This window comes from Tiliqua scincoides, chromosome 9 (assembly GCF_035046505.1).
Source record: "Tiliqua scincoides isolate rTilSci1 chromosome 9, rTilSci1.hap2, whole genome shotgun sequence".
In the NCBI taxonomy this organism is placed as follows: Eukaryota; Metazoa; Chordata; class Lepidosauria; order Squamata; family Scincidae; genus Tiliqua; species Tiliqua scincoides.
Window position 1 is genome coordinate 10,322,857 of NC_089829.1, and position 137,403 is coordinate 10,460,259.

General features: G+C 47.6%; 5 protein-coding genes and 1 pseudogene across 5 annotated transcripts; 2 read left to right on the forward strand and 4 right to left on the reverse strand.

The window, feature by feature from the left end:
* Positions 1-1,874: 1,874 nt before the first annotated feature.
* CAMK2N1 (calcium/calmodulin dependent protein kinase II inhibitor 1) lies at positions 1,875-5,252 on the reverse strand. Its single transcript, XM_066637871.1, has 2 exons — positions 5,084-5,252; positions 1,875-1,945 (listed from the first exon to the last, which is right to left on the reverse strand). The coding sequence occupies exons 1-2, from the start codon at positions 5,250-5,252 to the stop codon at positions 1,875-1,877; spliced, it is 240 nt and encodes a 79-aa protein (XP_066493968.1).
* A 23,917-nt stretch (positions 5,253-29,169) lies between these two features.
* Positions 29,170-37,165, reverse strand: MUL1 (mitochondrial E3 ubiquitin protein ligase 1). Its single transcript, XM_066637310.1, has 5 exons — positions 37,110-37,165; positions 34,101-34,248; positions 33,539-33,626; positions 32,818-32,938; positions 29,170-31,011 (listed from the first exon to the last, which is right to left on the reverse strand). Exons 2-5 carry the CDS (start codon positions 34,218-34,220, stop codon positions 30,318-30,320), a joined length of 1,023 nt encoding a protein of 340 aa, XP_066493407.1. The 5' UTR covers positions 34,221-34,248; positions 37,110-37,165; the 3' UTR covers positions 29,170-30,317.
* A 3,045-nt stretch (positions 37,166-40,210) lies between these two features.
* On the reverse strand, positions 40,211-45,953 carry LOC136660300 (basic phospholipase A2 PLA-B-like). Its single transcript, XM_066637427.1, has 5 exons — positions 45,916-45,953; positions 43,575-43,627; positions 42,439-42,583; positions 41,262-41,368; positions 40,211-40,419 (listed from the first exon to the last, which is right to left on the reverse strand). The coding sequence occupies exons 1-5, from the start codon at positions 45,951-45,953 to the stop codon at positions 40,211-40,213; spliced, it is 552 nt and encodes a 183-aa protein (XP_066493524.1).
* A 2,430-nt stretch (positions 45,954-48,383) lies between these two features.
* Positions 48,384-66,504, forward strand: LOC136660301 (uncharacterized). Its single transcript, XM_066637428.1, has 10 exons — positions 48,384-48,418; positions 49,746-49,802; positions 51,938-52,082; positions 54,517-54,623; positions 58,362-58,489; positions 61,369-61,462; positions 63,324-63,374; positions 63,715-63,859; positions 64,776-64,879; positions 66,302-66,504. Exons 2-10 carry the CDS (start codon positions 49,754-49,756, stop codon positions 66,442-66,444), a joined length of 966 nt encoding a protein of 321 aa, XP_066493525.1. The 5' UTR covers positions 48,384-48,418; positions 49,746-49,753; the 3' UTR covers positions 66,445-66,504.
* Positions 66,505-71,016: 4,512 nt separating this feature from the next.
* On the forward strand, positions 71,017-84,338 carry LOC136660303 (basic phospholipase A2 Sms-N6-like). Its single transcript, XM_066637429.1, is given in 6 exon segments — positions 71,017-71,035; positions 76,516-76,620; positions 76,623-76,659; positions 77,108-77,208; positions 78,409-78,525; positions 84,187-84,338. Coding segments are annotated over 6 exon segments (531 nt in total).
* A 48,860-nt stretch (positions 84,339-133,198) lies between these two features.
* LOC136660871 (5S ribosomal RNA) lies at positions 133,199-133,315 on the reverse strand (annotated as a pseudogene).
* Positions 133,316-137,403: the final 4,088 nt, after the last annotated feature.

The following is a 137,403-nucleotide window of genomic DNA, read 5'->3' on the forward strand; positions in this document are numbered from 1 at the left end:
CCCTTTTGGGACAGGGGGCCATTTAGTTATTTGATTTTTCTCTGTAAACCACTTTGTGAACTTTTAGTTGAAAAGCGGTATATAAATACTGTTAATAATAATAATAATAATAATAATAATAATAATAATAATAATAATAATAATAATAATAGTGCTGGACTCAGAGTGCAGGTTCAACTGCCGCCGTAGCCATAAAGTTCAAGGTGTGATCCAGGAGCCAGTCACCATCTCTCACCCTCAGCTACCCTGCAGGGCTGTTGTGCAGACGGGATAAGGCACCACACAACAGCCATCGACCACACAACACGTACAGCTCTGAGGTGTGGAATAGTAACGTACAAGACCCAAGAAATAAAACAGATGTGAGCTTGCAATATCATTTTTTTGTCTTTCTTTAATTGTACATTGCAGAAATAGCCCTGTGCAGAGGACAGAAGTGCAACAGATACAATATTGATAAGAAAAGACGAAAAGAGAACCCATCGCAAAGTCATTCAAAGTTGCAAACGGAACGGCAAAAAAGAATTATTTTCCTCGCTTCAAGAGGCACAGTTTTCTTCTTTTGCATATCATGCAAAAAAAATTCATTGTCGTCGGAAGATCAAAAGGGAAAAAAATCAGAAGACTCCAAAAATCAGCTATCAATAGATATATGTTTACATACCTATATAAGTCAGCAGAGAGAGAGAGCCTTAGAAAGAACAGAATTCAGGTATAAAATGCAACTTTTACGTGGACTCAAGATCACGAAGTAAGAAATGGAAAATCCACCTGCCTTTTGGCATCTCAAGATATTTGGCACTCCTGTTGTTACAGTTAGATATATATATATATATATATAATATGTATAATTATTTTTTTTTGCCTTTTAAAATTGGTTTAATTACAGTCCCTTAAAGAGAAGAAACCGCCACGATATGTAAAAAAAGAAAGCAGAAGTTGGCCATTTTACAGGCTGCTTAGTAGTGGTTGTTAGAAAAAGCCATTTATGCAGTTTTGTTCCCATTTCACATATAAAATTAAATTTCTCCGCTTGCGCTAACTCAAGAGCGTCTCGCGTGCCACAGCAGAGAAAGATCAGCTTTACAATCTGTTTTTGAAAAGAAAAAATAATAATATATTAAACAAATAAAGAGGCTCCTTTCTCCCGGAATCCCTCCCTTCAAACGGTTTGAATTCCGTACATTCCACTGAGCCTTTAAAATGTAATTAGAATTAAATATATCTATATTTATACTTTATAATTTATAATTATAGGTCATTCTTTGTGTCCCCCCCTCCCCGACATCCAAAGAATATAGACATTTTACAAAATGAAAATGCAGAGTATTTTATATGCAAGTGCATGGTGTTGGTTTTGCAAAATTTAGCAATGTAAACAAGAGCTCGTTTGAAATCATTGTAACCAGCAAGTTTAGCCAGGCTGGTAAAATACTGTGTTTGTGTGTGGATTTTGTTGTTGTTGTCGTTTTTTGCGGCTTCTAGATTGAAGATTGTGCAGTACTGATAGTCCAGAAAAAAGAAGCATCACCCTTAATTTAGATGCCTTGAGGTGTTAAGAGTGCATTTCAATGTACACAGTTTATATGCTGTTGTTACTGGCTTAACTGGTTTGGGGGTCAGTTGGGATTTTTTTGCCCACAAGTAAAACCGCCTTCCCTTCCTCGCCTCATCTCTTCTGCCTTCGTGCCTGTTGCTCAGAAACAATCTGCGGATTCGCAAGGTGGATCACAGGCTCGCAATGAAGAGCTTCCAAGTGCCTATCGGTTTGGGATTAATTTTGGAATAGGGGTCGGTTGATTTGCCCAATAATGTGTTACCAGGTCAATTATTTTCATTCCCCTCTATTTAACTCAGTGTCTCTGCGGGGAGATCTAAACTCCCGGAGGTGGTTTCTCTGAAATGTTTTTGAGGACATCATCAATTCTGTCATCTTCAATGACAACTGCAAGCAGAAAAAAAAAAAGAGTGATTGAGTCACAGAAGGCAGTTTCTGTCTGTCATCCCATTGCTGACATCCAAGGGAGACCCCAGCTGTTTGGGGCAGCAGATATCGGGCAGTGGGGTGCTAAGGGTGGCAGAGGGCCAGATCCGGTTAACAGGACATAGCCTACCACAAAGTTGCCCTGAGCATGGGCAAAAGCATGGCAGTGCTCTAGAGAGACTTGTGCACAACATGCTCCCATGCCCCATAGAGGAAAAGTGCCTTTTTTGTTCTTCTTTACCACTGAGAGCTTGTCAGTTCAGTAAAGGCAAGGAATTGCCTGTGTTCTTGGCTTGTGCGTGCGCACGCATTCAGTGCCATAAGATGCCACATACATAGGCCGTAGCACAAGAAAAAGAAACAAAGACAGAGGAGGAGGTTGGGACAAATTCTTTGATGTTAGTGAAGCTGTATCAATTTAAATCAAGGTATTTTTGTGTGTTTCGAAGGGTGGAGGATAGCTAGAACCCTACACAAACGTGTGTGTGTGTGTGTGTGTGTGTGTGGGACTATTGGACACACACCCTGCACGCATTCATCCAGTTGTCCATGGACATCACACAATTGCCACACATGCACACATGCCTCTGGACCAGCCAAGACCAGGCAGGTTTGGAGATAGGAGAAAATCGGTGACACCACCTTGTCAAGATATCTAAGGAGATGTTCTTGATCTGGGCTCTTCAAGGTCACCGGGGCAGAGAAAACCACAAACAAATCGTCTTGCTGATGAAGGTGATGGGGGCTGAAAGTGCGTATTTCGGTGTCACAATAACAGGCCGGAACCAGTAGCTGGCTGGCTGAGATTTTTCTGTCCTGACATTAACCGCAGGGTTTGCAATACCCTAGAGAACAAAGCGTCTCTCCCTCCACTCCCCGCTTTCGATTGGTTGTCATTAAGCGTTCAGATTACGGGGAGGGGGGGAGAGATTGCTTTCTGTCTCAAGGAAAAATCAAATCAGATTTTCTATGTGCTTCATATGAAGTGGGCAGAACACCGAAGGACCTGATGACCTATATCTCTTCCAGACTCCTCCTCCATACATCTTTGGAATGTCCAAATCCCTTACTTGCCTCAGAATAATTTTACGTCAACAAACTACAGTATGTCTATATGAATGGGGGGGGGGGTTTGAGCAGCTTCTCAATCTTGCATTCCTACCCAGTTCAGCGTTCCCTTCCTGAAGAAGAACTCTGTGCAACTCAGAAGCTCGCTACTCACAGCTGGTCCAATCCACAGGAACCAACTGGGATCTTCCAGATTCTACAGGCGGGCTTTAGGCATGGGAGGATCTCATCCTGGTGTGGGCCTGCTTGTTCCCAAGGCATATAAAAACATGAGAAAATGGATGGCCCAAATCTCATTCCCAACAGGAACCAAACATTAACTGTGACTGCATTTACCAAGAGTCAACCCCACTCTTGTCTCTCCCTCACCTCCTTCTGTTGTTACATACACAAGCGCGCGCGCACCCTATTGCACTTTGCATGCTCACTGGGGCAGGGAACTACCTTGCTTTTGCCTGTGCAACTCTCTGATGCCACATAAGAGGGCACCATTTACAGAAGCTCAGAGCTGGGCAAGCGCATTGCCACCACTGCATCCATGTGTATATCTAGGCATTTTCACGGGTTCAAGGTGTGGCTGAGTGGGAGGGTGGATTCAGGAGGACTTCCACATCCACAGCACACATATAACCACCACAGGAGGAGCCCCTAAGCCCGGAGAAAAGCAGTGCTGCAATAGCGAACATCAAATGTACGTGTGCACACGAGCCTCCTCTCCTTTTGCACGTGCATGCAGGGGACACACACAAACCAAACTCCCCTAGCGATTGTACTGGGTTGTTCTTTAAGATGGCTGGAAGGGCAGAATTGCATACCAGGTTTTGAATTTCTACCCCCCAACCCAACTAGGAGGGGGACTCTCTCTCTCTCTCTCTCTCTCTCTCTCTCTCTCTCTCTCTCTCTCTCTCGCACACACACAAATCCAGCCCAGAGGACCTGCACAGCGCATGACATTCTGCAGTACATTTCAAGCCTCATTTAGAAAGATTTAACAAATGGACCAAGACCCCAGTTATGGCACTGATAGTGGCAAATAGGGGTACTTAAAGAGGGGCAGGTAGGCAGGTGTGCATGTAGATGGAGGGATGGATGATGGAGACAGCTGTACAGGCAAAAGTATCAAGAGAGGGAGGGAGGGGGACAGCGGGGAGGGCTGCATTAAATGGATATAAAGCTGAAGGATTTGTCTGCGCACTGTCTAGAGAAAAAAAAACTGCAGGGATATGACCAGCCTTTTAAAACAGCTGCATTTAAAAGATGAAGACCCACAAGAAGACCCACAAGATGCATCTGATGAAGTAGAATGTTATCCCTCTGAAAAATGAGTGATAAATGAATGACTGTTATCCCTCTGAAAAATGAGTTTTCAAGGTGCCACAAAGCAGAGGGCAGAGTGCATGTGAGTGTGTGTATGTTTGTGTGTTATGGGGTGGGGGAGTTTGCTTCAAGGGTGTTCTTGCTTGGATGGTGGAGCAGAGGCTGTGGCTGGACTCCTGGGGAGCTGAGAGCTGCAATCTTGAATGCCCCTACCAGAGAGGAAGCCTCACTGAACCCAGAGTGGCTTTCACCGGCAGGATTGCACCCCATGCAGGTCAAGGTTTTGCAAGAGTGAAAATGAGATTTTTTTTTTTTAAATAAAGGATGCAGAGCCCCCTCCACTTACCCTTTAGGAAAAGTTTGGTGCAATAGACTTGGAGATACAACATTCAAATACAGAGGGGAATTGGGAGGGGGGTTCTGGCTACAATTCAGTCCTGCCATTCAGATTTGCCCCACAGATGTAGGGTGAGGCTGGAATAATCCCCACTCAGGAGAGAGAATCTCAAAGTGCAAGAGGGCTCGCTTGCCCAGCAGCCCCCCAACCTGCCACCCCAACCCCTTTTCTTCCCTTACCCGGGGTGGAGACCCTGCTCCCCACTTCCCACCCTTGCCCAGCAGCCCTCCAACCCCCAGCTCTGCCACCCCAGCCCCCTTCTCCTCCCTTACCCCGCGTCCTGTCCCGGGGTGGTGGCGACCCCGCTCCCCACTTACCACACTTGCTGCGGCCGATCTGCCCCAGCTTGGGGGGCCGCTTGTTCTGCCCCCCGGCGTAGAAGTTGTTGGTGTCCTGCAGGCGGCAGGTGAAGGAGATCTGCCCCACATCCCCCCCGTCGCCATAGGGCCCGATCTTCTCCTCGCTGTAGGGCAGCACCTCGGACATCTCGCTGGGTCGGTCCGGTCTGGTTGCAAGCCGAGGAGGAGGAGGAGGAAGGCACCAGGGACACAGCAGCAGGGGCAGCCCCGGGGATGGGTGGTGGGAGCAGTGGGGTGGCGGGACGTCCCTCCGCGCGATCTGCCGGCCGGCTGGCTGCTGCGGGGCTGCTGCGGCGGAGCGAGTGGCGCAGCTGCTCCTGGCTGGCAGGACCGCGAGTGCCGCGCGAGGGAGGAGCGCGCAGGGAGGCAGCCGCGCAGAGATCCCCGGCAGGGCGGCGCGTCACGGCCGGCGAGGGAGGGGGGAGCGCAGAGCGCTGCTGGGGCGAGCAGGAGTCCGCGCGCAGCTGCCGTCCAGAGCCCAGCCCGGGGACGGGCGAGCAGGTCTGCGAGAGGCAGGCACCAGCCCGGCCAGGTGGTGCCGGGAAAATCCCCTTCAAACAGCAGGAAAGAGACCTGGAAAACCCCAAAAGCCAAAGGAAAACAGAAGAACAGAGACCTGTGTAGGACTGCCTTTGAACCCACCCTTCCTTCATCAATCAATCAATCAATCAATCAATCAATCAATCAATCAATCAATCAATCAAGATTGATAGATAGATCGATCGATCGATCGATCGATCTGTGTATTAGCTGTGAACTCATCTAGCTACCTCCTTCCTTCCTGCCTTCATCAATCAAGCAAGCAAGCAAGCAAGCAATCAATCAATCAATCAATCAATCAATCAATCAAGATAGATAGATAGATAGATAGATAGATAGATAGATAGATAGATAGATAGATAGATAGATAGATAGATAGATACTGACTGACTGACTGACTGACTGACCCAGTGATATTGTTCCCTGTGACTCTCAGGGTTTTAAGCTAGATCCCACATTGCAGAATACAAGCAGTCTAGCATAGGCATTGATGATGATGATGATTCAGACATCCCAATCCTTGGGAAGGACTTGATGTCAGGATAAAACAAATCAGTTAATAACTGGGCTTACAACAACAACAGCAACAGTAATAAAAGACAGCAAGAAACAGGAAAGTTCCAAACATGAGATTAACTACCTCAAAAGTACACTTAAAAAAAGGAACACCGTTGCCTGTTTGCAGGGCTTTGATTTGGTTTTCCAGTGCTGAGTTTGTTCCAAGCCTGGGTTCAGCCTCACTATGTCCTCAGGAAGGAATAACAAGGTAACCCCTGGGCATGAGCACAGTGCAATTCTCTCTCTTGCAGCTTGGGTTGCCAACTTTGACTGAAGCAATTTGCAGTTAATTTTTCCCCTCTGACATGACACAATATCACAAAAGACAAGAAGGCCCCATTTTGTTCTCCAGGATTTGCTTTCAGGAGTCTCCGGGAGATTGATGCCAATTCCTGGAGACTCCACATCAATTTTGGAGTGTTGGCAGTCCTGCTTGGAGCAGATCTTGGCTGGACTCTTCTTCCATCTCACCCTGTCTCTTGCTTCCATGTTTGTAAAGGTAGGGTGGACAGAAGAGGAGATAAGAGTTGAAACACTGAAGGGCAAATCTGTAGCACCCCCTTATAGCATACCGTAGTTAGTTTATTCACCAACCAAACTGAATGGTTTTCCCCAGATGGGCCAAATGATTTTCATTTCTTGGTGAATCTGGTGAATTTTATTCTGAGCCTGGTTTCAGTCTCATTTCCTCCTCTGAAGGAATTCTAATGAAGAGGACACCTCTAGGCATGTTTAGAGTGCATTTTCTCTTCCCTCCGGTTAACCCTCTTGGACCCCTGGGTTTGGAGGAGCTCTAATCAGAGGTCATTTGAATAGTCTGCAACAACCCACCCACCCACCGCAAAGACATCAACCCCCAACCCTCTAAACAAATCAGTGATACCAAAGAAATAGCTATCCCCATTTTGTAGATGGGGAATGGAGGGTGGGAGAATGTGGCATGTCCCAGCATAAGGGCCTTTTCACATTTTGAATTAGTCTCTCATGTAAATAGTTATGAGAGGGGTAACTAGTGCAAGGAAAGCACCCTACAGGTAGACCACAGCTGCGATACAAGGACATCTGCAAGAGGGATCTGAAGGCCTTAGGAGTGGACCTCAACAGGTGGGAAACCCTAGCCCCTGAGCGGCCCACTTGGAGGCAGGCTGTGCAGCATAGCCTTTCCCGGTTTGAAGAGACACTTGGCCAACAGACTGAGGCAAAGAGGCAAAGAAGGAAGGCCCATAGCCAGGGAGACAGACCAGGGACAGACTGCACTTGCTCCCAGTGTGGAAGGGATTGTCACTCCCGAATTGGCCTTTTCAGCTACACTAGACGCTGTTCCAGAACCACCATTCAGAGCACGATACCAGAGTCTTTTGAGACTGAAGGTTGCCAACACAAAATCCAAATCCAACTCTGGTGTTGGATTTTCATGTGGCTGACCACATAAAAGAGCACGCCCCCAGTTGTCCTCCCAAGCTGAGCTATCAACTGAGGATTCTTTCAGTCCCTCTTCTGCAGCATGAACAGCCGGGGGAGCCTCGGTGGACACTTCCCCTGGGGCCCCTCAGCTGCTCCCTCCGGTGCACAAGTCAAGGCAATGGGCATAAGCAGCCAATGTGTCAGACGAACTGGCTCCGAGAAAGCATCTCTTGGTGTCCACACAAGAGGACAGGGCGAAAGAGATGCTTACCTCTGGCCAGGATGGCGTCTGACATTCTGTTCCATAATTCCTTTTGCAGACTTTTCTTGTGGTCCAAGAGGCAGCTGCTGAGAGCCAGTCTGATCGGAACCGAGTCTGAGTTTGGGTGGAGAGGGCTTTATTCCTTTCCCCCACCAAAGTCCTGATCCAGGTTGCTTTCCCCTGCAGCTATTATTCTGCAGGAGGTCTGGTCTAGAGGGTAGAGCCTCCGTTTGCCTGAAGATAACATCCGCAGGTCGCCAGTTCGAGGCCACCAGCACCGTGCGACCTTGGAGCAGCTGACAAGCTGAGCAGAGCTATTCCTTCTGCTCTGAGCGTGGGAGGATGGAGGCCAGGATGTTGCGACCAGATCAGAAAGAAACATCTGAATGTTGTGGTTTCTTGAAAGATAGAAACCTTCTTTCAAATTGTAAAAATCCCTACGGGGATTTAATTAGCCTGCCTATGTAAACCGCCTTGAATAAAGTCTGAGGAGAAAACTGACGACCAAGAAAGGCGGTATAGAAATACCTGTATTATTATTATTATTATTATTATTATTATTATTATTATTATTATTATTATTATTATTATTATTATTATTCTGCCTAGGAAGGAGCTGTAACTCACCAATGGGGCCTTCCCTCTCTCTTTACAAGGATCAGTCCTTATTTCCTGCTTCCTGGAAATCACTGTCATGGTTTTGCCCTAATTTTGTTGACATTTGCAATGCACATTGTCAGCATTCTCACTTTTCATGGTTCAGCCCTCTCCCCTCTTCCTAGCCAGCATTAAGTATGGACGCATCTCTGGTGCGCATGCATCTACATGTGTACACAGCTTGCCATTTCAACCCGCGCCAAAGCTTCTCAGGGAAACTGAGCAGTTCATAACCTGCTGCAGGTCAATGATGTTTGCCTCGTAGACCTTTCACCCAGAGAACAAGCACACCCTTCAGCTCAGGGGAAGAGAGATGGCAGGCAAATTATCACAGCAGGCAGAGATAGTTCAGTGCATAAGCGAGGTAGAGGGACACATACGTAGATGGGAATGGTCTGCGCCGAGCTGGCCCCAATTTTCTTCCCTGAAATGTTTGAGGATATGCACAAGGAAGGTGAATATTTAGGCTTGTCGCAGCTTCTTACCTCCACATTGCATGGTCTGCCCCCCCCCCCCCCCGGAAGTGAATGGATCCTGAAGGTTACCTGAGGGCTCTGGGGGCTTTCCCAGCTTCCAAGGCTGGCCATTCATCCAAAGCCCTGGTTGACCTGGCCTGGGCAGTGGACGAGATCACTCCCGAGAAACCTCTGCCATGTCACAACTCAGAGCTGCTCCTTGGTTTGCAGAGGAGCTACGAATGATGAAGTGACAAGGGTAGGCATCTCAAAGGATGGTGGCAAAAAACTCATGCTGTGTCTGACTGAACATGGGCTAGAGTTCGCTGTAGAGCCTATTGCGTGGTGGTGATGGCAGTAAAGTAAATTTTCTTTTCTGCCACCATTGCATTCACAGAGAACCATCCAGTGGAATTGTTCTCTGTTGTGTGAAGCCTATTCCATCAGGCCCCTCTGACTGACCAGGAGGAACACATGGTAGCCAGTTGTGACAAGTTTACAAAGGACATTGCGGATAAAATCACTCACATTCATCATAGATGCCACAGTGGCAATATCTGATGGTATCCCCTTGGTGTCTGCTAGTACGGTTTTGTGGGATTCTTTTCAGCTTGTACTGCCTGAGGACAGACTATTTTGGAGCGTGAGGCCATCTGTCTGCATGCTTAACCCTTGCCCAGCATGGCTTATTAGATCTGTCTGAGAGGGGCTGGCTGTGTGGACAGGGAGGATGTTCCTTGTTCCTGGATGGAGGGGGTGCTGCTGCTTGTTTTGAGGTGGGCGGTGGTTTGCACCCTTCTGAAAAAAAAAAAAAGTCCTCCCTGGACTCTACAAGGCTGAAAAATGTGCAGCACAATCCTAGTTTGCACTGGAGCAGGTAGGCATGTGCTGCATCCGGTGCAAGTTTGGGGTCAGAATCAGCACAACCCAAGGCAAGGGGAAGACTCTCCCCTTGCCCTGTGTCAAGCTGCACGGGCCCCAATGGGTCTACTCAGATCTGTGCCACCTCCGGAGGTGGCATAGTTCTGAGTAGACTGGACACACGGCTCAGGAACGGGGGTCAGGTTCTGGCATAACTGCAAGATCCTGGCCCTGCCTTCCACTCCCCAACGCCTGCCCACCCCCAGGAACGTCTGCCTCCCACCCTCCCCCCCCACCCCGAAACACTTCCCCAAGGCCCACGACAGTATGGGGAGGCCAACACAAGTTCCTTGCACTGGCCGAACTGCCTCCAGAGTGGCACAAAAGTGCTTGACGACACTTTTGCGATAGTCCTGGGCTGGCACAAGGGACTTGTGCCAACCCAACTGCATTCTAAGATTGGACCCTTAGTCTCTAACCTCCTGTTTCTAAGCAAGGTTTCTGGTGTCATCTAAACTCCAGAGGGTTTTGGAAGAAGTGGATTATCTCAATCCCTTTCAGTCTGGTTTCAGGTCAGGCTTTGGAACGGAAACAGCTTTCGTTGCCTTGGTAGATGACTGGACAGGGGATTGGACGGGGGGGGGGTGCATCCCTGTTGTCCTGCTAGACCTCTCAGTGGCTTTTCAGACCATTGACCATGGTCTCTTTCTGGGCTGACTGGCCGAGTTGGGTTTTGGCCCTTTTGCAGCTGAAATAGCCCATGGAAGTGAGAGGGGCAGTGGCAAGAAATTGGGTCCTCTCAGTAGTGGCACCAACCTTATGGAATTCCCTCCTCCTCGGTTTATGAACTTCCTCCTCCTTAGAGGCTTTCTAGCAGGGTCTAAAGACATTTCTTTTTAGTTTAGATATCTGAGTCCAGGGGTTTTTATCTGGGTCTTTACCTCCATGCTCATCTTAGTTTTTAAGAGCTTTGCCCTTTCTTAATGCTGCTGAATTTGTGTTTTAATATGACTTTAAGGCTCTTTTAATTGTTTAAGGGTAAGAACATAAGAACAGCCCCACTGGATCAGGCCATAGGCCCATCTAGTCCAGCTTCCTGTATCTCACAGCGGCCCACCAAATGCCCCAGGGAGCACACCAGATAACAAGAGACCTCATCCTGGTGCCCTCCCTTGCATCTGGCCTTCTCACATAGCCCATTTCTAAAATCAGGAGGTTGCACATACACATCATGGCTTGTACCCCGTAATGGATTTTTCCTCCAGAAACTTGTCCAATCCCCTTTTAAAGGTGTCCAGGCCAGATGCCGTCACCACATCCTGTGGCAAGGAGTTCCACAGACCAACCACACGCTGAGTAAAGAAATATTTTCTCTTGTCTGTTCTAACTCTCCCAACACTCAATTTTAGTGGATGTCCCCTGGTATTTTAATGCTTATATATGACTTGGGCTCCAATCCTCTCCAACTTTCCAGTGCCAGTGCAGCCGTGCCAAGGGGCATGTGCTACATCCTGCAGTGGATAGGCACAAGTCACAGAAGCCACTTCAATGTAAGGGAACATTTGTTCCCTTACCTCAGGGCTGCACTGAGGTTACATCAATACTGGAAGGTTGGATAGGATTTTACTCTTATTGTTTTAAATGTGACTTTTATGTTTGTAAGCCGCTTTGGGTACCCCTTGGGGAGAAAAGTAGGATAAAAATATAAGGAATGAATGAATGAATGTGAGCTCCTCCTGGATGCCCATCCACAGGTCTTGATCATTCACTGGATGCCCTTTTTATTCCAAGACACATTTCAAAGGGCTGATTTCAACCTATAGAGCCTAAAACAGCTTCATTCCCACATGCCTCCCAGCTGATCAGTGACAATCTCTGAGATTCACTGAGGATGTCCTCACAGCAGCCACACCTGTGCATGGGGTTCAGTCAGCAAATGTGCAAAGAATACCATTTTTGCTGGCTGTTTTCCAGGGAAAGAACTGCTATGGTCAAAGTCCAAGCAAGAGCTCCATTGGAAAGCCTTTCCTCCTCAGGGTGAAGTCAGGATGGGCGGGGAGACATCAGTGAAACATTCCACAACAATTCAGATGAAAACAGGGACATGCTCACAACAACATCCCAGGGATGCTTGCTAAGACATGCGCCGCCCCGTTTTTGTATGCTTTGTTGGTGGTTTACTGATTAACCTAAAGAACAGACTTTGGCAACAGATTTGCCCTACAAGCAGCGATCAACCCAGAAGCTCCCAAATGTGAAATGGTGCGTCAGTGCTCATGCGTAAGTGCTCAGCTGCATATGCGCTAAAGACAAGATAGGCCCACTCCCCGCACTGAGATTTAATTTCTGGATACTCTGGGTTAGGAGATGAGGTGGGAGATGAACCCTGAGGAATGACAGGCCTGGCCACTCACACTGATAATGGCTGAACAAGAATTAAAGCAAAAATAGGGACAAAATGGAGGAAGAGCCCGCCTTTCCTTCAGGCTAACCAAAGCACTTGCCATGGGCAGAAAATGGTCTAGGGGGTGCCCACTGCCCGCTCCTCATCCTCTTACTCCTTGGATTTGAAAAGGAAGTGTGGAAGAGGAAGTGAGAAGCAGATGAGCGTGGTAAACCAGAGTGTCCCAACCCTCTAGCCTATCCACTCTCCTCTCTTCCACACTTTATCTTCCATTCCATTCCTTTTTGAATCCAGAGAACAGAAGAGCAGTCCATTAACCTTCATTATCAGTGGCAGCAATAATACCCTCTGTGTGATAAAGGGTTGGTGGGGTGCAATGGGAAATTCAATGTGGGGTGTTGCCCCACAACCCTCAGCAAAACCAATCCTGGATTCCCAAATAGGGACACTGATTGTTCAGGGACAGGGACCTGAACATCAGGACTGTCTCTGGGAAAAGATAGCTTGAGCATAAAGTTCCATTTCTCAGACTCACTCTCTCTCTCTCTCTCCTTCCTTCCTTCCTTCCTTGCTTCCTTCCTTCCTTTAATTAATTGAATTCATATTTGAGCTAGTTCACATATTACAGCATACCTTTCTTTGATGCTGACATTCACCATTGCTTCACATTCTCTGATCCAGTGCTGATGCCAGATTGCTAGGGGCCTTGGGTAAACACCGAGTTCCCATGGCATCAGACTGGGTTCCCATGGCACCTTTCACTGGCAGCATTTTGGGTGCTACCACTGCCACCAATGTTGACGGTTCATCCCAGCAGGTGAGTCCTCTAAAGGGGGCAGGTCTTTGACTGGTGCCTGACCTGGCTGTCCTTGATTTGATCCCTGTTGTGGTCTAAGTGCTAGTTTCCTCTTTCAGAGAAACCAGAAGTTGTCCAATGGTTTGCACTTATCCTGTAAACCAGACATGGAAACCAGCTTCAGACCTGTCATTCTGGTTTTACAAACAGACCCAAACCATTGATTTGCAGTGAGGTATGTTAGTCAGCAGATAAAGAGTTCTCCTTATGAAACCTTTATTGGCCAAGGAGTTTGCCAAGCCATGTGGGGACAGAAATTGCTGCTGGCTTGGGAGAGGAAAAGCCATTTAATGCTTCATCAAAACCTCCTCTCCTTGCCAAAAACTGCTCAGCTGGAATCATGATGCAGCCAAAACATCTTTCTCAGGAAATTATTCCGTCCTCCATTTTGATCCTGAAACGCCTACAGATGTGGCTGGTGCTCTATGATTTTCCCCAGTGTAAAGAAGTGTCCTGTGTGACTCAAAAGTTTGCTTTCAGCATTCATTCATCTAAACCAGCATCTTTCAGACTTGACCTTCAGGAAATCTATTCTGTATTTTGTTCTCTACAGAGCTGGTCCAAAACCTCCCAGGACCTGAGGCAGCATGCCAAACGTTACCCCGTTACCTGGAAGCACATCAGGTGCCACCACTGCTCCTTCTCCTTCTGCTCCCTGGATTTGAGGAGAGAGAGGAGAACAGAGCAGATGGGAAAGAGCAGAGGAGAGTGGCGGGCTAGAGTGTCAGAGATGCTCTAGCCCACCTCTCTCCTCTTCTCCACACTATCGGTGCAGTCTAAACCCTCTCCTGCTGGGCTCCACCTCAGCACCTCAGTGCCTCCTCAGTTTTTCCACTCAGTTTTTCAAGGGTTGGCATTCCTTGGCATGACCCAGGTTCAAGCATGGCACATCATTTTCCACTCATGCTGGGCACTAGCCAGAACTCTTGGACCTTGCCCTCAACTCCCTCTGAACTGGATGTGCACACACCCAACCCCTTCTGAGCCACTGCAGGTGAAGATTGGAACCCCTGCTAATTGGTGAACCCCTGCTAATTGGGTAAGAGGCACTTTTTCACGTGGGTGCTCCTTTTTTTAGCAGGGGGAGAGTAACTGGCCCACCTCACCCCAGCAGTGTCTGTTCTAGTGGCTGTCTGCTGGTATTCTTTTGCATCTTTTTAGATTGTGAGCCCTTTTGGGACAGGGAGCCAATTAGTTATTTGATTTTTCTCTGTAAACCGCTTTGTGAACTTTTAGTTGAAAAGCGGTATATAAATACTGTTAATAATAAATAATAAGATCAGTATCTATGGACCAGTCTACCTTTCATGGATTCTTGGCTGTTGTGGCCTTGAGGAATTCCTGGTAAGCCCAGGACCTGAGGATTCCAAGGAACTTTGCTGGAAGACCATAGTTCTAGACTTATGGCTGAGATTCAGAAAGCTATTTTGGGTCGCCCCAGATGCAAACATATGAAAGTGAATGGCAGAGAAAGGCAACTGAATTTTTTTTTATTTTTCACATTTTTATACTACCTTTCCTGCCAGGAGCTCAAGGTGGTGTACATAGTCCTCTCCCTCCTTTAGTCTTCATAACAACCCTGTGAGATAGGTGAGGTTGAGAGATACTGACTGGCCCTGGGTCACCAAGGAAGCTTCGTGGCTGAAGAGGGGATTTGCAATGGTGGACCTGAGGTGGGGCGGTGGGGGGGGGGCAAATGCCCAGGTGCTGTGCTTGCTGCGCACTCGCCTCACCTCTGCCACTGCTGTCTCCACCCGCCGTGCCACCCTGCCTGCCCGTCCAAGCTGTTCTGTGGGCAGGTGAGGCTCCACGCAGTGCTCGGCAGCGGGCAAGAAGCCTTCTGAGGCTTCTTGCGCCGTTTTAAACAATACTTCTGGTTTTGTTGGGAATCCAGAAGTATTGTTTAAAACGGCGCAAGAAGTCTCAGAAGGTTCTTCAACCCCTGGGAACATCATGCAAGGCTCTGTGAACCTCAGTGAGTATCCTGGGGGAGGCATGTTGGAGGGGCAGCGTGGCATGTCGCAGACATGCCCCAGGTCGCAATGAAAACAGGTCCACTACTGGGAATTTGAACCCAGATCTTCCAGATCTCAGTCCAACTCCAGAACCACTAGGATGACATTTTGGCTCTGTATTTTGATGAGTTGCTTCTGAATGGCCATCATGCGCTTTTATGTGTCCTTGCATAGGATATGTATGCATCTGCTGGAAGTTTTTGCCTTTTTCCTCCAGATAGCAGGCCTTCCCCTGGCTCTCCCACCATGCCACACTGCAAACATCTCTTGAACAGTTGTGATGGCGAGCTATGACCGCAGCCCACTCGGACGCATGGAACTAGATGCTTGAGAGTGGCTCGTCTCCTTCGGTGTTCTGAGAGAACTTTGGTGGCATGGCCGTGAAAGAGTTAAATTACAGCCTCTTTTATTATGGGCTGGAGATTCCACCTTTGGACCTGTCATTCTGCTTCCTTGCAGTTTCTAAGCTAGCATGTTCTGCCTCACAGTAAAGAACAAGTTTCATTAACTGCACTCAAAATGCATATAATGTTATTCCTTTTTGAACATGGTCAAAACAGACCGCTCCCCCCACCCCTTGGAAGGGAGCAGCACAAAAGTGAGCTAGCAAACACATCACAGACTATAGGGCTGGCCTCACATCCGAGACCTTCTAGAGCAGTACCCCAAATGCTGCTCCCCTTACCTGGTGGCATGTGCTAATCACTGCTCCTTCTTCTGTGCCCTGGATTCGAAAAGGAAGAAGGGGACTGAGTGGAAGAGGAAGTGCAGAGGAGAAGAGAGTGGTGGGCTAGTCCAAAGTTTTTGGCAGGAGGGCCACATCATCTCCCTGACACCGTGTCGGGGGCCAGGGAAAGAAAGAATTAATTTACATTTAAAATTTGAATAAATTTACATGTTTACATAAATGAATATATTAAAGATGAACTTATATGAATGAATGAAGGTCTTGCAATAGCTCAAGGCCTATAAAAGCCCTTGCACGAAGCAAGGCTGGCCTTTCCTTTGCTGCCACTACTGCATCACAGACATGAAACAGCAAGCAGTGGAGGAAGCCCTCATCCCACAGCTCATGCAAAGAGGTCAAACAGTTGCCTTCACGCTGAGAGCAGTTGTGTCAGACCAGTGCAGGCTGCAACAAATCTCTGGAGGGCCAGAGAGTCATTGGAGACTGGGGGCTCCCTGAGGGCCACATTGAGAGGCCTCAAGGGCCGCATGTGGCCCCAGGGCCAGGGTTTGGCCACCCCTGGGCTAGAACATCAGAGACACTTTAGCTTATCACTCTCCTCTCCTCCACATTTTCTTTTCCCTCTTTCTCTTCAAATCCAGGAAGTATGAAGGATAATGGAGGCAGCCCCCCCCCCCCCCAACCTGCTGCTCAGGGCAACAGCTTCATTCGGCCCCATAGACAGGCTGGTGGCCCTGACCATATAGTTCAGGATTTAAATTTCCACCACCTCCGCAACAGTTACTTTTGCATAAGTAACGTTCAACTTCAGCTTGCAAAGTCTGACACCTTTTGCTGACACGTACGTTCCCAAGCGTCTCTGCGCCTCACACCCAGATTCACAGGATTTCAATGTATGTTAGGCGAGCAACAGCAGAGCAGGTGAGGGATGAGGAGGAAAGCAAATGAGAAGGGAACTGCTCAGCAACTGTTACCCTGCACATGCCCAATCTCATCTGATCTCAGAAGCTAAGCAGGGTCAGGACTGGTTAATACTTGGATGGGAGACCGCCAGGGAATACCAGGTGCTGTAGGCTTATACCATAGTCTTTCGAGACTGAAGGTTGCCAACCATGCTCGTCTCGGAAAGGCTTCGTACAGATCTGTGGCGTGGTCATGTTTGGAGGGCTGTGTGCAGCTTGGGTTGCCACATTTCCAAAAAGAAGGTTGTGGAGCTGGGAAAAGTGCAGAAGAGGGCAACCGAAATGGTCTGGAGGCTACAGCCCCTTTCTGCTTCCTTTCAGTCCGAGATCTGGTAGCTGAGGAGGCATGTCAAATGCCACCCTGTTGACCCAGTGACATACCAGCTGCTGCTACTCCTTCTCCGCCTCTCTGGCACTCTAGCCCAGCGATTCTCAACCACTGTGTCACAGCACATTGGTGCACCACAAATGGTTTGCAAGTGTACCATTTTGCTGGCGCAGAACCAGTGGCGTAGCTAAGAGAGGGCTAGGGGAGACGGGGCCTCAGGTACCACACTTTGAGGGGTGTCAAAAGGCCTCCTTGCCACCACAGCACACCTGCTCCCCCCCCACACACACACACATTGTGGGCACTTGGAACGGTTGCAAGTTGCTCTGAGTGTCTGGCCACTTTTTCACTTTTTTCCCCATGAAAAAGGCAGTTGACTGCTCAGAGAAGCGCACAAGTGCCCACAACCTGGAAGTAATTGATGGTGATGTAATCACATCACTGCAATTACTTCTGGGTCATGTACTCCCTTGGGGGCGGTGCTTGACATCAAGCGTCATGACCCCAGGTGCCAGGGGTCCAGCTATGCTAGTGCACAGAACCAAGAAGAGTGAAGGAATGGGCGAGCAACAGGGATAGAATCCTGGCACACACCCTTGTTGCTGCCGGGATCCACCCACCCCAGTCGCTGTTCCACCTCCCCCCTGCCCCCTACCCAGACCTTTCCCCATTCCTTCACCTCCCCACTTCACTGCCTATGTCCATGCCAGCTTATATCTGCTCCTGCCAACTGCAGCAGTGGGCCACTGTGGGCTACCTCGATTCAGCTATCATACAGACCAGTGAGGATTGGGCCGTAAGTCTGACTGGGAAAACATCCACAAGAATGGAGGAACTGCAGGGGGGAAATACTCCCTCCTCCTGTCCAGCATAAATGCACATAAATGCGCACCCCTCCTCCACAGTGCTACACTTGGAATATACATTTCCCAATGTGATTTCCACTCCAAGGCACTTCAGCAGGGAAGTAGGTCATGCCGGAGGTCCTTTCTGCACGCAACAGTCTTAATAGCTCCCAAAATGGGTGAAGTGTAATTGGAGAAATGTTTGAAGGGATCTTCCCAGAAAAGAATCTCCCCAGTCTGTCATCGTCGTCCCCGCGCCGCTGCTTGAAAGGAACCACTGGGACATCTGACTCAGTTTTTTGGAGTGCTTTGGGCAACAGCTGCTGGCTCCCCTGGGTGTCTCCTGCTGAGGCTTCTGTAATGAAAACATTATTTCTGGCTCCGGTTTCAGGTCTAGCACACACGAAAAGAAATGAGCTGAAAGTTGTCAAGGCTGCCCCAAGACCACCCAGTTTCTGAGGTGGTGCACCTAATGTCCACACACACACACACCCCCACACACCAGGTGCTTTGCCATCTCCTGCTTACCCAGCGGTGCACCAACTGTAACTCCCTGGGGCATTTGGTGGGCCACAGTGTGATACAGGAAGTTGGACTAGATGGGCCTATGGCCTGATCCAGCAGGGCTGTTCTTACGTTCTTACTCCTGTGCTCTCGATTTGAAAAGAGGGGAACTGAGCAGAAGAGAGAAATCCGCTCTCCTCCAGACTTCCTCTTCCTTTTCGAATTCACAGTGGGAGGGGGAGGAGATTGCAACATGATGGAGGCATTTTCTAAACAGGGATCGCTAAAACGTGCACAGTGGTGACGTCTAAGTGTCAAGATTAATTCTGAATTACAGAGGCCCTCATCTCATTTAAAACATGCTTGGGCTGAGTGTGTTGCTAGTCCTCATGAAGAGTGGCTCACTCGTGGCGTTACTTGGAACCGCTTGTTCATTGCAACCCAAAATGTCCTCATCCCAGACAACGCTTCGCAGATGAAAAGGGGAAGGTGGGGGTAACAGCTCATTCTCATGCAGAGAATCTCCACCCAAATCTCCCCTGTTACACACCACTGAAGGCTCTGCTCCATCTGCAGTATGCTTTGACTCTGCCATCGCTTCTCCTCCACCATCCTAAAAGCCCAGATTGTTTCTCTTCATCAAAGATGCAGCAGAAGAGCAGAATCCTCCAACAATCTGTTATTGATTATTTGGAATAAGCCTCATCGGCGCATGGAATGGTAGCTTGCATGCAGCATGGCCCATTAGTGCACATGGATTTGCCTACAGGTGCAAGAAGACAAACTGGGTTCATGCTCCCTCTGGTGTTTGGGAGAGAGATGGGCCTACAGAAAATAGCAAACCCAACAGCAGCTCACCCTCACTGGGTGCGATGCTCAGAGTTCCATGACTGGAATGTCCCACCTTTCTTTCTTTGTCAAAAAGCAGTCATGGGGGGCCTAGCTGAGGCCAGGGAAGTATGGGAGAAGGGGGATTATCTAAGCTTGGCCTACTTACAAAGCCTGGTGAAGAACTATCAGCAGGGCCAGCCCATTCCATGAGGCCAACTGCATCAGTCGCATCAGGGACTGATCTCTGTGTGCCGATCTGCCTCGACTGCTTCTCCTTCTTCCTCACCCTGGATTGGAAATGAAAGCAGAGGGTAGAGAGGAAGAGGAAATGTGGAGGGGAGTGGGAGCTATAGAGGCTGGCACATCATTCTATAAGGGAGATCGCATTTGGCATGCCTCCTTAGATGTCAGGAGGTCTTAGGACAGGCCTGAGTGGCAGATTGGTGGGAGGTAGGAGACTGACAGGCAATGACCCAGGCATACCTTTCACATACCAACTTTAAGGCTCCACCCTGAATCATGGTTGCAACACAGAGAAAAAGATTAAACCTCCTTCCCCCCCATAGCATGGGGCAATCCAGATCAGAAGCTCAGAACTAGAGTGCAGTGCTAGACTTAAAGGGTGGTCCAGGGGTGGCATGGGTGTGTATCTTCCATTAAGGATGGGGCCTGGGGTGAGTCAGGGTGGGCACTGGCTGAAAGCCCACCCCCACCCTAGGATCCACCTAGCCAGGTCAACATCAGAGCCCTCAGCACCAGCAGCAGTGGTACATACCATCTGAGGATGGGTAGGGATTGACATGGAGATTAAATGCAGAGCTTTGCTCCAGCCCACCCACCCCACAGCAACATGGTACTGGCATGGAGGGTGCACAGAAGGGCAAGGCATCTGATCTTAACTACTGTTTTGGGAAGGCTACCAAAATTTGGCAGCATATAGGGAGAGTCAGGGTGGAGCCTGTGGATTTAATCAAGGACCTCCCCAACCTTCCCCTCTCCCCCAACTCAAAAACTCCTCCGTGGCTGATTTTGGAAGAAGGAAAAGATATGTTCCGGGGGCTGCATTGGCTGCCCATTCGTTTCCGGGCCCAATTCAAGGTGCTGGTTTTGACCTTTAAAGCCCTATACTGCTCTGGGCCAGGATATCTTAGAGACCGCCTACTCCCGTACAATCTGGCTCGTCCTCTCAGGTCATCAGAGAAGGCCTTTTTGCAAGTGCCGCCACCCAAGGAGGTCCGGGGGGCGGCTGCAAGAAATAGGGCCTTCTCTGTAGTGGCACCAACATTATGGAACTCCCTTCCCCTTGACTTGAGAATGGCTCCCTCTCTTGAGAGTTTTCGGCGAGGCCTGAAAACACTGTTGTTTAAACAAGCCTTCTGATTTCTGGCCTTCTTAACTTTTTTATACATCTCTTAGTTTTACAGGCTTGATTCCTCGGTGATCTGCTCTTTTACTCTTTTAATCTGACTACTGTTTTTATGGCCTCTGTAGTGTGTTTTTAAATGTTTTTATCTGCTTGTATTAATGTTTTTAAAATCTGTTTTTTAATATGTTGTTAGCTGCCCTGGGTCCCGTTAGGGAGAAGGGCGGGATAAAAATAAAGTTTTATTATTATTATTATTATTATTATTATTATTATTATTATTATTAATATGTTGGAAGCTTGAATCCATTTGGGTAGGATCCAGGACTCTTCAGTTAAGAACTCAAGCAACTTTTATTGAAGGGAAGGGGACACAGTGGCGAGCCAGAGGGGGTGCAAAGCACTAAGTTTTCCAGGGAGCCTCACCGCAGAGTGCAAGCAGCCCCTCTCCTTCAGAGCCATCCATGTTGGAGCAGACATGGGTTTAACCCACTGAAACTGAGGGGAAATTGACAGGACTCAAATGTCCACTTTTGGATCCATTGTGAGGACCAGACCAGCCATGAAACCAATGGAGACAGTGAATGCCTTTGGAAAGGAAGATGAGAGTAGGTTCAAAGAGGAAGTGAGGAGGGGAGTGGAGTGGTGGGCTAGACAGTCAGAGGCTCTGTCCTCCCCATATTTCCTCTTTGATTCAGTTCCCCTCTTTGTGAATTCAGAGAGCAGAGGAGGAGAAGGCTGATGTCCCACTGGGTAAGGTTGAGGGAATTTGGTATGGCATGGTGTTGCTCAACAGGGGTTTAGTAGCATTGTGAGGCCACCATAATACCTTGTGCTGGTTCTGTAGACCGGGCCCAAAAAACCAGTAGATTTGTGCCTTTTAACCATGTGTCGTAACTGTGGCTGGTAACACTTGGAGCTATTTTGAATCCCCTTCAACTCCTCCAGTCGATTCTGAAGTGGTTGGGGTTTTTTTAATAGTTCGCAAATTTATTTAAATGTAATCACTTAACTAATTGGTAAAAAGGCTGATGACTCATCAGTTAAATTCTTTAATTGGAGTTGAAGGCAATGAGTCAGGAAGAGAAAGTTCTCCTCTTACTCAGCACAAGTCCCCAGTCTCTCCTCTACCTCCACAGCCCCTGCTCTCTCTTCCAGGAAGAGGGAAACTAATGGCTTTTGTCTTCTTCAGAAGCCCAGCATCAGGAGGGACACAAACAAGGGTGCTCAATGGCCCAATCAGGCTTCTGCAATTATCTTCTGTCTGAATTTCTTCCTGGATTTCAGAGTTCCAAATCACCTGCTCTTCTTTCCAAAGTGGAATCAACACATTAGTAACACTCCATTGTTTTGTTTTGTTTCCAGATATTGCACAAAGCAGGAGACATGTGCAGTTTGCTGCACTTTTCAGTTCCTCGGGTTAATTTTCCCCCATCCCTCTGCTGTACCCACCAATTGCACCCTGCAAAAACAAACAAAAACCTTGATTCCACCTCTGGTTGCATTAAGATTCTTCTTGTGGGGTGTTTTACTAAGGTGCAGGAGTGCTCGGGTCCATCAATAATACACCACACAAAAGGAATCTTGATGGAGATTCAAACAGTGCCAACTTAAAAATGGACTTCAGGAGGAGCGGGATGCAGGGCAGAGCAAGCCCGTGGACCAGCAGAAGACTGGAAGGGGGCATCCCTCTCATCTTTAATCAGGCTGCAGGCTGGGCACCATTTCAGGGCTGGCCCATCTGTAAGGCCAACTGAGGCAGCAACCTCAGGCTGCAGATTGGTGAGACTTCCCAAGAGCTTCCTCCACCCACCTGCCTCCTTCTCCCAGGATATAAAAAGGAAGAGGGAAACAGAGCAGAAAAGAAAGTGTGGAGGAGAATGTTGGACTAGAAATTCAGGTTTTAACACCTCCCATACTTCATACACCTCCACAACACCTCCCCAAAATTTTAACAGCCCCTATACAACATCTTAGAGGTCTCTGAAAAGTTTACGCTGAAAACTGAAAGTGCTTTTCAGATGCCTCTAAGTCACCCCCTCAAGGTGTGGTACCCAAGGCAATGTACCCTCCTGCCCCCCTTAGCTATGCCACTGGGCTACATGCATTTCCTGTGGGAGCTTCCTTGAAACAAGTAGGAGCTGAACCAAGGAGGGAGGGTACTTCAATGAAACACCTTCTGATGCAGTTCCAGTTCATTTTAAGGGGTTTCTGCAGGACACATTCCCACTCTTTGGAGTCTCATGTTCATGAGTACCTGGGATAGTATGCCTCAGTCTCTGGTCAGTCCTGGGACCCTCTTTTCTTGGTTGCAGCATGGGAGAGTGAGGGGGAGCACAACGGGGGATATAAAACCATGCAATGCTTTTTTTGGCCAGCACGATTTTTCAGGGACAAATATTGAAAGTTATTTGTTGCCGTTGCTCAGTGCAGCCTGGCGTGGGCGTGCAGGAGGTGCGAGGGGTGCTGTTTATTTCTTGGTCTAATTGGCTGTTTTCTCACATCTCCAGGCGCGATGAGTGGTGAGCCCCCATCCCTGAAAGAGCCACACACAGACACATCTAGAGGATGAGGTCTCACCTCAAACCGCCTCTGAAGAAAGGAGACAGATTTCTTTCCATCTCACCTCCCGAGCCAGCAGATGGATCCGCCTGGCTTCAGCTAGCGGTTCAAAGAGTGCAAGATGGGCCTGATTTCAAAGACTCGGCCTTGCAGCCTGAAGAGGCTAGCCCTGTTTGTGGAACAGACGACTGCTGACCCACTGAGCTGGGTGGATCTCACCTTGCAGACCACAGAATGGCCAACAGCTAGCAGGAGAACCAAACCTCAGCCTCCAGCAGTGTCCTCTCAGTTTCATGACATTCTGTCACATCAGGGAAAACCATTCTCCAGGAATAGTCAGCAGCTCTACTGTCTGGGCCAAATGAATGTCTTAAAAATGGCCAGGATAGAGTCCATTCAATCTCTGGCACCTCCAATTAAAAGCAGCAGGCAGGGTTGGCCTATCCATGAGGCCACCTGAGACAGTTGTCTCAGGCAGCAGCTTGGCAGGGGGGCACCCACCTCTATCCACCCAATCACTTCCACTGGCTTTCTCCTCTCCCCACTCCCTGGGGGATGACAGGGAAGAGGAAATGTGGAGGAGAGGAGAGACTCCAATGTTCTAGTCCACCATGTTCCTTCCCTCTTCCCTTCCACGCACACCCTCCCCCCACTCCTTCAATTTCCAATCCAGAAAACTGCCATTTAGTCCGGGCACGTCCATGTGGGAGGAGATGACTGTTAACTGCCATTTGGGGCTAGGAGGAGCAGAACGGCAAGAGAAATATTTTAATACACAATTTAATAATAACTAAATAAGACCAAAAAGTTATGGAAAGCAGCCATTGCTGTGAGCAGAGCCCCCTCCCAGACCTTCTTAAAATGAGAATACTCCAGTCCACCTGCTTCCAAAGCAGAATAATAATTCGTCTGTGGAATTCATTGCCACTTGATGTGGTGATGGCCTCCACTTTAAGAGGAGATTGGAGAAAGCCATGGAACAGGAAGTGTCTATCAATGACCAACAGTCAGTCATCCTGGCTACGCACTACCTCCAGGTTTGGCAGCAGTAGGATTCTGAATCCCATTGAGGAGAACAATGGTGGCAGAGAAGCCTGCTTTGCTCTCCTGCTTGTGGGGTTCCCAGAAGTAGCAAGTGGGCCTCTGAGATGAGGGGCTAGCAATGCCGGCCCATCCCTGCAGCCACCTGATGCGGATTGCATCAGCGGCAGATTGAGCAGGGTGTGAGGGGGAAGCGGATTCGGGGTGCCTTTCACTCTGAGTAGGCTGCCGCTGCCTCTCTCTCTAACTGGCCGTTATTGCAAGCTGAGCTGATCGGCTTCCCACTCGTTCATGTGAGAAGCAGATCACGTCCCTCCTTACTGCACACCTCTCGCGCCCGCCCTGCTGTGAAGCCCACAAGAGTTTGCAAGGGTTTGCACTGGAATGAACCCAGAAGTCCCGCACTTCCAGCTTTGACCAGAATGTGCAAGGAGCATGGGTTTTGGTTGTCTTTGTGTGTGTGGTAGCTCCAAGGCATGAGACCTGAGACAGCATCTGGATCATGCTGCCCCTGGGGGCTTCACTAGATGGACATCTTTGAGCCTGATGTAGCAAATCTTATGTTCTGAGCAACAGCTGCTGTTTGCATGTGACATACTTTTTCCCCATCCCTGATCAATTTCTGCTCCCCTTTGCACTGAAAACAGGTGGCTGCTGGAGGAGGGAGCTCAACCAAAGGCCGCCTTACTTGAAAACATGTTGACAGGTCCAATAGTATCATTGCTGTGGGAGTGAAAAGCGGCAGCATAGAAATAGCTTTGAGTGGCAGCTCTCTCTCTCTGCTAGCTGTCCCTGTTTCCCATCGCACCTCCCCATCTTTTTTTGGTGAAGGAGAACCTGCAAGGGGTGGTGATGGTTGCTCCGCCTGGGAGAGGAACTGATTCCACTAGCCTGGCCTCTTTGGTGTGGCATCAGCAGTGAGGTGGCGCCATCTAGCGTTTTGCACAGCTTCTCAGAAAACATCCCGGCTCCAGAACATGACAGAGGGCACTCCTAGTCATGCTCTTTGTTAGGGCAGTCAGTTGTGGGATTTCCCCCTTGCAGTCACATTTGGAATCTTTGCTTGTGGCACAAAACCAGAACTCTACTGGATGACATCGCACACCTGCAGCCTCTGTGCTATAAACACAGAACTAAAGCCTTCCCATGCTCGTTGCGCACTGTCGTGAACCCTGGAAGTGCAGGATGACCAATTTCATTTACAGCAACAGAGCATTCACTTCATTTGGGTGGGCAGTGCCAGGGTTTGCACATGGGCTGAAGGTCAGATTGTTAAGCATGGATGCAAGGCTGGGCCAAAACCTCCAGGCGCCTGAGGCACACCTGATGCTGCCCTACCTTACCAGGTGGAGTGACAGCTTCTGCTCCTTCCCCTCCCTGGAGTGGAAGACTGGAAGAGGAAGTGTGGAGGAGAAGATAATGGTGGGCTAGAGAGTCAGAATGGAGCGAAAAAGGAAGTGTGAAGGGTAGTGAATTAGTGGTGAATCGTTCTTTTTTCAGTACAGGGAGTGAGACCACTAGTGGAACCAAGTGTACAAATAAAAGTGGTGTTGTCGTCCATCGGTCCCCCCCCCCATCCCAATAAATGTGCTGCCTGAGGGTATCATTTCAGTTGACCCTGCATGGACAGGGAGCAGTTGGGAGCACTGGAGCTTCTTGCAAGCAGGATGCAGCCTCTGGGCTTTATTTTGACCACCTTTGCCTCAATCCCTCCTGTCAAGTGTAGGAGTATGATCAGGGCCAGCCCATCTGTGAGGCCAACTGAAACAGTTGCCTCAGAGAACAGATTGGTGGGGGGCTCCCATCTCTGTCCATCTACTTGCCTGCAGTACTCCTCCTTCTCCTTCCACTCCCTGGGTGGAAAAGAGGGGGACAGAGAGGAAGTGTGGAGGAGAAGGTTGAGCTAGAACACTGGAGAGTGGGAGGAGCACAGGCTGGCACATCTTCAGGTAATGGGGGGCACAGGCATCAGGAGGTCTTGGGCCGGTCCTAATCTGCGGCCACGTAGCAAATGAACTGTTAGATAGACCTAGTATTGGCCCATCCATGAGGCCAATTGAAATGGTTGCCTCCGCTAGATTACTGGGGGGCATCAATCTCTGTCCATCTCCTGGCCTCCACAGCTCCCCTTTCTCCTTTCACTACCTGGATGGAAAAGAAAGGGGGGCAGAGGAAGGGGAAATTTGGGGAGGGGGAGTGCAGAGCTGGAGCACTGGAGAGTGGAAGAGGCAGAGGCTGGCACACCATTAGATAAGGGGGCAGCATTTGGCATGCCACCTCTGGTGTCAAGTCTTAGCAGCCTTCTGTGTGTTCATCTCCAGCTCCAGGGAGTCTCCTTCTAGGGAGGGTTCTCATTAAAGCAGCATCCTGGATCATTAACTGCCTTCAGTGAGATCACAGGCTCAGCCCAGGCACAAGCCTCACTCATGCAGTAAATTCCAATTTCCTAACGGTGCTGTCCACGCTTCAGTACACGCAGCTGTTGCGGAGCCCTTGCAGTGCAGTGTCATGTCCACTCTAGTGGACTGTGCATGGCAGGAATATCCCTGCTCCAGAGCTGAGCTCCTTTTTAACACACCCCTCTGGAAAGGATGAACTGCTTCCAAGAGTTCACACGTGCCATCTTCACACTGCTGTACCACTGCCCTAAAAAAAGTAAATAAGAAGCTCAGTTTTCATCAATGTGCAGGGGGAAGGGGGACAGGTGACAGTGCCCTGTGGCTCTCCCATTAGGAGCGCACAAATACCTACAATCACAACAAGGTGGCTTGCTTGCTGGGCACTGCACATTGATAGCAGCAGTTGCTTCCGAGTTTTTCTCATTAAAGACGTGTTTAGAAAGCCCAGGGAGAGGAAACGAGGAGCAGGAAAGGGGCGAATGGAGGAGAGGGAACAAGGAACACTGCAACACTCTGTGTGAGAATGAAGGAGCATCGTGGAGGTATTTAAGCCGTGCTGGCTGCATCCACCTAAGCAGGATCAAGACACAAAACAACGTTTTACTGATGTGCTCACGGCAAATACAAGGAACCGACTGCTGCGGCACATCAGACGTACTTTGATTTTAGGGTTTTGGAAACTGTATTAGCTACACTGGCACTCAGGAAGAACAGAATGGGGCATGGTACGCACCAGACAATCAAGAAACAGCCTAAGAAAGCAAGAGTCCTCCTGGATCAGGTGACAGGTCCAGCCTTCCTGAGCCCTGCCTCCACAATAACCAGCCACTGCTTAACACCACCATGTCCAAGCATGGAAGATCTGATTGACAGCTTGGGCTCTTGACCATTAACTTCTACCATCTCACAGCAATCAGTGAATTCACAGGCCAATCGTTGCTCTAAGCTGGCGTCTGACGTCCAGCGAAGTCGGTGTCAGGTGAACACCCTCACCAGGGAAGAATATTCCAACACTTGGGGGCCACCACAGAAAAGGCTCTGCTACAATCACCCCTCACCTGTGCGGTGACTAGAAGGGGCCTCTAAAAAAGAATTGTTTTTAAAAGATACAGGCAAGATCATAAGGCAATTGCTGGTCCTGCATGCATCCAAGTGCCAAGCCTGAATTAAAAAGAAAAGGCCGTGGAAGTTAGTGGAGCTGTGTTGGCACTGCTAAGATGGAGGCAGCCCCTGTTAATAATGTAGTAGCAGTATTTGTTACCTGCTGAATGTTCCAAGCATTTCTCCAAATCCCTCCTACATGCAGTGCATTGCAATAATCTAGTCTGGAAGTTACCAGAGCCTGGGGCAGAAAGGCCTGGCTAGCTCTTCGCAGAAGGAGTCACAGCACAAGGCTGTCTTCCAGAAGGCATCTCTTTTCATCCGCCCCCTCTTCAAGTTTGCCTGTTCTCCATCCTGTGGTCCTCGTCCTCCCTCTCGCTTGTAAGAACACCAGAACAACCCTGCTGGATCAGGCCCCAGATCAACCTAGACCAAGATCTAGTTTCCCAGAGTTGCAAAAGGGAAGTCCAAAAGTAGGAGGCGGCCAACACCCTTCTGCCATCATTGCTCCCCTGCAACTGAGATTCTGAGGCAGATTCCTATGAGTGGTAGCTCAGAACCACCATGAGGAACAGCATTGCTTGGCCTCAGCACCTGGTCTTATTGTCTTGTCTTGAGAGGCAGAATGGTGTCATGGTTATGGAGTTGGACTTACACCTGGAAGATCCAGGTTCAAATCCCTGCTCAGTCATGAAGTTCCTGGGCCAATCATTATCTCTCAGCCTAGCCTACCTCACAGGGTTGTTGTGAGGACAAAAGGAGGAGGAACCATGTTTTCTACCCTGAGCTCCTTGGAAGAAGGGTGGCATAAAATGTGAAAAAACAGTTTTTGAGATTTTAAATCCTGCCTTTTGAACTCCCAAGAGGACCCCCACAGCAGCTCACACCAAATACAACACCATCCAATAATAAACTCCTTTTTCCTCTTCCAGTCACTGCAAGTGTGGAGAGATACAGTCTAAGCCAGGGGTGTCAAACTCATTTCATACCAAGGGCCGAACAGCATTGATGGTGCCTGCTGAGGGCCAGACGTGATGTCATTAGGCATAAACTGATGTCATTAAACAGGTCATAACCAAACATAAACACTTTTTCTCACTTAGGAACTCATTAGCTGCAAATGACAGAAGAGAAAATACACCAATCTTGATCATATTTCAAGATATGAGAGAGCCCAATTTTCATGTGGGCTTTTCCTTATAGCAGTAACACCTCAGTACTGCTCAGCAGCTGAGAGCCTGAGAGCCAGATAAAAAGCTTCCAAGGGCTGCATCTGGCCCCCGGGCCTTATGTTTGACACCCCTGGTGTAAGCCTTTTGACTGTATTTCAAACCAATTTAATCTTTTGTACATGTATTGTTTTGCATTGTTTGTAAGTGCTTATGAACATGGAAGCTCTATAAAGATATCATAAGCCACAGATATTTATTAAAAATAAAAAATAAAGACATCTTACTTTTCTGTGCCAACATCAAAGTGGTTACTAGTCCTACCTCCTTCCGTGAATTTAACATTTTTTGACGTATCAATGCTCGTGCATGTGTATTTTTCACCCTGCTTTTCTTTTCTTTTTTTAAAGAAGCAAAACCAGCTAGAGAGGCTGCAGTGCAGATCAGGTTACTCTTTCCCTTCTGGTCATTTCTGCACCAAAAATGGCCACTTTGTGCTCCATAAGGGAAAGGGGGTAAAAAGATCTTCTGTCCCCCGTGGGTGGGTCCTACCCAAGGTACTCCCCTTAAGTCTGCAACCTCTGCTGCTGCTGTTGGTTCAAGAAAATAAAATAAAAATGCAAAAAACAAAAACAAAAAATGGGCTGAGGTAGTGACCAATTGTCACATCATGTGACAAGGAGTTTTGCAAGATGATTGTGTACTGCATGAAGAAAAGCTTCCCTTTGTCTAGTGAAGGCTCAGAAGCACTACAGAAGGGCTTAAAAGCAGGGAGTCCAGTGCAACCAGAGATGGTCCACACAGCTCTCTGCCAATCAAATTGCTGGCCTATCTCTCCCCATCTCAAAACAGTTCCCTTCCCTCCAACCTCCTCTTTGCTTACACTCCGTCACTCCTTGCTAAAGACAGGACAACGTAATTTGAACTCAGGAATACCAAAAGCAAAGGGCACAGAACCTGAAATTTCTCAAGACAGAATTTGGAGTTTTAACTTTGGTGTGCAAAACACACACTGGTAAAAGCAGCTCGAAACCCTGGGATCAGGTCTAGAAACACAATCCCGCTAGTTCTTGCGCAGGAAAAACATGCGGCTCAGGCACACACAGTTGAGGACAAGTGAATTATCCGTCAAGAACCACCTTCATTTTGGCATCATGTTCGCCAAGCCACAGTGAGCTATCCAGGGCAAGACTCAAGAGCAACTGCCCAAGATTTCAAGGTTTTGATGGCAGTTCCAAGCCACGTGGCACAGCTTTGTCTGACAGTGTCTTGTGCAGAAGGGATCAGCCCCTGAACATCAGATGAAGCCCCCACCCCACCCGGCTACTGCAGCAATCATCAAAAGCTCCACGGAGGGGAGAACAGCGTCGAGAGATGGCACCACGATTCAGCTGTTATATAAAGGCACAATTCTGGTGATTTCTTGTCTGCAAATGGGACACTTGGGGGGCCGGGGAAGGGCTTGGTAGCACTTGTCACAGGAGCACAGGTGCCCACACTCCAGGAAGACACAGGAGCGGTGATTGCTTAGGCAGATGACGCAAGCGTTCTGCGGGGCATCCCCACCTGCTGCGCTCATCTCCTGCAACTGTTGCAGGCGCTGCTTTTCCCGGTGACGGCGATACTGCTTGTGCAGGAGGACAAAGAGGACGGCACAGGTGGCAACGCCAAATACGACGGTCAAGATTCTCCAGAGCCGGACGCTGGATTCCTGCTTCCGGAGCAGGGCGTCATAATCCAGGTTGCTTAGGTAGTAGCGCAAGCCCTGCTTGGGGGGCTGCAGCTTGATGGTGGCGTGGTCAAGAACCAGCTCCCCCACCCCGGTCAGCACTGACCCCACCTTCAGCATCTCCTCTGTCTCCTGGATGCCTTTGGGTCGCTCTCCACTGATGTAGTGGCCGATCACATCCGTGAAGGATTGGACCGAGGGGTGGAATTTCTCATACACTGTGTCCAAGCTGAGCTCCGTGGCATCCAAGGGTTTCAGCACCCGGACAGTGACACCGGATTCTTTGTCCTGGGGAGCCAAATCAAACGCTGTCGTGTTGGTTCTCTGGTGGATGACCTTCGCGTAGTCGTTCCTTGAAAATGGGATGTCAGCCAGAAATTAAGATGGGTAGAAACAAGTCATCCCCCCACCCCCGTTTGTGCCCAATAGTGGCTTATATATATTTAGTTGTTTCAGTACATTAGGCAACAACAACAACAAAATAAACTGGAATGGCCCATTCATGAGGACAAGTGAAGCTCTCACTTTGAATGGGCCATCTCCCTTATGAGGAAAGGCTACAGCGTCTAGAAAAAAGGCACCTGAGATTGAAGTGCCATGATTGAGATGTACAAAATTATGCAGGGGATGGATAAACTGGATAGAGGGATGTTCTTTTCCCTCTCACTCAGCACCAGAACCAGGGGACAGTCACTAAAATTGAATGTCGAGGGAGTCAGACAAAAGAGAATATTTATTTACCCAGCATGTAATTGGTCTGTGGAACTCCTTGCCACAGGATGTGGTGATGGTGTCTGGCCTACATGTCTTAAAAAGGGGATTGGACAGATTTCTTGAATAAAAGTCCAGCACAGGTTGAAAGCTGTGATAGGTATGTGCAACCTCCTGATTACAGAAGTAGGCTACCTCAAAATGTCAGGTGAAAAGGAGTAGCAACAGGATGCAGGTCTCTTGTGAGCTTCATGAGGCACCTGGTGAGCTTTAATATTTAATATTAAATTTAATTAATTTAATTTAATATTAATAAATTAATATTTAATATTGTGCGGTACTCAAGACCTGGTTAGCGATGTCAATGTTACTGAGCCGTTGGGGAACAGTGTCAATGTCGCTATGATCCATTTCGACATGCACGTTGGGGGAAGAATACCGGGCAAATCTCTCACAAAAAACCCTTGACTTCCGAGGAGCGAACTTCCCTCAAATGAGGAGGCTGGTTAGAAGGAGGTTGAAAGGGAAGGTAAAAAGAGTCCAATCTCTCCAGAGTGCATGGAGGCTGCTTAAAACAGCAGTAATAGAGGACCAGCAGAGGTGTATACCACAAAGGAAGAAGGGCTCCACTAAGTCCAGGAGGGTGCCCGCATAGCTAACCAGCCAAGTTAGAGAGGCTGTAAAGGGCAAGGAAGCTTCCTTCCGTAAATGGAAGTCTTGCCCTAATGAGGAGAATAAAAAGGAACATAAACTGTGGCAAAAGAAATGTAAGAAGGTGATACAGGAGTCCAAGAGAGACTATGAGGAACACATGGCCAGCAACATTAAGGGGAATAATAAAAGCTTCTTCAAATATGTTAGAGGTGGGAAAGCCGCCAGAGAAACAGTTGGCCCTCTGGATGGTGAGGGAGGGAAAGGAAGATAAAAGGAGAGATGGCAGAGAAATTAAATGAGTTCTTTACATCTGTCTTCACGGCAGAAGACCTTGGGCAAATACCACTGCCTGAATGGCCCCTCCTGACTAAGGAATTAAGTCAGATAGAGGTTAAAAGAGAAGATGTTTCAGACCTCATTGATAAATTAAAGATCAGTAAGTCACCGGGCCCTGATGGCATCCACCCTAGAGTTATTAAGGAATTGAAGAATGAAGTTGCTGATCTCTTGACTAAAATATGCAACTTGTCCTTCAAAACGGCCACAGTGCCAGAGGATTGGAGGATAGCAAATGTCATACCAATCTTTAAAAAGGGAAAGGGGGGGACCCGGGAAACTATAGGCCGGTCAGCCTAACACCTAGGTTTTATGAACGACATCGAAGGTTGGATGAAATAGGACGAAAGAGAAAAGTATGTGGGCAAACTCTGAAGTGTGGTGATAATTGAAAACAGCTGAACAAGCAAAGCGATGGGAGTCACAGGGATGAAAGTCAAGGTGTTGCCAGACCTACCAGAGGTGGGTGGTGCGGTTCCACACCATCTTGTGCTCCTGCAGTGTCAGCCTCTGAATCACTCCCTTGCAGTTGTCCACAAATTGGCTGCTGAGGGTATCTTTAACGGACCGTACAACACCTATGAGATGGAGAGGGGGGGAAAGTAGCCCGAAGAGCTGAAAGCCACACCTAAGAATCCACACCATTTTACAGAATAACAAGACCACAGACGCCCCAGCCCACCTATCTCCTCTCCTCCACATTTTCTGTTCCCCTCTTCCTTTTTTGAATACAAAGAGCAAGAAGATGATGAGTGGTGGAAGGGAACATACAGAGGCAGACATCCTACCATGAAACCACTGCCTGTGGCAATTGTCTCAGCTGACCTCATGGATGGGAAGGCCTGGTTTACAAGCTAGGCACAATTCCCAAGGTTGTCTTTGACCAGGTCTTTGGCAAGCTCTGCTCGCTCAAATAGCTTTGGATTTGGACAGAGAGGTCATCCCAGGGTACAGCTCATAGGGGTGCAGAGGGAAACTGGCCCTGCCCTCTGAGCCAACATTCTGCAACTGGCGGACCTTGGAAGGGCAGGGTTTCTAGTAGAAAACAAGTGTAGATCCTGCACACCTGAAGTCCACGCATCCCTGTTTTATATAATAATCCACTCTGAAAGATGTGGCGCTGTAAGCCAAACAGGTATTGCATACGCAGAGGAAGACACACCCCTTACAGACATCACCTTCTATCACTGCATAAGGGATGCATTTCCCAGGTGCATCCATGAGCATGGTCCTCAGGTCTTGGTCTAGTGTGACCTTCCTGGCTTCCTAAAAAACAAAAGGAACATCTGTCAAGGTGCAACTCTGGAGAAGGAAGAATGAGTGACACAACTGTGATCCAATTCAGGAGTTTATTGGAAGGGATAAGGAAGTGTAGCCACAGACCAAGGACAAGGGTTGCCCTTGTCCAAGAATTTGGCTAAAGATCTCAAGGCAGAGAGATGGAAAGATCCTAGTTATGGCTGCATGTTGCAAACGAAGACTTTTTGTCATGGGGGGGATGACAAAACGTGGCAGGGACAAATTTTCTTCTTATACGTAAAATACCTTGTGAATTTTGTTGTTGTTGAAAAGGGATATATAAATATTTAACTATTAAATTGTTGTCTTCTGATCATCTAAGTGTTTAACAGGTTAAACAGTGTTTAACAGTCTCACCACTCGGAATTTCTTGGTTGCAGAGGAGGAACATTTTAAGGACAAACAAATCAAGGCAGAGCCCAGGTTCAAAGAGCAACCAACCTTCAGGCTGTTCACGACTTTTGACTTTTGCCTGTAAATGGCGTACAGAACAGCCGTGATGGCCGAGCTGGTTGCCAGGAGAAGGACTTGGCCAGTTGAGGGACGCCCTGCTGCATCCATGGTTGCAATCTAGTCCCGATATAAGCGTCTGGAAAGGGAAAAAGAATAGCTTTAGATTCTTAAAATGTTGCCAAGAGGAAGGATTCAGTTGAAGTCTACTAAAAATTTTAAGTGTTAATATACACATACATAAACAGACATGCACACAATACCCAACCTGCCCTCTCTACAACAGCATCCCCAAGGCTGTTCCTGAACCCACATAGTAAATTGAGTTCTGACAACTGTACACAACCTCTTCCAACCATGACCCATAACCTATTTTCCCAACTCATTTTCAGCCTCCTCGCACCAGACCTCAGGATCCCACACATGACTAGAAGAATTTTGATAATTTCCCTTAATGCAGGCAAATCTGCATTATAGTCTGAAAATATTAATACTACTATCAACATCATCATCATCAGTGGTGTCACAGCCCACCAGATGTTTGGACTGGGATTTTTGGGTGCTCACTAGTTCAAACTCTATCCAAGAGTTTAAGAACTGGTGCGATATCGCCGTGTAATGTCCAATGTTCCTAGTAGTGCGACTTGTTGCAATTGTTCAACTGTTGTCTTGTCAATGCCTATATTGGTCAGGTATTCCTTAAGGGCCTTGGAGATCGTGCCTAGTGCGGCAGTGAATGGGGGTGGTTGTTGCTTTCTTTCCCCAAAGGGGCTGTATTCAATTACTATTATTACTAAACAATAGTTATGAACTACTTTTCAGCTAAAAAAGATCTCAGATACTTGTGTTAAAATAAATTTATAAATGGTTCCTGCTCCAGAGGGAGTCACAATCTCAAGTGAGAGAGAGACCTAAAGGAGAACAAAATAACTCTTATTTTTAATGCAGTCTCCAGAAACAGGACTCCCATTCTACCTTAACACTATTTCAGGTGGTGACAAGAGCAACATATCTCCCCCACCCCCTTTATTGTTCAACATCCAACCTGAAGAAATGTCTTGCTCACTTCTTCCAAATTTTCTAGCTGGTCCACAATGGTACTATCCTACTGCAACTTGAGTTCTTCCCAGCAGCCCAATATAAGGGACTTATCATTTTCATCCTTTAAAAAATCCCAAACTTTAGGACTGTACATTACACTTGATACAAAGAAGAAAATAAGATCACATTAGCAACCTCTGCCCTCCCTCTCCCCACCATGGGTTTGCAAACTTGCAAAAGAACCTGTGCATGTTTATGGCACACAAGCATACATATTGATAAATTGTACATACATCACTCCAACCTACTCCCCCCTCCATGCATACAGAATGCACACATATTGTACATGTGTAACTGCAATACACACCATGTGACAGCAAGACTTCTCTGCCAAGTCAAAGCAACACGTTTTAAGTAGTTCTCTCACACCGACCAAAGGGAAAACAACTGACCCCATTTAACCCAGCATAACATCTCTCCCAGTGGCTTCCTTTGTAACTTTTGTTCATAGACTGTGAATCTATCTCAAACACAGAAGAATCTTTTCATTCCTTTCACTATGCAAGCATGTTTCTTGTTCTTGAAAAGTGGCATACAGAACAGTGCATCCCTATGTGTGGCTACTCAGTGCATCCCTATATGTGGCTACTCAGAAGTTAGTCCCAGTGCATTTGGTAGGGCTTGCTCTCAGGAAAGTGTGCTTAGGAATGCAATTCAAATCATCATCACCATACATCCTTTCTCCACGTGTGGCTCTAGGGTTGCAATCCCCAAAAACCATGGAGTAGGAATACAGAGCTTTCCGTCTCCATGGTTTTTTTATACCTAACGTGTAAAGCTGCCTTCCTGTCTTTGGACTGTTTAGCAGCTCAGTGTTCTCCACACTGATTGGCAGGGCTCTCCAGGATGGGGGAGCTATGTGTGGTTATTCAGAAGACAGTCCCAGTGCATTCAATAGCACTTGCTCTCAGGAAAGTGTGTATAGGAATGCAGTTCAAATCATTATCACCATACATCCTTTCTCCATGTGTGGCTACAGGGTTGTAATCCCTGTAAATATAGAGCTTTCCCACTCCACGATTTTTGGGGATTACAACCCTAGAGCCACACATGGAGAAAGGATGTATGGTGATGATGATTGTCCAGTTTCCCCTCTAGCCTTACATGGATGGGTGCACCTCTGGCACTGGAGGAGGGGGTTCACCCCACATTTCCAGTGCAATGTTCTTTCACTTTCAGAAGGCAAGTTGTGTTCACTGGCAACCTTGCCCATGTACACAGTTGGCTTGTGGAACTCTCTGCCACTGCAACCTCCCTTCTCCTGGATTTCTTCTGGATTTTGGAGCTTGGTGGAAGAGCGCCTACTGCTCACGCAGAAGGTTCCAGGTCTGATTCATAACCGCATCCCTAGACAGGGCAGAGAACAATTCCTGCCTGACACCCTGGAGAGACCCTGCCGATCAGTGTGGATGACACTTAGCTGGTAGTCCAAGGACACGAAGGCTGCTTTATATGATGAATAAACTCCCTAGGCTGGGAAAGGAGGTGGGGATTTCTGGAGAAACGTTCTTTCGCTTTCAGAAGACAAGTTCTGTTCACTGGTAACCGGGTTCATGTACACAACTCTCTGCCACTGCAACCTCCCTTGTATCTCTTTCCTCTTCGCCCCCCCCCCCCCAAGACAGCAAGCTCTTTGGGGCAGGGAACCATCTTATTCCTCCAACAGCATAAGCTGGGTCTTGCTGTGGGATCAAGATAAGCAAGCCAGGAGCCCCTCTCCCCCTCCTGCCCCTCAAGGCCCCTGCCCCCTGGCAACCCAAAATGCCCCTCTCTCCCCCAAGACCCCCCTCAAAGGAGCCCCCCCCTCCTGCCCCCAAGGCCCCTGGCAACCCAGGATGCCCCTCTCCCCCCCCCCAAAGACCCCCTTCCAAGGAGCCCCTCCACATTGACCCTTCCTACCCTATCGGGCGGCCCCAAGCCTGCTTTCGGTTCACCATCCTCCACTTCCGGCGACGTCTGATGACCTCAAAGAGAGACCACAAGCCCAGCTACCATAGAGTCCAACACCTGAGAGTGTCGATAGACTTACTAATGGGGTAGACTCACACTCAGTGAGAGCTTCCGGGATGGTGCATCAGAACCTCAGAAGAGCCCTGCTGGATCAGGCCAAAGGGGGGCCCTTCCAGTGCAGCCTCCCGCATTCCACAGAGGCCCCCCTGGTGCCTGACGGAGCACCAAGATCCCTGCGCCCTGGGCTGCTGTGTGCAGCCCTCCTCGCCCAGAAGGCTCACACACCCCCTTCCACCTAGGCAGTGTCCTGGAAGGGTCTCCGGTGGCTCAAGGATGGAGGGCAGGGCTCTGCCCCAAGGAACTTACAGTCTCCAGAGGGACTCATGGAAGATGACAGAGGAAGTGGAGGCGGGAGGATAAAGGGAAGACTGCAGTTACTTCATGCACATACTGAAAGAGCCACCCTAGGCAAGCTGATCGCAGCTCAAGGGGGCAGCTTGATTTCATAAGGAACATAAACATAAGAACATAAGAACAGCCCCACTGGATCAGGCCATAGGCCCATCTAGTCCAGCTTCCTGTATCTCACAGCGGCCCACTAAATGCCCCAGGGAGCACACCAGATAACAAGAGACCTCATCCTGGTGCTCTCCCCTACATCTGGCATTCTGACTTAACCCATTCCTAAAATATGGAGGTTGCGCATACACATCATGGCTTGTACCCCATAATGGATTTTTCCTCCAGAAACTCGTCCAATCCCCTTTTAAAGGCGTCTAGGCTAGACGCCAGCACCACATCCTGTGGCAAGGAGTTCCACAGACCGACCACGCGCTGAGTAAAGAAATATTTTCTTTTGTCTGTCCTAACCGCCCAACACTCAATTTTAGTGGATGTCCCCTGGTTCTGGTATTATGTGAGAGTGTAAAGAGCATCTCCCTATCCACTCTGTCCATCCCCTGCATAATTTTGTATGTCTCAATCATGTCCCCCCTCAAGCGTCTCTTTTCTAGGCTGAAGAGGCCCAAACGCCGTAGCCTTTCCTCATAAGGAAGGTGCCCCAGCCCCGTAATCATCTTAGTCGCTCTCTTTTGCACCTTTTCCATTTCCACTATGTCTTTTTTGAGATGCGGCGACCAGAACTGGACACAATACTCCAGGTGTGGCCTTACCATAGATTTGTACAACGGCATTATAATACTAACCGTTTTGTTCTCAATACCCTTCCTAATGATCCCAAGCATAGAATTGGCCTTCTTCACTGCTGCCGCACATTGGGTCGACACTTTCATCGACCTGTCCACCACCACCCCAAGATCTCTCTCCTGATCTGTCACAGACAGCTCAGAACCCATCAGCCTATATCGAAAGTTTTGATTTTTTGCCCCAATGTGCATGACTTCACACTTACTGACATTGAAGCGCATCTGCCATTTTGCTGCCCATTCTGCCAGTTTGGAGAGATCCTTCTGGAGCTCCTCACAATCACTTCTGGTCTTTACCACTCGGAAAAGTTTGGTGTCGTCTGCAAACTTAGCCACTTCACTGCTCAACCCTGTCTCCAGGTCATTTATGAAGAGGTTGAAAAGCACCGGTCCCAGGACAGATCCTTGGGGCACACCGCTTTTCACCTCTCTCTATTGTGAAAATTGCCCATTGACACCCACTCTCTGCTTCCTGGCCTCCAACCAGTTCTCAATCCATGAGAGGACCTGTCCTCTAATTCCCTGACTGTGGAGTTTTTTCAGTAGCCTTTGGTGAGGGACCGTGTCAAACGCCTTCTGAAAGTCCAGATATATAATGTCCACGGGTTCTCCCGCATCCACATGCCTGTTGACCTTTTCAAAGAATTCTATAAGGTTTGTGAGGCAAGACTTACCCTTACAGAAGCCATGCTGACTCTCCCTCAGCAAGGCCTGTTCGTCTATGTGTTTTGAGGAGAGCCTCAAGGGCTGGATCAGGCCAAGGGCCCATCTAGTCCGGCCTCCTGCATCTCACAGGGGCCCACCAGACACCTCGGGGAGCACACAAGAAGCCATCACCACATTCTGTGGCAAGGAATTCCACAGACTAATGACACATGCATAACAACACCAGACTAAGAGGTAGCACCAGAATGTTTAGTGGCAATACATAAGAAGAGCCCCAAGAGCTAGATCAGGCCAAAGGCCCATCTAGTGCAGCCTCCTGTATCTCACAGTGGTCCACCAGATGCCTTAGGGAGCACACAAGACAACCGGAGACCTGCAACCTGGTGCCTTCATTTGCACTGGCATTCTGAGGTAGCCTACCTCTAAAATCAGGAGTTTGCACATACCCATCATTAGCTGTAACCTGTGATGAACTTTTCCTCCAGAAATCTGTCCAATCCCTTTAAAGGCATCCAGGCCAGGTGTGAATTCACATCATTTTGCATTCATGAGAAGGGCCCTTTGTGTCTACTCTGCATTTGCAAGAACCCTGGGATAAACAAGATCAAGTGATAACCTGTACATGGGAATGGGCACTGCAGAAAAAACATGATATTCTTTTCCAGTATTGTTTTAGTTTTACTAATTTTTATTTAATTTCGGCAAACAGCCTTGGCTGCACTGGGCAGAAAAGGCAGGCTATACATCTGTTTGAAAATAAATCAGAAATAAGTAAATATCAGCTCAGCTCAAAAAGCGATACTTTCTGCTGCTGTTCGTCAAGTCCACTCTCAGTGCATGTGTGCACTGGGCCATTTTTTGTGCCAGCGAGAGCCCCAGAGAGAATCCAGTGTGCAGCCATAAGGACCTTAGTGTGGGAGACTGGGTAGGCCTCTATTGCTCCTCCTCCTCCTCCCAATCTCTAGATTCAAACAGGAAGAGGAAGTGTGGAGGAGGAGAATGGTGGGTGGAATCGAGTGGTGAGCTAGACCACTGCTGATTTGCCCAGCACCAGACCTGCTATGGCCTAGCGCTATCCTCTCTCTCTGCTCTTCATTCTGTTCCTCTTCCGTGAATCTTGGGAACAAGATTTTGAATGCATGTACAAAGTTGGAATGGCGTCCAGCTTCATCGCCTTGTTTAAGGGTGGCGCGGCTCGCTCACTTCCTTTGTAATCTGTCCCTTGGGCCTCTTGTGCTTTGGACAGCGGGGGGTGGCTTCCTTGCACAGGACAGCCGGATAACGTTTGAATTTCTTGGTGTACTTTTTGACTTCATTCCGGAGACAGAGAGACGCTTGCCGGTCACATTCACACGTCCACATGGAACACTGTGACTTTTTCTTGAGCTCTGCAGAAACCAAAGCATGCAAACCAAACTCGGCCCCTGTTGAGGTTCAGATCAGCCCCCTGGGGCGGGTTCTAAATCAGGATACGCTTGTTTGTTGAAGAGGAAGCAAAACAGGTTTTGAGAACTGGAGCATAGACCAAATGGCGCCAGGGAGTTTGGCATTATCTGATCAAATGGCCTTTTTGTTATAGGTTTAGCACTGCTATGTTTTCAGCTGATACTGTATTTCAGGTTAAAAAGATTTCTAACCAAATGCCCCTTTTGAGATCAAGAATGCTGATCATTAATTTTTTTCTCTCTTGAGATTTTATATTCCCAAAGCCATGTATGGTTTCAATGGTTCATGGGTTTCAAGCAGGGCTGGCTCATCATGAGGCTGACTGAGGCAATTGCCTCAGGGGGCACATTGGGAAGGAGTGCTTGTCCCTGCCTGCCCACCTCTGACTCTTTTCTTTCTCTGCTTCTTGAATTGAAAATAAATGAGGGGGGTGAAGAAAAAGATGGTCAAATCCCCATTTAAAGACATCTTGGTCAGGTGCCATCGCAAGATCCTGTGGCAAGGTGTTCCACAGAGCACAGTGGTGACAAGGAGGATTCTTTCTCCACCGCAGTTACCTCTCCTATTTTCATTTTTTGTGCTGCCTTGAATTTAGCAGTGAATCACTGTAGGCAGCTACTGGCTAGTAGGGAGCTACTGGCTAGCACTCATGACATCATTAGTGATTAGCATGACCTCCTCCCTTCCCCACTGTGCCCATTATCCATATTGTTCTGGAAACCTTTGGAAAATGCTCCTAGTGCATCTCTTTAGATTTGGACAATTATTCAGTACTGCTACTTACGGCAGTTAACATCATCGTGAATGATGAGATATTTGTAGTGCTCAAAATAAGGGTGGCACATGCGCCTCTGTAATCTCTCGTAGCAGCAGTCATGGCGATAGCAGCATCTAGAGGAAGACAAAAGCAGCACACAAAAAGAAAAACAGAAGGAAAGCCTGCTGGTTGAAGCCCCCACAGACTGATCGAGTCGGAAGGGTCGTTAGAGGTCATCCAGTTCAGCCCCTGCTCACTGCAAGTGACTGCTACAGCATGGTTCACCTTGGCACATTGCACATCTTCCTTCATTTTTCTCCCAGGCTGAGCTGCTGCCTACAAATAACATAATTTGTGTTTCTGTTTCATCTCCTTCACACAATGTCTCATTTCCAGCACAATCCTATGCAGGCTGAGTGCTGATGCAGAGACAGAGAGAGGACTCAAAGGATAGCATTCCTTCCTTTTGGGTGCATAACGAGTGCAACTGTTCTTTGAAGACATCGTGGGCCACAAGAATGCTCCTTAGATCCCTCCTCCACCACTTGACCAAGGAAGGGGACTGCCGGAAGATTTTACAAAGTTTTCTTTAAAAATTCACTTGGGGGGGGGATCACAGACATAAATCACATCAGGCACATACATTACATCATGATCCTGTTGCTGGATTTTAGGGGCCTGGCACTGCTGGATGATTAATGCAGCCACCAGACATGGGTTGCATCAGTGGCAGATTGTGAGGGGTCTGAGAGGACAATGGTTTCAGGAGGCCTTTCACCCTGAGTCTGCCATCGCCAACACCCTCTAACCTTCAGTCAGCACAAGCCGCCACAATCTGCTGCCTTATTACAAGAAGCGAATCATTTCCCTCTTAACCATACGCCTCCTGCATGGCTGTGAAACCTAGAAGTGCAGGACTTCTGGCTTCATGCACAGTCAATGAAAACCGGAACTTCTGCACTTCTGGGTTTCACAGTAGTGCACAACGAACGTGGTAAGAGTTTGGGAGGCAGCGGACCTGAGGCAGTATCAGGTGGTGTTCCAGGTCACACAGCCCCTGGGGTTTGGGCACAGCCCACCAGGAGTATCTCCTCCTCCCCCCCCCCCATTCATGACCCTGAGCAAGACCCAGCCATGGCTGCAGGATTTGGGCAGGTAAAGCCTGTGGCCGATTTGCAACCCACTGAGACAAACCCAAACTCACTGGTCTATCTTGTCCCTCGGTTTCCCTTTTCCGCCCTTTCCACAGTAGCATCCGTATCCGTTGAAATAGATGAGGGTGTTTCTCCTGCTGATCCTTTGGATCATGTCCTTGAAGTGGAGGAGGCTGCTGCTGATCAGGGAGAACGCTGCAAAGACAGAAAGAAGAAAGAGTGGAGGAGGAGAAGGCAGCACAAATCCAGCCGCTGGGCTCCTAGCGAGAGTTTTTCATCTTCAGCGGTCCAAGTCAGATGATAACAACAACAACAGGTATTTATATACCACCTTTCTTGGTCATTGGATTGCTCCTTTGGCTTTAATCCAAGGCAGTTCACACAGGCAGGCTTTCTTTAAACCCCCAAAGGGTTTTTTACAACAACAAAGAAGATCTAATCTTTCAAGAAGAATATTCCAGATGGATCTTTCACAGTCGTATCAATTCTGGCTGTGGCTGCCTCCCATGGTGACTGACAAACAGTTCCTTCTCTCTCCCATTGAAGGGCGGCAGAGAGAGCTTCTTCTCTCTCACCAAAGAACAGCTGGAATAGCTCAGCTTGTCAATGGCTTCTCGAGATCTCGCTGATCACGGAAGTTTCCAGTGATCTTGAACTGGCAACCTTTGGATGTTATCTTCAGGTTTAATGGCACCTCTACCCTTGAAACCAGATAGAACTTTCTAAAACATCATTTCTTCACACGATGAGAAGAAGCAGGACCTCTTCTAGTGTGCTTCCCTTAATCACATGGGAATACAGTGGGCCCTCTTTAACCACAGGCATGGCATCCACAGATGTGAGCATCTGCGCTGCAGAGAGTCTCAGCTGGCCTTCCAGATGCATCCAGAAGCCGCTTCCTATTTGCGCTGGCAACGTCTGGCTGTGTCTGGGAAGTGTTCTGACTTATAGGGAAAAAGGGACGATGGTTGTGATGATGGGGTGAGCAGGCCATTGGAGAGCAGGCTGGTGGAGGTTGCAGGAAGGCTCGGCTTGCAACACACCCCTGCCCTTCTGCTGCCTCCCTCAGCCCATTTGAAGCAGCCACTGCACCTGGCCTCATGAGTGGGCTGGTCCTATCCATGCTCCTGGAGGCTAGCAGGAGAAGGGTCAGTGCAGAAGCAGTGTGGGATGTTCCAGCACTTACCATGTGCCATCAGGATAATGAGCAAAAGCCTTTGCTTCATAGCTGAGCCAAATCTGAAAAGAAAAAAAAATGATCCAATTATCACAGCATACCATGAATCGTTCGGAAGCATCAGGTCTAGGAGGAGGATGCCACATTGCGGGTAGGGGGGGAATAGATGGGGGCATATAAACACTATTTTGCATCATCCACACTGGCTACTGATTTTTTTTCCAAGCCCTATCCAATGTTCTGGTCTTGGCATTTTAAACCCTTAGCAATCTGGGACCAAGTTACCGGAAGGTCCTCATTCTTTCATGTTGGCCTGATGGGCCCCTGCGGTTGACATCAGAGGCCCTGCTATCTGTTCTGCCATTGATCGAGTTTATGCCACTTGGTGGGCCTAAAGGATGGGGCCTTTTCTGCAGTGGCCCCACTATTGTGGGATTCTCTTTTCAGAGAGGCCTGTACTCTTGCACCTTTTAGGAAGAAGTTAAAAAAATTATTTGACGAGGACTTTACAACTCTCTTATTGTTCATCGGGTTTAATGCTGCTAATTTAGTCATTATATGTATTGTTATAAGTGTGTTTATGACTGCTGTAAATCCTGTAAATCTTTTGCCACTTTGGTGGCTCAGAAAAGTGGCCTAAAAATTAAGAAAGTAAAACATACTTGATACTTGAAGGAACAAATGGATAATCACCAGCACCAATGCTATTATTATTATTATTATTATTATTATTATTATTATTATTATTATTATTATTAACAGTATTTATATACCGCTTTTCAACTAAAGTTCACAAAACGGTTTACAGAGAAAAATCAAATAACTAAATGGCTCCCTGTCCCAAAAGGGCTCACAATCTAAAAAGATGCAAAAGAATACCAGCAGACAGCCACCAGAACAGACACTGCTGGGGTGAGATGGGCCAGTTACTCTCCCCCTGCTAAAAAAAGGAGCACCCACTTGGAAAAGTGCCTCCTACCCAATTAGCAGGGGTTAGAACCCAATGCTAGAACTTGCATTTAAAAACTTTGTCAGTGGCAGTTATGAAGAGGTACCTTATATCATCCCAAACAGACAGAAATCCATCAGGTCTAGGAAGCAAGTTTTCATTGGCATAAATCCCAACATGCTTTGAGCACATAGACCTTTCAGACTTTGTTGTATTGAGTGCTCCCTGGGGTATCTGGTGGGCCGCTGTGAGATACAGGAAGCTGGACTAGGTGGGCCTTTGGCCTGGTCCTGCAGGGCTTTTCTGATGTTCTTAAGGTTGGGTCCTCTATGGAGAACTCGTGCATAGGTCCTCTATGGAGAACTCGTGCAAGGAAAGCGCCCTACAGGTAGACCACAGCTGCGATACAAGGACATCTGCAAGAGGGATCTGAAGGCCTTAGGAGTGGACCTCAACAGGTGGGAAACCCTGGCCTCTGAGCGGCCCGCTTGGAGGCAGGCTGTGCAGCATGGCCTTTCCCAGTTTGAAGAGACACTTTGCCAACAGTCTGAGGCTAAGAGGCAAAGAAGGAAGGCCCATAGCCAGGGAGACAGACCAGGGACAGACTGCACTTGCTCCCGGTGTGGAAGGGATTGTCACTCCCGGATTGGCCTTTTCAGCCACACTAGACGCTGTGCCAGAACCACCTTTCAGAGCGCGATACCATAGTCTTTCGAGACTGAAGGTTGCCAATACAATACAATAAGGTTGGGTGGTCAAGGAGGCAGGCCAAAGATGCATGAAAGGATCTGTTGCCAGTCTACCCCCTGAGATGACAGCTTTACCCCACCTCAGGAGAAGGCCGCCCTGAAAGAAACCAGTGCCTCAATAAACTGTAAAGGTGGAAACCATTCTGCGGTCCTCCAAGACAGACGTCCAGCAGACAGAACATATTTGGGGATTTTTCTGACTTACACTGGTTTCTCTGCTCCAAAACGTTGGTACTCCAAGACCATTTAATGGTATCTATGGGGCCTGGCATCCAAGGAATGAGGGGTCCTTGTTTCTGGTAAGCCCCCAGTTGCTTCCCTGTCCCACTGAACACTTCATTGCAAATGCACTTCAAACACTGGGAACTACGGCCCACATAGTTGGAGAGAGGAAGGCCAGGGTCTCTGCTCTGCCTGATACCATTGGCAGGTGGGGCTCATTTTTTCCTCTGGAATGCAGCATGATTGTGATGCTTAGAGGCCTGGAATTCAGGGAACTGGAAAAGGAGGACACAGAGAAGAAGAAAGCTGGAGGACAGGGTGATACCTTGGATGAAAATAGGGACATAGTAGCTATGCCCCAATTCTCTTCGGAGGACCACTGCCTGAGCCCCTCCACAATATCATGCATTGCCGAAGGCTCCATCTCTACCTGCTGTGGTCCTCCTTCCTCTCATCCAGCATCTCCATTCCAGTCCACCCTATCCTGTCTTTCCCTTGGATGAACTGTGTCCAGTCTTTACGTCTCAACAAAGTGGTCCATCCTCAGTCCGCACCAAGCTCCAAGGGGAAGGAGCCACCTCACCCCTTCACCACAGCTCTTCCCCTTAGCGAGATGCTATGTGAAGCTCATGAGGTTCTCACGAAGGGGTGGCATAGGCATTGGCTGTGAGCCCACACCCGTTAGATAGCCTGCCCAGCCAGGCAGGTCCATGAACCCTGGTCCTGGTGGCAGAAGTAGCAGCTAGTGTGCAGTCAGAGGGTAGATGGGGGGGCATCAGGTTCAAGACTAGTAATTAGATGCCAGAACAGCTCTTGGTGATCTCCAGTGGAGATTTCTACTCAAGGAGCTTCCTGAGCCATCAGGGATCATCAAGAATCATGAACACCCCTTTCCTGGGGCCATCAGAGTGTTCTGAGCTGCCAGCCTCATGTAAGATTCTACATGTAAGAAAACAGTTGGAAAACTGATAAGAACATAAGAAGAGCCCTCTTGGATCAGGCCAAGGAGAACTCATCTAGTCCAGCTTCCTGTATTTCACAATGACAACAAGATCCCTGCATCCTGTTCCCACCCCCTGGCATCTGGCACTCAGAGATGGGCTACCTCTCAAACTCAGGGGTGGCATATAGTCATCATGGCAGACAGCCTGTGATGGATTTTTCTCCTTAAATCTGTCCAATCCCTTTTTCAAGGCATCCAGGCCAGATTCCATGGCAATGATCATCATTCCAGCTCCATTGCCTAATTTCATCCCAATATCTCAGCAGCTGCAGGGTGGGGAATGTACACTGCATAATGTACAGCAAAAAGGGGGTGCAGCAAAATGTCCCACTATCAGAGGAGGCTCGCTGTCGGATCTCTGGATGAGTCGCTGCTCTGGCCTTCCATAGGTCCTTCCAAGCAGCAACTTGTACAGAAACATGAGGTGGACTTCTCAGGCTGGGTCGTTCTTTCATGTTGTAAAAGGGATGCTTTTTAGGACGTAGGGCGAAGCCTGCCTCTCATCTGATGTAAAATCCTGAAATAAAAGCGTGGGGGCTAGGGTTAAGTCATCCCCCATTAACACTAAGATCCTAATCTGGGGATTCCCGGCCTCTGCTTTCACTTCTGAAAGAAAATGCAGAAGATCTGATTGTGGCGTTCTTGACTGATGACACCCATACTTTGGCTCTAATTACTACAATAAAAAACTTTCATTTCTTCATATTTCTACGATAAAAAGCCTTCATTTCTCATACCACTACCAAAAATAGCCAGAGGGGAAATGAAGTAAAATATGGAACGAAATGCCATGGCTTCCACAAATATACCCACTCATGTCATCAAAAAAGCAATTCCTTCTTGCTTTTTTGAAACCCCCACAGTTGATCTTTCCTGAAAAGGGAGTCTTTTCTTCCTTGGAGCGGAGTTCAGGGCATTCAAGAGCTGACATTCAATGTTTTAGTTGCCTGGCAGCTTCTGCAAAGTCTTTTTGTAAAGGTAGCAAAGGAACAAAATAAATCAAGCCTCATCCAAGACCTCCCAGTGACTGAAGCATCTCCTCAAATGATACCCCCCCCCATTCCTGGCAGGTAGACCGCTTTTGCCTCTGCTGCTGATTGTCCCCCTCCCTGAATTTGACATAGTGCGATGTACAGTATCAGGGGAGCAGAGAAAAAACACCTGGGACTCACCTGAACAAGCGATCCCCCCCAGATAGATCATATGCCCCCAAGGCAGCTCTGAAAGGAGACCAAGAGCTTTCTTGGGAAACAGGAATTACAATGTTGGTGTCTCTGAATCCGTCCTGGGTCAGCATCTGCTGAACTCCCAAAGGGAGGGGAACAGGCTTAGCCAAAGGCTCCCCCACCAGACCTGAGGACATGTTGCTGCCACCCCCATTCCCAGACCCACAGGCTGGTAGACCCTCTGGCTTAGGTTGGAAGACTAGCCTTAGTGGCCCTCCAGCACAGGGCTGGCTGGACAATGCAGCTTCCTTGACCCCCTTTCTCAGGGGTGTTGGAGATGAGCCACAAGGTGACCTTTGTTTAAGAGCCAGGGTGGCTTCACCTGAAGGAGGGTTACAGGCAGGCAACTGCTTCCTTCAGACTAGGTGCCTACACAGCATTCAGGTAGGACTCGCTGAATTTTGGTCCATTCCTTCACTGGACAATGAATAAACATGGCCCTTTCACTTCTCCAAATCAGTATAACGTGTGCTTTTGGGGGAATACCAGGGCAGTGTGGCTGTCTTTTCCCAGGGAAGCTATGACAGAAAAATGTTGTTATGGGAAGTCACCAACTATATGAGTTCTGCATGTGAATTCCCTCCCCCCTTGAGGGGTGGGGGGAATATCTCAGGCTTTGTATATAAGCTTGAGCAGTAAGTTGAGGTCCTCTTTATTGTTGGCAGCTTTTTGTTCTACATCCAGAAGAGGTCAGGGGCACAGAGGTAAGGATGGGGTAAAGCACGGGCTTCTCCTTGGCTTGCGGGCAGATGACAGTTAGGGGCCAGGTCAGGGCACCCTCACACCACATCTGCCACAGCAAGAAATTACGGCAGCTCCAAAATACCAAACTGATGTTGATATTGCTGATTTTTTGAAAAATCAACACATGCAAAATGGGCAAGGGTGGCTCCATTGGGGGGGGGCACACATTGGGGCTGGGGCCATGCAGGGCTCATAACAGACGCTGGGCAACCCCTGAGACCATGATGGCCTGCCAGTGTTGCTCATCCCTGCGTGGCAAGCCAGGGCCTAGAGGGATGTTTCCCAAGAGAGAGCGGAGGAAGCAGAGACAGTGGTGGATTGTCCTGATCTTCTCCCACTGAAGAGTGCTCAGATGTCCTGACTTCCTAGTGCTACACTGAGGGCAGGAGAATCTGGGGGTTCAGTAGCACCAGAGAAAGAAAGAGTGCAGCCTGCCACCTGCTCCCCATGGCCCTCCTGTAAGCATCCTCTTTGGGCTCTGTGCTCCTGGCTTGGCTCATTGGGAGGCAGTGGGGAGTAGGAGACCTTCTTCCCTGGCAAAATTTTACAAATCTGCTGCCGTTGCTCCCCACTGTTAACCATCAAGTCTGCCTGCTGCCAGACAGTCGGGGTGCAAATCCGCCTTTGTGCCACCCATAGTGTTGAAGAAGGAGTGGCAGCTGTCTAGCACTTGTTTGCAGGCACCGTGGGGGAGCAGTTTGGTGGCATCGCTGGAAGCCCTTGCAAGCCCTTCCTCAAAGCTTCTCAAATAATGGAGCCATCCCTGAAAGGCAGGCTTCTTGCAATGGATCCAGTGCCAAGGGAGGGGGTCACCATTACTGGGATGACAAGCTTTCCCCTATGCAAAATTGCGCCTCATTCCAGCAATTTGCTATTCCCATAGAAATGAATGGCACTCATTTTCTGCTCTTGGAAACACCAGGATTCATGGAAAATCAAGCCAGCCATTGCCGCACTTACTCCAAAAAAGAGGCAAGAGGGGAGACATTGGGTGGGTGAGAGACATGCCTGCCAGGTGGCCCAGCTGGCCAGGACAATCACTCCCAATGTCAGGGCAACAGTGGCACAAGTCAGTCAAAAAGATCATGGCCTGGCTGGCCCTGGCACCTCCATCTGCAAATGTCCCTCAGAGGCTGATGCATCCTCATGGCATGACCTTCACTAGGATAGGACCCCATGAACCCTTATTCCCCCAGCCGCTCACCTAGGTGGCACAAGCGCTTCGTGGAATACTCCCCCCACCCCCATGGAAACTCAGATGGATGTTCTTTAATTTTTTTTTTCCAGAGCTACACATGGAGAAGAAGATGCTGTCTGCCTGGGTGCTGTTGCTACTGTCTTGCAGTAAGTGTCTGTTCTTCAGATAATGACATTTCAATCTCTCCCCAAAGTAGATGAGTGAAGATCATTGTGATTCCCCTTGAGGAAAATGCCTTAGTGGTGGCTCCCTTGACCTACTGGGCCATTGGCCACGGCTCCCCACTAGGGCTACAATCCTATACATTGCATGATGCAGTGGGTGTTTTGCAAGGACTCTGTGGCTCCCCTGATGGGCTTCCGCGGCTCCCCGGGAAGCGACAGCTCACAGTTTGGGAACCACTTTTATGGTTCACAGTTTGGGAACCACCTTTTTAGATAACCAGTTGAATGTGCAGTCAGGGAATTGGGAAGACTGTGCCCAGGACTGTGCTCCTGACCTCCCATCTGTGTTCACGTGATCTCCTGAACAGTGACTGCAAGGGTGCAGCTTGCAGATCAGGTGAACAGTCAGTGGTTGGAACAAGGCCAGCGAGTGTGATCGCAAACACACCCATATATGTTCCATCTGCCTCTCTTTGTCAGGGACAGTCGGGGCCGGCCCATCTACAAGGCCAACTGAGGTGGTTGCCTCAGACAGCTGTTTGGTGGGGGGGAATTGGGAAGACTGTGCCCAGGACTGTGCTCCTGACCTCCCATCTGTGTTCACGTGATCTCCTGAACAGTGACTGCAAGGGTGCAGCTTGCAGATCAGGTGAACAGTCAGTGGTTGGAACAAGGCCAGCGAGTGTGATCGCAAACACACCCATATATGTTCCATCTGCCTCTCTTTGTCAGGGACAGTCGGGGCCGGCCCATCTACAAGGCCAACTGAGGTGGTTGCCTCAGACAGCTGTTTGGTGGGGGGGGGTGCCCATCTCTGTATACCTACTTGCCTTCAATGCTCGTCCTTCTCTTTGGATTAGAAAAGAGAAACCAAAGAAAATATTTCTTTACTTAGCGTGCAGTTAGTCTATGGAACTCCTTGCAGCAGGATGTGGTGATGGCATCTCTCCTAGATGCCTTTAAGAGGGGATTGGACAAATTTCTGGAGGAAAGTCCATCACAGGTTACAAGTCATGATGGGTAATGTGCAACTTCCTGAGGTGGACTACCTCAGAATGCCAGATGCAGGGGAGGGCACCAGGATGAGGTCTCTTGTTATCTGGTGTGCTCCCTGGGGCATTTGGTGGGCACCAAGACACAGGTTGTATCTTGCTGTCTTGTGCACTTCCTGAGGCATTTGATGGGCCGCTGTGAGATACAGGAAGCTGGACTAGATGGGCCTATGGCCTGATCCAGTGGGGCTGTTCTTATGTTCTTAAGGGGACTGAGAGGGAGAGGAAATATGGAGGAGAAGGGAATGCTGAGCTAGGACATAGGGGAGTGGGAGGAGCAGAGGCTGGCACATCATTGTGTAAGTGGGGACAACATCTGGTACATCATTGCCTGAACTACCATTAGCACCACACATGAAATGGTGGAAAGATTTATCTTTGCAGGAAGCTGAAGCCAATTCAGACCTTGTAAGTATATACATATATATACACCTTGTTGGGGAATAACAACACTGAGTAGTAGTCATCAGTTGAGTATCTAGTTCTTTAAAAATGAAATTGTATGTGGTCCCTTTAATGGTCTTTCTAAAGGGTGTGTCCCTTTGGTGATTCCTCCTTGTCTATATATAGCTTCTTGTCTGCTGACCTTAGCAGTACAGGAGAGTGTATTTTAATCTCTGCTTTTAACCTTTGTTTTAGCATACTTACATGCATCCAGGGGCAGCTATTTAGGGCTCCTGGTCTTCTAGTTTTAAGAATCTTGATGTGAGAAAAATGTTTGTATAAGTCTGCATCAGACTGTGAGTAAACTGCCTTTTAAATTTTTGGGTCTGAGTTTTTGTGCCTTGCTTTGCAAGCAGCCTGGGTAGAAGAGAAATAATTTTTCTTTGCCTGAAACCAACATACCTGCCAGGTATTCATGTGTCTCATTCATGTATGAATATGGGATGATGTCCTGCCTGACATCATTCCTCCCTGGAGATGCCCCCATCCATCTTCCCATTAACATTTTCAGGAGGAGGGGCTGGGAATACACTGTGGGCCGCAAGACAGACAGTTCCACCCTAAGATCCAAAGAGCCCACCCCCCAGTGACTCCCCCCCTTCCCTCTCTGCTGTTTTCCAGGTGCCATCGTAGCCAACGGAAGCCTTTGGGAACTGAAGAAAATGATCAAGCAAGTGACCGGGAAAAGTGCCATCCCCAATTACTCCACTTATGGGTGCCACTGTGGAATTGGAGGCGAAGGAAGACCAAAGGATCTCACTGATTGGTAAGATGACAAATGACAGGAGCCACCAAAAATGAGCATCCATCAAAAGTAGGCTGGTCTAAGGCAGCATTTCTTCACGTGTGCTCTTAGGACCCTTGGGGCTCCCTGGGACACCTTCAAGGGCTCCACAAGCACACCATAAGTGGCCACTATCTGCCCCCTACCCGGCATGATCATCCATCCCTCTTGCCTCCATCCTGAACATGTCTGGCCCATAGATGGGTACATTTTAAATTGATTTATTTTATATTTAATTATAAAGGTGTCAGTGCTGTTGGGGGAGGGACTGGCTCTGGCAAGACCAATATTGGGGCATCACGCGAGGTTGTGGCTGGGCTCCCTCCAGTCTCCCAGCCTATCAAGGGATCCAGTTCCCTCAGGGGTAGGCAAGGGAAGAGGGTTCCCTCACCCACTGGTCCTCCTCCCTGCCAGCAGCCTTGTTCAGGATCACTGGCTGGCCAGCATCCTACCTGCTAACCAGCCTCCTCCAGACTGTCCTTATCACCAGCTAGCCAGGGGTTATAATGGAGCATCTCCACCCCCTTGTTCCACCCCTTCCTCCTGACAGTCTCCCAAGCCCCGATCCTGTGAGCACTCAGTGCCTCTGCTTCTTTGGGGCCTGCTGATAGTAGCTCTGCTCCCCTTGCACCAGATGTCAGTTGCCTGACATGGCTTCTTCAGCAGGACCAACCTGATTGCAATCAAAGAGGAACTCCTGAACCCCTAGCCTCCTTGGAGGCAGCCCCACTGGTAAGGCCCCAAGTTGCTGCTGTCACTGCCCCCCCCCCCCCCCGTGGAAAAGCCAGATGGCCAGGAGCTTGGCCGTTTCAGATGTTCAGAAGTGAGTGGAGTCCCAGGTTGGATCCTGGACAAAATTTCCTTAATTTCATACAGAAATCTTGAGTAATGAATCAAAAGCTTTAAATTAGCTTACCTGTTATCTTGTTTTTTATTGCATGTCAGATAATTTTCAGACTACACACAGGAATAGGGTCTTGAGTGTGTGACGTTAGGGCACTGAGTCATGGGAGAAAAAGTTTGAAGAACACTGGGCTAGAGCATTGAAGACCCTCTCTCCTCTCCTCCACACTTCCTGTACTGTCTTCCTGTCTTCCTTTTCAAATCCAGGAAGTGAAGAGAGGAGAAGGAGGAGAGCTAGAGATGGATGAAGAACAGAAATAAATTCCTCCCTCTCAGCAAGAACAGACAATCAGCCCACCCAACAATCTCCCAGAAACACCATGTCTTGTTTAGGCAGTGAAAGACCCAATAGCAGTGGAGGAACCAAGTGGGGATGGCATTTGATGGGATTGGTGCCGCAGCTTAAAAGGCATGTCCCATGTAGTCATCCACCACACATCAGTCAAGAAAGGAAGGGGCTGTGGCTCAATGGGAGAGATGCCACTCTGCATGCAGAAGGTCCCAGTGCCTGGCAGCATCTCCGTCTCTCCAGCTGTGGAGAGATGCTGCCAGTCAGTGTCTAGACCAGGGGTGTCATTTCATGCAGCAGGCCGAATAGCATTCACGGTGACTGCTGAGTACCAGAAGTGACATCATTAAGCAGGAAGTGATAAGCAGATGATGGCCAGAAATGAACACTTTGTTCTCACATAGAAACCCATAACAGAAGAGAAAATGTGCAAATTTCACTCATAATTTCAAGATATGAGCGAGCCCAATTATCAAGCTGGGCAGTAGCAGACCTACTGCTGGGTAAACAGGGCAAATGCCCCGGGTGCTGAGACCGTGCGACTCTAGGACCATGCGGGAAGCCTCACTGAGGCTCCTGACGTGGTAGGAGACTGCACTTCCAATTTTCCGTAAGTGCAGTTTAAGACCGCAGGAAAGCATCAGAAGGCTTCCTTTCTGCTAACCAACCTCCTCCTGGTTAGGTTCTGAGGCTTCCCCAGTTGGTCCTGTGGTTGCGTGAGGCTCCATCACGCTCCAAAGGTAGGGGCGGCTTCCCACGCAGGGGACGGTATCTTGTGGGGGCGGCTTCGCGGACCTTTGCTCTGGGAGTAGGAGGGGTAAGTCCACCTCTGAAGCTGGGAGAGCCCAATTATAACAGGAGCCAGAGAAATTGCTTCCGCATCTGACCTGCAAGCCTTATGTTTGACAACCCTGCTTTAGATCATAATGAGATAGATGGGAGTCAGATTTCTGACTTGGTAGAAGACAGTTTTCTTTGAATGCAGAGTAGGGTCTCTGAGGCAGAATGGAGCATATGGAGAAACATATGTGTGTGAAGCTGCCATTTTCTCAACTATTCCTTTCCCTATTAAAAGAAAACCCAAAAACCAATGAGGTCTCCAGAAGCTGAAACTTCTCAGAGGTGAGGAAGTGATCTGGAATGGGAGAATGTCCCCTCGACTCCCTTGTCGACAAGGATGCCTCCCTTGTTTGTGCTGCATCTTTTGCTCTTTTGGGTCCTCAGGTGTTGCCATCAGCACGACTGCTGCTATTTAAGCCTGGAGCGCCAGAGGTGTCGCCCCAAAGCTGACACTTACAGCTATGATTACCTGCAAGGGAAGGTGCGTTGCGGTAAGTTGGCTTTGGCGCTGCACATGCTGTTGTGGGTTCTACTCCAAATCCAGTGCTTCTAAAGATGACATCCCCCTTGAAGCGCTGACAGAAATGAAGCCCATTTCCCATTCTGAAGGATTGTCCCCTGGTGCCGGCAAAAAGCCCCCACATTCTCTCATGCCCCGAATTCAGGAGAAGTGTGTGCTTTGTTATTACACTGAAATGTATTAGGAAGCATTACTTGGAAGGGCTGGCCCATGCATTAGGCCTACTGAGGCAGTCGCTTCAGGTGGCAGATTGGTGGGGGGGTGCCCCCTTCCTTCCTTCCTTCCTTCCTTCCTTCCTTCCTCCTACACTTCTTGGATTAAAAAACAAAAAGGGGAACCTGGTGGAAGAGGAAGTATGGAGAAGAGTGGTGAGTTAGAGTGTCAGAGATGCTCCAGCCCATCACTCTCTTCTCCTTCCACACTTCCACTCTGTCCCTCTCTTCCTGTATGAATCCAGGAAGCGGGAGCAGTTGTGCCAGGCACACCCACAGGTAAAGGGAATGGCATTTGGTGCTCTGCCTCAGGAACCAAGAGATCACAGGTTGGCCCTGATCTCCTGCTCTGCACCCATGTGTTTCATGTGTTTCAATGAGGCTTGTGTTTCAATAAGGCCTGTACAGCCATGCCTATGGATCCTGTACAACCATGCCCATGGATTTTAGAAGCTGACTTTGAACTAAACCTGCAGTTATGACTGTGCCCCTTTTAGCATTCAAGGGGGCATGCAAATAAAGTCTGCATTGAGCCAGATTTTGAAATCTCCCACTCTGCTGCATGTTCTTTGTGCTGCCGACATAATCAGATAAGCAGGGCTGAGCTGGGATGGACGAGCTGCGGAGTCTATGCTTGGCACGTGCAAAGTTCTTGGGTATCAGAGCCCCATTTGGCATGCAGGAGATCCTGGTTTCCATCCAGGTTAAAGCTTCGGAAAAATATCTCAGATGAGAAAGACTTGCAGGATACTATGAAGAGTGGCTGCCGAGTCAGAGGGGACAATATCCAGGAAGATTGACCCACGCCTGACCTAGTGGAAGGCAATTTCAGATGGGCTTATAAGAGAACTTAAGACTTTCCAAATTGAAAAGTGAAGGGAGAGGCAATCAGTAACCACTTGGTGCAGAGCCTTGCTTGACTCCAGATTCCACCACTGCCGCATGCAGGGCTGGCCCATCCATGAGGCCATTTGAAGCTGTCACCTCAGGCAGCACACCAGCAGGGGGCGCCCACTTCTGTTCATCCTCTTGCTTTCACTGATCCTCCCCACCTTCCAGCACTGGAAAAGGAAGATGAGGGACAAAACGGAAGTGTGGAGGAGAGAGGTAGGCTAGAGCAGTGGTTCCCAAACCACCATGGCACCCGAGGACACAGTGGCAAACTCAGAGGGGTGCTGCAGGATGTCCCCGGTGCTTCTTCCAGCTCTCCCAGGTGCTACCATCTTGGATTGTGCCACAATCTTGTGTGATTTTTGCAAAATCTCAAGAGGATCACACAAGATCTTGCATGGTCCAAGACAACATTACCTAGGAGTGCCAGGAAGAAGAGGCCGTCATGAAGGAAGGTGCTGTGATCCAGGTAGGTTTGGGAGCCACTGGACTAGAGTGTCAGAGAAGCCTGGCAAATCCCCAGGCAGGGTGGGAAGCATTTGGTACTTCTTCTCAGGCACCAGGAGATCTTGGGCTTGCACTGGCCACATCATCCCCATGGTTGGACCTTGGAGGTCTTCCTGTTCCACTTGGGGAAGTCTTCCGTCACAGCCTCAGCTACATATAAGCTAGTAACAGCTCCAATGAGACACAGGTAAGCTGAAAACCTCTGAGAGGGTGCATCTCATCCATGGGGTGTTGCTGGAGAGAAGGCATATCCCCTCTCCCAATTCTTGGAGGAGGTGGGGGGGGGCACCAGCCCCATGAAGTCTTGCAAGTGTAATAGACAGTGCTTTTTTTGTAAATAAAAAGGTGCAGGAACTCATAACTTGTTAATCATTTATTTATTTATTTATTTATAAACCATTTTTTTATTGGAGAAATAAAATATTTTTTATGTGCTTCCTCCCTAAAGATGAATTTACTTCTGAGTAGACATGCATAGGATTGGGCTGTCAATCTCCACATCCCCTTCCCCCTAGCTACTTTTTCTACACATGGGGAAAAATAATGTACAGGTGCACTTGTAGCGTGTAGTATGTAGTGTGGCACTATTTCGAGGAGAGGAAGCAGTGAATGAATTCCAGAAAATGGGTTACATGAGTTCCATGTAGTAAAATTACTCTAAGCAACTGTGGGAGTAAGAACAAAAAAGGAATTCTTACACGAGAGCGGTCCTTAGGTGCACATAGAAACAGCTATGTTTGCAAACAAGTGATTAAATATGGTTTAATTCAGGTATCAGAATACTCTGTGTCATTGGGAAGGTGCTTGGCATGCAATTGTATGTTCTCTGCTGCCCTGAGCAGCTGCTGTGCATTGCTGGAGAGGAGCTGCAAGTGCTGGCTGGCGGAGGGCATGCTTGTGGGGGAAGGATGAGGAGGATTGGCACTGATGTTAAAAAAAAAATGTGAAATTTGAAGAGAATCCAGGGGTTCTGTCCAAAGAAAAATAACTGAAATTCCTGAAAGAAATGTCAGCAAGGGCCCAATCCTCATGAAGCATTTTGCCAGCAGCATGCACATCCTGCACATCCTGCAGGTGGAAATGTCAGCTTGGTGGCATGATACAGTCTGCACATTCTATGAGTCCACCACTGCGCTAGTGTGTGGCGGAGGTGGGAAGGCCTCCCCCTGGCAGCACCAGCAAGTTGGTGGTGCGGTGGGCAGTGGGAGGAATGGGGCAGGGTGGGGGAGGAATGTGGAAGAGTCTGGTGGGGAGGGGACCGGCAGGTGGAATAGGAGAGGGAGGAATCCATCCTGACTGCTCTAGCATGCACCAGCATCTTATCCGGTTCCCCCATTCTCTCTCCCTTGTTCTCCTCGGTTCTGCATCAGCAAATAGGCTGGCTCAGATGTGAGGAGACCCACTGAGGCAGGGGAGGATTGCCCAGCACAACAGAATGTATGTTCCCTTACCTCAGAGACCTCAGCTACTGCCCCCTCCACCGCAAGATGCAGCACATGCTCTGTTGCCGTGGTTGCATTGGCAGGGTGGAGTTAAGTTCAGATTGCACTTCAGTTCCTATCAGATGAGTCACATTTCGGGGGGGGGGGGGTCCTGCACAAAAGAACATATTTATTTACTCAGTGTGTGGTTGGTCTGTGGAACTCCTTGCCACAGGATGTGGTGCTGGCGTCTAGCCTAGACGCCTTTAAAAGGGGATTGGACAAGTTTCTGGAGGAAAAATCCATTATGGGGTACAAGCCATGATGTGTATGCGCAACCTCCTGATTTTAGAAATGGGCTGTGTCAGAATGCCAGATGCAAGGGAGGGCACCAGAATGACGTCTCTTGTTATCTGGTGTGCTCCCTGGGGCATTTGGTGGGCCGCTGTGAGATACAGGAAGCTGGACTAGATGGGCCTATGGCCTAATCCAGTGGGGCTGTTCTTATGTTCTTAACTACAATTCCCAGGAAGCCTTGCAGGTCTCTTGTTATCTGGTGTGCTCCCTGGGGCATTTGGTGGGCCGCTGTGAGATACAGGAAGCTGGACTAGATGGGCCTATGGCCTGATCCAGTGGGGCTGTTATGTACATCCCTAATTTTGACTCTTCTATTCTCAGGAGGTGCCACGTGGTGCAAGAAACAGAACTGTGAATGCGACAGAATCCTTGCCGAGTGTTTGCTAACGCACTCTGATAGCTACAATGATGCTTACACCTACTTTCCAAACTTCTTATGTCAAGGTCAAGTTCCTCGGTGCTAACCTGGAACCAAAATGGGATGGGGCAGGTCATGTTTTAGGAACCCTCTGCAGAAAAGACAAAAAGAGCAAAAGGTTCACTTCCTTTAAAGTGGTGACGGTCGCAAAGCTTGAAGGAAGTGGTCGGCACTGGGATCCCCTCAACAAAAAAGGGGGGACATGCAGATTTCACTGGGGATCACCTCATTTAAAGAAGCAGTTTGTATACTACTGTATGTATTCCTCATTTATATACTATATAAAATACACTCCTATCCTCAGCTGGTCTGCAGGTTGCAGCACCACTGATACAGCCTCAGCTGTATCCCATGGGCTGCCTGGGGACCAGGAAGAGATAAAAAAAAGAAAAATTTTACTTACCTCCTCTGTGCTCCCTAGATCTGCTACTCGGATCTACGCCAGTTGTTTTACTGGTGTGGATCTGTGAGGCCTCATGGAGCGTGTCTGGGCTGGAATGGAGGTTCTGAATCCTGCTGATGCTGCTGCCACCCAGAGCTGCCCCTGTCCTGACCCCCCTGGCCCAGCTTGACTTGGGCTGTAAGATGCCTTTGAAATCTTAGAGAAATGCTTGGAGCACCAAAGGCCTATCAATGGCTGTTTGTCATGATGGCTGGGTGGAACCTCCAGCACCAGAAGCAAACTATCTCTGAGGACCAGTTGCTCAGCAGTGGGAGAGTGCTGTTGCCTTCATCTCCCATTTGTGGGCTTCCCAGAGTCATCTGCTGGGTCACTGTAGGAAGCAGGATACTGGCCTAGAAGGGCCGCAGGCCTGATCCAGCAGGGCTGTTTTAATTATCTGTGCCCTTGTGCAAAGTGCATTTCTGGCAAAGAATGGAAAACCTTCTCTTAAACTTGGCCCCACGGGTTAGATTTCTGAAATCAAAATACAGTATAGCAGTGTGTTCTGCATCCATGCTCCCATCCTCAACATAAAACAGGAATTAGCCCAAGGGCCGCTGCTTTATGTATATATTGATGCTTTTTATATTGATACTTTGTTTGATAATAATAAAGGACTCTTTATGTGAAAAGTGCCTTTCCTTCTTGTTACCAAGATGTTCAGCTACGGGGTGAGCTCCTTATGTGAAGTGGAACAGTCCCTTCTTGCCCCCTTTGGTGCTGCCAGTGGGACACAGTGTCCCAAAACACAGCCACATCCTACAAGGATGACTTGGAGACTTGCAAGCATTCTGTAATCGGCACCATATTTACAAATCAATGGGCAGAACCTAGGTACAGGCATCATCAGGCATTCCTACAAGGTTGCAGATCCACCACCCAGCACATAGCAGTGTGACTATAGAACCACATCAACCAATGGCATCAGATTCCAAATGTCAGGATGCACCACTTGCAAGTGAAGGAAAGCTTCAGCACTGACACATATTCCACCCTGTTATTTTGCCCTCTTTTTTGCCCTTGCCCCAGGTGTGTGAGGTCCCATTTGGCAAGCTGTGCTGTTATCTCTTTCGATATATACTTAAGAGGAAACGATCAGTAGCCCAACTCCCAACCCTCAGCTCAACCACGAACCAAGCCCCTTGGGGCTTGAATGAATCTGTACTCTGTGCAGCTAAGGAATGGTTGACCAGCCATCTGACAATAAAAAGACCTTCCCTGCTCCCTTCATGGGGGCAGCACCAAGCAAACATACTTGGAAGTCAATCCCATTGAAATGGATGAAACTTGCTTCCATACAAAAAATATGAGAATCCAGCTTCCAGGGTTGGCCTGTCCATGAGGCTGAATGAGATGGATTGGGGGAGCACACTCCACACACCTCGCTCCTCATCCAACTCTTCGTGCTCCCTGGATTTTGAAAAGAAAAGAGTCATGGAGCAGAAGAGGAAGTACCAAAGGAGGGGGAGAGTGTGTGACATTCTAGCCCACCAGTCTTCTCTCCTCTCTGCCACACTTTCTCTTCTGCTGAAACAGAGACGCCTGCATTGGCTTGGTCATGTCGTGAGAATGGATGATGGTCGGATCCCAAAGGATCTCCTCTATGGAGAACTCATGCAAGGAAAGCACCCTACAGGTAGACCACAGCTGCGATACAAGGACATCTGCAAGAGGGATCTGAAGGCCTTAGGAGTGGACCTCAACAGGTGGGAAACCCTGGCCTCTGAGTGGCCCGCTTGGAGGCAGCCTGTGCAGCATGGCCTTTCCCAGTTTGAAGAGACACTTGGCCAACAGACTGAAGCAAAGAAGGAAGGCCCATAGCCAGGGAGACAGACCAGGGGCAGACTGCACTTGCTCCCAGTGCAGAAGGGATTGTCACTCCCGAATCAGCCTTTTTAGACACACTAGACATTGTTCCAGAACCACCATTCAGAGGGCGATACCATAGTCTTTTGAGACTGAAGGTTGCCAACTACTACTACTACTACTCTGCTGAGGGACATCAGAGATTGTGCCTCTGTTGAGCACTAGCTCAAGGCCCTCAAGTTTCTCAGAAGTCCACCTGGCCAAATGGTCCACTATGCCCTCAGGACTAGTGGCAGATCACTGCACCATCGGGGGGGGGCAATGCCATGATTCACGATCAGCCCACACATCATTCCTCAAGCCGACACAGCACAAATGACCTTGGGGCTAAGGGGGATCCAGACACTAGAGGGGTGCATGCCTCTTGCAACAAACCTGATTGGGGGTTGAGGATGGAGGAACTTACAAGCAATATTTAAAAAACTAGACACAGAAAAATAAGAAGCAAGTTAATGGTGAGATGCCAAAGGCATGTACAGGAAAAGTTGCAGCAGAGTGCTCCTGTTGACAAGAAACGTGCTGTTCCCCTGCTAGAAAGGAAATGGGGTTTCCTCATTGCTTCCTGTTAAGTGCTCCAGCCAGTGTGACATGCTGGTGGCCAGGCCTTCAGGACTAGAGCTGTAAATGTCAATGAGAAGGAGCAAGAGACATCAGATGTGAGCTCCATTTACAAGGTGTTTTGCAAGGCTGAAGGAAGTAAGTAGCTTCTTGACTGACTTTATTGGGTCCTGAACAACCAGATGAAGACCTCTGCTATAGCCCACCATTCCCCTCTCCTCTGTACTTCCCCTCTTCTTCCTCCTCAAATCTGGGGAGCGAGAGGAGGAGAAACTGGTAGAGGCCTGCAGGTCGTGTGCCACCAAGCAAGGAGGGGTGGCATTGTGTGTGTCTCTTCAGGTGCCAGGAGGTTTGGAGCTGCTCCTGACTGTGGCAGTTTTAAGAAAATGCAATAACTATCAGCTGATCATATCCAAATCCTCTTTCACTGGTGTGTTATGGAGGGGGTATTTCAGGGGTTATTCCTTCTCAACCTGCCTATCAATGATGATTCTCTTCTCCATGTCTTGGGATGTAGGTAGATGGCTATTGGAGAGGGAATTTGACCCTCAAATAGTAGCTCTCCCCCACTACGCTCACCTTGCTCCACCTCTGTTAGATTTCACCTGATGCCTTGAAAGATCTGTCTTGTACTTGTGTTCAAGGTCTTCCTCCCTATGCTTGCTGCTTTAGTTTTCTGGGCTTCAACGAAGTTTCATTCTGAGCTTATATTTGGTTGGTCTAAGGCAGTGTTTCTCCAAGTGTGCTCCTAGGAGTCCTGGGGCTTCCTGAGACCCCTGTAGGGGCTGCACACTACACTATAAGTGTCTGCCCCCTACTCAGTTTGTTTGTCCCTCCTTCCCACCTCTCCTGTTTGTGGTTCTACTTCCTCAGTCCCCTCCTGTTCCAGCTTTTCACCAGTAATTGGCATTGGGCTTGGTACGCTGTGCCACTCCGCACATGTTCTAGTTCTCTAGGGTTTCCTGAAACTCCATACATGCAGTTCTTTTAGGAATGTAAAGGGAATCAGAGACCCAAACGTATGAAAAAACTTGGTTCGAATGAATCGGTGCCATATTGTGACTAACTACAAGTCCAATCCTAACTCAGTTTCTCAGTGCTGACGCAGCCACACCAATGGGTCATGCTTTCCATCCTGTGGGGGGGAGGAGAAGGGGCAAAGATCTTGATCCCTCAAGGTAAGAAACACAAGAGGTCTGGATCCCTCAAGGTAAGGGAACACAAGTTCCCTTACTCTAGGATAAGCCTTCACTTCCCCAATGGGTTTCTGTCTGTTTACACTAGGGTGTAAGTTTACACCCTGGTTTACAGGTTTATACAAGGGTGTAAGTTTACACCAGGTCTTCCCTCCCTGAGGAAGGGAAGAAAGGCCAGGAATAAGATCCTGGAGCAACTGGCTGCTACCAGGATCCATCCCTCCTTCCCACATTCTTCCCCCCCCCCCCGCTGCCAAGACACTCTTCCCAATTCCTCCCCCTCCCTGCCCATTCTTCCCACTACAAACCCACCCACCCACTTTCTTACTTGTGCTCGCATGTGGCAATGGGCCACAGACACCACCACCACCATTTGCAGTGACTGCTTCAACCTGGCCACCGGTCTGTGTGTTTCCCTCTGGCTGTTTGCAACTACAGAACCTCTGTTCTGCTGTCGTCAGCGTGAGCTAGGATGGGCAGTAAGAGACTGAGCTGTGAATCTTCAGGACTTCTTCAGGACTTTAAATCTCAACTTTGCCACAAACCCTGCTCAGTGGCCTTAGGTAACCTCAGGTCTGTACAGGGGTTCTTCCTTGGATTTGTATCCTCAGGATAATATGTGTGAAGGATTTTACACACCCTGAAATCGCTGTACAAATGTTGAGTCTTCTCTACCCCCTGTGATCCTTTCCTCAGTTTTCTCTATTTTTTCTTCCCTTTCCCCATTCCCCACAAACAGTCTTCCAAGCCAATACTGAATCAAATAACTTCATAAATGATATTATATACTGTCTCTTTTCTAGGTCCTTATGAGATGAAGCACTTCCTGGGATCCGTTGTTCTCATGGCCTGCTGTAAGTAAAAAATTAACCCAACAGCCTTTGGGATGGGCACTTAGAAGGTTCTGGCAGCATCTCCAGGTTGAGCTGGGAAAGAATTACTCTGCCTGGAGCTCTAGAGAGCCTCTGCCAGTTCTTGGTTGCTCCAGAGGGCAGGACCAGTACAAACGGGTTTAAATTACAAGGAGACTTTGATTAAATGTTAGGAAGAACTTCCTGTTGGTACAAAGTGTTCGGTGGTGGAACAGTCTGGTGGTGGAATGGTAGTGGTGGAAGGTGGTAGACTGTTCATGGTTGGAGGGCTTTAAGAAGAGGCTGGATGACCAGCCGCTAACCTCTGGAACTATCCTTGCAGGTGTTTTTGTGGTCCAAGGGAGCCTCCAAGAGTTTGGAGACATGATCAAAGCTCTCACTGGAAAAAGCGCTTTACCAAACTATACCACATACGGGTGCTATTGCGGACTTGGTGGCAAAGGAGTTGCCAAGGATGCCACTGACCGGTAATTTGATGGCTTTAGACCTTACTCGTCTGGTTTCTCACACTTGTTTTCTCCAGGATATTCTAGTCTGGACTTGTCCCTCTGCCCCCATCAGATGCCTGATCCAGGGGAGCCCTTGTGGCCATCCCAGTCTGGTGACACACAATAATGTAACATCCACACTGCATTTCCTTGAGTGGTGAGATGTTCCCTGGGCATAAAGATCTTCTAGCAATTCATAGATGCAGTAAGAACTGAGAAAAGGTGGGTGACACAAGGGTCTGGAACCCTGCTTTTTATACTCAAATTCCCATAGGGCAGCATAGAGGCTACTGTGGGATGAGCTCATCCAGAGCCTTCGTTTGTATTATGATACCTCTTGACAGCCCATCCATGGGTGGAGATGGGTGCCTCTGTTTTGTGCCCTGCCAAGAGTTCAGCAAAGGATTCCTTGATCACTCAGGACACCTGGACCTCAATTACCATGCCACTTCCAGGTTACATTTGCAAGGGGAACTGAAGTTGGAGGCACCTCTTCTGCATTACCAACACATTATTGATCCCCCAAGTCAGGGGTCTCCTAGGATAGACTTGCTGGCAAGGTCAAATCTGGTGGCCAAACAATGTGCAGATGCACATGGAATGTTCCAAAATGCAGAAGAAACCAGCTAGAAGGGTGATGATTGTCTGAGGAACCAAAGTGTGGTCTTTTCCCTAGGGCCTGTGGGACTTGAGGCTTCCCTGCCCTCAGCCCATATCCATCTTCTGATCCATTCCCCTGTTTGCAAAATAGGAAGAATGGCAAAGGGACAAGAGGCCCCCTCATGAATCCGCCACTTGAGGCAACTGTCTGAGGTAGTCATGTTCGACCCGGTCTCCTTACACATGGACAGGTTGACCCTCTCATATAATATGAAGTTCTCCTCTCTCCCCACAGCTGCTGCAGGACGCATGACTACTGTTATGCCAGGATAAGCAGGAGCTGTAACCCCATAGCAGACAGGTACAAATACACGCATGAGGATGGAGTCCTCACATGTGGTAAGTGGGGTTGGCACTTCAAACAAATAAATTGAGGCTAGGCACAAAGAAGAACGTCCTCCCTTGTAAGAGGAGTTGGTCACTGGGACAATCAACCTTGTGCAGCTGGGACCTCTCCCTTGGCTGAGGTTATTGAGCAGTTGGGGATGCTACAGTCACTTGTGCTGAGCAGGGGTTTGGAGCTGATGACCTCCATGGTCCATTCCTTGGGACCCTGGAGGAAAACGGTCCCTTGGAAGAAAATTTATGGAGGAAAAGTCCATCGCAGGTTACAAGCCATGATGCAACCTCCTGAATAGCAGGCTGTCTCTGAATGCCAGATGTGAGGGAGGGCACCAGGATGCAGGTCTCTTGTTGCCTTGTACGCTCCCTGAGTGGGCCACTGTGAAGATGGACTAGATGCAGGAAGCTGAACTAGATGGACCTTTGACCTGATAGAGCTAGGCTCTTCTTATGTTCTTCCAACTCTCACCTTCTCTGATTCCATATCTATGATATAGCTGCCCCAGTTTTCACAGTCTTCCCTCCCTAGTCTGGAGGGAGAGTTGAGGGGGAAGGGATGTAATGCATGCAAAACAAGACACACACGGATTTGGGTGTCCATGGTGAGCGCCCACAAGTTACATGACAGTATGTAAATAGCACAGAGGCTATTTTTATCAAGCATCAGAGCATGACATGCACCCAGTGTGCCAGTCGTAACTATTCTGTGGGTGACAAAAATGTCCCTGTAATCGCAAGGCATGGAAAATAACCCAGGACCAAGTGGCTTTTCCTGTTTCTAGATATCCAGGGGGCTGAAAGAAGCATGCAGGTGTTTTACCACATATTCCTACCCAAGAAAGATAATGTCATGTAATTGATCCTACTGGAAGGTTGTTACTAGCTGACAGGTGCCTGATGGGACATGACTCCAGAGAAGCAGTATAGCGCAACAGTTGGTGTCCAGGACCGACCATTTCATGAGATTGACTGAGGGAGTTACCTCATGAGGTGGGCTGACAGGAGGGAGTGCCTCCACCTAGCTCTATCTACCCCCCTCCACTTGTCACTCTTCCTCTTCCTCCTAATTTGTGAATTAAAAAAGGAAAGGGGAATGGAGCAGAAGAGGAAGAGCAGAAGAGAAGAGCCTACCACTCGCCTCTCCTCCACACTTCCTCTTTGAATCCAGGAAGTAGGAAGAAGGGGAGGCAACTGGTGTGCCACCAGGGAGGAGGGTGGCATTTTGCTCCGCTTCCAACTCCAGGGGGCTTGGACTAAACTTGAGGGTGTCAGAGAAGAAGTTCAAAGCTCAGGGGTAGTCTCAGGCCGGTTACCTCCCCCCCCCCCAACCTCACAGGGAGTGTGTCAAGAGGACTCCTCTTAGCTCCTTGGAGGAAAAGAGGGCTAAAAATGTGATCGAAGCATCCTTTCTGCTGACAGGTGAAGGAAGCTGGTGCAAGACGCAGATCTGTGAATGCGACAAGGCGGCTGCTCTCTGTCTGCGAGACAACCTGGCCTCTTACAATAAGAACTTCCGCTTTTACCCCAACTTCCTCTGCACGGACAAACCGCAGCAGCACTGAGTGAAAGCTTTCCACCAACTCAGGACTCTTCAGCTGCCTGGGCTGTTGAGGAGCCCTTCCAGAAACAAAACAATAAAATGTAAATGCTTCTAAACGCAACTTAGATGTGATAGAAATGTTGATGCTTTGTGGTTGTTCAGGGTAGAAAACAAAAAATAAGACTTGGGGTCTGATCCTGTCCTCCCACCAACCCTTAGAGCGCAGTGCTGCTAACGTTGTTGGCAACCTTCAGTCTCGAAAGACTCTGGTATCGCGCTCTGAAAGGTGGTTCTGGCACAGCGTCTAGTGTGGCTGAAAAGGCCAATTCGGGAGTGACAATCCTTCCACACTGGGGGCAAGTGCAGTCTGTCCCTGGTCTGTCTCCCTGGCTATGGGCCTTCCTTCTTTGCCTCTTTGCCTCAGATTGTTGGCCAAGTGTCTCTTCAAACTGGGAAAGGCCATGCTGCACAGCCTGCCTCCAAGCGGGCCGCTCAGAGGCCAGGGTTTCCCACTTGTTGAGGTCCACTCCTAAGGCCTTCAGATCCCTCTTGCAGATGTCCTTGTATCGCAGCTGTGGTCTACCTGTAGGGCACTTTCCTTGCACGAGTTCTCCATAGAGAACTCCATAGAGAACTGCTGCTAACAGTACTGAATTGAATTGGCAACCTTCAGTCTCGAAAGACTATGGTATAAGCCTACAGCACCCAGTATTCCCAGGCAGTCTCCCATCCAAGTACTAACCAGGCCTGACCCTGCTTAGCTTCCGAGACCAGACAAGATCTGACATGTGCAGGGTAACAATTGTACACTACATGCTACAGGGCACAGGGAAGGGTGACTAGATGACTCAGTAGAGGTAAGTAAAAATCTTTGTAACCACCACCTAGGCTACCTGGCCTCCAGCAGGTCTCCTCAGACCTATTTAGCTGGCATAAGACCAAGGAAACTCATTCTAGTTGACAACTGGCTAAACACTGAGCCGGCAGTGTGACACAGCAGCCAAGAAGGCAAATGCAATTCTCAGCTGCGTTGACAAGAAGTATAGGATCCAGATTGTGGGCCCAAACCTAGCTAAGTGTTCCCCTGGCAGAAACTGTGACAGTGTATAGCACAAGACTGCTAGCATGTCAACAGATGAGCCACCCACCACTGGCCCCAGTTAAGTTGATGGTGTGGGTGGGAAGAATGGGGTGGAGGGGCAAGCAGGAGGCAGAAGAGGGGGGAGGGAGGAGTAAATGCGGGCTGCATTGGCATGTGCCAGGATGCTATCCCCATTCCTTCCCCTTGTTCCCCTCTCCCTTACTCTCCTCGGACTTGTGCCAGCAAAATAGCTGGGACAGATCTGAGGAGACCCACTGGGGCAGTGGAGGCTTGGCCCAGGACAAGCAAACAAATGTTCTCTTACCTTGAGAAAGCCCCCACCACTGTCTCCCTCCCCACTGCAGGATGCCGCACATACTCCACTGGCATGGCTGCATCAACAGGAGCCATTTTAGTTAGAATTGGGCTACTCGGTCAGACCCCAACTGAAATATTGTGTCCTGTTCTGGGTGACCCAGTTTTGGGTGACCGAGTTTAAGGGGGATATTAACAGACATGTTCAGAGAAGGGTAACTATGATGGTGAGAAGGCTGGAGATTGTTCTAATGAAGACAGGTGGAAGGACTGAGGCATGTTTGGAGAACAGATAGTTTATAGGGGCCATGATAACCATCCATTAATTAGAGGTGCTGTCATGTGGAAGACGAAGCAGATTTCTTTTGGTTGCTCTGGAGGGCCAGACCAGAACAAATCAGCTTAAACTGCAACCAGGCCAAGTTTGATTGAACATTAGGAAGAACTTCCTGGTGGTACAGTGTGTTCACTGCTTTGAGCACTGGAGAAGGGATGTGTATAAATCTTTTTAATAAATAAGTGTGCAACTGTGGGAAGAGTCTGCCTCAGAAGGTGGTAGACTCTCCATTGTGGCAGGTCTTGTAGCAGAGGCTCTGCTCGAAGGTTATCAGGAATTCTGCAGTTGTGGACAGCCTGCAGTAGCAGGGGTTGAACTGGGTGATCCTGAAGGTCCCTTCCACTTCTGAGCTTCTACATTACTACAGAGGCCCAGGGCTAGATATGGCTCCCAAGAGACTCAAATCCATCCTGCAAGTGCTCCTCATCCATCACCAGCTGGAGATGCTCTAGAAGGATATTTCCTGCTACAGGCAGGGGGTTGGACTAAATGATCTTTTGGGTACCTTCCAACTCTCTGATTCTATAACTAATAATCTGACCCTCAGAGCTTTCTCGCACCCCAACATTGGCACTGCTAGTCAAAAGGTGCACCCTTGTTCTCAGAGGTGCCATTGGGGTGGAATGCAGAGAAAACTATGGACACCAAAAGACCACTCATGCTGGAGCAACACCCATCTGGGAGCAAAAGAACTGACCGCAAGCCAGAGAGAGAGAGAGAGAGGCAGGAATTTTTCCTCTTTGTCTCCCCAGAGTCAAACATGAGCAGAACCCAAAGAAAGGAAAGTTCTTTGCAGTGAAGGCTGTGTGTCCAAAATTGAGTGGAATGCAAAATATTTTTTTACAGGGCTGCAATCAAAGTTATGATGATCGTCACCTCAAGCAGTCTGAGGCATTATGGTGTGTGTGTGTGTGTGTGTGTGTGTGTGTGTGTGTGTGTGTGTGTGTGTGTGTTGTCGTCCCCCATACAATGGAGCCCTCAGGTCAAGAGGCTCGTCCATCCCATTACTGTAGAATGTAACTTGTCAGGAATTGGAGTTGTAGCTATCTTGCACAATATGGCAAAACTGTCCTGCTTGCAATTCATATTCCACACAAATACGTTACCACTGAGACTGCAGAATGTCGCTCCCCACCCCCCACCCCCAAGATATGGGTGACATTTTGTCCTGGGGCTTCAGGAGTGAGGCCGACATCAAGACTGGAGGACGAGAATCAGTTTTCTTATGAGGTAGGAAAAGAGAGTGCAACAAGGCAGGGAGAAGCTTGCCATTGTGGGAATGGAGAAACAGGGTTCCCTTTCATTTCCCATAAAACCAGTTGCCACTGGTATTTCCACGGGCAGAGAACATCACTATCAAAGGCCAAGACAGGGAACAAGAGAAGCCAGATCTCAGCCCGGCTTCCAAGAAGCTTTTTCAAGACTGGAGAAAGTAAGTAAGACAGAGCCTGGGCCTGTTTCGGACATAGGTGTGAGCCAGCCATGTAATGTAGCAGCAAAAAAGGCAAATGCAATGCTGGACTGTATTAACAGAGGCAAAGGGTACCAATCATAAGAGATCTTAGTTCCGCTCTATTTTGTACTAGTCAGACATCACTTGGGATACGGCATCCAGTTTGAGGTACCATGTTTTAAGACGGACATTGATAGGCTAGAGTGGGTTCAGAAGAAGGCAACTAGGATGTTGTGGGATCTGGAGACCAACTCCTGTGAGGAACAGTTAAAAGAGCTCGGTTTGTTTAGCTGGGACAAGAGGAGGAGATTTGAGAGTTGTCTTCAAGGATCTAATGGGCTGACATACAGAAGAAAGGTAGTACTTGCTGTCTGTGATCTCTGAAAGCAGCACTAGAACCAGTGGATTGATACTACAGGGAAGTAGATTCAGGCTAGCAAGATTCAGATTAGGAAGAATTTCCTGTTAAGAGTTGTCTGGTGCTGGAACAGCCGGCCTTGTGGAGTTGTATCTCTCTCTTGTTGGATGGCCACCTGCCAGGATGTTTTAATAGTTGCCTATATTGAGCAGGGGGTTGGACTAGATGACTTCCAAGGCACCTGTAAACTCTCATATTTGATTATTCTACTCCATTGTCCTCCGCCCCATGCACCCCATGCATTTGGTGGGCCGCTGTGAGATACAGGAAGCTGGACTAGATGGGCCTATGGCCTGATCCAGTGGGGCTGTTCTTATGTTCTTATCCCCCTCTTAGTATATTGGTATGTTTAATTTTTTTTTCTCTCTCTCACTGCTTCACACTTTTTTGTCTTCCTGAGTCATATCCTAAGAAAGTGAATCCTAATGAAGCACCATTAAAATGAATGGAAATGAGCTGATCACAACCAATATAAGCCCTGTTTATTCTAATGGGATTAAATCGTAAATGCACTTTCTGAAAGGCAGAACCCACTGTTCTTCATGTTCCTTGAAATCAAAAATAATGGCAGGGGTCATACCTATCAGAGGAGCCACTTAGCCTAAGCCCTGCTCACTGCATCAAGCGGAGGCAGGCAAGATCCTCATCAATCGAGCACTACCTTTCTTTAAAGGAAATATTCCTGGACTGGGTAGTTCTGATATTTGCTATTGGTGTGTTAATATTTTGGGAGATAAGTTATGAGTGAGAACATTCATATCAATTTGGTCTGCTTATTGAATTGCTGCTTGATCACTTACAATATTTTATTGTTGCTGTCTTGGTCACTATTTCATTATTGGGACCGATGTTTCAATATGATCTGGGGTTTTGTTGCTTTTTAGGAATGAGCTGCCTTGAAGGTGTCTCTGTAGAAAGCAGATAAATAAACACAGCATCCCGTCCCCCCCAGGACTTTCTTGGGTGGAGATGATGAGTTCCTTGGGAATGATGGTTCTCTTGACTAGCAGTAAGTATTTAGAATGTGCAGTGAAGGGCAGTTTGGACATTCCACCCACACGTGGGATTATGTAGCAGGAAGGCCAGTGCACCAGGAGGGGGAAGTGTACCTGCTCATGCATCTCCCTACATTATTCTGCTCCCCCACCACCATAACTCCCCCACCAGCATAACTCATCACTAGCAACCTTCACAGGGTAATTTCAAGGGGCCAAGGGATCCTCACCTAACATGCAATGGAGGGGAGTGGTGTCCAGCACCACAAAATCAGGCAGCCCAGTTCCTTCCCCCACCAGCCTATAACATGCAGCACCACTGACCGAGCATGTGCTGCATGGTATGGTGGGAGGGTGACCAGACAGCCTGGGAGAGGTAAGTAAAAATCTTTACTTGATCTGGACACCAGTTAATCTTCTTAGAACTATGTACTATTGTACTATGTACTATGGAACTATGAAAAGCGGTATAATAATAATAATAATAATAATAATAATAATAATAATAATAATAATAATAATAATAATAATAATAATATTAATAATAATAATAATAATAATATTAATAATAATATATTATTATATATAATATTAATAATAATAATAATAATAATAATAATAATAATAATAATAATAATAATAATAATAATAATAATAATAATAATAACATGCTCATAACATACCCCTGGGGGCTGGGGGCCAAGAATAGGCCCTCAGTTTGGCTGTACTTGTCGTAAGAGGCGACTAAACAGCCACCGGGTAGATGGGACTCGTCAGCCTAGGAAGGCAGCTCATCTAAGAGAAGGAAACTCTGATCCCAAACCTCCACTGCCTTGTGGCTACATCCAGTTCTGGAAAAGGCTTCAGGAGTCAACCTCGAGGCAAAATCAGGAGCCGGAGTCCCTTAGGCAGTTCATGGCTGAACACAGTCACGTTCTGGCAACTCCTGCGACGCCGCTGGAACCAACTGTATTGGCTTCTGCCTTTCCATTGGACCATTCCAGCGACGTGGAGAGGGGGGATTTGCTGCATGGGTAACAGCCTATCCTCCATACCTTCTTTACCCAGGCTTCGCGCACTGGAGAGGACACTCCAACTTCGCCATACGGCGTCGGCACAACACGGGAAGCAGCAGTTTACCGGTTATAAGTCTTCGCTCGATTGGCGTAGAGCATGACGCCAGGGGCTGCTTCCGACGGTGGGAGAGATCATTGCATCTCATTGGGCAGCTACCGCCCGCCTTAAGCTGGGCAGTCCCCAGCCAGTAAGGTGTTGCCTCGCCACGGTCCGTTAACCTCATGGGGTGCGTGGGGTTTAGGGTGAAAACCGACAAGCGGATCGACAACTCTGCACCATGCAACAGAAAACAGAAAACTACTGCCCTAAAGCTGGGCACCTGGAACGTTAGGACAATGACACCTGGCTTCTCTGATGACCTGCAAGAAATAGACGACGCACGCAAAACAGCTGTCATCGACATGGAGCTGAGCAGACTGCAGATGGACATCGTCGCCCTTCAAGAGACTAGGCTGCCAGATTCCGGATCTGTCAAGGAGAGAAATTTCTCATTTTTCTGGCAGGGAAAACCACCAAACGAAACCAGGGAACATGGCGTTGGCTTTGCGGTCAGAAATACCCTGCTGAAATCCATCATCCCACCTACTGTGGGAAGTGAAAGAATTTTGTCCCTGCAGCTCCAGTCATCAGCAGGACCTATCACTCTCATCAGTGCTTATGCACCGACTCTGTCGTCTCCAGCAGAAGCCAAAGACAAATTCTATGATGACCTGGCCACCACTGTCAAGAAAATCCCTGTAAAAGAGCCATTGTTCATCCTCGGCGATTTCAATGCTAGAGTTGGTGCTGATAACAGTTCATGGCCCACTTGCTTAGGTCAGTTTGGCACTGGGAGGATGAACGAAAATGGCCAACGCCTGCTAGAGTTTTGCTGTCATCACGGTCTCTGTGTCAGCAACACATTCTTCAACACAAAGCCCCAACATAGAGTCTCTTGGAGACATCCAAGATCAAAGCACTGGCACCAGCTCGACCTGATCCTCACCAGACGCTCCAGCCTTCCCAGCATCAAGATCACACGCAGTTATCATGGTGCTGCCTGCGACACTGACCACTCCCTGGTGTGCAGCAGAGTGAAACTGCAAACAAAGCGACTGTATCACACGAAAAAGGAAGGAAGACCTCGCATTGATACCAGCAAGACCCGGGATCAGAGAAAAGTGGAGGAATTTGCACAAGCGCTTGAGGAATCTCTTCCAGGCCCGGCCGACGCAAACGCATCCAGCAGATGGGAACATTTCAAGAATACCGTTTACAACACCGCCTTGTCCATATTCGGCAAGAAGACCAACAAGGCGGCAGACTGGTTTGAAGCCCACTCTGAGGAGTTGACACCAGTCATTGAGGAAAAGAGGAGAGCTCAAGCAGCATACAAGGTCTGTCCCAGTGAGCGCAACCTGCAGGTCCTCCGAACTGCTCGCAGCAAAGTCCAACAGACTGCCAGGAGATGTGCTAACGACTACTGGCTCCAGCTCTGTTCCGAGATACAGATAGCAGCTGACACGGGCAACATCAAGGGGATGTATGATGGTATCAAGCAGGCCCTAGGTCCAACACAGAAGAAAATTGCCCCTCTGAAGTCTGCCACAGGCGAGGTCATCCAGGATCGGGCGCAGCAGATGGAACGCTGGGTGCAGCACTACTCTGAGCTATATTCCAGAGAAAATGTAGTCACCGAAGAAGCACTGAACAACATTGAGTGCCTGCCTGTGCTGGAAGAGCTTGACAGTGAACCAACCCTAGAAGAACTTCACGTGGCCCTGGACTCCCTTGCCTTTGGCAAGGCACCTGGAAAAGACAGCATCCCTGCTGAAGTCCTAAAATGCTGCAAAGAGATCATCGTCACTGAGCTGCATGAAATCCTCTGTCTCTGCTGGAGAGAAGGTGGAGTACCTCAAGACATGAGGGATGCAAACATCATCACGCTGTACAAGAACAAAGGTGACAGGGGTGACTGCAACAACTACCGCGGCATCTCTCTCCTTAGCGTTGTAGGAAAGCTGTTTGCCCGAGTTGTACTAAAGAGGCTCCAGGTACTTGCAGAGAGCGTCTATCCAGAATCGCAGTGTGGATTCCGAGCCAACAGGTCCACCACTGATATGGTATTCTCCCTTAGACAACTGCAGGAGAAATGCAGGGAACAACGACAGCCACTCTTTATAGCCTTCATAGATCTCACAAAGGCTTTCGACCTGGTCAGCAGAGACGGCCTCTTCAAGATTCTCCCCAAGATTGGATGTCCACCCAGGCTCCTCAGCATCATCAGATCCTTCCACAAGGACATGAAGGGCACTGTTGTCTTCGATGGCTCCACATCAGACCCTTTTGACATCCGAAGCGGAGTGAAGCAGGGCTGTGTTCTTGCACCAACCTTGTTTGGGATTTTCTTCGCTGTCCTGCTGAAGCAGGCCTTTGGAACTGCAACAGAAGGCATCTATCTCCGGACCAGATCAGACGGAAAGCTCTTCAACCTCTCCAGACTGAGAGCAAAATCCAAAGTCCAGCTGAAATGTCTGCGTGACTTCCTCTTTGCCGACGATGCAGCTGTCACTACCCACTCTGCCAAAGATCTCCAGCAGCTCATGGATCGTTTTAGCAAGGCCTGCCAAGATTTTGGACTGACAATCAGCCTGAAGAAAACACAGGTCATGGTTCAGGATGTGGACTCACCTCCCTGCATTACAATCTCTGAGCATGAACTGGAGGTTGTCCATGACTTTGTGTACCTTGGCTCAACGATCTCCGACACTCATTCTCTCGATGCCGAGCTAAACAGGCGCATCGGTAAAGCAGCTACCACGTTTTCCAGACTCACAAAGAGAGTCTGGTCCAACAAGAAGCTGACGGAACATACCAAGATCCAGGTCTACAGAGCTTGCGTCCTGAGTACACTTCTGTACTGCAGCGAGTCATGGACTCTTCGCCCACAACAGGAGAGGAAACTGAGCGCTTTCCACATGCGCTGCCTCCGACGCATCCTCGGCATCACCTGGCAGGACAAAGTTCCAAACAACACAGTCCTGGAACGTGCTGGAATCCCTAGCATGTATTCACTGCTGAAACAGAGACGCCTGCGTTGGCTCGGTCATGTCGTGAGAATGGATGATGGCCGGATCCCAAAGGATCTCCTCTATGGAGAACTCATGCAAGGAAAGCGCCCTACAGGTAGACCACAGCTGCGATACAAGGACATCTGCAAGAGGGATCTGAAGGCCTTAGGGATGGACCTCAACAAGTGGGAAACCCTGGCCTCTGAGCGGCCCGCTTGGAGGCAGGCTGTGCAGCATGGCCTTTCCCAGTTTGAAGAGACACTTTGCCAACAGTCTGAGGCTAAGAGGCAAAGAAGGAAGGCCCATAGCCAGGGAGACAGACCAGGGACAGACTGCACTTGCTCCCGGTGTGGAAGGGATTGTCACTCCCGGATTGGCCTTTTCAGCCACACTAGACGCTGTGCCAGAACCACCTTTCAGAGCGCGATACCATAGTCTTTCGAGACTGAAGGTTGCCAATACAATAATAATAATACTTTATGCCAGCTATTTACTTGACGTAAGTCCAAGGAGCCTCAGGGGCGCATCAGGCTGGGAAAAGGGGATGGGATCTTGGTGTATGCTGCTAAAATCCCCCCTCCCTCCCACCCCTGGTTCTGTTGACTGATGGAGGAGTGTCCACTCCCCCTTTTAAAGGCATCTAGGCAAACAACCACCACATCGTTCTGTGGCAAGGAGTTCCAGTAATTTCCACAGTAATGACTCACTGGGTAAAGGAATATTTCATTGTGTGTGTTCCAACTCTCTCACCAGTCAGTTTTAATGAATGACCCCTGGTTCTGGTGCTGCGAGAAGGAACAGAACTTTTCTCTATCCATCCCATGCATGTAATCATGTAATCTGATCATGTCATCCTGGATTACAGAATGGAAACTGAGCAAAGAGCAGGTCCATCTTCAGAGGACAGGAAGGCCTCTTTGGAGGACTGATGGACTCTGGTGGTTATAGGAATGCTCTGTTATCAGCCTCCAGCCAATGCTCAATCTGTGTACGGTATTTGCAAATAAAGCAAATATTACGATGATGCTGTCAGCCTCCAGTGACCTCCCCTTCAAATGAAGTCAGAATTTGGTCAGTGCTCCACCCCGGAACATCTCACTGCTAGGGGAAATGGGGATTGTGTGTAGCCCTAGGGTCACTTGCAACTCAGAAATATAACCTCTAGAGAAGCTGGATCTGTGGTAAGATGCCTGAAGAATGAGGATAATAGGAACTCATACAAATCCTTTTAACAAGATCGCTGGGAAAATAGAGAAAAAGGTTGAGGATTGACTAGGAATGGAATAATGATCAACAGAGGCTACTGGAACACACTCACACCCTTCCTCAAACTGCTAGTAGCTAACTTCTGGAACCCTTTTTTGCAGGTGTTTTGGTGGCCCAAGGAAGCCCACTGGAGTTTAAAGACTTGATCAAGGCACTCACTGGAAAATCTGCCTTCCCACACTACACAACCTATGGGTGTCATTGTGGACTGGGTGCAGAGGACAGCCCAGGGATGCCACTGACTGGTATATAGATGGCTTTTGAACAACATGCTTATCTCACAGGTTCTTGACCAACAGGGATTGATTTTGTGCAGGGCCGGAGGAAGACTTTCCGGTACCTGAGGCTGAGCACCAAGTGCATCCCATATCCTTACCTTTTCCTTATCCATATCATAGCCTGACTCCTTCCAAAAAGAAAGAGGGGAATGGAGCAGAAGAGGAAGTTGGAGGAGTAGAAAGAAATGGGTTAGAGTGTCTCCAACACTGTAGCCCTCTACTCTACTCTACTCTCCTCTCCTCTCCCCTTCCTCTCTATTCTTCCTTCCTCTTCGAAGTGAGAGGAGCGGCCAAGAGAGGAGCAGCTGGGGTCAGGGGGTACCTCCACCAGTCCACCACCTGAGACAACTGCCTGAGATAGCATCATGGCCAAACTGGTTCTATTTTTACACCACTTTCTTCTTCCTTCCCACAGCTGTTGTTTGGCCCACGACTGCTGTTATGAGAGGCTGAGCAAGTGTAAACCCAAAACAGACCGATATAAATTCACCTTCAAGAATGGTGTTGTCACGTGTGGTAAGTCACCTCCCTGAGGGCCCAATCCTATATGGGCCTTGTGCTGCTGGAACTCCCATTCCAGCAGTGCAAGGCCCTTTACGGAGGCGCAAAAGCCAGGCCTCTGTTGCGCGGTTCTGGGCCACTACCACAAATGGTGAGAGATACGGTGCTCAAGGCAGTGATTCTCAAGTGCTCCACCTGTGGAGAGGTGGGAGGGGTGTGTCACTGGCAGGGAAGCAGGGGGTGGATCTTGGAGACACCAGCATGAGTCTTGGCCTTTCATCCTTTGAGAAATTCTGGTGAGGTGAGATGCTGTTAGGCTGGAGACAAGTTGATGGAGAAAAGGCATGTTTGAGACACTGGTCAGTCTGACTTTCATACCAGGGAAGATATGAGAACAGATTATACAGCGATCTCAATGGGTCTCCTCAGACCTGCTCCAGCTCTTTAACTAACCCAAGTCTGAGAGGCGGAGAGGTTACCAAAAGAGGGATAGGATCCAGCACCCCCCATTACTGCCAGATCCACCCTCTCCCACCACCTTCCCAATGTCAGGTGCAAGGGAATGATAACTAATGTTCCCTCTAAGATGTATGGCTCAAAACCCAGCTCTGAACAGCTTGGAGCCTGGCATTCTTGGGTGTCTGACAATGGCATATGACATCATCACCAAGTATTTAGAAATGCCGCCGCATAGCCAGGGAAGGGGTCCTTGCAGTGGTGCAGACGGCTTAGAGGAAGTACAGGTGGCAACAGGATATAGGGATCTTGTTGTCTTGAGTGCTCCTGAAGCACCTGGTGGGCCACTGTGAGGTACAGGAAACTGGACTAGGTGGGCCCCTGGGGAAGAGCAAACTGGGGGTGATGTATATGCACTCTTTGCAAGTATACATGGCAAGTGGCTCAGAACAGGGTCATGTCCCAGGGTCCAGTGTAACCAACTCAATTGACCCATTCCCACAATTCCTTCTCTCTGGTGATGTGGGGAGGAATCCTGCAAATTGGGCCCATCCATTGTTTAAAAGGCCTGCACCTTTCAAGATGCCAAGTGTAGGGTGCAGGAACTATTTTTGTCCATGTTCACAGCAGGATATGCACCTACTGCCGGGCTCCCAGTGTTCCAGGGAGAACGACCGTGTGGGTGACAAAGGTCTGAATGACAGGCCAAATGGATGCTGCCATTTCCTGCTGTCACCTGCTGTCCCTTTCTCCCTGCAGGTCAAGGGAGCTGGTGCAAGACGCAGATCTGCAAATGCGACAAGGCAGCTGCTCTCTGCTTCCGAGAAAATCTAAACTCTTACAACAGGAAGTTGCGCTTTTACAGGGATAGCCACAGCAAAGAAGCAACAAAGCGGTGTTGACTGAAACCTTCTCACTGGTGCTCAGCTTGCCTCCTCAACCAGGGTGGCTGGCACAGCAAGCTGGAAAAAAGAAAACAGTTGAATAAAAAGTGCTAGAATAAGGTTGCTGGAGATTGTGGGGCAGAGCTCTGTTCTGCGCCTTCCAAGCAGTGGGTGGCGTTCCTTCTCCCTGCTGGCCAATGGGAAATCTCTTCAAGGGGGTCCACCAATGACACACACCTCTAGGGGATGTCCCAATTTGTAGACGGCGGGGGGGGGGTATTTGCGCAGCAGCACCCCTAGTCATTTGGATGGCTTGCACCACTGTGGCAATTGGTGTTGAGGAATTTGGGGGGAAGCCAGATGGATGGGCTCTCTGATGCACATGAGACCTTGGTCAGTGCCTAGGGATACGGGGAACAGAACCACCGCAATCCTAAGAACTAAATGGTTGACTTAGAGGAGAAAGACAGGAGGCTGGAAATGCCCTTGTCATAAATCCAGGACAATCCCATTCTGACTTCACAATTCCTCTGACTTGGAGGACTCTCTGGAGGGTCCTGTAATGAAGCTGCTTTCCTCCCCAAAGCTGCCTATGCAAGTACCCTGCAAAATCAGGCCCTTTAAGTCCCAGAGGGGGACGGGGCAGGGCAGTTACCCAACCAACTGCAGCAGTTGCATAACCTCTCAGTGGGCTCCAAAGCTTTGTTGGAATAAAATCTATTGGGGGGGGGTGCCTCCTCCTGGTCTGCCTCTGGAACTCTCCGAAGCGCTGACCTCCCACTTGAACGTGTGTGTCCAAACACCTTGGAGGTGGCTGAGGTCCAGATTCCCTGCCTAGGCTTGTGCCTTAAACCCTGATCGGCTAAATGCCAGTGGTTCTGCTTCAGACAGGAATGCCAATCCCTGATGCTGCTGCTGTGTACATAAGCGAGAGTCTCTTCTGGCCCTTGGTCTTCTGGACCTTGATGCCAAAGTCCAGGTTGTGGGTTCAACCCTCCAAATGGAGAAGAAGATGCAAGTAAAAGCTGGCCAACAGTAAAGATATCAACCCACAGAAACAGCCCCTCCATTGATTGGCTGGGTTTTCTAGCCCCTGGCAGCTGTGGGTCCCAGCCTCTCCCCCTTGCCCAAGGACAGGGAAGAAGGAACATAAACGGAACCCATCTAGTCCTGCTTCCAACAGTGGCCATTCAGAGCTCCAATGGGAAGCCCATGGACAGAAGATGAAGGAATACCACTCTCCTACCATTGCTCCCCTATGACTGGTATTTAGGGGCAACTGCTTCTATACATGGAAGCTCCACATAGACTTCAGGCTGATACCCAGTGATAGATCTACCTCTATGATCATGGTCATGCTGCACTGTTGTCTCCTTGCAAGCCCCTGACAGTCAAGTATTGTTATTTGAGCAGAATGGAAGGGGGGGGGAGGCTGATTTGAACAGAGGCGGGGGGGGTGCTGGACTTGGCACCTACTGTAGAATTCTTTGCAAAGCATTCAAGCAAGGGGCAACTGCAGCGCCTCCTTCCCCTGCTTCTCTCCAGCCCCCACATAAAAAAGCACATGACATGTTGCCAGGGTATCCAAGCCAGATGGCATTTCAGCCGCAGAGGTTCTCCCTTAGATCCAGAGGAGGTGAGTACTGAATCTTCTTGATTGCCAGCAAAGATCTGCAGAATCTTTTCTTCAATTACAAGAGAAGTGATCTGGCTGCAGCTCACACAGGGCCAGTGGCTGATCCAGTGTGGTTTCTGTCACCCCACTTCTTCTGGGGCACTGAGTTTGGTTTGGTTTAAGGGCAAATGTGGCAAAAATAGTTGGGGGTGCAATCCTAACCAACTTTCCAGCACAGATATAGCTGTGCCAATGGGGCGTGCACCACATCCTCCAGTGGAGAAGCAATCAAGGGGGCCTTCTCAAGGTAAGGCATGCTTGTTACCTTACCTTGGGGCTGCATTGTGGCTTGGTCATTGGATTGCATCCTGGGTTTCCCTCCCACATTCACTTAAGTCAAGGTCCTGGTAAAATGGAAATGTTTATTTTGGAACAAACTAATAAGAAATAATCCTAACTAATAATCAAAAATAGCAAAAAATAATTACATCTTAAACAAAATTATAAACATGATCTGGTTAAATTAATTTATACTCTTCACACAAGCCTTTTCTTTCTCTGTGAGGGGACAGTAAAGAACCCAGCCATGGGAAGAGACTGACAGCCCAATCCTATGCATGTCTACTCTGAAGTAAGTTCCACCAAGTTCAATGGGACTTATTCCCACGAAAGCATATATAGAATTGCAGCCTAAGGCTGAAATCCTAGGCACACTTTCCTGGGAGTAAGCCCCACTGAACACAATGGGACTTGCTTCAGAGTAGGTATGCATAGGAGTGCTCTGAAAGGTTACAATTGTAAACACACTTACACAGGAATAAGTCCTATTGAACAGAATAGGATGTAAGTAGACAGATTAAGGAGCAAATAACATCTCTATTGGGAATCACCACTTCCCTGCTCTAAATTCTTGAGCGAGAGAGAGAGACTGTATCAAAATGCAGCGTTCCTCTGCTTCACAGGCGTGACGAGGCTGTGACAGTACATCCTTTCTGAGAGTCAGACAGGTATAAACTTCTCTGAAAGGAACTTCACGGTTACTTGAGCATAATAAGAAAAAGTAGTTCCCATTTAGACAAATGGATTGTATGAACCTTTGTGAAATGTAAGAAGCTCTCGGGAATCTCTTCTCAACATCTTCTCACTCATTCCCTCCTTTCTTCCGCACTTCCTCTTCTGAAGCTAGCCCTTGCCTTCATACTTCCTCTTCTGACGCTCTAGCCCACCACTCTCCTCTCTTCTCCTCTGCACTTCCTATCTGATGCTCTAGCTCAGGGGTGCCCAAATCCCGGCCCAGGGGCCACATGTGGCCCTCAAGGCCTCTCAATGTGGCCCTCAGGGAGCCCCCAGTCTCCAATGAGCCTCTGGCCCTCCAGAGATTTGTTGGAGCCCACACTGGTCTGACGCAACTGCTCTCAGCATGAAGGCGACTGTTTGACCTCTTGCATGAGCTGTGGGATGAGGGCTTCTTCCACTGCTTGCTGTTTCACATCTGTGATGAAGTAGCGGCAGCAAAGGAAAGGCCAGCCTTGCTTTGTGCAAGGCCTTTTATAGGCCTTGAGCTATTGCAAGACCTTCATTAATTCATATAAGTTCCACCTCTAGTATATTAATTAATGTAAACTTATGTAAATTTATTCAAATTTTAAATGTAAATTAATTCTTTTCCCCCCGGCCCCTGACACAGTGTCAGAGAGATGATGTGGCCCTCCTGCCAAAAACTTTGGACACCCCTGCTCTAGCTCCGTGGATCTCACATTTAGTACCGGGACCCAATTTTTAGAATAAGAATCTGTCAGGGCCCACCAGAAGTGATGTCATGACTGGAAGTCACATAATCAAGCAGGAAAATTTTTAGCAATCCTAGGCTGAAATCCTGCCCACACTTACCCAGGAGTAAGTCCCATTGACTATCATTGTTAAAAGAATATATATATATATATATATATATATATATATATATATATATATATATATATATATATAGTAGCTTGTTAAAAGGACAGGTCTGTAACATTTCTCCAAATACAGTCACATACCATAGTAGCATTAAGACTAATATATTAAAAATAAATGAAAAGAATGGGGGCCCACCTAAAATTGGTTCTCAACTCACCTAGTGGGTCCCGAACCACAGTTTGAGAAACAGTGCTCTAGCTCACTGTTTGCAACATCTCCACTTCCACTTTGTGCCCTTCTTCCTTTTTGACTGCAGATAGTAGGAGAAGGATAAGCAGAAATGGCAGGCGGCTCGTGTGTTGCCAGGAAATGGGGAGGGGGAGGCAGCATACGGCATGTCAAGGCATTGTGCAAGAGGGCTGGAAGCATTTGATGTGCGGCCTCGGGAGGATTTGGGCCAGCTTTTGGCAAATTCCTGTGATATCAGAGAAACATTTGGGAATTTGCTGCTCCTTTTTGATACATTAACTCAAGGGTGTCCAAACATTTTGGCAGGAGGGCCACATCATCTCTCTGACACTGTGTCGAGGACCAGGAAAAAAAAGAATTAATTTACATTTAAAATTTGAATAAATTTACATAAATGAATTTATTAGAGATGGAACTTATATGAATGAATGAAGGTCTTTCTAAGCAAGGCCAGCCTTTCCTTTGCTGCCACTGCTGCCTCACAGATGTGAAACAGCAAGTAGTGGAGGGAGCCCTCGTCCCACAGTTCAGGTGAGAGGTAAAACAGTCGTCCTAATGCTGAGAGTAGTTGCGTTGGGCCGGCACGGGCTCCAGCAAGACTCCAGAGGCTCATTGGAGACTGGGGTCTCCCCAAGGGCCAGATTGGGAGCCCCTGAGGGCCGCATGTGGCCCCCGGGCCAGGGTTTGGGCACCCCTGCATTAACTGGATGTAAAAAGCAGCTTGTCATTGACACTGAGCACTGACTGGGTCATCCACTTTCTTTCATGACCTTTCAATTGTCCAAGACCTCCAGCTCTGAGTCCTCCAAATTAGATCTTGCATTCAGCTTGAACCACAGGTGAATGTTTCCCGTTCTGTGTGTAGACAAGAAGGTCTGAGCTGCTCAGTTCCCGATTCACAGTCCTGGATCATCAAGGAAACTTGAGGGGTCTGCGAAGGTGCTGAAAATGAAGCATGATCTCCTCCCCTTTGGTATGCTGGCCACTTGCTGTAAGTACAGCGATCTCTTGAAATTTTTCACAGAATGGATTTAGACTTTTTTTGCCCTGTTCAGATCAGGATTGGATTCCATGTACATAATGAAGGAGCCCAAACTGTGCACCAGGAATTCAAACCAAGGGTTCAGAGGAGAACAGATCTAAACAACCCGTAACCCATCAAGCCAAACAGAGGCCCCAAGTTTCTCTCTATTGTGTAAAAATTGGACATGCCTATCCCTTTTCTCCCTCTGTCAAATAAGACTAGAAGTTGGGGTCATCCCATGAAACTGACCAACAGTAGATTCAGGACAGGCAAAACATGGCTACGTGACAGATAAATAACAGAATTCACTGGCACAAGGCATGGTCCATGGCTTGGATGGGCTTAAAATGGGATTGGATGATGTAGTGGTTCTGGTGTTAGACCTGGAAGATTCAGGTTCAAATCCCTGCTCAGCCATGAAGCTTTCTGGGTGACCTTGGGCCAGTCACTCTCTCGCTCAGCCTCACCTACCTCACAGGGTTGCTGTGAGAACAAAAAGCGGGGAGGAACCATGTACATGACCCTGTGCTCCTTTGAAGAAGGGTGGCACCCCGTATAAACATGTGAAAATAAATATGAAATTAAACATGCACAGTTCCTCAGCCTTTCTGTCTCCCGTAGGATTACCCAGCGGGTTTAATGGTTGAGATTTGAAACCAGGTCTCCCACGCCTAGCGCTGTAACCACTACTCAATACTGCCCCTCTGCCTATCAGAGTAGACAGGAATGGCACTCTCGGACCAACGGCCTGGCTCAGGCAGCTTCATGTGTTCAATAATGCTGAAGGGCCTAATGTCTTCACCCCAACTTGAAACCAAGTAGGTCTCTTGTTTTAGCAGACTGGGAGCCTTCTTTTTATCTCCTAGGTATCATCACTGCTCATGGGACCCAAGAAGATCGTGAAAGCATGGTGACCGAGGTGGTGAAAGTCAACGGAAGCATGTTCCGGTCCTATGGTTGCTACTGTGGCATTGAAGGGGTTGGCACTGGAGAGCCCAAGGACTACATTGATGTGTAAACAAACAGCCCATTTTGTATTTTAAGCAAATGCATTCTTTCAGGATCACCTGCCTATCCATCTCTTCTCAGCACCCTGGATTTGACAAGGGTGATCAGAGCAGAAGCAGAGAGGGCTAGAGCAGACCCCTTGGGATGGGGCCCACCATCTGCTCCACCAATACTGCTCTTCCTCCTCAATTTTGAAAGGGAGGATCTAGCCCACCACTCTCTTTTCCTCTCTGTTCTTCTATTCCTTTTTTAATTCAAGAAGCAGGGAAGGCAGCCCTGGGCAAGTGGTAGTATGAGGGTAGGCGAAACAGTGTTTGGAAATCGTGGCTCAAATCAGTAATCAAAGTGCTCCAAGGTGACTGCAAATGTATGCAGATGAGATGAAGCTAGTAGTAAAAACTAGTCATTTATATGCCAAGGGAAAGCATCCTTGTTCTCAATGCCATCCTGAACGCAACAAGGCATAAATCTGTATCTTGGAAATCATATTTTGAAAATTTTGACTTGGCTGACATTAGGGGGAGTGGGGTGTCAAGCTTGTAGATTTCAACTCTCCTCCATTCCTGTACAGGAAAAATAACTTGTATTTGGGGTGTTTTCCTATCCCAATGTTTTCCCATAGAAATTAGAGTTAATTCCAAGCCCAGCACAAGATTTCTTTATTCAGTTAAGGGCTTGACACTCAGGACTTTATAAGGAAAATTAAATGCTCCTCCCTGGGGCACACAAATGAGATAGTGTGCTCCTACAGCAACACTTCTTGAAAACATGCCCAAGTATTGTAGCTAGTCAGTAAACAAGACTGTGTAATCTTTGTACAGAGACAGCATCTAACAGGAAAAGGACCTGAAATAAGATAGGCTGACTGAAGGGCACCTGGTGATTAGCATGTACGCACACCCCTCTTCCTCCTTCACTGGATTAGCTGCTGATCAGAACTTTGAGAGTTCTAATGTTGGAAAGCTTTGCAGATTCTTTTTACTGACGCAATGCCAAACAGTCACAGACCTTTTAAAAGGGTTTGGAGGGGAACAACAGTCTCTCTCTTGGCTCCAATTTCAGTTATTTTTCTCAAACTAGAGAAGATAAGTTAACCCTCTGAAATCTCTATCACTAACTACTGCCACCATCCCAGGTTACAGAGACCAGGCAGAGGGGGTTATCTGGGAAAATCCCCCTTCCTAGAAGATCACTGAACCCAGGGGTTCTTAGTAAAAATCGGACCCATAATAGCATCTGCAAGGCAAAGAGATGCGAGAACCCACTGAATTACCAATAAATATGGACTAGGAAGGCAGAGACTCAAATGTAACTGGTTTATTAAAAGTCCAAACAAGAAGGAATTGAAGAAAATGGGAAACAGGTTGGTGGAAAATGGCGAAATGTTGAATGAATATGCAGCAGATAGAAGCTTGATCTAACAAGCACAGTAACCATTAATGCCCAGCAGGTGGCGCTGAAATGCTACTCAAGAACAAAGCCAACAAAATCCCCCCCCCCCCCGCCCCAATGTTTGCAAACTGGCTTGGAGTAGAAAAACCAAATACATGAAAATACCAGTTTCCTTATACTTGAGTAACCTAGGTCTGAAATTACTAGACTGGAGAACTAGAACTCACCTGGCAACTCCATCCCACCCCTTTTATCTAGTCAGGGAGGTTTGCTGCTCAGTGGGCATGGCCGGCTTATCTTTAGGCTCAACAGCTTCTCCAGAGAAGAAGACTAATCTACATCTAGCACATGGCTGGTGAATAGTGGTGTTTTCAAACAAAGGCCAGGAATGTTGCAGGAAGATCTTCCAGGAGCTCTGCTGTAGGTGCAGTCTTCTTAGGAGTTAGAAGTGGCCAAAAATGGGAAGGGGGGGATAACAGGGCATTCATCACAATACTTTAATTCTGTAACAAACACCAAATCTCTCAGTCTTCACACTATTTTCTATGAAAAACCATCCGTGTTATGAAACTGAACAGTCATTGTTCCCATAGGAATACACAAGCAAACCTGCTGGAGGATGGCTTTGTTCTCTCTTTCTTTGAAAATACTCTGCCCCCTTCCTTGATAAGAACTATAGCTCTTCTCTTTTTGCAAGGCTGAATGTTAGCTTCCTGATCTTTGATAACCTATATACGAGTCATCAAAGGTTCTAACAGCACTGATTAGATATCTGAAACTTGAAAAGACCTTCTGCAGCTTAAAAATGCAGAAAAAAACTGTATCTTGTGGAAGGTAGAACATCAATACTTTTTAGGATAATTCTGGGTACCAAAAAAAGAAAGAAAGCAGCATTGAAAATAGTGCTGGGGTAGGCTGGTTTTTTTGTTTTAATCTCAATGAAGACTTAGTCTCTGGAGGGGAAAACAATTTAACACAAAAAATAAATGTTACATGGTACCAAGGTGACAATGTCTTAAAACGGCAAATTTCCAGAACCACTAACTTGTACATATTTGCAACAAAATGTCTAGGATTCAAACCAAGCTGAAAGGACACTCTACTTCTACCCTCCTCCAACTGCAGAAATGTGCAGCTCCCCTGTCTCCTCTGTCCATGGTCAGACTGACTTCAAGAACCAGAAATACTCTCCTGAGATCAGCATCTGAGCCAGCATCCCTAGAACATTTAACTGCATCGTAGTAGACCAAAAAAAATCTGTCACAGACAGTGTGACAAAAAATCATAAGGATAACCTGGGGGAGGATGCATGTCCACAACAGCCTGGCTCATCCTGAAGGCATAGAGTCAATGTGTGCTTCAAAAACACCCACTGAAAATAAGGTGATGCTTGATAGAAAAGCTCTGTCATTCTAACACCTCTTTTGGCCCTCTAACCATTTTTTTAGATGCTGCCAAATCTTGAACTGCTGCTATCAAACCTTAAAGCTTGCAAAGTGTTCTGCCGACACAACCAGATATATGTATACTTATGATGGTGATGCTGTCGAATGCTGTGAGTTATTCCTGGTGGTGTTTCTTGGGCAAAAAGATTAAAGTGTGGTAGAATTGATTTGGCTGTGTCCCTAAATAGATACACATTTTTATGTCCTGGAGTCAGTGCGGGCAGGGAGGAGAAGAGGATTTTGGACTTCTCAGCATGTTGAGGGGGATAGATGGATGGGGTAGGAGTCTATTGGCCCAGGCCTGTGATATACCAATGCACCTCTTCCTTCCACAGTTCCTGAAGCACTTTTGCAACTGCTTCTGAAAAGTGTTCATCAATTATTTTTTGATAAGGTGTATGTATAAATGTTTATAGTTCCTTTAAAAAGAGGAAATAAAACCAAAAAGGTACACCTGAAAAGCATATCTGAAAAGCACAAGAGGCCAGGCATGAATGAAAGCCAATCTAAATTTTGGCATTCAAGTCAAGTATGTGAGCAAAGAAAGTTAAACATATGCAACATTGGTCAGAAATGTTAAGGGCCCAATCCTATCCAACTTTCCAGCACTGATGCAGTCATGCCAATGGGGTGTGTGCTGCATCTTATGGTAGGCCTCCTGAAGGTAAGGGAATGTTTGTTCCCTTATCTTGGGGCTGCATTGTGGCTGCATCAGTGCTGGAAAGCTGGATAGGATTGGGCCCTAAAAAAAAGAAGAAGGGAACCTGTTGTAGCCTCAGGGCTCAATCCTATCCAATTTTCCAGTGCCAGTGCAGCCATGCCAATAGGACATGCGCTACATCCTGTGGTGGGGAGGCAGTCACAGAGACCTCCTCAAGGTAAGGGAACATTTGTTCCCTTACCTTAGGGCTGCATTGCAGCTGCACCGGTGCTGGAAAGCTGTATAGGATTGGGCCTCATCTGTTGGTGCACTTTGGCTTCTCTGCAGCAATTCTATAAAGATTAATGCTAACACCCAATTGCAGAATATGCCAGCTAGCATTTGAGAAGCTTGTATTTTTTTTCAGCTGGCCTTTGAGAAAACAGATAAAATAGTGCAAGCTGCCTTTGCTGAATTTTACAGCTGATGAAGGGACATTCTTCTTCATGCAGTGCATAAATAATGTATGGAACCCATTGCCACAAGATTTGGTGATGACTTGTGGGAGTGTGTGAAAGCAATTGAGTTGATTTGTGTACCATACTGAATGCTACTATCCTTGATAGCTAAACAAAACCTCCATATGCTAAGGCAGCATACCTGTAACATATGAATAGTATAAGCTAGGGGCAAGCAGCAAAATTTCTTGACCCATGAAAACAGCAGCACACACCATCTTTAAAATTCAACTACTTATTGTGTATACCACACTTGAAAAAGCTCAGTACATAAAATCTATACTGGTAAAAAACAATCCACCCCCAAACAGAACTTATCTGTGGACAATCTGTTGTTTCTAGCCCCTCTGGGTTGAGGGCTGAATAGAGTCCTGAAGAAATCATATAGGGCAGTGTTCCTCAACGTTTATCCCCCACCATACCACTTCACATGATCCACCTTGGAAGTACCACCAGAAGTAATTGGTGATGACATCATTCCCAGTTACTTCTGTGTTGAGAGGTCAGATGTGACATAACAAACACCAATTAGCGGCTCAGGGTGGACTGGAGAGCTTTATAGAGTGCATGAAAAACATGCTTTGGAGCTCTGCCCACCAAGCCAAACTTCCTACTGATGTTTGCTATGTCACATCACTTGTCTCGCTGTCAGGCAGCAGATGCCTGCGGGTCCCACAAGTACCACCAGATATCACCTCAAGTACCATTGGTGGTTGAGAAACACTGATTTAGGGTCAGCCACTCTTAAAGGTTTCTGTTGGAAACCTGAAACTTTCTCCACTTCCCTCATGTGGCCTCTTTCACGCTGAGGCTTTCTCAGCTTGCCTCTTAGAGACAGTACACAACAGACACACAGTCCTCTTGCTTCTGTTCTTTTAAAGTTCATAATATATGTTTTACCTTCTGTTTTAGCCAGGACTAACATCTCTCTTTTTTTGCCTGGTCTCTCTTTCTCTTCCAACAGATGCAGCAAACAAGGCCTCATGGTGTGAAACAAAAGTATGCAACTGTGACAGATTTTATACTGTGTGCTTGCTAGATTCCCATGGTTTATTCAACAAGGATTTTATTCCCTCTGGAAGGAGAGACTGTGCAGTCGCTGACCCACCTAAATGCGCCAAAGATCTCTTGTAGGGTACCTGTTTGCTTGGATTCACTGTCTGCAAAATGCTGTCTTGATTCCCTGGCATGGCCACCAAGAATCCAGAAAGGAGAACATGCCTGGACACTCTCTTACAGAGCTTAAGATGACAATTCTTCATCAGAAAAAACATAAAGGAAGATGAGACAAAGAATCCTCTGAGTTTATCAGAAGTCCTAACACCGTCTCTGCAGGCCTTAATAAGGACAATAGATTTTTATTACAATATAGAGCTAATCAACTTAGCATTAGTAGAAGATTGTTATCATATATATCTTCTACATTTATCTTAAGTTTGTCACAGGACTAGGTCGCTTTCATTTCCTACCATCAGACAGTCTTGGTTTCAACATCTTTCTCTATATAGACGTGTGTGCCTACTGGAAATCTCAGTCCACACATTTAATCAAGGGGACTTTAATCCACAAAAGCTGATGCTGAAATAAACGGGCTAGCCTTTCAGATACCACAAGAGGCTTGGTTTTTGCTGCTGCAGACTAACAGAGCTCCACCTTCTGAAAGTTGTCACCAAGTTGGGTGTGGGGGTTCTGGACAAAGGGCTATAGATGGGCTGCTCCCAAAAGACACAGACCTAGGAACCACTTTCTCATATGCAAGCAGGCAGAATTGAAGCTGTAATCACCAGCCATCCAAGGAGAAGTGTGCTGAAAGTAACAAAGACAGTTTTTTTTTAATAGAAATTTAAAATACATATTTTACATTTAGTACCTTGTGTGAAGAGCAATGTAGACCTCCAGCAAAAATATGCTGGGAAGCGCAGAAAAACAGTTTCCAGAACTAACCCTCAAAGAGACAGAGAATAAGTACCATCTCCCAGGTGAATCTGTGTTCTGCTCCCATTTACAAGTTCCTGCTTGATCTAGGAGCTCTGCTAGCTATGGGAATGTTCCTGAAAATAGAGGACTTTTAAGGTGGATTGATGACTAGGGGTGCAACCCTAACCAACTTTTCCAGCACTGATGTAGCTGTGCCAATGTGGCATGCACTGCATCCTGTAGTGGGGAGGCAGTCAAGGGGGCATCCTCAAAGTAAGGGCATGTTTGTAACCTTACCTTGGGGCTGCATTGTGGCTAGGTCAGTGCTGGAAAGTTGGTTATGATTGCACCGTAGGGCTCTTTATGGTTTTTGATTGTTAAGACAGTGAAAGATTTTCACTGTGGTGATCTAAATTAATATACCAGGAAACTAAATAAACCCTAAACAGTTTCAGTTTTTAGTCTTCAGTTTTTAGCTTTCAGTTGCTAGTTTTTGTTCTTCGTCTTTACCTTTTTTTTTAGCTTTTACATGGGTTTTTTAGTCTTTAGTTTTAATCCTTAGGTTTTACCTTTGAGTGTGATTTTACTTTTTAGCTCTTTCAGTGTTCAGTTTTTAATGTTGCGTTTAGCTGTTTAGAGTTTATTTTGTTTTTTTAGTATATTATTATTTAGACCAGGGGTCTCCAAACTTTTTGGCCAGAGGGCCACATCAAATATCTGGCGTGGTGTGGAGGGCCAGAAAAAAATTTAAATATGAAATTTAAATAAATAAATTAGAGATGGAACTTAGATGAGTGAATAAATGAATTCATTCATTCATTCATTCAACCACTCTGGCCCTCAGAACACCCTCCAGACACAATCAGAGCACAGTTCTGGTCATGTTCAGTTGAGTGGGCCAGAGGCTTTCAGGGGACAAGAGGTTGGCTGCGGGCCAGAAAGAGGCTTGCTGTGGGTCGCATCTGGCCCCAGGCCAGGTTTTGGAGACCCAATTTAGACCACAGCACTTAGCCTGAATTTTTTTTCATTGGGCTCTAGCCGCAAAAGCCTCAGGCCCACATCCTAACTAATTTTCTCACACTGACACAGCTGTGCCAATGGGGCATGTGCTGCATCCTGCAGTTGGGTGCAGTCATGGAGACCTCCTCAAAGTAAGGACATGTTTGTACCTTAGGACTATAATGTCCTTACCTCAATGCTAGGAAATTGGTTAGGATTTCCTCAGTGTGTTTGTACTTGCTCAAGCACAGAAAAAGGTTTAGAAATGGGTTATGTCAAAAGAAAGGGAGGGCACCAGGATGCAGGTCTTTTGCTATGTTGTGTGCTCCCTGGGGCATTTGGTGGGCCACTGTGAGATACAGGAAGCTGGACTAGATGAGCCTATAGCCTGATCCAGCAGGGCTGTTCTTATGTTTTTTGAGAATCTCTGCCTTTTTGCTTTCCTGCTTTAAGGCAGGTTTCTAGTCCTCAATTCTTCAGGTGGAGCAGTAGCATAGCTAGAGGGGCAGTGCAAAGCACTAGGTTTTGCCTGGAATGCCCCCAAGGGGAGGGAAAGGGCCTGCTTGGGCAGCATGGTGAATCACCATGCAAAACTTAGTGCTTTGCACCCCCTCTAGCTATGCTGCTGAGGTGGGGGCACAAAACTTAGTGCTTTGCACCCCCCCTAGCTATGCTGCTGAGGTGGGGGCATGCAAAGAAGTGAACAAATGGAAGGCCTCTTGTGACTTCAGAAGGCAGGCTGGAGGGGGAGGGCCACAGGTAGGGCTACCTGGCCACAGGTAGACAGGTGAGAGCCTTTAGCCACCAAGTACCTTCCTGCTCTGACTGCCCATTAAGAAAGCTTCTTTAGCACTGGCCTGGCTTGGCTCAGCAGGCAGGGGAGGCAGGTGTTTTGCCAGATTCCAAGGCTAAGCTCTGCCTGGAGAATTATGCCCACTTTAAGCAAATTAGCTCCCCTTCTTTCCCCCAACAAATGACCCTGGTTCTGCCCTGCAGTCCTGCTGGACCCTACCTCCAGGGTAGCTCGCCTGTTCAACCTGCAGAGGTCCTCTCTCTTGCCAGCAGCCTCCCACCACTACAGCAGACCCTTGGTCCTCAGCAGGTCTTGAGCACAGCAGCCACACACCAAACTCCAGTGTCTCCAAACTCCATTCACCAATTTCTCCAGTCTGTCCTCAAGCTTTTCCTCCTTCTGCTACCCACAAACTCTTCCTGCCTCAGGTGCTCCTTATATCCGAGGGCCCTATTGCCTGCAAGAGGCTGCAGCTGTGCAGCACACTTTGCTGGATGCCCAGGCCTTACCCTTAAAGGGGCCACTGCTGACACCACATCTACCTCCTCGCCAGATCTTCCACGATTCCAATAAAGCAGGTGCAGGGAACACACACTTCCCAGAGAGGGAGACAGAGTCTGCCTGCTCACCCCTCTGCCTAGATGAGAGAAGGGGGAAGTGAAGACCATGGGTGGAGGTGGAGAAGAAACCAGAGGGAACCACCTGGTCTCTCCCTGGCCACAGCAGGCCCCGCAGATGCTCAACAGCACTGCCAGGTGGAAGCCCTTGACTGGAAGCAAGAGCAACCTCCCTCCACTAGCAAGCAAGCAAGCAAGCAAGCAGCCGAGAGAGGCCACTGCTGCAGCTTGACTCTGGAGGATCTGAGTGCAGAAGGCAAAGCTACAAAAAGCCACAGTGGGGTTGCCGGGAGCAGGAGAGGACACTTCTAGGTTCTCATGGAAGGAAGCCATTCTGTATCAGGTGCACAGAGCTGAGCTGCCCCTAGAGATCCTTGGATGAACCCAGGATTCTAATGTGGTTGTGCACCAAGAGTCTCCTCCCCCCCCCCCAGCCCAGGAAGGCTTATCAGCAAAGGGGGGGAGTTCCTGCTCTTTCCACCCCAGGTCTTATATTGCCTTAAATATTCAAGATGTTGTTCTTGAAGGTTGAAAGCCCCACTGCCACCACTGATAAGACCACCCAACCAGCAGCATGCAGTGCATGGGGAGGCAGGTGAGGCAAAGCCTCCCCACCAGCGCCCTTCGAAAAGCACTGGCACCATGGGAGGTGTGCAAGCACTCACAACCCATGCATGCATGGTTGTGGCCGTGCTTTTCAAAGGATTCTGGTGGGGAGGCTTTGCCACCACATGTCCCTGCACCCAACATCCCCCCCCCCCAAAAATGGCAAGCATGTTCACTGACTTTGGGAAGCCTATTCCACTTCTCAAGGAATCCCCAAACCAGGTAGGTAGGTAGATAAAAATGGTGGTCAAAAGGAAGTGGAAAGAGTGCACTGTTGCTCAGGGTGTTTGAAAATGGTTTTATTTTGGGGGAAGATTTTGTGATTTGAAAGACAGAAGGCAGTGTGATGTGTTTTTATTCCAAGTTCTCATTTTTATTAATTTAAAACTCTTTAAAAGTGTACTAGGTGAGTGATATAGGTAAGGGATGTGCTGTGGGTGGGGAAGCAGGTAAGGCAGAGCCTCTCACAGGAGTGCTTCAGAAAGCAGTGCCACCGTGTGCGAGTGAGTGTGTTGCAAGCTCAAGAGCAAAGTTCAAAAGCAAACTCAGTAAGCAAGAGTGGTGATCGTCTGCAAGCTTTATTTTGTTGCCAGCAACGGGCCTCTCAGGGACTCCTGTCCAAAGTGAAGAGAGCAATGAGAGCCATGTGGGAACTCTCAAAGCCCTCAGAGAAAGCGCAATTTTCCAGTATGAGCCTCCCCCTTATGTTGGATTCTGGCTCCTTTGTTTGAGGAGTCTTACATGGAGGCCTTCTCAGGATTGGCCACAGATAACTTTATGTCTTTTGCCCTTAACTTTTGCTAGTCTTTACTTATTTATTACTGGCCTTTGGTATGTCTTTGCTTATCTCTGGCCATTCCTCCCTGGCCTGACCCTGATGTTGTACCCCTGCCCGGAAGGGCAGAGCCAGTTGGTCTGACAGGGGTGGATTCTGTCCACTGCAGCTGAGTCCGAATAAGCAAGACACTAGAAGGTGGAAGGCTAGGAAGGTGTTTATTAGTTAGCAAGGCATGCCTGGGGCCCCTGAGAGCTGTCCGCTCAAATTCAGGAAGGCCAGGGTCCAGTGGGGTGTGACCCCTTTTTATAATTTCCATTGTCATTCAAACAAAGCGTCTCCCCCTTCTTATGTACCCGTCCTCTTCACTCTTTCTTTTGCACTTGCCTTCTCAAAGGGAAGTCTTGTTTTTGACCGTTTTGTGATGCTTGCTGTTCTATTTCCATCTGTCTGTGTCTGATGACATGTCTGCGGTTAGTAAGGTATTTTATTAGCCTGTCAGCAAAAAGGTTCTGTTAGTGATGTTATGTGTAAAACTTGGGCTCAGTCTGAGGAGGACCTGAGGGAAAACTGCTGCAGTACCAGTGGAGGAAAGGTAGAGGCTGCTGTATGCAGAGGCCTATAAAAGGGGCTGCACAAGCAGCCAGCAGATAAGATTACCAGGGAAGAGCTGCTGTGAGGAGCCTTAGAGAGAGGGCTCTACAGAGGGAGAAAGACCACCAGGGAAGAGCTGCTGTGAGACCTGCGGAGAGAGCTGTAGCAAGGAGCCCCTGGGAGAACCTCAGAACCAGGGAGCAGCCCCTTTATCTCAAGTCCTGCTGCTTCCTGCCTGCCTCAGGTCCTCACTCAATTGGGGAAAATTTGGAACAAGGTTATTTGTTTTGGTTTTGGTACAGGTTCCATTCCTCACAATAAAAGCCTTGAACTTGGTTTGGGGTCAGTGGTCTCTTTTGAATCCTGCATAACAGTGATAAGCTTTGCAAGCAGTAAATCTTGAACTTTTCCCCTAAGTTCATGCCTTTCCTGTCTCTGTTAGCTGCTCCCCCTCTCTCTCTGTGTTGCTTTGTATTGATGGCTGTCACAAGTTTTGCTTTGGAAAGGAGGGGGGGGTTTGAGACTGATTTGCAGGTGACACTGACATGTTTCAAACAGCCATCTGCTTATCTATTCATTCTTTCTGTCTGGTCTCATTAATCACTGTGAGCCTTCTGCTAACCTATGTTTAAACCAAGCTTTTGGTCTTCTCTCTATCCCATGTGTGATTCCCAGGACAACTGAGCAAACAACTATTACCCTGCAGATGCCTGATCTCATCTGATCTTGGAAGCTAAGCAGGGTCAGGCCTGGTTGGATGGGAGACCGCCTGGGAATACCGGGTGCTGTAGGCTTATATACCATAGTCTTTCGAGACTGAAGGTTGCCAACCATGTGTGATTCTCCATTTATGACTTGTTATTGTGATGCATAGTGGTATAAACATATTTAATACAAGACAAACTAACTTCTTGTTGTAGATAAGGATTTTAAGAGGCTTTTCCCTTTTAATTAAATCTAGCCCCTCCTGTCAGCGTTTAGCTCTGACAGAGTTTCTTCAGGAATGTTTTGCTAATTAGGGGCTTTCTCATAGATGTTATTTCTGTTATCTTCTGTCTGTCAAACAAGATAAACTGTCTTCTCATTAAAACTGCTTCTAACCTGTGTATAACCTTTAGTTTTCTTCTTCAATAATTTATTATTGCAAGTGCATCCTGCTTCCTCCCTATTTGCTATCTAAATCTGTCTCTCTTTGAGTTGTAAATCTGTCTCTGAGTTGTAATGTAACCTCACTTTAGGTTGTACTTCCTTAGTTCCAATTAAGCAGGACCTTGAGTCTACAGAGTGCCTAAGATAAGAGTCTTATCTGAGGAGTAACTATACCACATTCCAGTGCCTCCCTGTCACTTTGCTACATCTGCCTCTCCAATTTCCAAACTTGTGACTTTAAATAAAATTTAATAACTTTCCTCTTTCTGTGTATTTCGTGCTTTGATTAAACTAACAGCTAAAACTCATTACTGTGCCTTTATATATGTTGATTACATTTTAAAAAACAATCTCTACAATTATTGAGGCATTAAAGAACTATTGGCATGCAGGCATGTTTATTTGGCACTTCTGTGATGCTATGGTGTTTATAACTCCTCCCAGTCTTTATTTAAGACTGTATTTTGGTTTAAAATGGAACAAAAGGTTTAAATCTGGAAAAAGCCTTTTCCTATGTTTTTTCATCTGTTCAGTTTAGTGTTCATTTATCATACTACCAATTAGCCTGACAGATGTAAATTCCAGCTTCACATTCCCTTTTTGAACCTTATCTGATGCTTTGACAGTTTGCTAAGAAAATTCCTTGATTTACGGCCTGCTTGTAATTTGCAGACAGAGACCAGAAAATGATTTCTTTGTTCCAAACAAAAATGCATGCTAAATACTAAATACATGCTAAATACAACGTTTTCCCCTATTTCTTAAACATTATTTGTTTTAAACTAATTTAGCTATAAACACCCATAAACATAGCATTAACATTTGGTTCATTAACATAAGTAAACATTTGAACATTTTCCCTATTAAACTGCTGAGCATTTGCTCTGTTTAAATAATTTGTTTTAACATAATTGGCTGACTTTCATTAGCCTGTGAGCAGTGAAGGCAGAGCCTCCCCACTGAGTGCTTCAAAAAGCAGCACCGCTACCATGTGAGTTGGGAGGCAGGGCCTTTCATAGGAGTGCTTCAAAAAGCAGCACCACTGCCATGCGAGTGGGGAGGCAGGTGAGGCAGAGCCCACTTACATGGCAGCAGTGCTGCTTTTCAAAGCAGGAGTCCTTAGAAAAGCAGCCCTGCTGTCTTGTGAGTGGGGAAGCAGGTGAGGCAGAGCCTCCCCACAGGAGTCCTTCAAAAAGCAGCGCCACCACCATGTGAGACACACAAGCACGTGGGTTGTGAGTGCTTGCGTGCCGCACAAGGTGGTGGCACTGCTTTTCGAAGGACTCCTATGGGGAGTCTCTGCCTCCCCACCCACCACACATCCCTGATATAGGTTTTATAGTGGCCATACAGGCAGCCACTGTATGATTTCTCACTGGGAAAAGGTAACCTATTTTAATTTCTGAAGAATTTTTTAAACACCAAAATGGCAGCATTTTTTTTTATTCAGCTCTTTCAAACACAAAATGGCAGCGTTTTGTGTCTTTAACCGAAAACAAATGTCTCTAACTATTGCCATGCAACTCTATGCCCCCCTCCTTTCCATTTGGCTTAGAAGGAAAGAAGGGGCACAACAACAGCAGTGGCATGTGCTGATTGGCTACCACCAGGTGGAACCAGAAAAAGGAGCATGGCAGCTCACTTGGCTCTGGTCAGAGTGGCTTAGTGGTGTGGGGGTGGGGAGAAGGGAAGCCATTTTGTGGCCTGAAGAGATAGATAGATACTTTATTTACGGTCATCCGACCAGCTCGTCACAAACAACAAAACAAAATACACAGAATTAAAACCAACACCCCGTTACACATATGTAAAATCATAAAATCAGAGATTTACACTCAATTTTCTTCCTTACCAACTGTGCAGCATAACAGAAGCGGGCAACCCTGAGTGATATATCCGAGTAAACATCAGAAAGCAGAAAAGCAAGCTGCTCCTCCACCTGCATCCCCGTTTCAATACTGAAGATCGGGGAGATAAATTTAGATCTCCAATCGTCATAGTATGGACATTGCAAAACAATGTGGGCAGTTGTCTCCATCACATTTTGAGGGCAGGGGCACAGTCTCTCTGAATAGGGACGCCTTGCATAACGCCCCAAAAGAACTGCTGATAAAAGTGCATTACACCTAGCTTTAGTAAAAGCAATCCTAAATTTAGGTATAACAATATTATAAAAATATCTAGCAGGAGAAAATGCAAGAGCTTGATCCCCAAGAAAAACATACACAGAAAGTCTGGCTCTCGCAGATCTCAGTTCAAGGTCTACCAACCTCTGACGCAAAATTTCTTTTGCGTCTCCCGGGCTCATCATCATTAAAGACTCTGGGGAGAGATTGCAGAGTTTGAAATGATCCAAGCACCTTTTTTCCCAGGTGCCTACAAAAGGATCCGAAAAGATCAAATAAGTAAAGTTATCTGGGCAGGAGGTCTGGTCTAGAGGGTAGAGCCTCCATTTGCCTGAAGATTAACATCCACAAGGTCGCCAGTTCGAGGCCACCGGCACCGTGCGACCTTGAAGCAGCTGGCAAGCTGCAGCTGAGCTGTTCCATCTGCTCGGAGCGTGGGAGCATGGAGGCCAGAATGTTAAACCAGATCGGAGTGTAACATCTTGAATGTGGTGGTTCTTGAAAGAGAGAACCTTCTTTCAATTTGTAAAAATCCCTGCATGGATTTAATAAGCCTGCCTGTGTAAACCGCCTTGAATAAAGTCTTGAATAAAGACCAAGAAAGGCGGTATATAAATACTGTATATTATATTATTATATATTATTATCCTGTCGCGAGAGAATCTTCAAAAAATAATGTAAGGCATTTAGCCACATCAACATCTCCATACTTGGGGTACCGGATTCCAACCTGACCACAGTGTTTGGCGCACATCGGGGAACATACATCAATTGGCGCAAAAATTTGGTCTGGATCACCTCCAAAGACCTGGTATTTAAATATGGGGCATGTGGCCTGAAGGAAGCCATTACAGCAAGTGTGACAAACTCATCGCTGGTCTCAGTCGGTTGGAACTGGTTCAAACTAGTTCTCTTCAGGCAGTTGGCCTCTGGTGGAGGATGCTGATTGGCCAGCTTCTGGGTGTGGTGGTGGATGCTGATTGGAGGAACGGTATGCTGCTGGATGAATGCGATTGGATGAGCCTGGGGTGGGGCTGCCCCAAGTTGTGGTATAAAAGCAGCTGTTGGCTTGGTCTGGCTCAATCTGGTGCAGGTGCTGGGTCTGGGCATGTCTTCTGAGATTAGAGTGATTTAGCTGCATTTGCTATATGTTGCTCTTGTTTTTGCAACATGTCTTCTCATGCTAGCTCTTGAGCTGTGTGGGTGTTAAAGCTATTTTGTCCCCCTTGCTTAGGCAAGGGGCCAAAATTCCCCTACAAGGAATTTTGTAGTCAAAATTCTGGTCAAGGTGAGTGTCACTGTTCTTAATGGAAAAGGGGGCCTTCCTGAACTGCTGGGGAAGTGCAGGCAGGGTAGCCTTTGGAAGCCCCATACCAACCATCCAACCTGGTGGGGGACTTGGAGGCAGTGCTCAGGTGCCAATCATAAGTGGGGGGGGGCAGGTTTATAATTTTTAAACAGGTTTTAATGTGCTGTTCTCTGAGTTTTTTGGGGGAGGGGGTGGATCTACCTGACTGTCCAGTGAAATAACTTCCTTCATGGGATCAGTTATCTGCAACCCAGCAGGGAGGGTTTAATCATATGCTTTAGTTCATTAGGGTCATTTTAAAAAGGGATTGAGAATAAAAACAGCCACTATCATAGTGCCATTATACAAATCAATGGAAAGGCCACACCTGTGTCCAGTTCTGGTAGTCACATCTCAAAAAGGACATAGTGCTGTATCCAGTTCTGGCAGGTTGACCATATGTCCTCTTCTTCCAGGACATGTCCTTTTTTTTAAGCTTCATGTCCTAGAAAAGAATTTTTCTGGGCCCCTGTGTCAGCACATAGCCTTCTTGGAATGAATAAATTCTATGTAATAAATTATATGCAGTATTTTAAATTTCAGTAATATAGCATTTAACCATGTGAAATATGAGTGTTTATAGATTTTATTTTTGTCATGTCCTATATTTTTCTTGGATATCTTTCATTTTAGGGTGCCTTGTCCTCTTATGACATCTGGTCATCCTCTGGTTCTGGTCACTACATCTCAAAGAGGATATAGTGCCTGGCTGGCCAACATTACAACTTTTGGGGCTCCTAGACCTTTTAACAATTGTGCAGAAGAGGGAATTTCAGCTTATCTGACAAGCTGCACCTACTGAAATTCCCCCTTCTGCACAATTGTTAAAATGTCTAGGGGCCCTAAAGCTGAAAGGTTGGCCACACCTGATATAGTGGAACTGTAAAAGGGGCAGAAGAGAGTGACCAGAATGATTACTGGGCTGGGGCGGCACCTCTCTTATGAGGAAAGGCTACAGCATTTGGGGTTCTTAAGTCTAGAAAAAATGCAACTGAGGGGAGATATGATTGTGATGTACAAAATTATGCAGGGGATGGATCGAGTGATGTTCTTTCACCTCCCGCACAACTCCAGAACCGGGAATATCAATTAAAATTGAGTGTCAGAAGAGTTAGAACCAAAAAAAAAATTTATTTACCCAGTGGGTAATTTATCTGTGGAACTCTTTGTCCCAGAATGTGATGATGGTGTCTGGCCTAGATGCCTTGAAAAGGGGATTGGACAGATTTCTGAAGGAAATGTCCATCACAGGACATAAGCCATTGCAGCTTATGACTCCTGGTTTTAGAAGTAGGCTACCCCAGAATGCCAGATGCAAGGGAGTGGCAAATGGTATTTTGTGTGCTCCCCAGGGCATTTGGTAGGCCACTGAGATATAGGAAGCTGGAGTAGAGGGGCCTTGACCTGAGCTAGTTGGACTCTTCTTATGTTCTTATTTAGCCTAGCACAATGATGGTGAACTTTTTTGTCCCACAGGTCCCGAGTGTGTCCCCAAGTCAGAGGACAACTAGGAGCAAGCTCCATGCCAATCAAGACAATGTTTGATGAGCTTTTGGCCACCAGCTGCACTAAAGTCTGCCTGGCTAGGGTGTATCGTTACTTGGGCACACCAAAGGCCCTTCAGGATGGCAGCAGTAGGAAGAGCAGGGCTTTTTTTCTAATGGAATGTGGGGGGATGGAGTTCCGGCACCTTTTTGTAGGGGCCCCTCCCCTTTGGAGGCATTCCAGGAGGGGGGAGCAAAACAGAGGCATTCACTGGGTGGGTGTTGGGGGGTGCAGGGTGGGCGGGCGGGCGCCTGGCCCCTGCCTGACCACACAACGACCCCCTCCTGCCCCCATCCCCAAGCTCTCATCTGAGCCCAGCCCGCCTCCCCCCACACTCTGCTTCCCTGTGCAGCTTCCAAGTCGGTGGAGGGCGCAGGGGACACGTACCGATGCCGAGGAGGACGGACGGACAGCCAGCCAGGGAGATGGGCTGCGGCACCCACGGAATGCCCAGGTACTGGCTTGGCAGAGGAGGAGGGGAAGGAAACTGGCTGGTGCAGGGCCCCCCCCCCCCGCCAATTTGCAGCACGTGCCTAGGCACGTCTACTCAGAAGTAAGTCTCATTGTGCTCAATGGGGCTTGCTCCTGGGAAAGGGTGCATAGCCTTGCAGCCCGAGAGCCCAAGCCTATGCATGTCTACTCAGAAGTAAGTTCCATTGTGTTCAATGGGGCTTCCTCCCAGGAAAGTGTCATAGCCTTGCAGCCTAAGTAGACAGGCAGAGGAGGGGCTCTGAGGCTGCAGTCCTCTCCACACTTTCCTGGGAGGAAGCCCCATTGACTCTAATGGGACTGACTTCTGAGTAGACAGGCACAGGATTGGGCCCTGAGGCTGCCATCCTATCCACAGTAAGCCCCATTCACTAAAGTGGACTTCTGAGTAGACATGCATGGGATTGGGCTCTTAGGCTGCAATCCTAGGCCATTTTTCAGAATCCATTCACTGCTTCCTCCTCAAAGTAGTGCCACTACATACTACACGCTACAAGTGCACCTGTACAGTATTTTTCCCCATGTGTAGAAAAAGTAGCTAGGGGGAAGGGGATGTGGAGATTGACAGCCCAATCCTATGCATGTCTACTCAGTTGAATGAATGAATGAATGAATAAACCTTTATTAGGCATAGATAGAGAAATCATAAAAGCAAACATAATTAGTCCTAATCCCGTTTATCAAAAACGGAGTTAAGATACTAAATTACTAATAAAACATTTACAGTTCAACATAAAATATCAACATTTTTGACAAATTGCATTAAGAAGGCTTGGAAATCACCAAAAGTAAAAATTTAGAAATTCCCTTTAGCACATCTGGTGAGCAGTCATTTAGGAGACACTTCTGTTTTGCCTCATCCGAAAGCCCATTCATTTTGCCGAGAAGTGGAGTCATGTATGTGTGGCGGGATCTAGTGTGCCGAGGACAATAAAAAAGAATGTGTATGATTGATTCAGCATTTCCCAAATTACAAGGGCAGAGGCGTTCTTTATATGGTATTTGCCTATATCTACCTTCTGTGACCTTGGATGGAAACACATTGAATCTTGCCAAAGATATTGCACGACGTTCAGAGGGGTTGATCAGAATACTCAGATAAGGAGCCATTTGCCCATACTTTAGCGGGATAGAGAAATTAAGAGGGGAGCAAATTCTAGAAGCAAGTTCAAAGAGGTTTTGTGCCTCAATGTCTAGCATTCTTTGCTTTACCCTTTGATAAACTTCAGGGAATGGATAGAAACTTAAAAAATCCAATGAAAAACCAATTGATTCGATTTTTGATTTAATTTGGCTATACCATTTAGAAGAGCCAGACTCAGATAGCATTCTGGATAGGAGACTGCCTGGTTTCACGTTATAATGTAATTGGAGCCAATAGCGTATGGTTAAAAGCCATGCTCTTGATACTAAGAGCGATTGTCCGGTCTCCAAACATAATGCAGAGTATGGTACAGATTTAGGTAAACCCAGGATAGCCCTCAAAAATTTAGCTTGGATGCTCTCAAGGGTGTGATTTATAGAGCTGATCCAGATAGGGCACCCGTACAGGAGCTGTGCCGATACCTTGGCATTAAATACCTTGAGAGCAGCTGGTATATAACGATTGCCCTGACTAAAAAAGAATCGATTGGTGCTCTGCAAAGTGACACGGGCCAAGTTGGTAACTAATTTTTGATGAGTACCCCAGCAAAGATTGTAGTGGAAGTAAATTCCAAGGTATTTAAAGCTTTTGACCTCCCCTCCAATAGACCAAGTACCTGGGCTCCATGATTTTGAAAAGACCATAACTTTGGTTTTCTGAGAGTTCAGTTCATGTTTGTTACATTTCAGATAGTCAGAAGTTCTATTTAAAAGTCGCTTAAGTCCAATAGGTGTACAGGATACTAGCACTGCATCATCTGCATAAAGCAATGCTGGAATATGCATTGAACCTAGTTTGGAAAAATGTCCATCTATCTGAAGCAAAAAGGGGGTAAAATTGTGTAGAAAAAGATTAAAAAGAGTGGGTGCTAAAATGCACCCCTGTTTCACTCCCCTTTCAACCTGAATTTTGGGGGTCAATTTCCCCGAAGATGTAAATTTAATTTGGCAGGTGGTGCCTGTATAAAGTTTCTGAATAAGAGTTAGAAGTCTAGGGTCTATATTGAGTTTAACTAGTTTGTCCCATAGCAGCGATCTATTAACGGAGTCAAAGGCTCCTTTAAGATCCAGAAAAGCAACATATAATTTTTGATTTTTTAGCCTTGTGTACTTGTCAATCAGATGAGCTAAAACAGCACAGTGATCAATTGGTGAAGATCCTTTTCGAAATCCTATCTGATCCCACCCTGGAAGGCCCGGATCTTCCATCCAGGATAGCAGCTTGTTTAAGAGATGTTTTGCATAAAGTTTTCCCCCCACTGATAAAAGGTTTATAGGTCTAAAATTGGAGGGATCACGATGGTCACCTTTTTTGTAAATAGGCACTATAGTAGCATTTGTCCATTCAGCTGGTATTATACCTGTTTGGTCCACCACTGTGAATAATGAGGATAGAATAGGGGCCCACCATTCGGGGTCCACTTTCAGGATCTCTGACAATACCAAATCTGGCCCAAGAGCTTTCCCTTGTTTACTTTGAGAGACGAGCTCTATAATTTCTTCAGTGGATACAGGAGGCCATGGGGTGGTTGCTGAAGGATTTAAAGTAAAAGATGCTAAGCCACTTTCACCCTCTTGGCAATATAAGGTGGAGAAAAAGCGGCACCACTCGTGTGGGGAGATGACCATCTGAGAGCGAGGTGCAGTTTTCTGAGCAGAATTGGTGATTATACCCCAAAATTACTTAGAATTTTTATGTTCTATGGCAGCTAGTAGTTTATACCACAGGCGGGAAGCATAATTATGTTGCTTTTCTTGGATCAGTTGTTTCAGCTGCTTCTTTAGAATAAAATATGTATCGGGAATTTGAATAGCCCCTGAATAGCGGTATTGCTGGTAAACGGATTTAATCTGATTTTTGAGATCCATACAATCCCTATCAAACCAAGGGGATATTGTTTGGGATCCCTCCCCTGTACCACCTTTAGCAGAGGGTATACTAGTGTAGGAGACTAAAGTGGATGAAACCCTAGAGATTAATAACTTGTATATCTTAATTAGTTCTATCGGTTCTGACTCATTTAAAAGTTGGATTCTATAGCTCTTGTACGGCTCCGTGTAGAGCAGTTCACTCATTTTCTGATTAATTATAGTATTCCACATATGATTTTAGGCCTAATTTCATATTCATTTTCAAGCTCTACATCAGGGGTGGAGTACTGGAAAGAACCTAAATCTAGCTTGAGTATTAAAGGAAAATGGTCACTCATTCCTAGATCATCAACCAAAAAATCAATAACATTGACCTTGAGGTGAAGTGGAACCAAGAAATAATCTATAACACTGGAACCAATGGCTGAAGCATAAGTGAATTCACCTGAATTGGGGAAATCTACAAGGCCATTTAACCATATTGTATTAAAATTGACACAGAATCTGGCCAAATAGAGGCCAGCTGCATTCGTTTTATTATCTTTGGAAAATCTTTCCAAAGAAAATAAATCAAGGAGAGATGAATCAGGATCTAAGTTTGCGGCAGTACTGAGCAACAGCTCTGAATTTCCAACCCTGGCTTTGAAATCCCCACCGATAAGATAATGGCATGAAGGAAATTCCATGTCTAACTCCATGACAATTTTAGAGAAGGTGCTCCAATTCTGGGATAATAATTGGTTGTTCAAGCCAGGAGGAAGATAGACATTTACAATTATTAACTGGAGATTGTTAGGAATAAGCTTGACTGCATGACATAATTTGCTAGTTGTCTTGGTGACCACCAGTTCTGAATTTAGCTGGGAAGAGACAAAAATTGTCATCCCCGCTTGCAAACGCCCCTTGGAGCTTATTCTATAAGCTGGAATGTTGTAGGAATTAAAACCTTGAAGGTGTAAAGGAATTTGAGACCAGGTTTCCTGCAAAAGGATTACGTGAAAATCACAAATATCTCTGGAAAGTCTCATCATTAACCTTGCTATGCCATCCCGCAATATTCCAAGAAAGAAGTTTTAAATATGTCCTTGATGTGAGATCAGGTGTTGCAGATGTAAGTCAATCTGATGGGAGAGCTTGAATGTCTTCCTCTCCACATCCCAAAGAAATAAGCTTCTGTGTTTTAGACGGTTGAACAGCAGATGGTCGGTGGGGAACGTTAGAGTTCAACTGAGCAGTCCTTGTTCCAATAGCAGTTGAGGTCATGGTCATCTGTCCAGTCCTCTCCACACTTTCCTGGGAGGAAGCCCCATTGACTCTAATGGGACTGACTTCTGAGTAGACAGGCACAGGATTGGGCCCTGAGGCTGCCATCCTATCCACAGTAAGCCCCATTCACTAAAGTGGACTTCTGAGTAGACATGCATGGGATTGGGCTCTTAGGCTGCAATCCTAGGCACTTTCCTGGGAGTAAACTCCATTGACTAGAATGAGACTTACTTCAGAGTAGACATACCTAGGATTGGGCTCTTAATCCTGGCAGAGATATATATCTGCATGTGTTTTCACATGCTAAGGGCAGGTGGAAAGGGATTCTACGTGTGTACAATGTGCTGTCCAGCCTTGCCAGAGATCCTCCTCATCCTTCCTCCATAAGCATGCCCTCCGCCAGCCAGCATCTGCAGCTCCTCTCCAGCAATGCACAGCAGCTGCTCAGGGCAGCAGAGAACATACAATTGCATGCCAAGCACCTTCCCAAAGACACAGAGTATTCTGATACCTGAATTAAACCATACTTAATCGCTTGTTTGTAAACGTAGCTATTTCTGTGTGCACCTAAGGACCGCTCTCGTGTAAGAATTCCTTTTTTGTTCTTACTCCCACAGTTGCTTTGAGTAATTTTACTACATGGAACTCATTAAGCCATTTTTCAGAATCCATTCACTGCTTCCTCCTCAAAGTAGTGCCACACTACATACTACACGCTACAAGTGCACCTGTACAGTATTTTTCCCCTTGTGTAGAAAAAGTATCTAGGGGGAAGGGGATGTGGAGATTGACAGCCCAATCCTATGCATGTCTACTCAGTTCATCTTTAGGGGGGAAGCACATAAAAAATACTTTATTTCTCCAATAAAAAATGGTTTAAAAATAAATAAATAAAAGATTAACAAGTGAGTTCCTGCACCTTTTTTTTTTTTTTTTACAGCATCAGAGAATGGAGGAGTATGGGAAGAGTCCACTGCCAGTTTTAAGACCTGACAGATGCTCAGCAGGTGGGCAAAGCCCTGGCTCCAAGAACAGCACTCCTGACACTATTCCTCTTTAGACCAGCACTAGGCAGTCTTGCCTCCTGTTGACTGAAAAACAACATGGTGATGTGCCAACCTTTCCCCCAACATCTCTCTTAGCTGGGTTCCATCTTTTGGACTATGGTCCCGTTAACTGACTCTGCCATCGTCTCTCAGAGAAGCAGGATGAAGGCATCTGAAGTACAGTAAAACATTGCCATAATATGTGAAGTGCAATAGCTCTCACTGCCCGGAACTGCTTCAGAAGGCATTAGGTGATGGTTTCTTAATATATTGATTTTGTTTGTTTGTTACAAATAAATAAATATTAGAAGTGAAGGGAAAGATGGCTTACACCATGCGTTACCCTGAAAATCTTAGCTCTATAGCCCCTCTGGAATGCCGCTGACTAAGGGGTTCAAAAAATGCGATTGCGTAAAATGTGGGGTCTTGTGTTTCAGCTTTGTTTGTTTTTCCATGCACGGGGGATCTTGTGAGGTCAATTGTTTTATAAACTGTTTATTGCATTTGATATTTCTTGGGACAGTAAATGCTTTCTGTTTGGCAAGTCAGTGTGTAAAGCAGCTGGAATATGATGAGAGAGGTGGTATATAAATGCAGAAATAAATAAAAACGGGAAGGAAGAGAAAGCAGGAAGTGGAAAGACAAAGCAAAAGCGGGAGGGATTTGAAACCCAGATTGACAACTGCATTGCGTTGAATCGTAGCAAGAGTGGCAGTGTTCACCTCCGTATATTCCACACATCCTGGCCTTATATGATCTCTCACAGGTAGCAGTAAACATGACACTTCAAGTGTTCACCCTAAGAATCTGTTCTTGAACTTTTCTCTTCAAACATGCTGTCATCTGCACTCCTCCCAAATGTTCTTTTGCTCCAGTTTTTCTTGGGACAGGAAAGTGTCATCTCAAGTCATGGGGAGTTCATCATTCAAGATGCTTGGGTGACTACATAATGATTGTTGGTTGATTTATTCTTTTATTCATTCTTTGTTGTTATCTCTTTTACAACAAAAAGGACAACATCCTTTTGGAACGGGCTGGCTGAAAGGTCATGTGATCTTCAAATTGTCTGTGCCAAAGGACGCAGACAGCTGTATAGCCAGTTCCTCCCAAAAGTGTCCTGCAAGTCCAGGAGGGTCTCCTGCCCCGGTCTTCACCTTCTGGCTGTTCTGCCATGACTCCCTGCCCCTTGAGTCCCCCTTTTCCCCAGATGCCTGCCTAGGAGCCTCTCACCAACCCATGGCGTTCTCATCTCAGTACAAAGAATAGGAATGTGGCACCAGGTAACACCACAGGATCTGTTCTACCTGTGGGTGTGGAGGTAGGCACCTGTGAATCTGGGGGGCAGAGGTTTCAAGTCTGTACCCTTCCTCTCAATAAATCCACCACCTATCCTAGGCATCTTTGGAGACCAAAGTGAGAAGGTCTCCCTCCCCCCCCACCATGGGGAAAGGTCCTTGTACAGGCAGTGTGAGTTTACACTGGTGTGAATATTGAAATGTATCTTTTGAAATGTATATAGCTTTGGGTTTGCTTTCATTTTCTTGTTCACTTGTAGGGTGATATAGATAGAATACTGTTTTTAAGTGGTGTTTGCTGTTGTGTGTTTATAAATGTGTTGTAGATCATACTGTGTTTCTATAAAGGGTTGTAAAATGTTGTATTTTAAGTGGCGTTTGCTGTTTGAACAATTCTTGAAGTTTGAAGTTCTCTTCTAAAAATAAAAAATAGTTTACAACATCTTTTGTCACAAACTTCTTTTTCAAACTCCACCAGCCAAGTTCAAGTCATGCTTTATTTAGGACCAACCAATAGGAACAAAGTAAACAGCAGCTTCTCGGTTTTTATTTCTGGGACCCTGGGGTGTGATGGAGCAGGAGTGGGGGGGGGCAGAGCTCTGGGACTTCCCTAAATAATAACAGTATTTAAATACCGCTTTTCAACTAAATGTTCACAAGCGGTTTACAGAGAAAAATCAAATAACTAAATGGCTCCCTGTCCCAAAAGGGCTCACAATCTAAAAAGATGCAATACCAGCAGACAGCCACTAAAACAGACAGTGCTGGGGTGAGGTGGGCCAGTTACTCTCCCCCTGCTAAAAAAAGGAGCACCCACTTGAAAAAGTGCCTCTTACCCAATTAGCAGGGGTTCGATGTTAACAATCGAGGGTTAACAATAGGAGAGTTAAAGTGCTGCCTTTCACAAACCACTCTTGCCTTCCCCTCCCTTGCTTGCCTCTTTCCTCAACTAAGAGACCCAAAGACTTGAGCCTTTCCTTGGAGGGAACACTTTTTTCCCCTTCCCAACTCAAGATCATTTTAGAGATGGCCAGAAGAGGTCATGGCATCCCCAAGGTGTTTGTGCCAAAGAACACATGCAGCTTAGCCAAGTCCTCTTGAAGGATCCCCTGAGAACCAGGAGGCTTCCCCATCTTTACCTTCTGGCTTTGCTACCACAACTCCCTGCTCCCTAAGTTATCTTCCTCCAAACATCTGGCTGTTTCTCACCTTCACACTGCCTCCTTTGTTTCTGCCACCTCAGGAGGAGCCATGTGGCATCCACCAACGAAGACGTGGCAGTGCAGGGTCTGCTGGGGACAGGGCAAGGTCCAGCATTTGCCTTGGAGGAAGTGTTTAAGTCCTGCTCCATCTAACAATCCTGTGGATCGGGGGAGGGGGGGACGCGCAGAGGCACAGGAGAAATTTCAAGGCAGTGCCCACCCTCCTCACCTCCAGTCTGCCTTCCCCTCCTAATCATCTTTGGGGACCAGAGGTGAGGAGGTACCTCCTAGATATGGCATAAATTGAACTGGAACTGGGAAGTGGTCAGTGTTGCTCCAAGGAGTTCTGTGGAGGGCTGTTGGGTGAAAAAGCAGAGAAGAGGGAGGTGTCGGGGTGGACCTGGAGCAGCCTGTTGATGCTCCTGTGCCCTGTTCACATGGTCTCAGCATGAGGTTTGTCAAAGTCAACATGTTTCCAAGATGCACAGTAAAGAGAGGTGTATTTCTGGGGACAGGATTGGGGAGAATTGTCTATTCCCATCCTTCAAGCTCTGGCAGGGTGGACAAGCTCTGGGCAAGAGCCTTGGTCAGACTGGGAGCTTCAGACCCTGTGCCCAACAGCAAGATCTTGGCAGCTTTTCAGAGATGCCTGGCCTATTGGTAGGCTATGTTACTCTCCTTCCTCCCTTGGCATCCATCTCTTTTCCTGAAACCCTGCACTTGGAGTGCTAATTCTGCCAGTTACGGGAGTGGAGGGCACACTTTTGGCTTGTTCTGGACCGATCCAAGCCGTTCTGTTGCCTGAAGAGAAGGGCAAGGTAACATCAAACCAATGTCACAAGTTGTCTTATACAACTAGCCAGGTTTCTAAAAGAAATGATGGCAACTTATGTTTGTGCTTCTGTACTGGATGAAAAGCACGTTCATGGACTGATTCTTGTGTGTTTAAAACCAAAACATCCCAGGAGTGTGGATGGAGAGGAAGGACGCAGAAAGAAAGAGGAGGGCAATCAGGCTGAGAGAGGCCACAATTACAACAGCAACAGTTGCAGGAGGGCTGATGCTCTGTATGCGGGTGTCCAGCTTGCCACCTTTCAGTTGGATCCAAAGACAGCAGCACACTGTCCAGGAGCTGAGAAAGGCGTTCCGGGAAATAACAGGTGGAACAGCATTGGGTAAGTTTTTACTTTGTGCTGCTGCACAAACTCATGGGAGATGGGGTGATGGGTGTGTGGCATGGTGCCACAGGGCCGTATTTAGCCACCCGGTTTAATCAGCCCCTCAAAGCAACATGTTTGCTGCATCTCAGGAAAGGGCCACCAAGGGCTTTGTTTGTAGGGCTACTGGGGGAGTGTGAGCTTCTGCTGTCAGTGTACCTTGTCAATTGTCAAGACACACAATCAGTATTTGCACAATTTCAGTGCCTTGTTGGTGTGCCATGAGACGAAAAAGGTTGAAAATAGCTTTGCTAGAGTGAGCGAGAAGCAAATCAATACCGTTGTGTCTGTGGTGGGCTGGAGGGGGTTGGCAGCCGACTTGGGTTGAAGAGCACCCCAAATCCACTGCCCCCTTGCCCTCCCCTGGCTTGCTGCTGACCCAAGCTGCATCAGGTCACCTATTGGCTGAGCCGCTGTTCAGGAGCCCTGTTGTGGAGTGGGAGCACGTGGAAGCCAGTCGTTCTCACGCTAATTCTCACATAAACCGCCCACTTTCTGTCTGACTCTGCAGTGCTGTGAACACCCACTTTGGGGTCATGAAAGTGAAGCTCTGTGTTCACCAGCAGGAAACAGTGAAATGAAGCATGATGGAAAATAAGAGGCACATGAAGCTTCCCCCCAGGCACAGGTTTTGTTCCCACAGATCACGCCTTGTTTTTCAGCCCCTCCATCATTTTCTCCTTCCCTGTCTCCACCCCTAATTTCTAATTTCAATACTCTCCACTGGGCAGTGGCTAAAAGCAGCGCATCCGTGGGGACAAAGCAATGCAGAGCAAATGATCTCTCTATCTGTCAAAGCCCAAGAGAGTAACTAGTATAAATAAATCACAAGAAAAGAAGAAGTGAGGACCACAAATCAGACTGGGGAGGCCCAGCTGGCATGAAGCTGGGCACACGTGTGTTTAAAGAGCCAGTACAGGTCCTCTGTTGCCTTATCCCCATCGGCTCATACATCTGCACACTTTCATAGTTCAGGGGTTGTCTCAGAACCCTGCACATTTCAAGAGGATTTTCAATTACCATAGTTCTCAACTTCAGAAAACTGGTTTAGAATTCAGCATGGTGAATATCTCTGGTTTTCTTTGTTACTAGTTAATTTGTTGGTACGTTTCTAGCCCTTTGGGCTGCATATGTAGGCTTGAGCATGTGTGGGTCATGTCTATTGACGATTCAGAAGCCATGCAGAAGGCCCTGAGAAGGGGGTGGGGAGGTGGGAGAGGATTGGCTGGGTCAGATTCTCCATAGGCAGAGGGTGTCTTGCACAGACCTTTCCCTTTCACTATGAGGAGCACAAAGTGTTTTATTTGCAGCATTTATCACAGTCAAACCATTTTGCTTGTCTTAGCCTTGGCTGTGAAAGATCTGCATCAGTTTCCCCCCTTTCCCCCCCCCCCGTCTTCTACATTTGTAGCAAAAGAGTATTTGGCTGAACTTCTGTAGCGTGACTCAGTGCTGCAAGGCATGCTGGGAACTCCTGAGGCCTTTCCAGTGGGCCACAATGATGGCACATCTTGATACACAACGATATCACCACCCAGCCGTGCTTCCTGCCAGTGTGGTCAGAACCGAAGAGGGATTTACAAAAGCATAAGCAGACTCTGCAACCATTTTTCTTCTTGACTCAGCCTTTGCACCATGGAGCCACTGGGTCGTCTTTCTGCTCCCCTGGGTGAGTCTCCTTCTTTCCCTGCTGCTCACCTCCTCCAGGAGCTCCCTTGTCTTCCCACCTGGCATTCCGCAATGCATGTCTGTGCATCAACAACAGCTTTATACACAGGCGTGAGATGGTTGAGCAATGGGCTGCACTTTGTGCTGAGAAAAACATAGTCATGGTCAGTTTGCAAAGCTCTCCCCATTTTATTTCTTCCCCTGCTTCACTTTTCTTTCATGAAGCCTTTCCCTTTGTGATCTTACCCTTCTCAGTCCTCATCCCATTTTGTGGCTTGACTTCCTTTGTCCCTTCTTTTCCACTAGGAAGCCAGAGGGGGTCCAGTCGATCTCCCATCTCCTTTGGCTTCCTTAGTTGGGAAGGAGGAAAAGAGAGCAAGAAACCCTCTCCGTTTTCATGACATTTGCATCTATATACCAATATTGATACACTCATAGCAAGCAGAGGTGGGTGAGTGCCCATCACTTTGCAGGTGATATGTGTCCTCCCACAGACCATGTAGTGATTTCTACCTACTTGGAGGTCTCCACAGGTCTGCAGAAGCAGGTCTGTGTACAAGCCAAGGAAAGGGGGGGGGAATCCCAAGCCTGAAGGGGACTGAGCATGCTCAGTGCCTCTCCTTGCCTCCTGATCCATGGTATGTTGCTGTCTAAAGTGGAACAAGTACAGGAGCAGATCACAGGCAGGTACAGGAGGTGGGTGGGAGATGGGTGTGAACCAGGCTGAGGTTGCTGGAACCTTTTGGAGTTAGGGAGATGCAACATTTTGTGCCATCCCTATTGTTCCTCCTGTTATCAGGCCTGAATCTACCATCATGATGCCAAGTCTGTGCAAGGGGTGTGAGTTGCCCACCCTGTTAGGGAAGATGCAAGGTTCCTGGGGAAATGAGCCAAAGCCGGTTTGAGCTGGGCTGGGGGAAGCAGAGCTCACAGACAGCCTTTTCATCCTGACCTCTTAGTCATAGGGAAAAAGTTTCATTAACATTATTTATATTCTGCTTTTCATCAAAAGGTAGTTCAGAAAGCAGTTTACATAGCTAAGCAAGCCATAAATAAAGATGAAGCAAAGGCCAACCCAGCATTGGATCCAGGAGTAGAAGGGATGGCAGGAGAGGACTGTTGAGGAAGAAGAGGAAGCAGAAATCAGGGGAGTGGGATAGAGGTGCTGGGGAGATTGTAGGGACGCATAGGCCTCAGGGCCCATGAGAGCTCCAGGAAGAGGGTTAAGTCCCAGTGGCTGGGACCGCTAGGCTGCATCTGCATTCCTGTCCTCAAAGGCTGTTTGGCTTGAGGAGATGAGTGGAGATAAGGCTTGCACACCCCTTAAGTGGATAGGGGAGCGTGACAACAAGATTGATGGCAAGCTGCATTTTGCCCAGAGATACAGTCAAAGGAATCATCACCCTGGAGCCTGAATAGATGCAAACCCACAGCTGCTTTGGGGGTGGAGTCTGTTAGGTGGGTGTCTAGGAAACCTCGCTGCTCTTTCTGGTTAATAACATACTGGCCCAGTTCAACCAAATTCCTTGCCTTGTTATTGTACCAGATGTGCGGGTAAAGTGAAAGGCCCTTGTATATCTCCAAGACAAAAGAATCACCTGCTTCTCTAAGGGCACAATCCTAACCAGGTCTACTCAGAAGTAAGTCCTATTTTGTTCAATGGGGCTTACTCTCAGGAAAGTGTGGTTAGGATTGCAGCCTTACGGTCCTGAATTCAACCTGAATTTCAGTCCTTCCTAGTCACCATGAAAAGCTCTCCCTGCTTCATTTCTGCTACTCTTTCACTTTTAATTTAACCTTTACATGTTTCCTTGCTTTTGGTTCTTCTCAACCAGCTTTCCATTTTCTGGCAGTGCCTTCCTTCCTTTCTGCCGCAAAGATGGATTTTGCCCTTAGAGACAGACTTGAACCAGATTCTATGGAGACTGGAGCTCAGTTTTTTTTCTTTTTGTTCTCTTTCAGCCTCATTCTCTGCTCTTCCTTGGCTCGTGCTCTTCAGAGGTAAGAATGCTGTTAATTCATCCCAGTGCTCAGCAGTCGAATAGAAGCTATTTGACCTCTATATAATCCAAATATGTACTAATTGTATTATTAATACAGTATGAAATTAAGGGCACAATCCTGGGTTGCCCTTGGGCTGGCACAAGTCCTTTGTGCTGGCCCAGGAGTGATGCAAACATGCCATAAAGCACGTTTGTGCCTCCTTGAAAGTAGGGGAGGCCAGCCAAGGATGCATGCAAGCCTCCCCATGCTGGAACAAGCCCGGGACCAGCGAGGGGGGGCGGGAGAGGGTGGGAGGAGGGTGGAACTGGGGCTTCTGGGGCTGTGGGTGGGCGAGCAGGCCCATGGGCAGGTTGGACCCGGGAGGGCTGTGATGCCAGGATCCAGCACTTACAGTGGATCCTAACCCTCCTCTTTGGAGGCCCAGCCTGGCACCAGGCTGCTCAGATCTGTGCCACCTCTTTAGGTGGCACAGATCCGAGTAGCCCCATTCAGGCCACTGCCGTATTATACAGGATAAGGAAAATTGATCTCCCTTGCCCTGGGTTGCGCCGCAGCCAGCCCCAACCTTGTGCTGGATATGGGGCAGGCCAGCTAGCCTGCCTCTTCCAGCACAGGTTAGAATTGGGCTGTAATATTTTGAATGGTTATAATATATATAATATATTTAAACATATAATTATAATTATAAACTACATATTCTATATTTACATTAAATATAATGTAAATATAATTGTGAAATTTAATTGTAAAAACTTCACTAGATAAAAAGAGAATATGGAATAATGAGAGCAAATGTCTGTGATTATGCAGCCCAGTTCCTCTATCTGAGGATTCCCGACACTGATTGGCAGCAGCTCTCCAGGGTGTCAAGTGGGTTTGTTCTCTGACCTAGGCAGACATGCTGTCATGCTTGACTCTGAGACTTTCTGCATGCAAAGCAGGGACTATATCACTGAGCTATGCTTCCTCTCTGGCAGGATGTAGGACTGGAGTAATAGGATTAAAGAGAAAGCAAAAGATTCAAGTCCACTTTAAAGAAAACTGCATTTTACTCCCTTAAAAAGAGAGGAGCAGACTTCTGACTTAAAGAGCAAAAAGACCCAAACATTAAGCCATGGCCATCAGATGAGTGACATCAGGGCTTGCGCTCTTTGTGAAGATGATTCTTCTAAAGCTGTAGCTAATCACTCCTCAGTTGTTCCAAACATTTTCCTCCTTCCCTTTTTCAGAGGGACATACAGTTCGCTGTCCCCTGGAGTACATCTGCTCCAGTATAGAACACAAAATACCAGCCATCATCAGGAGAGTGAAATGTGGATCTACAGAGCAAACTGGGACCTGAACCAAACATGACCATGCCGTGATAACCTCAAATGGTTCCCTTTCCCAGCTGGAAGCTCTGATACACTGCCCTCTCTGCTGATGGCCAGTGCTGGAGGCTGTCATCCCCAGAGGGGCACTTTGGTGGCACTTTGTGGAGTCTCTCTGACACTAAACCTGAATAGTGCAGACACAGCTAGTTGTAGCACTAAGTTTACAAAACTGGAGGGGGGGAAGTGTGTGTGTGACAAGTCCCATAGGAAGAACAGTCAGTGAAATTTGGTTCTAGGAGGTGATTGTGAGAGATAAATGACTACTCCTTCCTTTTCTCAGGCCTCCTGACAATTTGCGCATTTCTATCAGCCCCACCAAGCCCACAACTATCCTTATACCCTGCACGCCACATTTTTGTCCAAGGAGAGCAAGTCTGGCTGATTTGCACTGTTCCGGAAGGACAGGAAGCATGGAAGTTCTATTTCCTTGAAAAGGTGAATGGTAAATGGACACAGCCAAGAAAACAGGAGGAGTACACTTTGAAGGTTTCCACAACCCATTTAGCGTCCAACAAAACATCTGCCTGCATGTATAGAAATACATGGAGGCGCGAGTCTGCACGAAGTAAGGAGGTTGTGTTCTCTATCATTGGTGAGCATCATTTTCTATGTGAATTTATTATGCACACCTGATCTTCCACTGACCAGGAAAGGGGTATCTGAGGAAAAAAAACACCTCTAGATTTAGAGCACTTTCATGGTCTCAGTCTCCACACTACTGTCCTTTATAGAATTGGAAACTCCTTGCTAAGTTCATGTAGGAGTGTTTTGTTAGGGTAAGGATCTCTCACTCACCTTAGCCTGTCTTGCAAATGTTTCATGATGCGTTCCACAACTGGGTGTTAAACTACACGAAGCGTTGTACGCAGCTTCATCTAGTTGGGGAATTCAGTTTTCTCACATGTAGAAGCTATGCAGGATAGTGATAGGCATCAGAATCAGACTGGAAGGAGTTTTATCCTTCTGTGCTGTTTTCTTGGCGAAAGTCCTCTCTCCCACCCTGCATGACTAGTTACCCCTGAAAAGATCCATGGCCAGCAAGGCCCTCACACCATGGGGAAGTTGATGGCACAGGTTCAGTTCTGGCAAGGGGTCTCCCTCCCTTCTAGGTAGGGGAGGCAGTCACTGCCCCGGTTCCTTCTGGCTTTACCCCCTTTAGAGGCTCAACCTTTCCCCCAGTCTAGTCACTCATCTCCCATCAAGGGCCAGGGCTTTTACACCTGGGTCCTCCTCCCCCACAGCTCCTCCTCCACCAAGCAAGATCCAAGAAGCACCTGGGCCTTCTCTGCAACCTCCTCCTCTCCCATCCAACAAGCCTCCAATCCCTTTCCCCTGGGACTGTCCCCTGGGACCCTGGGACTGCACTGGGCCACTCATAGCCAGTGCAGCAGGAGAGCCATCAGGATTCCTCCTATGTGCACAGGCACTGAGAGCACTGAATAGGGCCACAGCGCACTGAAGGCAGCCCTCCTAAGTCATCCAGACTCCTGTAGCATCTGCCAAGCTTCCTCCGGATCCTTCAGGTGCTGGGACCACTCAAGGCATGGTTTCTCCACTGCAGTGGGTTCAGCTTGTTCCTTGGCACCTGAGTCCACCCCACCAAGTTCCTTGATGCCAGGTGAGTCTGACTACAGGACAGTACCCTTGTAATAATGTTAAATCATGGCATTGAGAAAGAAATGTTTGGTGCAAAAACACCATGCATGTCTACCAGTAAATACCTGCTATTTTTGTACTGTGGTTTCGATCCAAATCACGAACCTTGTACAACTGCCACATGCATGTAAAGGCAGGCTCTTAACTAGGGGAATTAACTAGGCCCTATAAAGTCATTGTGGATGAAGAAGATGTGGCTGGGGAATTGCAGCTGTGTTTCTTGGGTGCTGCTATCACGAATCTCCCTCATCCTCCAAACTGCTGCCACAGCACATGGGACCTGACAGGTTTTTTAAGTAATACAGACAGTGTCACAGGCAATGATCTAAGCTCTTGGTTGAAAGATTGGAGTGGAGAGGGTGAGGACAAATCCAAAGCTCTGACTGGAAAAGGAGTATCTGGGAAGGACCCTAGTTTGAGATTATTTGAACTGAAACTGTTTGCATATTATCAGCCTTCCATGTTCTCTTTTATTGTAAATACCTGCTTATTTATTATATACTATTTTTATTATATGCTTATTTATTATATGCTATTATTATTATATGGTTCTTTAAAGAGGCATGGTGCCTTCCAAAATAAGATGAAAAATGAAGACCATTCCCTGCCCCAAGGAGCTTACACTGAAAATTTCAGTGGTGGAAAGAGGAGAGTAGAGAAGTTAGGCTGAAGAGTAATGATGAGTGGATGTAAGTGCCATTGGTCCTCCACCTTCCCCACCCTTTCTAATCCACACTTCCTACTTCCCTCCTTTTCACAAGATGGAGGAAACATGTACTTGTGCAGGCACCAGAGAGTGGACCCTGAGCAGGCTGTCCAATTGTAGTTCCGTGTGGGACAAGGCCTCCTTTTTCAATGAAGAGCAAGCGGGAAGCTGAGCTGACAAGGGTGACTTTGGTGCCATGTCTCTCTACACTTCAAATGCAAACCTTCCCCAATTTCTCTGTCATAATTTTTGCCAAAACATTTCTGAGAATTTTATTTCTACAAGGGGAAAGGTTCAGTCCGGTTTCATGAGGTTTGTTCCCGAACTAACTAGATTACTTTCTCTCTTGGAATCCCAGAGCATCCACGACCTCCGATTCTTTTCCTCCACCCCCAGCTTCCTATTTACATCCATGAAGAAAAGGTCATCCTCAACTGTTCAGCTCCAGAAGAAACAAAGGCTACATCTGTAACACATTATGGCTTCTATGAACAAAGAGGACGTTTGCTCCAGATAAGGCACAGGAGTCGCAACAACACATTCAGATTGGCAGGATGGAGTGATGTGAGATTTTGCTGTAGATATTGGATTTTGGAATCGGGACAAGAAATCCAGTCCCCAGAGAGCAACTCTGTTGATATCGTCAGGACAAGTGAGCTGGTTTCTCCTTGGTGTTACTTAAGGCTGCCTGAAGTAGCCTCCACTCTCTTGACCAGAGATCTTTCATCTCGAAGGGTCAGCTGCAGTTAGTTGGTGGCAGTGAAGGGATAATGTTGTCTTTACATCCTCTTCCTATAACAATTTCCAGAGTTAAGAAAAGTGTTCTCGAAGTTTCAGGTTATGGCTACATTCTGGTCATACCTTTATTAGGAGGAAGCAAAATGACTTTAAAAAATTAAGCAAACATTGTGTTCTCCATAGCCTTCACTAGCCTCTGGAGCAAAAGGGAGTGTGGGGGGGGGGGGCAAGGTGGATCTAGTAAAATGGACCCCAAAGGTCTGCATTTACTAAGATGGAGGCAGGTGGATTAATCACATGTAAAGAGCACATGTTGCCAACCTATTGTGCTTCCAGGGACTAAATGGAGTAGCTCATGGCACAACTTAATGGAATGGCACTCTTGTGGCTCTCAAACATCTGAAGTTTATTGTATGTGGCTCTTAACGTTTAGCAAGTATGGCCATCCCTGTGCTAGAAGGAATACTGCTTAATCACTGTTTATTGCAATCAAACAGGTAATCTCCTTTATAGGACAGCTAGAAAGAAAAGTCTATGGATGTCGTAAGCTCTAATGCTTAACACAGGAGTGTCAAACTCATTTCATACAGCAGGCCAAATAGCATCCATAGAGCCTCCTGTCAATTGGAAGTCACATCATTTAGCAGGAAGTGATGTCATTAAATACTTTGTTCTCATTAGCTGCTGAGGCAGTTCATGGCTGAACACAGTCACGTTCTGGCAACTCCTGCGACGCCACTGGAACCAACCGTATTGGCTTCTGCCTTTCCATTGGACCATTTCAGCGACGTGGAGAGGGGGGATTTGCTGCATGGGTAACAGCCTATCCTCCATACCTACTTTACCCAGGCTTCGCGCACTGGAGAGGACACTCTGTTCCAGAACCACCATTCAGAGCGTGACACCATGGTCTTCCGAGACTGAAGGATGCCAACAAATTACATTAGCTGCAAATGACAGAAGCAAATCCTGTCATATTTTCAGAATATGGAAGAGCCCAATTATCACACGGGTTACCCTTTCAGCAGTACAACTTCTGCCGAGCAATCACCTTGCAGCTCTGCAGCTAAAGGGATGCCTCAGCAGCCAATGTGATAATTGGGCCTCCCAGTGCTTCCCTCTCTCTCACCTTTTGCCTTCTGAGGCATCCTTTCATCTCTTCCTCCCAGAGCCTTGTCAGGGGTTGCACTGGGACAACCAGATAAAAAACTTCCAGGGGCTGTATCACACAGGCCAGGTGAAGAACTTCTGTAGGCTGCAGCCTTATGTTTGACACCCCTAGTTTATTAATGTTACTGCAGTATCCATCCCCCATCCATTTTTGTCATCTCTACACACTTCCTGCACTTCTTTTCATGGGGTGGGGGAGGGATGTGCTCCTGCCGGCACCAGGTGGTGGAATCTGGGCAGGAGATCCATTTACAGTATAGATCAGTCTTGGATGAAGCCTCCTGGAACAGCAAGGGGAGGTTGGGCCAAGAGGTGTCAGCTCTATGCCACATCTGGCTACACTCCAAATGTAAACCTTGATCAGTGTGATGGTCATAGTTTCAGCACAGGCATTTCTGGAGATTTTAATTCTTCTGTGAGGGGGAAACTTCACTGCACTTTCATGAGGTTGTTCCCAAACTAACTGAATTGTTTTCTCTCTCCCTCCTCTTCCTTGGAATGCCAGAGTCCCCACTGCCTCCAACCCTTTCCCTGTATCCTCTGCACACTGTATACATCCAAGGAGAAGAGGTCACCCTCGACTGTTCAACTGGAGAAGAGGCAGCAGGATACACATTCTACCAGGAGACTGGAGGTCAGGCCCTCGAGGCGCTACCTGGGAATCACAAGGTGACATTTAGGGTGGAAGAAGAAACTACTGGGAAGTACAGCTGTGTGTATTGGATCTGGGTGTCAGGGCGGAAGATCCAGTCCCAGTGGAGCGAGTCCATTGATATAAACAGGACAGGTAAGCCAGTTCCCATTTTCTGCTGCTTAAGGCTGCCAAAAGTGCCACTCTCTGACATGGAACCCCTCATCTCAGATTTGACCAAAGGGGCAGAGGGTGTGAATGAAGGGGTGGTATTGTTTGCAGAGCCTTGCCCTAAAACAGCTTCCAGGATGAATGACCAGAAAAGGTCTCTTACAGACAGCCACATTCTGATAATACCATTATTAGGAGCAACTGAAATGACATACAATCTTCAACAAGCTTTTCAATACTCCAGAAGTTTTCCCCAGGCAAAAAATAAAATAAAAATAAAATAAAAAGAGGGGTGGGGGAGCAGGACCTGGTGACATACCTCCAAAGGTTTGTATTTTATAAATTGTTTAGATGAAAACAGAGGGCCCCCATTTTTATAAAACATAAAAATTTGCCATTTACTCTGTTCCATCTGCAGCACTGCTTGCATCACACAGTTCATTGGCAGTCAGAAAGCCAAAGAGGATGCATGATAGTTTACTTATATTTAGCAAAGTTGGAGATGAATGTTTCTGCTGGCAGACAATCAATAGAAGCCACATTGATAGTACTACCTAGTGTTTGTAGGGTCCCATCTTCAGGGGGTAGAAGATTAGTTTCTCCCATTTCAAAATCCCTCTTCCTACTTCCTGGAGTAGGTGCACTGGCACCTGGAGGTTGAATCCAGCCTCCATAGTAGCTTCTGTGGCAAGCTTTGTGTCGGCCCAGCTGGGCTGACGCAAGGCTCTGGGTGGGAGGAAGGCATTTCTGGGCGGAGGGAGGGTGGGCAGTGAGCGACCCCGGGGTTGAGTGGGTGGGGAGTGGGAGGCGGGGCTGGGATCCAGCACTTATGCTGGATCCCAGCCCCCGTTCCCAGGGCGTTCAGAGCGACTTCAGCTGCTCCACTCTCTTCAAACTTGTGCCACCTCAGGAGGTGGCACAAGTCCAAGGAGATCCATAGGGGCAAGGGTGCCTTACCCAGAGGTAAAGGGAAAAGTTTCCCTTTGTCTCTGACTGAGCTGCTTTGGGCCCCTATCCTGCGCTGGATACAGCGCAAGCCTCTTGACTTGCCTGTTCCAGTGCAGGGTAGGATTGCACATTTAACCAGTTAAGTGCTCCTCTGTAACAACCTCTCTGTATTGGATGACTCTTCTAGATCCTCTGCAACCCCCAGAGCTGAAAGTTGTTCCTCCGTCAAGAGTAGTGCAGAAAGGAGAGCCCCTGCTCATCTCTTGCTTGACCAACAGAAGCAACACTGAGAAACGGTTCCATTTCTACAAGGACAGGGTTGAGATGAATGACTTCGGCAATGAAGGGTCCCCGAGGCACTCCAGTGAACATGGGAATCTCTCCCCCAGTGCTACTTTCAAGATCCCACAAGCCAATTCCAGCCATGGTGGGGAATTTGCCTGCAGGTATGAGGAAAATATGAGAAGCCGGTGGATCTTTTCTCCCTGGAGCCAGAAGGTGAACGTCACAGGTGCGTTCAAAGATAAGATGTGTAGTAGCACATAGGAGCTGGAGCCTTCCTTAGCAGGGAGATAGGCCTTTGTACGTGTGTGTGTGTTGATCAAACCCTTCAGAGGGTGGTGTGGAGAGTAGTAAGAGCCTGAAATAAATCTGTGTCAAGTAGAATGTCTTCAATAATATGCGTTCGTATCGCATTTTCTGAGTGTGCAAAAAGGCTTCACGTTTCATCTTGAATGTATCATATCTCACTCTCATTCTCTCTGATCAACTGTGAACAGCTGTTTTCTTTATGTAATGAGCTTGCATTGTGAGGAGAGGGAGGGAGAGGCTGCCCACTATAAGGACTAACTTCAAGGATGTTTAGAAAGATTACTGAGGCCAAACCAGATGTGACAGTTTCTCTGGCATCTTTACCCCTTTTATTTATGCATTTATGGCTAAATGCAGCCATAAAGATCCAATTTGGATCAGGGTCACGAACAAGGGAGGTCTTGCCTGTTGCCTCCCTCACACACTGTTTCCTTCATGCAAATCACCCCCTGGAGGGGAATACAAAGAGGTACCCAAATATCCCTTCGGGGAGAAAGGCAGGGTATAAATGAAGTAAATAAATAAAGGGCGCAATCCTGACCCGGGCTTGGGCTGGTGCAAGTCCCTTGCATTGGCCCAGGAGGGTCACAAACGTGCCGTAAGGCATGATTGTGCCATCTCGGGAGTTGGCTAGGCGACCTGCAGAGGCTGGAACAAGCCTCTGCACCGACGGAGGCACTGAGTCTTGCATCGGCCCTGCTGGGCTGACGCAAGGTTCTGAGGTAGGTGGGGAGGGGGGAGGAGGAAAGTGTTCCTGGGCGGGGGGGAGGGTGGGCGGCCCTGGGGGTGGGTGGGCGGGAAACGGGAGGCGGGGCTGGGATCTGGCAGTTATGCTGGATCCTAACTCCCTTTCCCAGGGAGATCAGAGCGGCTTCAAGCCACTCCACTCTCCTCGGACTTGCGCCACCTCAAGAGGTGCCTCTGGCTGAGACGCTTTTGGCCCTTATCCTGCACTGGATACAGCGCAAGCCTCCTGGCTTGCCTATTCCAGCACAGGATAGGATTGCACCCAAAATCTGTTTATTTTCCCCTCTGTGGCTAACATCAGTTCTGGGACATGATGTGGTTCGGGTTCTGGACACAGGGCCCCTTCCCCCTCATAATTGGTCCTATCTAAATTGACACTTCTCCATGTTTTCGCCTAGCAAAAAGGGAGAAAAGATATCCAAAACCCATGTGTCTCTTCACTTAAGGCCCCTTTTCGCATTCAGTGTGAAATGTTACCCTCCTGCCTTCAGGAAGAGGTTATAATACAGAAAAAATATTGAATCTCCCTCCCCCCTTAATGTCTCTTCTCAGTTCAGGCACAAGATTCATCTGCACATGCTCTGGGATACTCATCCTTGACTCTTCTTCTTTTAACTCTGATGGTCTCATTTGCTTGCTATTATCACTGGAGAAGGAAGAAGGGTAAGTGGGGATGTGCAGATGCCCCTCCAATTTCTGGGCATCTATTATCTAGCCTTGGGAGGAGATTGCCAAGAGGAAGTGGTTCCTTCTCATCATCCCTGATAACTGGGCAAAGAGGCCCCATTTGAAATGATGAGCCTCTTACCTGTAGTAGGTGAAAGGAAACACTATCTAGCCTGGCAGAGCGTCCCTCCCAGGGGCTGTTTGCAGGCACTTCTCTTGGGTCTTTCTAGATTGTGACATCCTTTGGAACTCATTTCTTTTGCTATGTAAATCACTTAGTGAACTTTTGGTTGCTTCTAAGCAGTATGTAAGTATTCATCATCATGGTTGTCATCACCACAATTTTGCTTTATAAGAAAGAGTTCCCTGGTCTAAGGACTGTTTGGAAACCACATCCTCTGGCTTGGACTTGAGTTAAGTGTCCTAGAGCAGAGGTTTAGCACCAGGACCCACTTTTTAGAATGAGAATCTGTCATGGCCCACTGGAAGTGATGTCATGACCAGAAGTGACATCATCAAGCAGGAAAAAATTTTTAACAATTCTAGGCGGAAATCCTGCCCACACTTACCCAGGAGTAAGTTCCATTTACTGTCATTATTAAAAGAATATACATAGTAGCTTGTTAAAACTACAAGTCTGTAACATTTCCCCACATGCAGTCACATACCATAGTAGCATCTAATATATTAAAAATAAAATATTGAAATGAATGGGGACCCACCTGAAATTGTCTCGCGACCCACCTAGTGAGTCCCAACCCACAATCTGAGAAACACTAGAGAATCATGTACAAGGATGAAAAACTCAAGATTCCAAATTCAACACTTCTTTCTCTTTCTTTCTGCACTGGAAGCATCAAGAGTTCAGAACAAATTTCCACCTCAACAAAACGAGGAGGAAACAGACTATCTTGAGAGGTCGGAGTCCCAGCCGGCAGCCTTTCAGCAACAGGTGACTGTTTCTTCAAGTTATGTCACACTCTACCTCATGGACTCAAAGCAGTTTATAATATTTTCTCTCTGGGTTCAGAGTCCTGTCCCCAAGGGACTCACAGTCTATAAACAAATATTTTAAAATTTCAAGAGCTGCCAGTGTCCGTTCATTGTTCTGACTGGTTTTCAATGGCTCTTCTACTTTCACGAGAGAGCTAAAACAGTGGAACGAACCAGCCTTCTGTTTTTCATTTAGAGCTCATTTCGATTCACAGTTTGCATCCTGAAAAACTGCTGCCTGGGGCAAAATTGCATCCCCTGAAGAATTTAAACAAAAGCAGTTCATGATCAAGTTTAGTCCATGATCTCTCAGCGCCTGAGGCTGCATGTGAAATGCCCCCCTCCCAAACACATTGAAAAGACCGGGCAAATGCTGCCCTCCTTCGGTGGCGTAGCTGGAGAGGGGGCAGAGCACTCAGCCTGGCAGGGAGGTGGGTGAGCGGCCCCTCCCTTTGAAGCCATTCCCGGTGGGGGGGGGGGAAAACGGAGCCATATGGCAGGGAGGGTCCACTCGCCCACCTCCCTACCAGGCTGAATGCACCACCCCCCTCCAGCTATGCCACTGCCCTTCCTTACCTAGTGTTGTTCTAACCTCTGTCTCCCCCTGGATTTGAAGGGGTTGTCAGAATGCCAGATGCAAGGGAGGGCACCAGGATGAGGTCTCTTGTTATCTGGTGTGCTCCCTGGGGCATTTGGTGGGCCGCTGTGAGATACAGGAAGCTGGACTAGATGGGCCTATGGCCTGATCCAGTGGGGCTGTTCTTATGTTCTTAGAATGGAAGATGATGTATGGAGTAGAGAAAATTTGTGGCGCTAAGCATCAGAGATCTAACCCAATACTCTTCTCTTTGTTACTCATTTCCTCTCTGTTACTCCTTTCAGATCAAGGGCATGGGAGAGGAGTGACAAAGGATAGCAGCCACCTTCTCAATGGAGTCCTCTTGAGCCTCTCCCCCCCCCCCCCCAGTTTAATGCCTGAGCAAGCTACACCTTTTTTCTGCATTTCAGGAATCAGGTGTCACTTGTGGCCTTATGAACATTTCCTTTGCTCCTGCACAGACTGAAGCCAGGCTGAGGAGACCGATGCAAGTGGAAGAGGATGGGGTGTCATTCAGTGAAATTCAGTTTCTATCCACCCAAGGACTGGACAGACAGAACTCAATGGAAGAAGATGGGGTGTCGTACAGTGAGATCCAGTTTCGGCCGAACAGACTGAAGTCAGTGGAAGAGGTTGGCGTGTTGTACAGCAATGTACAGTTTCGACCTACGCGTGGACTGAAGCCAGCGGAAAAGGACCAGGTGCTGTACAGTGAGATCCAGTTTTAGCCCACCCACAGAGTAGCAAAATGAAGGGACTGCATCAAAAGAGACTTTGGGCAGGTTGCAAATTGTGTGTGTGTGCGTGTGTGTTAGAGTCAGGGGATGCTCTGACAGTGCTCTCACATGGACATATGCAAATTGGATCCTTCCGCATGTGGCTTCCATGCATGGTGTGGGTGGGACAGGGGCATGACAATGATCTTTGATGATTAAATTTGTATCAGTGATGCTGCCATGTATGCTGGAGGAGTGGTTCTGTTCCCTCTTCTTTGCAGGGCTATCATGTTCTTCTCGACTGTTTTGCCACTAATGTAGCCCACTCCTAACTAACCCCCCCACACCGATGCAACCGCACCAATAGAGCATGCACTGCATCCTGGAGGGGAAGTCCTGGAGGCCTTCAAGGTTACAATCCTGATGCCACCCTCTCCCTCCCCATTCCTCCCCCTCCCTGTCATGTTCTTCCCAGTACCCACCCCTCCTGCCAATTAACCAATGTTGGTGATGAGAAGTCTCTCTGCTGGCCTGCACACAGATACCAGCCATAAGCACAGGCCACCTGCATACTCACTGAGTATGTAGCCCACTGAGTTGAATGGAATTTACTCCCAGGTAAGTGTGTATAGGATTGCAGACTTAATTGAATGGTGAATCAACACAGTCTGTATGGATTTGCCTCTGAGAAAAAAGCAATTGTTTCAAAAAGGGATTAATCTTTGTTTGTTTTTAACAATGTCTGTTTCACAAAAAGCATTGTCCCGAAGGAAGAGGCATTCCCTCTTGGATGTGAAGTTGAAGAGGGAATGCCTCCTGTAAGGTGGTGCCTCCTTTTTCATTTTTTATAGGTACTTCTGTTAGAGATAATGGGCAAAACACAGAGATAACAGAAGCGCAAACCGGCAGCTGCAGGGTGTGGTACTCAGAGCATGGGAAGAATGCCAAAAAAAAAGGAGGCAAGACCCAGGGAAGTCCCAGCACCAGAGTCTATTTACAGGCAGTATTTACAAGTAGAAGGCAGTTCCAGAAATCAGCAAGCAGAGGCAGTCCAGCAAACAGTCCAAATAGTCAACAAATCAGGTATCCATCCAGCAGAGATTCATGCAGCAACTCACTCCTACAACTCACACAGTGGAGTGTGCTTGTTGGACATTTATACTCCTGTCAGCCAATGGGAAAGGCCATGACCTCATCACTGAGGAATGTCATTGCATCATCCTGGGTGGGGATTGCACCAACTTTTCCCATCTCTCCTTGTTCTGTGCAATGACTCAGCACTTTGCCCTGATTGGTCCTTACCCCTTTTTATGAAATGTATGCTTACATTTGCTTACACACAGCAGTAGTCTGGTAGGCCTGCCTTATCCAGCCACCAAATTGCCTTACTGTATGGGGCACATACTGTAACAACTTCTATTAAAAATAATTAAAATCTGATGCATTTTCAGTCCATCAAAAGGGTTTGTACTGATGAACCCCAATTCATTGACCAAATGGTGCAGCCATCTTGAGAACAGATACTCTCGCTGTGGCTTACTTGGGACCAAGCTGAAAAATGCAGACTTGATTGTTGCAAATCAGTTTCCCCCTTGCTATGCTTTCTTTGTGGAATTGCCTTTCCAAAAAGATGGTGTTTTGCAACCCTGTCACTTGCTTTCAACAAAGAATGCACAGCTACGTAGGCCCAGGTTCTCTGTGGTGCTAGCTAATCTAGGATGATCTAGAGCAGAACTTTTTGGCAAGAGGGCCACATCATCTCTCTGACATTGTGTTGGGGGCTGGGAAAAAAGAATTAATTTACATTTCAAATTTGAATAAATTTACATAAATGAATATATTAGAGATGGAACTGATATGAATGAAAGAAGGTCTTGCAATAACTCAAGGTCTATAAAAGGCCTTGCACAAAGTAAGGCCAGCCTTTCCTTCACTGCCGCTGCTGCATCACAGATGTGAAACAGCAAGCAGTGGAAGGCAGCCCTTGGCCTGCAGCTTGTGTGAGAGGTTGAACAGTCATCCTCACACTGAGAGCAGTTGTGTTGGGCCAGTGCGGGATCCTGCAAGTCTCTGGGGGGGCAGAGGTTCATTGGAGACTGGGGGCTCTCAGTGGGCCAGATTGGGGGGTCCCTGAGATCTGCAAATGGCCCCCAGGGTGGGGTTTGGGCACCCCTGATCTAGAGCAGCAATTTTCAACCAGTGTGCTGTGGCACACCAGTGCGCTGCGAATGGTCTGCAGGTGTTCTGCAGGAATTTGGGGGAGGAGTCATTTATGATTAGGGCCATGGGGGATGTTAGCCCCCCCCCCCACCAGCAGCATGGTGTACGTTGTCAATTATCTAAAAGCTGATGGTGTATCTTGACAATTTTAGCACCTTGTCAGTGTGCAATAAAAAAAGGTTGAAAATCGTTGATCTAGAGGTTTGGTGGTTGACAACAAAAACAACCAGTTGGTTTTTCCACTGCAAACACATTGTGGTGGTGAGGCATATTTTCCCAGTCATGTCTCAGGCACTGCTCTCAACAGGGAAAAAGTGCCTAAGGCTTGTTATCGGAAAGTGGCTGAAGGGCCCTGCTTGCCTTATGGGAAACTGCACTTGTTACAGCTGAGGGACAGCCCAATCCTATGCATGTCTACTCAGAAGTAAGTCCCATTCGAGTCAATGGGGCTTACTCCCAGGAAAGTGCAGATAGGATTGGGCTGTAAGAAAGCAGGACCATCTGGTGCTGTGGCCACCGCTCCCAGCAGAGCCACAAGAGTTGAACCACTGCCTGGCTGGGCTCACCTGAGAAGCAGCCCCAGTTGAGGGGGAATCCATTGCCTGTTATCTGATGAACACACCTCCCCCCCCCAAACCGGCTCTGTCAGGGGTCATTATCTGAAACCAAAACACCCATCTGCTGCCTCTGCCAGTCCAAACCCAGGTTCAGGGCAGCTCTTGTCCTGAAAGTCCACTATAAGCCATTCTGGGCTGTCCCAGAATACCCCATATATGCCATTTGGCAAATACTTAACCCATCTTAGGTGTGGGAAGCCTGAGTAGCCGTCCAGTGGCTGCTGCCAAACTGGGCCACAGACTGAATGCAGCAACTGAATGCAGGGATTTATGGATACCAGAGCTTTCTTCCAGGGAGCCCAGGGTGGGTGTACTGGGCTTCTTTCCCTCATTTTATCCTCACAGCAGCTCTGTGAGGTAGGTTAGGCTACTGACCAGCTGATTGGGGACTAAATTGGGGCAATTTTCACAATGGAGAGAGGTGAAAAGCGGTGTGCCCCAAGGATCTGTCCTGGGACTGGTGCTTTTCAACCTCTTCATAAATGACCTGGAGACAGGGTTGAGCAGTGAAGTGGCTAAGTTTGCAGATGACACCAAACTTTTCCGAGTGGTGAAGACCAGAAGTGATTGTGAGGAGCTCCAGAAGGATCTCTCCAGACTGGCAGAATGGGCAGCAAAATGGCAGATGCGCTTCAATGTCAGTAAGTGTAAAGTCATGCACATTGGGGCAAAAAATCAAAACTTTAGATATAGGCTGATGGGTTCTGAGCTGTCTGTGACAGATCAGGAGAGAGATCTTGGGGTGGTGGTGGACAGGTCGATGAAAGTGTCGACCCAATGTGCGGCGGCAGTGAAGAAGGCCAATTCTATGCTTGGGATCATTAGGAAGGGTATTGAGAACAAAACGGCTAGTATTATAATGCTGTTGTACAAATCTATGGTAAGGCCACACCTGGAGTATTGTGTCCAGTTCTGGTCATCACATCTCAAAAAGGACATAGTGGAAATGGTGCAAAAGAGAGCGATTACTGGGCTGGGGCACCTTCCTTATGAGCAAAGGCTACGGCGTTTGGGCCTCTTCAGCCTAGAAAAGAGATGCCTGAGGGGGGACATGATTGAGACATACAAAATTATGCAGGGGATGGACAGAGTGGATAGGAAGATGCTCTTTACACTCTCACATAATACCAGAACCAGGGGACATCCACTAAAATTGAGTGTTGGGAGAGTTAGAACAGACAAGAGAAAAAATTTCTTTACTCAGCGTGTGGTCGGTCTGTGGAACTCCTTGCCACAGGATGTGGTGCTGGCGTCTAGCCTAGACACTTTTAAAAGGGGATTGGACAAGTTTCTGGAGGAAAAATCCATTACGGGGTACAAGCCATGATGTGTATGCACAACCTCCTGATTTTAGAAATGGGTTATGTCAGAATGCCAGGTGCAAGGGAGGCACCAGGATGAGGTCTCTTGTTATCTGGTGTGCTCCCTGGGGCATTTGGTGGGCCACTGTGAGATACAGGAAGCTGGATTAGATGGGCCTTTGGCCTGATCCAGTGGGGCTGTTCTTATGTTAAATCCCATGTCTTGCTTCATCTTCAGTGCTCCAACCACTACACCACACTGCCCCATCACTTACAGAATCTTTTTGGGAAGTAAACAAAGAGAAACTCAGTTTGGTACAGTCCTGGTCATCCCATCTTAGATTATTGTAGCGCTGAAATGATACAGGAGATGGTAGTCAGCAAGGTGGTCAGAGATGGTGGTCCAGGGGCTGGAACCCTGTCCCTCTGAGGAAAGGATAAAGCATTTGGGGCTTTTAAGGAAATAAAACACAATAAGGAAGGGGTGGTGATGGTAACATGGGAGCAGTGTATGAAATTATGGGTTCTATGGAGAGTATGAAAAGCGAATTTTATTCTTTCTCATAGTACTAGAATTCAGAACTCCCTCATAGAACCGACTAGCAATAAGTTAAGGTCAGAAAAGGATATACTGTTCCATACCAGGCACAGTTAATGCCTGGATATATGATGCTATGAATGTTCACGGAGGATATTTCTGTCAATGACCATTAACTGTGGTAGCTACGTGAAGCCTCCATGTTTGGAAGCACTGTACCTTGGAAAACCAAGCAATGAGGGCTAAACACCAGGGGAACTGTGGTCTTGGAACCATAGAACAATGGTTGGAAGAACTTGGAACTATGGAACTATCTGGCTGATCACAGTTGGATGTTGGTTTTTTAGGCCTTGCCGTCAGTTCTCCTTCCCCTTCATGTCTGGACGTAAGAATCTCCACTGGGCAGCAGTTTTAAACAGCTCATCCTTGGGCAATGCAGAGTAATTTCTCTATCTGTCAAAGCCCAAGAGAGCACTTTCTATATAAAAATCACAAGAAAAGAAGACAACCACAAACTCTACTAGGGAGACATGAAACTGGTCATGTATAGGTCTTGTCCGAGGAGGGTATTTCTGGGTGTGTGTGTGTAAAGACCCTTCATGGGTCCTCTGTAGCCTTATAAAACCCCAGTTGTTCAAATATGAACTTTGCTGGTTCTGGGTTCGTCTCAGAAAACCCTGCACATTTCAAAAGTGTTTTCCATGATTATGTTCCTCAGCTTCAGAAAACTGGTTCAGAATCCAGCATACTATCTCTGGTTTCTGTTAGCAGGTTTCTGGGCCCTTCAGGTTCCAAAGGTAGGCTTGAGCACATGTGGGTCATGCCGACTTCGGATGATTCAAAGCTATACTGCAGGGTGGGGAGGTGGGGGAGAATTGGCTGGGTCAGATTTACTGTAGGTAGAGGGTGTCCTGCACGGACCTTTCCCCTTCACTATGATAAGCAAAAGGTGTTTCATCTGCAACATTTATTACAAACTATTTTGCTTGTCTTAGCCTTGTTTTTTTCAGAGCTGAGAACAGCTGTGAAAGTCTGCAGACCTGTGTCAGTTGCCCGGTTCCCCCCCCCCCATCTTCTACATTTGTAATGAAAGAACATTCAGCTGAGCTTCTGCAGAACAACTCCATACTGCTGACATACTAGGGACTCTTGAGGCCTTGCTGGTAAGCAGCAATGATGGCACATCTAGATACAGAATGATATCGTCCCCCAGCCATACTTCCTCACTGTGCTTTTGGAACTGAGAAGGTATTTACAAGAGCATCAGCAGACTCTGCAGACACTTCTTCTGGACTCAGCCTTTGCACCATGGAGCAACTTGGCCGTCTCTCTGCTCTCCTGGGTAAGTCTCCTTCTTCCCCTGCTGCTTTCCTCCTCCTGGACCTCCCTTGTCTTATCACCTGGCACTCCACAATGCACACCTGCGCATCAACAATAGCTTTCATACACAGACGTGAGATGGTTGAGCAATGGGCTGCACCTCTGTGCTGAGGAAAACACAGTTCCCCTCTGTCTGAAAAGCTCTCCCCACTATTTCTTCCTCTGCTTCAATTTTCTTTTGTGCAGCCATGCCCTTCGTGATCTTACCCTTCTCAGTCTCCATCCCAATTCATTGCTTGGCTTCCTTCTTTTCTTCCTTTCCACTAGGAAGTCAGTGGAGATCCAGTCGATCTCCCACCTGTCTTCTTGGGACTTGGAGAAGGAATTGCGGTTGGGAAGGAGAAAAAGAGAGCAAAGAAACTCTTCCCCTCTCCTTCTTCATGATCTTTGCATCTATATAGCAATAGGGGAGCTCCAGGAAGAGAACCCCCTAAATCAGTGGTTCTCACACATTTAGCACTGGTACCCACTTTTTAGAATGAGAATCTGTTGGGACCCATCTTAAGTGATGTCATTACCAGAAGTGATATCATCAAGCAGGAAAATTTTTAACAATCTAGGCTGCAATCCTGCAATACCCACACTTACCCAGGAGTAAGTCCCATTTAATATCATTGTTAAAAGAATATACATAGTAGCTTGTTAAAAGTACAGGTCTGTAACATTTCCCCAAATGCAGTCACATCCCATGGGAGCATCCAGTCTAATATATGAAAAACGGAATATTGAAATGAATGGGGACCCACCTGAAATTGGTTTGCGACTCACCTAGTTGGTTCCAACCCACAGTTTGAGAAACACTGCCCTAAATTAAGCAGGCAAGAATTGCTTGTTTTCTGCAGCAACAAGTGGTGTGTTCTGGTATGGAACATAAGAAGTGCCCTGCTGCATCATAAATTTATTTCCCCGGTTTTTGGCGCTGTAACGGGAATGCAGGTGGAGGAGCAGCTTGCCTTTCTGCTGTCTGATGTAAATCCTGATATATCGCTCAGGGTGGCCCGTTTCTGCCATGCTGCACAGTTGATAAGAAAGAAAATTGAGAGTATAAATTGATGATTTTATGATTTTATATATGTGTAAAGGGATGTTGGTTTTAATTTTGTGTATTTTGTTGTGTTGTTTTGTGACTAGCTGGTCGGATGACCGTTAATAAAGTATCTATCTATCTCTGCTGCATCAGGCCAAAGGCCCATCTAGTCTAGCTTCCTGTACCTCACAATGGCCCACCATATGCACAGAAGCATATGCACAGATCACCTTGCAGAAGCAGAGCAGGATGAGGCCTGATCTGTTTCTGGATGGGACAGCAACAGTGTTTTGAAGAACTGCAAAAAGCGGGGTGATGAGAGAGAGAGAGAGAGAGAATAGACAAGAACTGTTTGGGGAGGGATATTGGGGCTAAAATGGTGATTGGCAACCTTCAGTCTCGAAAGACTATGGTATAAGCCTACAGCACCAGGTATTCCCAGGCGGTCTCCCATCCAAGTACTAACCAGGCCTGACCCTGCTTAGCTTCCGAGATCAGACAAGATCGGGCATATGCAGCATAACAGTTGCAAGGGGAAGGAGTATTGTAATGTTAGTTTCCATCCAGGGTGAAAATATACAGATGGATGGAGAGTATCCCTGTAGCAGTCCAGTAGTGAAAAGTCACAGTTGCCCTAGCTAGCAGCCCTAGCTAACAGTTGCCCTAGCTATCAGTCATGGGTGCCTGATGCTCTCATTCTTTGGATAGACATGCCCAGGAAATCTAGTGGCACAAAGTTGGGTGTAGGTTGGGCTGCGCATAGCAGGTAATGCTTAGATCTCACACCCAACTCGTGTGTATTCCCTTTCCTGTTTATTTGGGGGGGGGGGGGATGTCCATTTGTCCAAGAAAGGAGGGCTGGTTCTTTCCAGCCAATTTGCTGGACTCTCTTGCAGACGGGGAATGTGTTCCTTTGGGGAAGGGAAGACAAACTGCTTGGAGGAACTGAGGAGTGATTACTTAGCACAGTGTTTTCCAGTGGGTCTCACCTGATCGTTAGTGTTTTGTGAAACTGATAACTGGCAAGGAAAATGTATTGAGCCCTATGGAAAGTGACACTGAGCTGCACATGCATGTTTACTTGTGAGGAGGCAAACATGCCTCAGCTCCTATCAAATTTCAGGTGAAGGGGAACACAATAGCAGGGAGGAGGAAGGGAAGATTGCTGACCATCTTATTAGTAGCTGGCATGAGTAGAAGCTCAATTACAATCCCTTATGACTTTAAGGCGTAGAGGGGAGAGATCCTCTACGCTGAGTCTGCAGGCATGTCCTCCAAGGCTGCTCAGCTCAACTTCTGTTGTTCTTTTTGTCTCTTTCAGCCTCATTCTCTGCTCTTCCTTGGCTGGTATTCTTTGCAGGTAAGAATGCAGTTGATTCATCCCAGTGCCCAGCAGTCAAGTAAGCAATGACAAAGATTTAGTGAATGGATTCACAAGTGCTAGAGATGCAGAACACACTGCGGGCTGTCAACAGCAGAGTCCAGTGGAGGTGCACAGATCCCACGGGGACCTGAACCAAAGAGAACTGTGTCACGAAGAACCCAAATGATCCACTTCCCCTGTGGGAAGCACTCATCTCTAATTATGCCCATTGCTGGTTGCTGTCAGTGTTAGCGCAGATTGGTGGTCTTTCTTTGGGTCTGCCTGGCACAAAAACTGAATGCTGTGGACAGTTGTAGTGCTGGGCTAAAAGAAATGTGGGATGAACTGTCCAGTAGGAAAAAAAAGGTCAGTGAACATTTGTCTCCAGTGGGAGAGAGTGGATAACTGACACCTCCTTCGATTTCTCAGGTCCCCAGGGCACTTTGGCAGGTGCGCAGCTGTCCTTGTCCCCTCCACATAGCGTTTTTGTCCAAGGAGAGCGAGTCCAACTGATTTGCTCCATTCCAATCCAGAACTACCTCCAACCGTCGGGAAGGAGCTACCTATTCTATGAAAAGAAAAGAGATGGTAGATATACACTGCTAACAGAACATAAACCGAACACCTTCGAAGTTCCCAATACCCATTTGGAGTCACAGAAAATATTTACCTGCGCTTATAGGGGAACGACTTTGAGAGGATCTCTCCTCAGATCTTCAATGAGTAACAAGGTTATGTACTCCATCATTGGTGAGCAATGTTGTCTTTGTGAATTAATTACACACACACACACACACACACACACACACACACACACACACACACGTCTTCATCTGGTTGAAAAAGGGTTGTCTGAGGAAAAAACTCGAATTTGTCACCGTTTTGATGGTCACAGTTTCCACACTACCGACCTTCATAGAATCATGAGGTGCTGTTAGGGACATATAGGAGCTTTTTATGGGGTTAAGAAGCTTTTGCTCACCACAGCTTGTCTTGGAAACATTTCATGGTTTATTCCACAAATGAATGCTAAACTGCAAAAGCTTCTTGTCTAGTTTGCCTAATTGCAACTTTGTCTGGTTGCATCCTACTCCTATGTACCCCCCCCAACTGATGCACTCATGCTACCATGGGGGACAGTCTCAGAGGTTGCCTCCAGGTAAGGGAACATTTGTTCTTTTGCCTGAAGGTAATGTACGCTGCTGTGGTGGGTCTACTCAGACCTGTGCCAGCAACTTTGCTAGCACAAGTCTGAGTAGACTTGGGCAGGTGGATTGAGGCCATTAAGGAACATAGGATATTGATAGTGATGTTGCTGCCGATGCTGCTTCCTTCCTAGCCTTGACACATACCTCTTCCTGCCCATTCCTACTGGTCCCAGGGCTCTTCTGGAGACCACTAGCACACTGTCTCAAATGTTAGTGGCAGCAGGCCGGCTGCACAGAATGGTAGTTGTGCCACTGTAAAGCATGGCACACTACCAGAACACATGTTCCAGCTGTGCAGCAGGCCATAGGATTGGGCTATTTGGGACTTTAAGTGACTCGCGCATGGCAGTCATGCAGAACCATGCTGGAAGGTGTTTGATCCTTCTGCCCCCTTTCCTGCTGAAATCTGCTCTGCTACACCCTTTGTCTAGTTCCCACTGGAAGTGCCGTTGTAAAAAGGTTATTAGGGAAGCAATGTTTGGTGCAACAATACCATGGAAGTTTATGGATAAACATCTGCTGCTTCTGTGTCATGGTTCTGATCTACATCGTGACCTATGCACGACTGACACAACTGCATGTAAATGTAGGCCCCTAACTGGAGGGATGGGTGTTATGAAGTCATTGAGGACAAAGAAGACATGGCTGGGGAATTACAACTGAGTTTCCTGGGTGCTGCTATCAGGGAGGAAGAAGAGGGCCTCCCTCCCACTTACTCCAGGCTGCAGCAGCACAAGGTATACCTGAAGGCACTTAAAAAACCCGACATGAACAATGATCAAAGCTCTTGGCTGAAAGGTCTTGGGGGGGGGGGGTTTGAAGACAAATCCAAAGCTTCTCATTGGATAAAGAGAGTCCCGAAAGGAACCCCACTTTCAGATCATTTGAGCCAGTGGTATACCTAGGGTGGGTCATAAGAACATGGATCAGGCCATAGGACCATCTAGTTCAGCTTCCTGTATCTCACAGCGGCCCACCAAATGCCCCAGGGAGCACACCAGATAACAAGAGACCTCATTCTGGTGCCCTCCCTTGCATCTGGCATTCTGACATAGCCCATTTCTAAAATCAGGAGGTTGCACATACACATCATGGCTTGTAACACATAATGGGGTGCAAGTGCTCCTGGGCAGCATGGCTGGGGGGATGTCACCCCTTAGCCACCCACACCCACTACCTCCCCGTGCAGAGGCATTCTGAGAGCCAGAGAGGCTGCACATTGCCTCCCTGGCTCTCAGAAGAACTTCTAAGGCCTGAGAGCCTTCTCGGGGAAACCAGAAGTGACTGTCACTGTTTCCACACGACTGTCCTTCCTGTCTCTTGTCTCTTTTGGCATATCTATTTGTTCATTTATAAGGAGGCACTTATAGAGTTGGCATCTTTATTGTGGGGCAGGACACAATGAAGCTAGAAACCAGACTAGCTCAATCCCATAATAATTTGATGGTTGAAGGTTTAGCGTTTCAATGTGACTACAGCAACCATCTGCCATCCTTTCTGGTCACATCTACACACTTCTTGCATTAATTTTCGTGAGTGGACCAGGATGTGGAATCTGGGCAGGAGATCCATTTGTAGATCAGTCTTGGATGAGGCGTCTTGGAAGACCAAGGGGAGGTTGGATTGAGTTGTCAGTTCTGTGACAAGTCTGGCTACACTCCAGAGAGAAACCTTGATCAATTTGACAGCGCAATCCTATTAAACCTCCCCCTCTTCCACCGGCCAATGGAACCAAACAACCAGAGCGCACACGGCATCCTGTGGGTTAGGGCACAGGGGTAAGCTTTCTGGGGATAAGCTTCTGTTACCTGAGTGGGTCTGCTTGGACTTGATTTAGCTAGTGCAGGGAAGGAGCACTGAGGCTGGGAAGGGGGATAGTATGCAAACCTAGTCCTACACATCCCGCCCTTGTCTTGTGAACATTTGCACGTTAGCTGCTCCCAGTGTTCAGCCTTTGGCCAAAACCCCTGTCCTTCCACATTCTGATTTCCCTTTATTTGTGGGCCAGGAACAAGCACATTAGCTCCTATTCCAAAGCCATTCAGCCACCA

Coding starts and splice junctions, on each gene's coding strand:
- MUL1 (XM_066637310.1), bottom strand. CDS start 34,220: ATGGATGCAGCAGGGCGTCCCTCAACTGGCCAAGTCCTTCTCCTGGCA. Junction 32,939..33,538: donor CCCTTATGCAGTGATAGAAG/GTGATGTCTGTA, acceptor TCCATCTCATAG/GTGTTGTACGGTCCGTTAAA. Junction 31,012..32,817: donor AACCGCACCACCCACCTCTG/GTAGGTCTGGCA, acceptor CCCATTTTCAAG/GAACGACTACGCGAAGGTCA.
- CAMK2N1 (XM_066637871.1), bottom strand. CDS start 5,252: ATGTCCGAGGTGCTGCCCTACAGCGAGGAGAAGATCGGGCCCTATGGC. Junction 1,946..5,083: donor GATCGGCCGCAGCAAGTGTG/GTAAGTGGGGAG, acceptor TTCTGCTTGCAG/TTGTCATTGAAGATGACAGA.
- LOC136660300 (XM_066637427.1), bottom strand. CDS start 45,953: ATGGAGATGCTGGATGAGAGGAAGGAGGACCACAGCAG. Junction 43,628..45,915: donor AGGAAGGAGGACCACAGCAG/GTAGAGATGGAG, acceptor TTTTCTTTTCAG/ATTTGGCTCAGCTATGAAGC. Junction 40,420..41,261: donor TCACGATGATGTTAACTGCC/GTAAGTAGCAGT, acceptor TGGTTTCTGCAG/AGCTCAAGAAAAAGTCACAG.
- LOC136660301 (XM_066637428.1), top strand. CDS start 49,754: ATGGAGAAGAAGATGCTGTCTGCCTGGGTGCTGTTGCTACTGTCTTGC. Junction 49,803..51,937: donor GCTGTTGCTACTGTCTTGCA/GTAAGTGTCTGT, acceptor GCTGTTTTCCAG/GTGCCATCGTAGCCAACGGA. Junction 58,490..61,368: donor ACTTCTTATGTCAAGGTCAA/GTTCCTCGGTGC, acceptor GCTGGTGGCCAG/GCCTTCAGGACTAGAGCTGT.